Source organism: Chenopodium album, chromosome 18, assembly GCF_948465745.1.
Source record: "Chenopodium album chromosome 18, dcCheAlbu1.1, whole genome shotgun sequence".
In the NCBI taxonomy this organism is placed as follows: domain Eukaryota; kingdom Viridiplantae; phylum Streptophyta; class Magnoliopsida; order Caryophyllales; family Amaranthaceae; genus Chenopodium; species Chenopodium album.
The window spans coordinates 2,803,853-2,941,783 of record NC_137851.1 but is presented as its reverse complement, the minus strand read 5'-3'; the positions used below and the strand labels follow the sequence as shown (position 1 = coordinate 2,941,783).

The 137,931-nt window shown below is 34.8% G+C and overlaps 14 protein-coding genes and 2 pseudogenes across 14 annotated transcripts; 9 read left to right on the top strand and 7 right to left on the bottom strand.

The window, feature by feature from the left end:
• The first annotated feature begins 10,130 nt into the window (after nucleotides 1–10,130).
• LOC145590705 (uncharacterized) lies at nucleotides 10,131–15,279 on the top strand. Its single transcript, XM_081647109.1, has 3 exons — nucleotides 10,131–10,893; nucleotides 11,462–13,039; nucleotides 13,178–15,279. The coding sequence occupies exons 1-3, from the start codon at nucleotides 10,131–10,133 to the stop codon at nucleotides 15,277–15,279; spliced, it is 4,443 nt and encodes a 1,480-aa protein (XP_081503235.1).
• A 5,566-nt stretch (nucleotides 15,280–20,845) lies between these two features.
• Nucleotides 20,846–21,406, top strand: LOC145590703 (uncharacterized). The gene has a single exon (XM_081647107.1). It carries the CDS (start codon nucleotides 20,846–20,848, stop codon nucleotides 21,404–21,406), a length of 561 nt encoding a protein of 186 aa, XP_081503233.1.
• Nucleotides 21,407–22,190: 784 nt separating this feature from the next.
• On the bottom strand, nucleotides 22,191–26,326 carry LOC145591164 (systemin receptor SR160-like; annotated as a pseudogene).
• A 2,425-nt stretch (nucleotides 26,327–28,751) lies between these two features.
• LOC145591163 (26S proteasome non-ATPase regulatory subunit 7 homolog A) lies at nucleotides 28,752–35,595 on the bottom strand. Its single transcript, XM_081647564.1, has 10 exons — nucleotides 35,290–35,595; nucleotides 33,393–33,485; nucleotides 33,214–33,295; nucleotides 32,447–32,543; nucleotides 32,113–32,188; nucleotides 31,902–31,960; nucleotides 31,642–31,764; nucleotides 30,531–30,588; nucleotides 30,358–30,443; nucleotides 28,752–29,296 (listed from the first exon to the last, which is right to left on the bottom strand). Exons 1-10 carry the CDS (start codon nucleotides 35,474–35,476, stop codon nucleotides 29,225–29,227), a joined length of 933 nt encoding a protein of 310 aa, XP_081503690.1. The 5' UTR covers nucleotides 35,477–35,595; the 3' UTR covers nucleotides 28,752–29,224.
• Nucleotides 35,596–61,206: 25,611 nt separating this feature from the next.
• Nucleotides 61,207–62,344, bottom strand: LOC145593011 (WUSCHEL-related homeobox 5-like). The gene is made up of 2 exons (XM_081649525.1): nucleotides 61,974–62,344; nucleotides 61,207–61,505 (listed from the first exon to the last, which is right to left on the bottom strand). Exons 1-2 carry the CDS (start codon nucleotides 62,338–62,340, stop codon nucleotides 61,288–61,290), a joined length of 585 nt encoding a protein of 194 aa, XP_081505651.1. The 5' UTR covers nucleotides 62,341–62,344; the 3' UTR covers nucleotides 61,207–61,287.
• A 7,187-nt stretch (nucleotides 62,345–69,531) lies between these two features.
• Nucleotides 69,532–72,198, top strand: LOC145590702 (protein NRT1/ PTR FAMILY 5.6-like; annotated as a pseudogene).
• A 2,416-nt stretch (nucleotides 72,199–74,614) lies between these two features.
• Nucleotides 74,615–78,649, bottom strand: LOC145592697 (PHD finger protein ING1-like). Its single transcript, XM_081649210.1, has 7 exons — nucleotides 78,483–78,649; nucleotides 77,368–77,439; nucleotides 76,879–77,066; nucleotides 75,873–75,936; nucleotides 75,666–75,765; nucleotides 75,182–75,335; nucleotides 74,615–75,100 (listed from the first exon to the last, which is right to left on the bottom strand). Exons 1-7 carry the CDS (start codon nucleotides 78,511–78,513, stop codon nucleotides 74,990–74,992), a joined length of 720 nt encoding a protein of 239 aa, XP_081505336.1. The 5' UTR covers nucleotides 78,514–78,649; the 3' UTR covers nucleotides 74,615–74,989.
• Nucleotides 78,650–80,623: 1,974 nt separating this feature from the next.
• On the top strand, nucleotides 80,624–82,246 carry LOC145593046 (putative caffeine synthase 4). Its single transcript, XM_081649556.1, has 4 exons — nucleotides 80,624–80,716; nucleotides 80,843–81,253; nucleotides 81,365–81,637; nucleotides 81,823–82,246. The coding sequence occupies exons 1-4, from the start codon at nucleotides 80,642–80,644 to the stop codon at nucleotides 82,162–82,164; spliced, it is 1,101 nt and encodes a 366-aa protein (XP_081505682.1). The 5' UTR covers nucleotides 80,624–80,641; the 3' UTR covers nucleotides 82,165–82,246.
• Nucleotides 82,247–83,038: 792 nt separating this feature from the next.
• On the top strand, nucleotides 83,039–83,896 carry LOC145592696 (17.8 kDa class I heat shock protein-like). Its single transcript, XM_081649208.1, has one exon. It carries the CDS (start codon nucleotides 83,057–83,059, stop codon nucleotides 83,549–83,551), a length of 495 nt encoding a protein of 164 aa, XP_081505334.1. The 5' UTR covers nucleotides 83,039–83,056; the 3' UTR covers nucleotides 83,552–83,896.
• Nucleotides 83,897–88,476: 4,580 nt separating this feature from the next.
• Nucleotides 88,477–91,451, top strand: LOC145590701 (putative 7-methylxanthine methyltransferase PCS2). The gene is made up of 4 exons (XM_081647106.1): nucleotides 88,477–88,814; nucleotides 89,539–89,943; nucleotides 90,543–90,806; nucleotides 91,053–91,451. Exons 1-4 carry the CDS (start codon nucleotides 88,659–88,661, stop codon nucleotides 91,449–91,451), a joined length of 1,224 nt encoding a protein of 407 aa, XP_081503232.1. The 5' UTR covers nucleotides 88,477–88,658.
• Nucleotides 91,452–91,805: 354 nt separating this feature from the next.
• LOC145592695 (17.8 kDa class I heat shock protein-like) lies at nucleotides 91,806–92,279 on the bottom strand. The gene has a single exon (XM_081649207.1). It carries the CDS (start codon nucleotides 92,277–92,279, stop codon nucleotides 91,827–91,829), a length of 453 nt encoding a protein of 150 aa, XP_081505333.1. The 3' UTR covers nucleotides 91,806–91,826.
• Nucleotides 92,280–94,476: 2,197 nt separating this feature from the next.
• On the top strand, nucleotides 94,477–95,223 carry LOC145592694 (oleosin Cor a 12-like). Its single transcript, XM_081649206.1, has one exon. It carries the CDS (start codon nucleotides 94,492–94,494, stop codon nucleotides 95,047–95,049), a length of 558 nt encoding a protein of 185 aa, XP_081505332.1. The 5' UTR covers nucleotides 94,477–94,491; the 3' UTR covers nucleotides 95,050–95,223.
• A 2,337-nt stretch (nucleotides 95,224–97,560) lies between these two features.
• Nucleotides 97,561–100,650, bottom strand: LOC145591162 (putative aquaporin PIP1-4). The gene is made up of 4 exons (XM_081647563.1): nucleotides 100,224–100,650; nucleotides 99,311–99,606; nucleotides 99,062–99,205; nucleotides 97,561–98,020 (listed from the first exon to the last, which is right to left on the bottom strand). The coding sequence occupies exons 1-4, from the start codon at nucleotides 100,546–100,548 to the stop codon at nucleotides 97,928–97,930; spliced, it is 858 nt and encodes a 285-aa protein (XP_081503689.1). The 5' UTR covers nucleotides 100,549–100,650; the 3' UTR covers nucleotides 97,561–97,927.
• A 7,753-nt stretch (nucleotides 100,651–108,403) lies between these two features.
• On the top strand, nucleotides 108,404–110,103 carry LOC145590699 (putative nucleoredoxin 1). The gene is made up of 2 exons (XM_081647105.1): nucleotides 108,404–108,620; nucleotides 108,689–110,103. The coding sequence occupies exons 1-2, from the start codon at nucleotides 108,404–108,406 to the stop codon at nucleotides 110,101–110,103; spliced, it is 1,632 nt and encodes a 543-aa protein (XP_081503231.1).
• Nucleotides 110,104–121,601: 11,498 nt separating this feature from the next.
• On the top strand, nucleotides 121,602–130,535 carry LOC145592692 (glycosylinositol phosphorylceramide mannosyl transferase 1-like). Its single transcript, XM_081649205.1, has 5 exons — nucleotides 121,602–122,089; nucleotides 124,950–125,346; nucleotides 126,296–126,459; nucleotides 126,581–126,651; nucleotides 129,923–130,535. The coding sequence occupies exons 1-5, from the start codon at nucleotides 121,893–121,895 to the stop codon at nucleotides 130,081–130,083; spliced, it is 990 nt and encodes a 329-aa protein (XP_081505331.1). The 5' UTR covers nucleotides 121,602–121,892; the 3' UTR covers nucleotides 130,084–130,535.
• A 1,576-nt stretch (nucleotides 130,536–132,111) lies between these two features.
• LOC145592691 (uncharacterized) lies at nucleotides 132,112–134,504 on the bottom strand. The gene is made up of 2 exons (XM_081649204.1): nucleotides 133,207–134,504; nucleotides 132,112–132,671 (listed from the first exon to the last, which is right to left on the bottom strand). The coding sequence occupies exons 1-2, from the start codon at nucleotides 134,412–134,414 to the stop codon at nucleotides 132,428–132,430; spliced, it is 1,452 nt and encodes a 483-aa protein (XP_081505330.1). The 5' UTR covers nucleotides 134,415–134,504; the 3' UTR covers nucleotides 132,112–132,427.
• Nucleotides 134,505–137,931: the final 3,427 nt, after the last annotated feature.

Here is a 137,931-nt window from a genome sequence, read left to right as displayed (position 1 = left end):
ATACAAATTATTTCAAAAAATATATAATATGTACTAAAAAAAAGAAAATGCTATACTTGAAAATTTAGAAAATTATTTCAAACACTCTTGAAAATTGTTTAAATATAGAAAATCATGACAAAAACATACGAAGTACTAATTACACTGATCTACACGTGTTTTTGTCATAAATTCCGAATTTTATACAATTTTTAAGATTATTTTTTAATACTTATACATACTCCTAAAACTATAGTATTATCCTAAAAATAATTCACAGGATCTTAGAGATAAACATATTGAATGTTGAATAATACAAAGCAGGAACATTGAGCGAACATAATATTTTTATATTTGAGTAGGTATGGTACAATAACAAAATAAAATTCACCACAATCATTAATGTGGTAACGAAACACATGAATTAGCCTAATATAGGTTTTTTTTTTTTACCAACCTCTATAGGCACAACCGCATAGCTAATAAATATTCAAGGCTTGATCATCATATAGCCCATAAGCCTACATGACATGCTATTGTGATAATTTTATTTGTTAGTTCCTTATATATCTAAATATATAGCTACTTATATACATACTAAGTACTTCGTATATAGTTGGTTGACATTTGGCAAAGTCTTTGTCCATTCAACATTGTACAATTTTGTATTTTTGTAGCCCACTTTAATACATAGCTCACAATTTGACAAAAAAGACCCACACATACAAAGTAATCTTTAAATTTAATCAGTTATATGTGACATCGACTCTTAATATATGTTGAAATTCCATTAGAACCCACTTGTGAGTGTCCCACGTTAGAGAAAGAGGATAGATGGTTCCATTTTATAAGGTAGAGGAGTAAATCCTACTATTGCCAATTGGTTTTAGTATGGAAGCTCCTAAGCCTAGTTTGTGGACCAAACTATCCTTCTCCTTGTTGCCCATGAATTTTTAGTATAAACATACAAAAGTTTTAAATTACAAACTCTAATTAAAATAAACTTTATTTGATGAGCACCAACTCAATTTTAAATTGGTAGCCCAAGAATTTTTAGTATAAACATACAAAAGTTTTAAATTACAAACTCTAATTAAAATAAACTTTATTTGGTAAGCACGAACTCAATTTTAAATTGGTAAATTTAATCTAAGGGCTAGACAAGTTTGAATTGAATATCAAAGTTCAATTCAGTGACTTAAACTACTTTTAATTAAATTCACATTTGTAAGACAATAAAACAATATAAAAGTACAAATATATCAAACTCCATTTAACAATTAAAGAAGAATGTACAAATAAAATCAAACTACATACTCTGTATCAAAAATAACAAACAAATTTAATCTTATGCAATGAATGTTTAATTTTGACAGAACATACATACGTAGTCGTACTAGTAAAAATGGGGGTAGCGCCGACTATTTACGTTCTGTATGTTGGCTGTCATTCTTCAAATCCCCATTAATTTTATAATATGGTTTGATAATCACATTTTATCTTAATATTCCTAACTGTCTCGTACTATAACATAAACTAACAATCACAATGGTCAAGTTGAGATGGTTTATTAAACTACGTTACATTATTACTAAATATAACAGCTTAATTAATTAGCTAACCTTAAGACTTGATTTACAAATCCTTTTGTCATGAAAAGTCGGTTAAGAGAATCTTTTTAAATGTAACCATAAAAACCGCCAATTCTGATATGTCGGCGTGACCATAATTATAGTAAGGGATACAGTAGTAGCAAGCAATCTAATAAGAATCATGTTGGAAATAACCAAATATTATGACATTAGTTTAATATTTGACTTGTGGGTTTGATAGTACTATAAACTTTGGATTAATTTTATTTAATTAATAATTATAACATCTCAGGTTGGATGTTATGTGCCACTTGTATGCCAGTTCAATACAAGTAATGTCCTCCCTTTAATAACGGGATATTAAAGTAATTTAAAAGAACAGTTCACTAATTGTTGGCAGCATTACACTATCACATACACTAATTGAATATTTGTAATGCTACGCTGCACGAAATTTAAATCAGTTAGACAGCGGAAAAACTAGAAAAACACAAATTTAATTAGATAAGGAACAAAATATAGAAGAGGTATGTGTAAGTTCAGTTCAAGTAAGTTTAGATAGATTAATCTTCAAAAATAAAAAAGTTTAGATGGATTAATATTTTATTTTACGCCACCTTGCTCTTTCAATTCTAAAAGTTCTAGTTATCTAAAGAAGGTTTAATTACGTACCTAAGCTAAGGCAGACAAATTAATAATGACCTAGAATTAAATTTAGATCAGATAAGAATAAAAAAATCATATATTATTGATGAAGTTGTAAAAACATTTAAGAAACAATCAGAAATGGCTTTCTAATTCCTCCAAAAAAAAAAAACGCTTTCTAAAACGACAATTTTCAATGCCCAAACTATATATTGAATCGTAATTATTCTAAATTATTTTTACCTTTTTTTTTTTTTTTTTTTTTTTTTTGAAATGTGTCTATTATAGCGTATGTGGGTACGTACCCAAGTGCAGATATATGTAAGACAGGTGAATCAAGGGGCTGTGTAATTTTTAGCTCGTCTTATACATACAGTCCATGTTTTTAAATGAGCATAAACATACCGTTAAGTGTACCTTGTAACTCTAGGTGAACCTGAATGTATCTTATCTTAAAATTTTCATCACAATATTAGTAAATATCCTAAACATTGAACTAATAATGTGTATAAGAATTTTTGAACAATAATCTAATTATAAGGAGAGAGACAAAACACATTGTATATTCCAACATTAATAATACACGGTGTACCTTCTTGTCAAAAAAAAAAAAAAAAAAAAAAAACCCATTGTATATATTGGATAATAACATTTACAGAACTGAAATTATTTTTGCTGATTCTCAGTTGTAATTCTTTTTTAAAGTTAAGGATTTTACTGAATTGAAATTATTTTTACTAAACTGAACTTATTTTTGCTGAGCTGAAATTATTTTTACTAGATTAAAATTTATTAAACTTTTTTTTTTATTTTTATTTTTTTAAAGGTAAAATGAACACGGCATTATTGAAGAGAAACCCGATCTCTATTTTGAGCCCAAAAATTCAATCTATAATTCTATAAAAGAGGGTACCACAATTAAATTAAAAATTTAAAAGCTTGCTTAAAAAACTAATCAGTGTTGGTGGGAAAGCAAGTGCACACTCACTCCACCAAGAAAACAATACAATAAAAATAAAAAATAAAAAAAGGTTGAACCTAACGAGGTAGCTAGCTAGCCAGCAGTTCAGTGAATTAGAGAAGTGCATGCATCAAATTCGTGGAACCTGATATAATTAAGCTAAGCTAGCTAACCACAAACAATCTCTATTTCTTTGACGTTGAAAGCTCGCAATCCTGGTCTTTCTATTTTCAGTACAAATAACCTGCATGAATTATTATATTACCTGCACCTATTTTAGCCTGCATGCTTATATAACGGTCCAAGTCAAAAAGTTGTATAACCTATAGTTTTTATTCATAATTAACTTTTGGTTTATTGTACAATGTTCATGGTATTTGACTAATTGGTTTTCATGTTCTTTGAACTAAATTGGTGTAGCTAAATAGGTACCTACATATATACTTATTATTAGCCGCATGTATCATTGTATATATGTGTTATGTGTATTAATAGATTATAGAGAGCCCGTCATTCTTACACCGGCCTAATGCTTACAAATTACTTAGATAATCTTGTTGATTACTGATGCTGACAGCTTCACTTCAACAAATAACAATTTTTTTTTTTCTTGGAATCTTTGGTTAGCATGCTCTAGTGTTTGTTTTAACTTGGAAATTTTAGTTATTGGATTATTCTATTTCAGTTCGTTAGTCTTTAGCTAGTGATTGGTGTGTTGCCTAAGCTTTTTCGATATTTATCGTAATAAGACCTCTAAATTTTGAACTCTCTTTGTCCGAAATTAATACAAAGTGGAGTAGAATAATTTATAGAATCTTTTTTTTTTTTTTCAAAGAGTCATAATCTTTCTTTATGTACTTTTCATTATTACTTGTACGTGCTAGACTTCTAAATTAGAAATCGTGACCATTTGTTTTTTATACTTCGTACATCCTAAAGTAGTACATAATGTGACTAAACTTAAGTTTCTTAAAAGTTTCTCATTAAGGCCAGGCCAGAGAAACAAATTATGCGTTGTGAGTTTCAATTCAATCACATCAAAGAATTTTAGTTGGGTACTTTAGTTGTATAAAATCATACGTATTGTAGCAATATACCCTACGGTTGTACGTATACTTGGGTTAGATCCCCTCCCCCTTTTTAATTGGTTTCTCCCTAAATTTGGGAGATAATTATTGGGCTACTAAGAGCCTGTTCATATTTACTGAACTGAGCTGAACTGAACTGAATTGATTGGAGCTGAACTGAAGTGAACTGAATAGAGGTGAAATGAATATTTTATTTGAGAAGGAAATTAGGAATTGAACTGAACTGAACTAAATCGAACTGAAATTAAGTTGAAGTGAACAGGTCCTAAATAACATACACAAAGATAAAATGTCAGTATGACTGCTTATGCTGTAAAGCGATATTTATCTAAAATTATTTAGACACTCAATACTAAGTGATCCGATCCGCATGTAGTCGGAGTTAGGTTAGCTAAACTCCGGTGAATTGGGTGAGCATCCTAGAAAAAAAAAATACTAAGTGATCCATGATACAGAATATTTTCTACTTCATTCAATCCATGAATAGTAAAAACATGCATGATGACTATATTTTGTTATACCTAAGGTCAATTGAAAAATCAATATAATATATATACTCCTTTATATTTAAACCTTTTTTTTTCCCCCATAAGTTTATTATTTGTTGAGGTCATATTGTTTTACCAATAAAGCAATTGATGAAACGTCAATATCCTCATTTATATTTATTGACTCTTACAAGAAAAACTAGAGCAAACAAACACTATTTAATAAATACACTAGAATCCTTTTCCTTAAAGTTTGATTGAATTTTTTACTTAATCGACAAATTACATATATTTGTAGAACAAGAAATTTGTAGAATAAGATTCCACTAGGTGTACTTGCCTTGGATATTAGATGAATTAAGTGTTAATTAAAATTCAATAGTTTTATATATAAACACACTTGAACAACACACCCAAGTTAATTTGAACATACACGCCCAAGCTAAACAAACTTCTATTTGAGAAAAAAAAAAACACAATCTAACAGTTGTGCCAAGTCATTGGTGCATGTAATAAGTTACCGAATATTAAAGATATATAGAACTTGCTTTTTTCCATGTATCAACAATTTAGTGTTTTGTGTATCAATTAAACTAATATGTAGTTAAATTGACTGTCAATGGTTTTATACGCCTAATAAAACCTCTTTTTAACTTTTGAATTATTCTTTTGCAAGTGGTATAGCAGACAAAAAATAATTTTTTTTATTTTTTTATTTTTTTATTTTTATTATTAACAAAAGACACTATTAAATAACTAACAGTTGAATTCGCGAAAACCCACCATCAACAAGTACAAGTGGTTATGTCAAAAACAAAAAGTACAAGGGGAGTTGCACTTGATAATTATCAAGCTATGAGTCCTTTTTAGAGGATATGGGTGGGCCATGTTTGCTATAATCTTAACTCAATTTTTTTAGTAAGCAATGCTACCACTTGATAAGGCAAAATGATACATTGAATACATGCAATACTTGGTGTAAATGTGTAATTAGCTACATAATCCTGTTTATCACAACTAGAACTATATGATTATCATTTATCAAGACAAATGATAACCAAGAAATGAACGAGCATGATAGTTAAGTGCTACCTAACCCTACGTTAGATTAATTTGTCCTTTCTCTTAATTATTCTTTTAAAATTAGCCTACATACATTATAGTCGTCTAATAAAATTATACTAGTAATAACAATATTCGATGTGTATATATTTATAATATTACTCTAATATTCTCATAACTCCTGATATAAGGGAAAGGTCCAATAAAAATACACTTTTAATGCCCCTAAAATGCTAAGACAAAACTTGGTATAGGGCAGTTTTCGATGGCAGGTACCATGCAAACAATTTTGGGAAATAATAGTAGTTGGACAGTTATAAATGATTGTGATATGTAACTTTCCAAGATTTTAATACTGTACATATACTCGAATTTATTTTATATACATATAAAAAAAATTAATTACAAGGTAAAAAATTCTGCAAACTTAGCTAATGGTCCTTACAAAATAATTAGGCCGAAAATGTAAATATGACAACCATTGCGCCGAAATTTGTGTAATTGTGAAAAACATTGGCTTTTTTTTGTAGTAAGAGTGTGTAATGATCAAATATCAATATCAACAACGTGTTAAATAATATAGGAGAATTGGAAGATAGGTTTTGCTTTGCATTTTTGTAGCTATTTTCTTTAATTTGATCATATTAATTTGAGATGCTAATTTTGGAATTAGTATTATATATAGTATGCATGTTTGATTTGGCCGCTAGAAGTGGAAGACCAGTGTAATTGTATAGAAATTGTTAAATATGGGTCCAAGTAGCATCCGCCACTAAGAGAGAGAGTCCACTTCACAAAATTAAATGAAGGAGGTTCTATCCCAAAACCATATACCAATAGGAGTAGCCCTTTAGCCTTATAAATTGTTTAACTCTTTCTTCTTTTCTCAATGTAGAACACTTACGTAAATATGTTGTTTAGATCGAAAGTCTATAATTCCACCGAAAACATCAAAGTTGTAGGGGAAGTTAGAAGAAAAATATCTTTAATACAACAATGCACGCATCGCGTTCATATAGGGCTCTACATACATATGTAACAATTAAAATCTAAGCTAGCAAGTGATCGAGGTTAGAGTGACATTTGAACTCCACATGCATGCACCTTCAAATAATACTACTTCGTACTCCATTTAATTACTTTCATATTGATGTTAACCTGTGGAAATTTAGCAATATTCACAAATTTTCCTTTGGTCATTGTTTGTAATTTTTATGCAAGGAAAAAAATATCACAAAGCATTATTTAAGGCTTTGTTAGATTTATTTCAAACTTTCAATAAATCTTTTCCCTTAAAATAAAAAAAAATAAAAAATTTGTTTCGAATATATATACTCTGTATTAAAATTATAAACTTTATTTTTATAATTTTATAGATACAAAGTTAAATACGGAGTGTATAGCAATTAAGTTTTACATTGACAAGTGTGTGAACAATAAGCGTTAACATCAATATAAAACAAAGATGTAATGAGCTAGTATTGTCTTTTATGACGTACTCGATGATATACTTAGTACTTTAGTAGTATAAATTATTGTCTTTTGCTTCAGCAGAAATTAAAACTTATTTTCAATCTCTGTCAATAATATGATACTTTGTAGTTTGTACTCCATTTGTTTTTAAAAAAAGGCTCAAATTTGACTGGACACCTATGTAAATGTAGAAGTTTGACCAATAATATATTTACTTATCACATTAATTATGATGTAATATAAAGTAATACCAACTCTACTGCGAATTATCACACGATCACATAATAAAAAATATGATGTCAACTAAATAGATACAGAGGCAATATTAACCATTAATAGTGATCCAGAAACAGAGAGGAGGACAAAAGGAACAGAAATCACAGGACATTAGAACTGAATGCCAACATATGTAAGGCATATCAAATCATATCATTAAAGGTATGGCCTTTACTCTTTGGGACATCTATAACAATAAAATTAGAAGGTGCATGCATGTACTATGCATGCATCATTCTCATCATCCAATTAAAATGACATGAGTGGTCCGAATTACATTTAATATTATATATTATGATGCAAAAAACCCAATTTTTTTCAGCTGGGGTCACTTATGTTACTCCAACAACTGATTTATGCATTCACTTTCTACATTATTTGCTTCCCAATTTCATCATTTTTGCCAATTCAACTGTTGTGTGTGTCTTTGTACTTATCCCATTCAATTCATTCCATCTCAATTTTTTCAATCATTTTACATTTATTACCCTAGAAGACATGCACTGCATGCCGTATATACCCTTCCTAATATAGATGTGGGCCGTTTCAAACTTTCTAATTGATGCCAAAGATAAGAATCTATTGTCAAATCAAACTTGTTCTTATGCAACAAAGGTTATGAACGGGTTAAATGTTTCAATATTACTTCCTTCGTCTCCTAAAGCCTTAGACCAGGTTCATTCTATCTCAAAGCCAAATGAGTCATGAGACGTACTTTCTAAAGCTTATATATCATCTACTCCGCATCATCTTTTTAGCTACTCAGATCACAATCAACGTGCATTATTATTTGTGTTTTCATCAGACATATTAATACGGATATATATAATAATGTTAATGATGATTAAGTCAACATATAAAAATGAAATTTTAATTACTTGTTCTATATACTTCGTATATGGTTGTCGATGTAAAAAAGAAAGATAGAGAAAAATGCAGATACATTGATTCATCTTTTGATTCAATAATAATCCGAGCAAGTGGAAGCAGCTGTCAGCACGACTCATTGATTCATGACCCATAAAATGATGTCGGAGTTACTTAGTTTTGTAGTTGTAACGAACGCAGCCTATGGCAATTGACAAAGTACGTACTATTACTTGCCTTGCTAGTTGCAGTTAAATTTCCTGATATTTAATCATCTTTTGTTTTTCATGATTATTCTCATTTGTTCTTTAGTTTACGTACGCATGCATGCACTGAACTAAATAATAATGATGATTTTTGCTGTTATTCTCTTGAACGATTATGCACATTTTTCTTTCGATAGCTTATATGGAGTACTTTGTTTTTCTAGCATTAACTAGCTTGAATTGGATCAACATCAATAACTAAGAAAGATCCGTGGATAATACGTGTCGAGTTGAAAATTGGAGCCTTTTATATATCAATAGTTTAATTTTGACACTATTACTAGACATAATTTGAAATTTATGTCAACAAGTCACTAATGAAAAGTTAAAATTAAAAAAGTTTTGTGTACATTTCAAACTTACATTACACACTATAAAGGCTTATCATTCACTGTTTGAAATTCACATGATCTTGAGAGTAGGGTACACCAACATGGTTATGTTACAGTGCTCCGGTTGTTGCAAAACTAAAGCTAGCATAAGTTTTTTTTGGTTATTAAAGATAAAAGACCCTATTAAACCAGCGATCTTACATGTTAAGTCAGCCCATCTACATGAATTAATTAATGTTTGAGAGTAGAAGGGGGGAGGTAAACTAAGGGAATCCCCTTACTCAAGCAACGTAGACCCTGTTCTTTTGAACTTCTGGGCAGAGTAGATTTCAGCAGAGCAGAACCGAGCAGGCAGAGCAGAGTAGATTTCATTATTATTATTATTATTGTTGTTGTTGTTGTTGTTGTTGTTACTACTACTACTACTACTACTACTACTACTACTACTACTACTATTATTATTACTATTATTAATATTATCGCATTAAGAAAAAATTGCTAAATATAAGGACTGGGAATTACCTAGTGAAGTCCCTCGTGCTAGGGTGAGTCGTCCCGTACTAGGGTTTGTCGTTTTCCTGTGCGTATCTCGTTGATTTCAGTGCCAATTCCTCTGTTTTTTCGTGTTTTTCTGTTCAAATTCTTATTTTTCGAGTGCATACAATTCTGATTTTCGTATGGAGGAGGACCTGTTGAAGGATTGGGAGAAATTCTCTCTCACGGAGGATGAGAATGCTGTTGTTGGAGGTGCGCTTGATTTTGACGATGGAAGTGGAACAACTGAACCTTGCTCTGGTGGGGAAACTGCCGACTGAGAAGACTTTCAGTGTCGAAGCAATGAAGCGTACTTTGAATTTTGTTTGGCGCCTGCAAGATAGTATCGTTATCAATTCGGTGGACACAAATCTTTATGTGTTTCAGTTCTTTAAGGAGGGTGATAAGCAGCGTATTCTGGCTGGAAGTCCCTAGTTCTTTGATGGAAAACTTCTACTGTTGAAGGAGATTCAAGGGGGCGAGCAACCATCTGAGGTGTGTTTTAACGATTCCCCTATGTGGATTAGATTGTTAGATGTCCCTTTTAATAGAAGAAATAAATCTGTGATGTATGATATTGGTGAAGCTCTTGGTGGGTTTCTTGAATTTGATGACTCTAATCTGTTGGGTTGGGGTGAGTATATGCGAATTAAGGTTCGAATTAATGTCAATAAACCGCTGCGAAGGGGTCTATTTATTTCGGTGGGCAGTTCGAAACCGAAATGGATAGATATCAAGTATGAAAGGCTAGGTGACTTTTGTTTTTTCTGTGGAAAACTTGATCACATTGATAAGGATTGTGCTGCAAGGGAGGCTGGTAGGGAAGAGGGTTGTGAAATTGTGTACCAATATGGGGCGTGGATGCGTGCATCTCCAATGAAACCTCAACAAAAATCTTATGCGGTTCGGGAGAAGGAAAGAGCTTGGTGTGAGAAGCTTGAAGAGGCTAAGATTGGCTCGAATAATATCAGACCGAAAACTATCAAACTTGGCCCGATTGGTGCTGCAAGGAGGTTACACTTCATGAACGAGAAAAGTGATGAAGTGGTGACTCAACCGAAGGTGAAAGAAGCTGCGCTGGCTCTTGTATTTGATGAACAAAGTAGAAAGAATGTGCTACGAACTCAAAGTGTTACAAAGAATGTTACTAGTGGTAAGGGAGGGGAAGGTCATGGTGTCGAAAGAGTGAGTAATGTGGGTAATGTTGATGACAATGAGTACATAGGTGCTAGTGTTGGTGATTTAATAGGTGCCAAGGGTGCTTTGGGGGTGGAGGAAGGTGTGTCGAAGGTATCTACTGGGGATAGGGGCGAGAGTGGTGACACGGTTGGTACTTCGAAGGTGGAGGGGGGTATCATTAAAAAAACACAACTTGGGGGGTGAGTGATAAGAAGAAAAATCATAAAACATGGAGAAGGGTGGAAAGGATGGAAGAGGGGTATAGTGGGTTTGTTGGTGAAGTGGGTACTGGCAGTAAGTGTGGTGAGGGTGCAAAAAATAAAAAAAGAAGCCACATTAGTGAGGGGGAGGAAGTTCAAGTAGATAAAAGGGTGAGAATGGATATTGATACTAGTTCTGGGGACAGTTTCATCCAAGTAGAGGGAGGTGGTGTTGACCACTCCCTCGAAGGGCAATGAAAATATTAAGTTGGAATGCCCAAGGACTTGGCAACCCTTGGGCGGAAAGAGCTCTCCGTGACTTGTGTTGGAGAGAGAGGCCGGATGTGGTTTTTTTGATGGAAACTATGATCGATGATGGTAGATTGGAGAAAATTAAAAGAAGGTGTGGTTTTGATAGTGGAGTGTGTTTGAGTAGTAATGGTAGAGCGGGGGGAATTGGTTTTTGGTGGCGTGGTGTCTCTATTAATACTGTATCTTTCTCTACTCACCATTTTGCAGTCGATGTTTGTAAACCGGATGGCACTCCATGGTGGAGGGCGATTGGTGTATATGGATGGCCGGAGACGGAACATAAGAATAAGACGTGGGACTTAATGAGATCTCTTAAAAATAGTTGTTCTTTACCGGTTGTCATGTTTGGTGATTTTAATGAGATTGTGAGTATGAGAGAGAAGGAGGGAGGTGTGGCTCGACGTGAATCATTAATGGATGCTTTCCGGGGTGCCATTGATGATTGTGGATTGAGAGACTTGGGTTACAAAGGGACTATTTTTACATGGCGCAGGGGAAAGACGGTTGACACGTTTGTTAGAGAACGCCTTGACAGATTTTTGGGTGATGATGCATGGTGTGAATTATTCCCCAATTTTGGTGTGCGGCACTTGGTCAGCGAAGAGTCCGATCATACCCCTATACTACTTGATAATCTTAATTATTTTGAGAGGGGGAGGAAGGGTAAGTTGTTCCGTTTTGAGAGTATGTGGCTGTCGAATGATGATTGCGCCAAGGTGGTTTCGGATGCCTGGAAAAATAGTGAAGGTTTTGCTCCTCATTTGAGAATCGATCAGTGTGCAAATGACTTGAGAAAATGGGCTTCTAAAGCTTTTGGGGACACAAAAAAGAAAATAAAAAAGCTGGAAAGTGAGTTGCTTGCGGCTCAAGGGGGACATGTTGATGCAGCTATGCTTGATAATTGTGAGAAGCTATCGAGAAAAATTAGTGATCTCCGAAGGCTTGAAGAATCCTACTGGTATGCAAGAGCTCGAGCAAATGAAATGCGGGATGGGGACAAAAATACTTCATATTTCCACCGCAAGGCTAGCCAGAGACGCAAGAAGAATCGGATCGATGGGCTTACTGACTCTGAAGGAAATTGGGTCACTGACGAAGAGCGCATCAAGGGTATGGTGGGGGATTATTTCTCACAACTTTTTTCTTCTAGTGATCCGTCGGGTTTTGATGAAGCTCTTGAGGGGTTAGATCATGTTGTCACAGAGGATATGAATGCCGCACTTATGGTTGAGCCGAGTGGAGATGAGATTAAGGAGGCGTTATTTCAAATGCACCCGAACAAGGCTCCGGGAACCGATGGTATGCATGCTCTATTTTTTCAGAAATTTTGGCATATTATTGGTTCTGATATTATTACTCTGGTGAAAAATTGGTGGCGTGGTTCTGTTGATATTTCTGAAATTAATAGGACTTGTATTGTGCTGATTCCGAAATGCAATGAGCCGAAATTTTTAACAGAATATAGACCCATAAGTTGTTGCAATGTGATTTATAAAATAATATCAAAAACTCTGGCAAACAAGTTAAAACCTTTTCTGAATGATATTATTTCTATAAATCAAAGTGCTTTTGTCCCTGGGCGTCTGATTTCCGACAATGCTCTTATTGCTTTTGAGATCTTTCACTATATGAAGAGAAGAGGGGAAGGTAGACATGGCTCGGTGGCTCTGAAACTTGATATGAGTAAAGCATATGACAGGGTCGAATGGGTTTTTTTGGAGAAGGTTATGGGTAAATTGGGTTTCTGCTCAGGATGGATTGCGAAGGTCATGAATTGTATTGCGAGTGTGTCTTTCTCTTTCAAGGTGAATGGCGACATATCGGGGAATGTAGTACCATCTCGGGGCCTTCGTTAGGGTGATCCTATTTCTCCATACCTTTTCTTATTTTGTGCTGATGCTTTTTCTGGTTTAATTTCGAAAGCAAATAGGGACAAAAAGATCAGTGGTGTAAAAATTTGTCGTGCTGCTCCTAGTGTTTCTCACTTGTTTTTTGCTGATGATAGTATTTTATTTGCAAAAGCTACTCTGCAGGAATGCTCAAAGATTGCTGAAATAATCAGTGTTTATGAGAGAGCTTCCGGTCAGAAAGTTAATCTAGATAAGACGGAGGTAGCTTTTAGCAAATGTGTGCCAGGAGAAAGGAGGAATTTGATTATTGAGACTCTGGGTGTGAGGGAAGTTGAGAGACATGAGAAGTATTTGGGTTTGCCAACGATCATTGGTAAATCTAAAAAAGCGATTTTCACATGCTTGAAGGAGAGGATATGGAAGAAGGTGAATGGGTGGAAGGAGAGACTTATGTCAAGACCGGGAAAAGAAGTTCTAATCAAGGCCGTTGCTCAAGCCATCCCGACTTACATGATGAGTATTTTCAAGGTGCCGGAGGGTTTAATTGATGAAATTCATTCTTTGTTGTGTAAGTTTTGGTGGGGCTCTAGAGAGGACGTTAAGAAGTTGCATTGGCAAAATTGGGATAAGTTATGTTTGCCTAAATCGAGGGGTGGGATGAATTTTCAAGACCTCACTTGTTTCAATCATGCACTACTAGCGAAGCAACTATGGCGTCTACATTCGAATGACACAACATTGCTTCACAAAACTTTAAAGGCAAAATACTTCAAGCACTCCTCGGTTATTGAAGCTAATAGAGGGTTTGATCCTAGTTTTTCATGGAGAAGTATATGGGGTGCCAAAGGGTTGCTGCGTGATGGCCTTGTTTGGAGAGTTGGGAATGGCTCAAGCATAGATATTTGGGCTGATACATGGCTGCTTGTAGGGGGCAAACCGTGCAAAATTCCAATGATTACTGATGGTCCTAGTAGTATGTTGGTGAGTGAGTTAATGGATGATGATAGAAGAGGGTGGGATAGTGGAAAAATTTCGAATATTGTAGGTGCTGACTGGTGTGCGCCTATTCTTGCTACTCCCCTCCCTGCTAACCCGTGTGCTGACAAAAAATATTGGGGTTGGACAAAGACAGGAACTTATAATGTTAGATCAGGGTATTGGCTCGCAAAGATGGGTAACTTCGAGGATCACAATGCTGGGTTGAGTGAGGAGGTATGGAAGTCAGTTTGGAAGATAAAAGGCCCTCCAAAATTGCAACATTTCTTATGGAGTGCTGTAAAAGGTAACTTGGCTGTTAAAGAAAGGTTGCGATTTCGCCACATTGTGAATGAAAGTTCTTGTCCTGTCTGCGGGGCTCTGGAAGAAACTATTTATCACACCTTGTTCGAATGTGAAGCAGCAAGAGAAATCTGGGATCATAGTGAGATGAAGGATAATATGGTTGGTGCGCCTGTTGGTTCATTAGCTGCGATTTGGGAGTGGATTATACACAAATATAGTGCTGACATTGTTAGCTCTATGGCTACTCTTATGTGGGCAGCATGGAGATGTCGAAATCTGCTAATTCATGACAACGAGAGACCCCATTTTGTTATGTTAGCTGCTGGATTTTGTAAGCTAGTCCAAGACTATAATGTTTACTCCAACAAAGTGATACAACGAGTGGCTGCTGCCCCTGCTACTACAAGCTTCAGCTCGTGGCATTCTCCCCCACCAGGGTATGTGAAATTCAACTCCGATGCTCATGTTCCCATATCAGGTGTGGCTGGTCTTGGCGTTGTTGGTCGTGATGAGAAAGGTAGCCTATTCTGTGCAGCAACGAAGAGAGCCTATGGTACTCAACCAGAGTATGTTGAAGCTATGGCCGTGTTATATGCGTTGAGACTTGCTAGAAGGCTAGGATATAAGAAGGTGTGGGTGGAATGTGATTCCTTGAATGTTGTCAAGAAGGTGAATGATGGTGCCGAAGGTCTCTCTCCCCTATTTGTGATCTATGATGATATTAAGTCCGATAGAGCTTGGTTTGATAGTTGTATTTTTTCACATGTTAAGCGTTCTTGTAACACCCCCGCTCATCTAGTTGCTCGATGGGAGGTTGGTGATTTTCAGGAGGTTGTTAAACTTGATTCCTTTCCCCAAAGTATTCTAACTTTGGTGGACTTGGATAATGCTTAATAAAATTGCTCTATCGGTTTTCAAAAAAAAAAAAAAATAAATAAATATTATCGCATTATTATTATAATCATTAAATATTATTATTAAATGTTAATTATTATTATTATAATAATTATAATTATTAAATATTATTTACTTATTATTTTTATAGTTATTAAAAATTAAAAATTATTATTTTTATTATTATTATTAAAAATTAATAATTATTATTATCTTTAAATATTAGCTATTATCCTTAAATATTAATTTTTATTATAAAAAATCAATTATTATTAATATTATTAGTAATAAGTATTAATATTACTATTATTATCATTATTTTTTTTGAGAAAATATTATTATCATTATCATTATTATTATTATTATTAAATATTAATTATTTATTTTTATTATTAATTTATATTATTATTATTATTATAATTCAATTTTTAATTATTATTTTAATTATTAAATATTAATTATTTATATTATATTATTAAATATTAATTTTTAATAATAATATTATTAAATATTATTTATTTATTTATTATTATTATTAAATATTAATTTTTAATAATATTATAATTATTAAATATTAATTATTTATTATTGTTATTATTAAATATTAATATTATTATTAAATATTTATTATTTATTATTATTAAATATTAATTATTATTATTATAATAATTCAGTATTAATTATTTTTATTATTAAATATTAATTATTTTTATTATTAATAAATATTAATTATTATTATAATAATTCAATATTAAGTATTATTTTTAAGCAGAGCAGAGCAGATTTCAGCAAAGCAGCTCTAAAGAACGGGGCCGTAGTCGATAAAGCTTAAATTTGTGGCCTCAAAGTCACATGACGAGCTCCTCACCAACTCCACCAAACTTAATTATTAGGTTGAGCTAGCTTAAGATTGGCACACTATTATCTTGATTTGCTGCTCGCCTACTGTAGTTTGTATTGTTGTACGTATACCTTAAACCTTACAAATTACAATTACGGTAATAAAAGTACATGAAACCTCCGACAGCAAATAAAGGTCCGGTTGATTTCCTGTCATTTAAATTAAGGCTTAAGTTTGATGGATTGGCTTGACAAAATCTAATCTTTGTAGTTCTTCCCTTTTTCAAGTGCTCATCAGATAATATGGCCTGCTGGCATCAAAAGTGCGACACAACACACTTAAAGTAGGGTATACTTTTAATTTAAATTGTTATTATGTATGTCTATTTCATGGATTAAATAAGAGTCAAAAGAAACATAAACAAAAAGTTCCCATTTTTTTTTGCCTTTTAGACCATATAATATGTAGAAAAGGTGACACCATTTCGTATTAAAAAAAAAAACTTTAAAAGCACTAATGCTGTAGTAATGCACTAGATACTTTGGCACACTCTAGCATACAAAAGTTGCTTTGAATTTTCAATTTATAGGGTGGCGTCTTGAGTTTTGATTGATAATGATGAGATTATTGAACATTGATTAGATAACTTCAAAAAGTTAGTATATATACTTCCTTCGTTTTAAATTAAATTAATTGACACTATATATACATTTTTTTTAACACATTAATCGATGTATAAATTCAATTGTAAGTTTGGAAGTATGAACATCTCCATAAATAACTGCAAAATCTTAAACAATGTTGTAAAATACCATTGAAAATTGGCACCAATCATAAGGAGTGAAAGTTCAATAACAACTCCCTCGCACTTTCTTTTGTAATTATATGTAATTATAAATTCTGAACAGAGAGATTATTTAAATTGGTATTAGTCCTCCTTTACCTTAAATGAACAGAATCATTTCTTGACATTGACCCTAGCTTGCTAGCAGCTACATGTTGGATCAACAACCAAACGCAGTCTTATCACACTAACACATGATTTAGCTAATACAAGTTGAAAGAGGAAAAAAGGGGGAACTCAAGCCCACTAGATGATATAATTCACGTGATTTAAGTTATGATTCTAATAATTAATGTGGGGGTAATTATATTATTATAGTGGGTGTCTTATTCTATATGACTATGTAATTAATTCCAATAATCAAATGGATAATGCAACTATCTTTTCAAATTAAAGCTCCTTTTTCTTGTATTATATGATCCAAATCTATGGAATTTTCTCATAACTACATATCATCTATTCAAATTAATTATAAATTTTAATGAAGGTAATCTAGCCAAATTAAATCATTTGAAGTGCTTGCTTTCGAATTTTCCACGATAAATGGATGCTTCAAATTATAGGAGATGTACAATGCATATGATCACTAAATGTTCTCTACATAATTCATTTGATTTGAGGGATATGACTATGAACCACTATAACACTATATATTAAAAAACATTATAATATACAAGTAGGTTAATATAAATAATTTTATGGGTCATATTTTGTTACCCAATCAATTTCTTCGTACAAAATATACTTTTCTATATTAAAAAAAAAAACAATAGATATTTTATTTTAATGATTTGGGCCTTAAGGTTGGAAGGGAGGAAGGAAGAGGGGGCCTTGGACAATTATCACCTATCATGGTGGGCATTTAGTCATAATGTTTTGAGTTAGTGGGGACAATTTATTTTTTTTTATTTTTTTATTTTTTTTGGCTACTTGTCGCCTTAGGATTTAACTATAACTTTGTGGAAAATTAGAAAAAGTTGTACAATTCATTATATCTTTTATTTTGGACCAAAGTTTTCTTAGATTTCATATCATTAAGAATTGTCCAATAATAATATGAAATGAATTCATTGTTATTGTTATTATAATGATTTTCTCATGTGTTCCACGGTTAAGATTAGTGAAAAGGTAAGCTAATTTAAAATTATTATGATAAACTATTGAAGCTAGTTTTATTATTTATTTATTTATTTATTTATTTATTTTTACAATTTGAAGCTAGTTAGATTGGACATACTTTAGTTATATATGTATTATATTGTAGATATTGTTTTATTTATTTTTTATCTGAACTTTTCAAAATTAACACGAACTTAATACAAAGCCAATTATATCATGAAATAATAATCCATCATTAATAGAATTAAATCGAAAGTCGCAAAAGATAAACTTTTAATAATCAATTAATTTATAAAGTATCCTGTAAAATATAAAATAGCTAGCCAACTTTTATAAATGTTCATCTCTAATGTGTAACATTGAAGTTTAGTTTATGTTGCGTAATAAATCTAGTGTTTTCACACTATGACATAGTAACATCGTTTCACACAAATTTTTTAGATCTACGTATAAGAATTAAATCATAAGGACTTAAGAAGTAGAATGATATATTCCCACGTAGGTTTGATTTGAAGGATCGAAGGTCATGCCTTTGATGTATTTGGGGCAAGTTCAGCGTAAATGAAACCACTAGACAACCATTAGAGTGAAGGAGAATAGATCTCTTGCCTTAGTAAAAAGTTTGTTCCCTTTTAGCCTAGATCCACTAAAATATAAAAATAGAAGATTGGACATATTGTTCTAGTTAAGTAGAATATGAGAGTGAAGACCTCGAATAATATATGGGAACTCATAGCTTTTATGCCAAAAGAATAAATTGTATCACGACTCACAATGTTGTAAATGGTGCTAGATTTTTTTTTTTTTTTTTGGATAAGTTTAGGTCAAATTAAACATATTCATGTTATCGTGATTATATTTTTCATGTCTTTTGTGAAGAGATACACTTTATTTTGTTAGCTTTCCCTGGTGTCAATTTGGGATCTCATGGTACACTGAGATTGCGAATTATTAGTATAGCTCTATAATAAAGATCGGCAAATATGCATGTCATCCAAGTTAAACTACAACAATTATGCCTTAACTATAAGATTAGAGAAGAAGAAAAAAAAGTTGTACTTGAATTTTTTAAAATCCAATAACTAATTATTGATGACATTTGCACATTGCACCAACAAAACCATTATTATTGTTATTATAATTATTATTGATGACCTATTGAATATCGGAATTTTTAGTTGGTTGGGAGACATGATAATACTCCTTAATTGTTTGGGCCTTGGCCCATAAAACATAGAAAATTTTATAGTACTATGGATCCCTAGGTAGCAAACAGATTGACCCAAGTAGGAAAATATAATTGAACAAGGACAAAATATTCGTGCAGCCTAAATATGGGCCACTACATTGTAGTCCATTGTAATTATTACGTACTTTTTCAACCACCTCCAATGAAGTATTTAGTTATGGCCCACATGTTTTGTAACAAAACCCCAAAACAAATTAAGATTTGGAAGCTACAACGATGGATCACCTTCCTCTTAGTACAACATAAACAATCCCAACTAAGTTGCACATTTATATTTAATGATGAAGTTTGTGGAGTATAATGATTGTATGTGTATATTAAAAAATTGGCAATTGTATAAATTAGTACAATTGTTGGACTAGATTTCATTAAAAAAATCAGTTCTTGTACTTAAAATAAATTAGTATAATGATTGTATCTATTTTTGATGATTCAAGATAAACATTTGATGAAAAAGAAAAATCATTATGTTGTCTTTGTACAGTAGGTTTAGGTTGGCTATACCCATCAAGGAAGAGAAGAGTTATCCACTTTGAGTCTAGGAGGAAAATTTTGTCCCAAATTACTGACAATTAGAGAATTAGCCCACAAGAATTATACGAAATAAATGAATTGTTATGTATATTCTTTAGTGTAGGACAACTCACAATATGCATTTTTTAATATGAAATCTTAACAAATTCCATCACGTGTGAGTGCCCTTTAATAATAATAATTACTTCACAATAGAGAGTATTATTTTAGCTCATATAGCGGTATACTCGTATTGATAATGATGGTTGAAAATGAAATTTATAATTACAGTATTATAGATAATAATAATAATGCATTTTGTATTGCTTTGAACTTATCATTTATGTGAAAATATCAAAATTTATCAACTAAGCAGAGCCATAATGTCCTACAAGTTCCATACAACAATTAAATTTAATGATAAATATAATTTACTATACTTTTATATAAAAAAAAAATAAAAAAAAATTTAATCTATACAAATGCAATTTTGTCTGTCACACAATAGGCTTAGTTAGTCATATTACCTCAAATTAAATACATTAATAATAATTATTTTGCCTGAAATTCACTTATATGATGTTAATATAGACAAACCATTGAAGCCCCCAACTTGACCCATCGTGAGCCAAAGTTTAATTCATGGGCTCAATTTAATCCTTTGATAACCAAAAATGTGTTGTCTAATATGATTAGTTTAGTTACAAAATCCATGTAAAATTGCAATGCTCTAGTGTTCAACACACGTTTTTGCGGCGCTTACTCTGAGGAAAAGAACGTGCTTATTACCAAACTTCAAAACAAAATCATAGCAGTACAATCGGTCATAATTCCTCAAGCTTCAAATCTGCACTTGTTTCCCTCAATTTATCCATCAAATTCAGGTATATTTCATTCCTCAAACAAAATACCCAGAAAAAGAAATCATCTTTTTCAGTTTATATTTGATCATAAATTTAGTATGCTGATAGGCAAGATGTTTAATCAGTCAATTTTTAAAATGCTAATGCTTGTATTAGTATGCTGTATGATTGTGGTATTTCTGTCAATGTTTAAACTACCTGATGATTCAATTGGGAAAATGAATGATTCCTCAAAAATTAGGGGAATTTATTCAAAGAATGAGAAATTGGGTAAATTTGGGGAAATGATGGTTGGAATGTTACCTGATGATCTTGCATTTACAGTTTTTGTGCCCTCTGAAAAGGCCTTTGAGCGTGATTTGGGATTAAGGGCAAACCACAGTTATGATCCTAAAGAGTTGGACAATGTATATGCAACGGTTTCTCATGTGCTAGGTTTTTCGACGATTCCTCGAAAGATTTATACTGATTTACTCCCTGATGGAAAGGGTTTGTCATATGATTCAATCTCTGGATTTGCACTGTATATTTCAAAGGATTTTGATGGGGTTTTGGTTGTTAATAGGGTTAGGGCAAAACAAGTTAATTATAAGAGAGGTGAGGTGGTGGTGCATATAATGGATGGAGTTATAATGGATGCTGAGTTTGAGCAGTCAGTTAAGCCTGCTGATGAAGATGAAATGGCAATTAAAGATTGATTTTGGGAGTACTGATTAGTTTTACATTGGTTCTGATCTTTAGGGGTTCAAGCTTCAAGGATATCGAGATTATTGGTTGAAATTACATGGCTATAACTGAATTTTGAAGTTTATAGATATTCCATTTCCGGCTTTTGTGTACTAATACAGTTTGATGGAAGTTGAAATCAGTATGATTGTTGAAGCTGGGGAAATTGATCATATAAGTTCAGTCTTCGGCTTCTGGACAGTACACATATCAAAGTCAGAAGTGTTTTGCTTATTATGCTTGGATTGTTGCCTATATATGCTTTTAACTCTTATCAATCAAATTTTTGAGTATGGTAGAAGCTGCAGGAGTAGTTCTGGCTGGTAAGTGGTAACGAAGATGAAAATCACTCACACAAAGCAATGCATAGTATAGTGTACTGATTTGTTGTTGTTGACAGTTTACAAGGTAGTAAACCTGTATAATGTACAATGATGAAAAAATACAGAATTTTTTACTGAAAACAGGATTACCAAAGTTTTAATCTCCATTCTGTAGAACTTTCTGATTCAATTGGTTTGAGCATATCTCCAAATAGTTCATAAGTCGACTTCCTGATCCTGCAATCGTATGTGTTCCATCCTAAAGGTTTTCTGAAGTGACAATGTAAAAAAGAGGGTGCAACTTATTTCACAGTTGGAAGTTGCGTACATATCTTTGTCACTTTGTCAACCATCAGGTTGTCATTAGACAAACTAATCTTTTAGTTATTTTGAACATGGATCATTAATTTATTTTCACTTATAATTTTTGTAATGTGGATGTTAACAGCTTCATATATGTAAGCTCTTCATATCAAAGTATCTGATTAGAAGGTAATAACATAAGATTTTTGGCAGCTATTTCTTATGTTGGTGCAACCCTCTCACAATGTATTCGTGCAAGAGGTAAGGAGAAAAAAACTACTAGCATCTCTAGGAAATATGTACAAAATACTGAGTGACACCTCAAAAACCAAGGAAACAGAGGAGATTACCACCTACGTATAAAAATGAAAATTAAATGTCTACTGTTGTGAAACATACATTAATTGTTGCATGATTCAGTGAAATTTTTTGTTTGAGTTGCAGATGCTAATGCTTGGAATTTCCTTCAGGCTCTTCTTTTATGCTCATCTCTAGCTCATCAATTGTGGTGCTGAAACTTCCAGTTCCTCCCATTGCAGTAAGACTTACATCTTCTGTGGCAACGATGGCTGCTGAATTACCACTTTGCATTTCCTTTAGCACCGTCATGACTTCGAACATCGTAGGCCGTTTTGATGGACGATCATCCAAGCAAGCACAGGCAAGATTCAAATGCTGCAAGAGCTCTACTTCCAAGTTTGGATCTTCCTTCATCAGCTCAGGATCAAATACATCACTTATTTTCAATTTCGCATGCATCTTAACCCAGCTTACAAGATTATTATAGTCACCAAAATCAGCTGAATCTGTTGGTTGTTTCCCTGTCAGCAACTCCAGCAACACCACTCCATAGCTATACACATCTCCCTTGGTTGAACACCTAAAGCTTTGGTAGTACTCGGGAGGAACATATCCTGGGGTACCAGCCAATGTGCTCACACTCAAATGAGTATCCATTGCACTCATAAGTCTAGCCATCCCAAAGTCAGATACCCTTGCTTCTAAGTTTTCATCTACCAAAACATTACTAGATTTCATGTCGCGATGAATTATGTGTGGGATGCAATTATGATGAAGGAAAACTAAGCCTCGAGCTGCCCCAATTGCTATCTTTCTTCTCACACCCCAATTCAGCTTTATTACAGACTTCTTTGGATCATGTAAGACATCTGCGAGGGATCCATATTTCATGTATTCGTAGACTAACAATCGTTCTTCCCTCACTTTGCAGTATCCCAGGAGAGGCACAAGGTTCCGGTGTTTGATCTTCCCAATGGTCTCCATTTCAGCAGTGAACTCTCTGTCACCCTGCCCACACATATATATTAGCTTTTTGATAGCAACCACACTCCCATCCTTGAGCTGAGCTTTGTAGACATCCCCAAACCCACCTTTGCCAATCAAACTGTCATCATGGAACCCATTTGTGGCTTGTAAAAGATCGGCAAAAGTCAGCTTCTGAAGGGGCTTCTCAAATGTTGCAAGGTTGATGCTCAATGCCTCTCGATTACTGGTAAATCTCCAAGCAGAAGTTGTGTTACCGTCCATGTATGTATCCTGAAAAGCTTCCTCTTCTCCTCCTCTTCTTCAGCTCAATGCCCACTATGATCAACCAGAATATGCAGAATAGAGAGGAGAACACTCCCATTGCCACATTTGCTGCCATGGAAGTCTTCCTTCCATGCTTTCTATGATGAGATGAAGTTTCACTTGTGTTTCTGCTGCAAATCGGCAGGGGAAACCCACAGAGGCCAGTGTTATTGGAGAATCTAGAAGGCGGGAAAGTCTCAAACTGTCCTGTTACAGGAATCATACCTGAGAGTTCATTGTTTGACAAATCCACATCCGTCAAGGAAGAAAGACTGCCTAAAGACGGTGGGATTAACCCTGAGAGATGGTTATGTGAGAGATCCATAACACCGATGTTTTTCATCCCTGCAAGATCTTCAGGAATCTGACCAGAGAGGTTATTATGACCCAAATTCAATATCCACAGAAAGAACATTGTGCCGAGCTCTTTGGGGATACTGCCCTGGAGATTGTTATAGGACAGGTCAAGGAAAATCATGGACCCATTGTGATAAAAATTTGGCTGAGTATGACCTAAGTAGATTTGCTGGAATTTGCATATAGTAGGAATTCTATAAACAGCCTTGCGCCTTATACCGGAAAATTCGAGCAAATTTCCTGTCCCATGGCACCCATTTCCTCCATTGTTTCTCAAGTACCAATACTTTTTCCCAACATTAAGTCCAATAGCCCCTGACTGTTTGGGTAAGGCAGGAGGAATACTCCCATTCAACAAGTTGCTATTTAAATCCAACCATAACAAGCTCTTGCAATTTCCTAACTCAGGTGGGATTTCTCCATAAAATGAATTACTTGAGAGCTTGAGAATGGCAAGATTATTCAAGCTACCTATCCAAGATGGTATTGTTCCACTCAACCTGTTACTCGACAACGAAATACAGTTCAACTTTTTGCAGTCCATCAGGCCAGAGGGAATGGGACCAGTCAACTCATTGTAGTCCAAAATCAAATTTTCAAGTGCTCTATTGTCTGCAAGCTCGGAAGGGATAACCCCATCAAGCCTGTTCATCCACATTACCAAATCTTTAAGCTGGCTTAGAGTACCCAAGCTACTTGGGATCCTACCAGTAAGGAAATTGAAGCTAAGATCAAGCGAAACAAGCTGAGAGCAATTACCTATACGGGGCGGTATATGGCCAATAAATTCATTGTTTTGAAGGTAGAGTTCTTTCAAGTTGCTAGGCTTTCCCTTTGGGTTTTGACAAATACCAGATGGGATTACCCCTGAAATGCTATTAGAGCTCAAATCTAAAGACTCTAAGCTACTAAGCATAGAGATAGAATCAGGCAAAACACCCTCAAAGAGATTAAAAGCCAGCTTTATTTTCTTCAAACTTCCCATTTTTAGAAACATATCAACAGGCAAATCCCCAGTGAAATTGTTGCTCGAAACATCGAATTTTTCTAACAAAGAGCATGATTCAAATCCAGTAGGGATCATACCAGAAAAATTGTTGACTGACAGATCCAACTTAACCAAAGTTGAGCAAACATCATCAGCAAAATTCTGAGGAATCATACCTTGAAAATTGTTGGTGCTCAAGTAGAGAATCTCCAAACTTTTCAATGGCAGTGAGGGAAATTCACCATTAAACTGATTATGAGACATATTTAAGAAACTCAAGTTGTTACACTCTACAAGTGAGTTCTCAATCTTACCAAGAAATTTGTTTGAAGACAAATCAAGATGCTTCAGATTAAGACAGTCTTTCCCAAAGTTAGGAATTCGAGTCGAAAAATTATTGAAGGAAAGATCCAAATACTCCAAATTTGAGCACCCAAAAAGAGAAAATTTCCCCTCAAGTTTGTTACTCTTTAAATTTAAGTGACTCAAATTCTCACACCCTTGAGATAATACCCACGGAAGAACTTCCTCCCCAGATAGTTGATTCCCAGAAACATCTAATGTTTTGAAGGAAAGCCCAAAAACAACATCACTCAAATTTTTCGTAGAATCTAATTCATTGAAAGAGAAGTTTAATATTGTAAGTGAGGAACAAGTCGAAAACTGCGGCAAATTGAAAACTGACCCTGATATGAAGTTGTGGGAGAGGTCAATTTCTGAGAGAGAAGAAGAGCAGAGAAAGAAAGGTTGAAGAGACCCAGAAATGTTGGAAGATGAGAGGGAAAGAGAAGTAAGGAGCTCAATAGAGAAAAGATGAGTAGAAACAGAGGAAAAATCAGTGGAAACAGAGAGTGAGGTGAAATCTAAAGAAGTAACCCTGGAATTGTTGCAGAAAACACCAGTAAATTGACATGGATCAGTAGAATTTTTCCAATTTTGAAGGATTTCTGGGTTAAGGAGTGAAGATTTGAAGCTCAACAATTTCTGGGCATCTCTAAGTTTTCCATTGGAAGAAAGAGAAGTAGGTGAAACAGGGAAAAGTAATGGTGGAATGAGAGAAAAGAGAAATAAAATAGTGTAAATTTGATTCATCTTTTCTGGGTAGATATTCATAGAGCTTGTCTACTTAGTGGGTTTCAGTGGGTGAAGTTTAAAGTGCGCCATTATTGAGGAAGTTGAGAGCTTTGACCAATGAATAGAAAAAAGAAAAAAAAAAAACAGGATACAGAGGAGAGAGAAAACAGAGGTGTGAAAATGTGTCATTTTGGAGGGAATGTAATAGAGTGACTGCTGATTGGTTTTTCTAATTAAATTTTTGGGGTGTTTGTATAGTGAAATTCTCAAAAGACAATTTTATTGATGAAATTCAAACTTAAGTTTTTGACATTTAATATATCTTCAGTTTGGCCCTGTTTGGTGAAAAGCTTAAACCTGAAAGCTGAATCTGATTGTATTAATTGATTTTGACTTGTTGATTGTATTAAATGATTTGATTAACTTATTTTATTAGCTAATTGTATAAAAATGTTTGGTAAATAGCTGGTTGTCTAAAGCTGATTGAGTATGTGAAATGACCAATAAGCTAATTGTGGGGTAGTTAGTTCATAAAAGATTTTAAAATAAATGAGGGTATAAGTGTCATTTCATCATAATAATTGAATAAGCTGTTTGAAAAAAGCTCCTTAGGAGATTTTTGTAAAAGAGCTTATTTAGTGGAATAAGCTCTTTAAATAAGCTTTCCACCAAACACTTTATGTTAGCTTATTTAATAGTCAATAAGCTAATATTGGTCAAATAAGCTAATTTTGCTCAAATAGTCAATAAGATTTGAAGCTCAACACTTTCTTTAATAAAGCCCTATTGCAGAGTACAATCTTATTAATTCTGCTTAGACTAAATATTTTATTACGACTATTTTATTAAACTTTGTGGATATCTTACTACCGCAATTAATTAAAAACAAAAGGGGTGTTTATGTACTGTAATATATCATTGGTTTATATCTCTTTGGTTTGGCATTTGTTTTTTATTAGTCTTAACACTCTTTTTTATTAGTAAAGCCCTATTACAAAGTACGTCAGTACGATCTTATTAATTCCACTTACACTACACATCTGATTACGAGTATTTTATTAAACTTTGTGCACATATTACTATCGCAATTAATTAAAAAGGGGTGTTTGTGTAGTGTACGTTTAAGTTTTCCAAATGTGTGTGAATATTCAATGATCATGGAATCTGTATACAATACGCATGTGAGTATGGCCATATATGGCAAATTGGCAATAATATTGGTTCAAAGAGGATGATAGATAGATAGTTAGTGTTGGGACCCATGTATAATTTTGGCGTTGTAGGTTGACAAGTGAGGGTCCAGTGACTGGGAGGTGCACGTGGGCTCAGGGCTTTGTTCATCCTCCTACGGTCCAGCCTAATATTGAATGATAGAGAATTTGAGTTTGTAAGAATGCAAGAAGAGAGTGAAAGATTACCAGAAATGATAACTACGTGATATTACAAATGCCCTTTTTTGTGATTCATATTTAATCGCATTCATCTACTCTCATAATTGAGGACAATAATAAACAACAAGCCAAAATAAGTGTCTACAATCTACATAGCAGAATTATCTTGACATACGGTGAGTTACAAGTTACGACAGACCACAATGTAAGGAGATTATCCTACGTCTATGTCGTCTCCTCCAAACCTGTACCAACTATGCGCATTTGAGCATACACATTTAACACATCCACGACAATGACCAATGATACATAGCTTCATCATTAAGTGAGTAATCACCAAACTAAGGGTTGAATAAGTTCAAATAAGTCAAAAGAAAGTTACGACCACCTCTAGAATCGATCAAAACAGTAAAGCTAGTAATGAGACTGTTCACGGTATAAATCTAGTATTATACCGGGTTAGTCAGTCATATTAAGCTCTACATTTCACCCATTTCCACCATTGTTCCCAACATTTTTATTAACTTCAATGAAAATGAATATCAACTCTTCCGTTTCAATGAAAAACTAGGGCAAGTAAATCCAATAAAAGATGATTTTGGATGTTTAGCAATTTAGGACCGTAGCCCTGTAAGTGAGTGGCTGAAGTAAAAATGAATATCAACTATACGTTTCAACTGAACTGAACCGGTCGAACTAGTCTAGATCTGTTACAACTTGTACCTGAATATCCAAAATGTGGACAATTTTCTAGTCTAGGTTAGAACGTAGACATGACTAGTGATTTTGACAACTTCATCACACCTTATAAAGACGGTTTAGAACGCCAATAATTCATACGATACAGAATCAACCACATAAAAGGGTGTCTGACCACACAATAGACCATATATACTAACCTTTGATTACCCCAATTGCAGCTGTCCGTCTTGTCATCCTTAAATAACAACTGGTTGACAGCAAACATTAGAAACAAAAGCACTTGCCCTACAATGACAAATTCTACAGGCCTCCCAGAACAATCACTACATGGAATTATCTTACACGGCCGTAGGCAGATGCCCAACTGACGTGACAAACAACATAGGCCGCGAGCAGTCCAATTTAAGTACTATATCAGCACCTGATGGCAATAATGTTATGCTTGGCGCCAAAAAAAAAAAAAAAAAAAAAAAAAAAAAAAAAAAAAAAAAAAAAAAAAAAAAAAAAAAAAATCTAGATTCTTGTACTGTCAACCAGCTTATAGCCCAAATATAAGACTTTCAGCAATTTTTAGTCTCTACAACTCGAGTTATTAATAAATTTTTTGCATTATAGCTCAAATATATGAATACATACCTCATCTTTAATTAAGTCTTTTGCATGAAAATGTTAGTAGCCCCAGGCTGGAGACCTTAGTAAATAAATTACATAATCATGTTGACACAGCACTTGCGAAGCATAAAAACTGCAAGAGCGAGCACATGAATGTCATTGTAATCAAGCTACCAAACATGAAAGATGCAGCAGCATCTCGAGATGAGGTACAATGAAACAGATGAAAACAATGGCATCTTTCAAACATCTAACACATTAAAAAAATATCTGATTTGTCTCTTCAACTCATGCAATGGGTAATTGAACTGCCTTCCCAAATCCCAACTTTGCAAAGCAAAGACTAACTAGGCACATGTAAGCAAATTTCATCCCAAATTCTAGATATAGCAGTGAAAGCAAAATCTGTACTCTTCCTGAAGCTCATTAACTGTGCTACGATTCTTGAATTTAGCTCCCTACTGCAGCAGGTACAGCTAAGGGCTTCGAGTCTTCTGCCTTTTCATGCTCCTTGTTGAGCATCTGAAATAGCACAAATAACAAAACAACCAGCAAATTAGCTATAGTTTCTTTGGAAATAAAAAAAGGTTCAATAATTAATATTCTCAATAACACCATATATCTTTCAGAAAAATAGCTCTATAATGAGTGATCTTAATACATTTGGCTAGCATATGGCAGATGCAATGTTATGATGTTAGACCCAAGCTCAATGTGACCCTGTTACGCAGCCTAAGTTAGCATTAGCTGCTTCTGATGAAGTCACATCTAAAAGTATTAACCAGAGAACAGCTAAGAAAATCTGATACTTGAAAACCAAATTTTTACACAATGATGATATTTTTCAAAGTTTGAAAAGGAGGGGAAAACAGGGATACACAATTTTTGGAGGTTTTATACAAGATATTACAAATCATAAGCCAATGGTCATATGACAAACAAAGGGTCCCAACCATTGTCAACCCTCAACTCCTCACACTCCAACAAAGGGCTCTCCCTACAAACATCAATATATTTGAGCACACTAATCATGATAAAACCAAAAATAAGTAGCGAAGGTCCCAACCAAACACAAGCCAAGTGCCCAAAAACCCAAAGCCATGTTATTAAAGAAGGAACAAAAAAATCCCAAAAACTATCATTTTTCATAATGTTTAGTGACAGTTTTGTTACTTCAGGTTGCCATCAATAATTCCCATAACAACAAACAGTCAAAGTAGGTCATAGTGACTCAGAACAACTCCATTATAGACTACACTAATGGAAAGGAGTAACATAGGCATTAAAGATAATAGAGAATAAATAAAATGTTGTAGAATGGGTAAGATAGAGCCAGTAGGCAGAGAAAAAGCCATGCAGGATATTGAACTGCTAACTTAGTTTTCTGTCAAGCTCGTGGGAGTAATTCAGGCCACAGAAAAGGTTTTATAAACCTATCATCTATTAGTAAATAATCTGATGAATCTCACCACCTACTTTTATAGTACACCACAAAACTATTATGTATGTGACAAACACTAAAAACTTATTGGCCATATTACATAGTACATACTATCTATAGATATGAGAAAGAAAATTTTCACCTTGTTGTTAATCAAGTTGTGGAGGGCGATCACACTTCGGATAAGAGAAGACAGATATATAACCAGCATCATGTCATTTGTTTTCACTGCAAAAACAAGCAGGCACACGATCACAAAATAATACAAAACTTCATACAATATTCAAATAAGAAAAAAATACTTTGTTTTCATACCTGCAAAAGCCTTGACCAACTCAGGAACACTAAGATTAGGGAGAAGGTTGAACACATCCTACAAAAATAATGAAAAATAAATAAATAAATAAATAAAAAGCAAGAAAAGTTCATTATAGATGTAAAAATTAGCAATGAACAAAGGCTAAATCCCATTTGATTAGCCAAAAGGTTGTAAAGACCTAAATAAAGAAGGAAAAAAAAAGGGAGGGGGGGGGGGGGGGGGAGAAAGAAAGAAGAAGATTTGCTCACAAAATAAGCTTACACTTGCTCTACCTTTTTAATTTGTCTCATTTAAAATCTTGCACAATTTCCAATTCAATTTCCAATGCAATCTTGTAATAACAATATCTTTTGGTACACATTACAAAAAATTACATACTTCGTATTAGAAACCTAAACAAGACGATGGCAACAAGATCCAACGCGGCTATGTTTTGAAGTATATTTTTACCCTCAAATTGTTAGATTTTATTTAGAACAGAATTTCCTTAAGATTCCGAATGAAATAATTATAAAAGAAAAGGAGGGAATAACAATAGATAATGATGTACAAAACAAAGGGTAAAATTACAAAGAAAATAAACACTTTGCGCACACAAATATAAAATAAAAATTATTAATGGTTCTTCACAGTTGAAGGCGATTGTGAGTTTGTGATACAACAGAAGCAAACCTTAATTTGGTAGTATTATATCACTGTTCATTCATTCATCAAGTACAGTTATCCATGGGCATGGAATAGACAATGTCAGGATTTTCCCCATCTTTTAAAATTGAAAGGTTATCATACAAAAAACATAAGTGGCTCTCTATTTAGCAAATGGGGAATCACTAAATTATTGTAGAGCAAACCTTTATCAAATAAAAACAATTCGAGTGGGAAAAGTTTCCCGTAATCTCAATATTTATAGTTAGTAATAACACACCAAATTTTCATCTACATTTGTCTCCAACTTTCTAATCCTTAAATTAGATAAAAGCAGGAAAGCAGCTACATAGGCTCACATACTAGACATTATTAATGGCAGAAAGGACCTACATATATTGATAACAAATAATCACGCCACGAGGGTTTAAGAACACATGTAAAAAATTTGAATGAACAAACCTGCAAATGGTACAGTATTTCATGGTTGAGTGGGAGTTTTCCCTCTATAACTAGTTCAAGATAACTACGAATCTCTCGCAAACGAGCATCTAGCCCCTTGAGTGCTGCAAGTTTCCCAGTCACCTGCACAAAAAATAAAAGAGCTAGTATCCTCCAACAAATAACATAATGACAGATAAAAATCTAGCACTTCTCAATCTTTTAAGCATCCAAAATGAGGACAACTGTAAGCCAAAAATAGCAAATTGTTGTAGAGTTACCTCCGTTGCTAGAGTACTGATTGTTGTATCCTTCACGTCTCTAAGCAAGTGCTCCACTCCTGCAAGATTAGCATATATACATCAAGACAAGGTCTATGCCTCGCAGAAACACGGAGATTGGAACTCTAAAAAAATAGCAATCAAGTTTCATCTCCACCAACAGAAAGAGATCAATGGAAAGCAATCATACATGTTGAGTGGTTGAACTTACCAATTTCCTCAACTTCATGAGCAGCAATTTCGGAAGGAACGTGTACGAATACCTTCTGGCTCTTCTGTGTTGCATTCTGTAAATGAAAACATGCAACTTTAAAGTAGCAAATGGAGTGGACGTTTAATTATATTTCCAATATCAAACCTTACAAAAACGAGATCACAGTGAATGCAACATACTAACTCTGAAAAAGCATGCTATTCAATTTGATATACTTCTCTCCTATTCAAGATAAACAATCTAGTTGACAGAAGTCCACCAATTTTATCCTAAAAAAGCAATATTACTAATTTTTGCAGGCAGCAGAACATAAACAAACTTGGAATCTTACCTCTTTGACCTCTTCAACAGCATAATAAGCTTTGGTTGGTATTCCCAGCTCTTCTGGTTGTACATCAATGATCACCAAAACAGGATTTGGGACATAGCTACAAACCCCAAACATATGTACAGTCAGTTCAAAAAAAGAAGGGAACAGAAACATTGCTTAATAACCTTGTAAGAGACACATTCAGAGTTTTTAAGCCTGTGTACAGATCAAGTTCCAATCAGTTTAGTCAATCATCTTCTCAAGATGAAAATCAAATGATAACAGACAGCTCATTCAAGTTCTTAAAAGTAAATAGGGTAATGTATGACACATTCTGCTCAACCATACGATATCCTTTGCTCACCCAAATTTGCATGAACAGAGATACTGACATATTGGTCAAATTCACGTGTATGGGTTACCCCAAATCTCACAAAAATTACTCACAACACCATCTTAGTTACCCTTGAGCCCAAGTATGGTCTACTTCTAAGTCTTTTAGTATTAGCTCATATATCTTTCACAGACGTTTAGCTACCATGGATTTATCCTCAAGGATTATCCAGCAATATATCAGTCACAAGATCCTGGTCAAAAATAAGTAACTTGAACCACCTATGAATGAGTCGAATTTTCAATTGATTTTCTACATTACTAAGTTACAATGGAGAAAAAATATAGGATACAAGAGAAATTAGAGAGGACCAGAAAAGAGTGAATAGTATAACGCGGGAAATCACAACGCAACTTCATTTTGAGCTTGGGGGGGGGGGGGGGTGTTATCTTACTCGTTAAATAATCTGTGGATATCCAAATCATTCTCCCGAAGCTTAGGACCAGTGCTATACCAACCTACAACATGCTCCTTTGCTGAAGAATAAGAAGAATTAGTACAAGATGAAATCAAGTTCAAGCTGAAAAACTATAAAGGTAGGGATACCAGGTGTGTTAATCAGAACAGAATTACCATTAATTCTCCTAAACATGGAAAACATAGATTCATGGTAGTTGTGATCAAGAAACCAAATGCTGGGGTCCTTGTCATCTTCCTCAAAGGGAACTGCATTTTTTGAGTCAAATATCAGAGCAAGACCATATTAGAAAAAGAGAGGGATAGAAAATGAATTCCTCATCTATCTGGTTAAAACCACCATACAAAGTTACAAACCATGAAAGTATTAGTTTAACCGCTTGAATAGATAATAAACACCTTGCATCGTAAAACCAAAATATGAAATTCAGAATACAATCAATTTTAACCACTGTATACATGGATACAATACATCAGAATATCATATGAGCTGTTGGGCAGTGCATAAAGACCTAGTAAATTTCTCTTAGATAACAGCATGTAAAACACTTTCAAAAAGTCAGAAGAGTAGTTTGACCACAAAGGCAGGACAAACATAAATTCTCATCCAAATATCTGGATATCTGCGGTCTACGGAGTATCTATCTAGAGCTATCTATCTGGAGATCAAGATCCACCTAAAACTTTCTGGTGTCAGGGGCATTGTGGAGATTCCATCCCAGCCGTTGTAACTGTGGATGGGGCTTGGAAGAAGGATAAAAAGGCAAGATATAAACCAGGACGAAGGTGCAACTAGAGTTTTTGCAAACTCAAGCATTCAAGCAGAATTACAAGCTATATGGTGGGGAATCTACCATGCGAAACAAGGGCACACAAACATCGAAGTCTACACAGACAGCTTGGAAGCGATCCAGGGACTGCAATATCCCCAGAAGTGTGTTTGGGAAAACCATGCACTCATCAAGAATATCCTTCATCTCTCTCGTAATTTAAATTATTTGTGTTGTAGTACAGTCCCTAGGGAGGTGGTAGCTAGAGCTCACACCCTAGCCAATCAGGCAAGGAAACATGCAACAATACTGAAAGCAAATCCTGCATCAAGGGTCCGGCTCTAAAACAAGAACATCAATTACTTAACTTACCCATTGACAAGAATACAGGTTGTGCCCTACTGAGAAGAGACAGATTTTATTAAAAAAAACAACGGAGTTCATAAGTGCCATCCAATTAATGGAGTGAAGTTTCCACAGAAGACAGACGTCAAGGACTTCACAGCTATATAACCTAGCTACTTCTAATAGGCCAGCCACATGGTTTACACAATCATTGTCCTCTTCATACAAATCGCCAAGTAAAGAGAGCACAACCTACTAAACTGCTTCAATGGCGTGACCATCATTGGATAGTGTTCCCTTAATTTTCATGTTGTTGAAGTGTCATCAATCTAGAAACAATTTATAACAGCAGTTTCAAAGCAGTGGTTCATCCTATCAAAATATAGATGCAGGATCATTGTATCTTAACTATAGAAACGGATTCTCATCATATATACAACGAAATCAAATTGTGACCCTCACCTTCCACCAACTGCCCAAATTTAACACAATTCGATCAATTGGAAGCTCAACACCATCATTTAATCTCCTCAAGACCTCTGATCTCTTCCAAAAGTTCTAAATCTATACAAGTTCTCAAATGCATCGAGTAACAAGGCTTTAAAATCCATTCCAATAAGAAATAAAAAACCTTAATTTCACATACGATACATCGATGTTGAGTAACTAAAACCCTAACACTTCACCAAACAACAACAAAATTCAAACTCCCACAAAAACCGCAAACCCTAAACCCTAAAATCTAACATACCCCGATAATCAAACAAATTACAACCAAAAAAGCTCACAGAATTCAAAAATAACAACGAAATTTGAAACCCGAAACCCTAAATCTAACATAAACCAATAATCAAACGAGTTACTACCAAAATCAGCAAAGAAATTACCAATTGAAAGCGAAACTGCTTAAAATTGAATAGTTGAGATCCAGAAATTACCGGCGTAACTGTTGGTAACATCGACGGTACCCTTGAAAGTGCTGCCTAGCAAAACACCGACGACGCGCTTCTTAGTGTCGCGAGCAACACGATTGTAGTGATCGACGATGCTGAGAAGTACCAATGGATGAACAACCACCTTCTCGATGGCTTTAGAAGAGATCTGTTGCGTCTTGATTACATCCATTTTCGACTTCGAGCTCTTCTTCTTCTTCTGGTTTTCGACTTCCTTTGGTTTCTTTTTCAAGGGGATACCTTTCTTGTTCTCAATAACAAACGTATAGCATACTCCGTATAAGTACTCCAATATAAGTACTTCGTACTCAGTATTGTTTCATTTCATTTCATTTTACTTGTATTTTCTCGTGTGGGGTGTTGAGTTAAGCTAAAATACGGTCTTTGAACTTTGGTATTTGTAGTATTTTAGTCCCTCAACTTTTAAATAAGGTAAAATGGTCTCTTAACTATCAATGACTCACTTTTCTTGATTAAGCATAATTTAGGCACCTTGATACACATGTGGCAATAAATTTAATGATTTTAAATGCAAAGTTTAGGGACCTTTAGCTGATAAATTGGCATTAATTAAATTAGAAATGAAAGTTTACGGACAATTATAGGGTGAGGTGGCTAATGTAATTATTATAAGCCAAAGTTTAGGGACCTTAAAGGGACACATGATGCTCCTATACAAGAGTGATTATAAGTTTTAACCCCTAAGTGTAATTTAGTTCAATTAAACTAATTTCATTTCAACTAAACCAATTTAATTTTAGTAAAAATTATTTACTTTTTAAAAATATAAGTGAGATAATTTAAGCGTGTGAATGTATGGTCGTCGCCATTTACTTCGGTTAAACACATTTAGTTAATGATCTAAAGAAATTATTATTTTCTCCTAGAAATTAACACGAGAAAAAAGAAGAAAAAAAGGAAAACCCTTAAAATTGTCTCACATAAAACCCAAAAAAATTGAAAATCATTTAGAACATAAAATAAATAGAAAAAAAAACCTTGAAATTGACACACAAAAACCCAAAAAATTGAAAACCTTTTAGAACATAAACTCATGAAAAAATAAATTGTCAATTAATGAGAAAAGTGGGGTGGTATTATTTTTATTCTAGTTTCACAAATTTATTTAGTTTTATATAACAAAATTTGGGTTTGTCTTACTCACTCACTTCGTAAACACATTATATTTTTTGGTTTTATTTATTTTTATTTAAATTTATTTTGGTGTGTTAAATATATAAGGGGTTAGGAGTTAGGATTTGAGGATGTGTGATTAATGAGTTTAGGTGGCATATATTGTATAAAATTTGATTACTAAAAAATGGTGGGAAGTAAAGGAATGATAAAAAAATAAAATATAAAATATATCATGATTATCAAATTTTATTAGCAATTTTTATTCTCGCCAACTCACTTTATAAATATTTGGTTAAAAAAACTCACTTTATGAATTCCTAAGCTTTTGTTTATATTGTTTCAAAAAAAAAAAAAAAATAAATAAAATAAAAACTTTTGTTTGTATTTAATTTAATTAATTGACTATGACCTAACAAGTCCCTAAACTTTTGCTTGAAAAAAAATAAGTATAGTCCCTAAATTTTGCTGACTCATCGCTGAAAGTCCTTGAACTTTGGCATAGTTGGCATTAATATCCCTAAAGTTTACTGACTAGGAAGTTTCTCCACCAAAAATGGTGAGGCAAGGGTGGTTGAGAGACTTTTGTGCCTCATTTCAAAGATGAGGGACCAAATATGCTACTAATGGCAAAATTAAGGGACAATATTTTAGCTTAACTCGTGGAGAATTTGCTAATGTTTTCATTTTTCTTACCTTATTACTCCGTAATTAATAAAAATAAAAAAAAAATTACTTGTATTTTATTTTACATAATATACTTTGATTTCCACAAAGTTTCAACTGTGGGCCCTGTGGCTGGTCAATCACACCGTACAGTTAGAGTTACCCGATCGATCATGGGTTATTCGATTGGGGGTTACTCTATCGGTCAGTATTTTGTATGTACGTCAACCGCCCACACAGAAAAAGGGTTTTTTTTTTGAGTGAATGTATGTACTTCAAGTTTTTTTAAATTCTATCAAATATAAAATATATGCAATTGAATTAAATAAAACATCATCACAATAAAAAAATTAAAAAAAAAAAAATCATCGTTTTACGTAAGTGTCTTCTGGGCTTGCGAGAGGACTTTGACTACTTCCTTTCTGGTTTCAGGAGAAAGACGTAGGAGGTCGTACATCGAAATGATGGCAGGAATAGAATTGAGTCACCAGGTCATAGTCGAACGATTCGTTCAGACTAGGTGGATTGCTCCCTCTAGCGCCTTGTGAGCGCGTTTTGATCCGCGAAGGCAATCGCTCTTTCGCAAAAAATTTCGACATACTTTATATTATGAGAATCAATCCTACTACTTCTAGTCCTGGGGTTTTAGCTTAATTCTACTTATGTTCAATTGATTTTATTTTTAGTATAAAGGTCAATTGTATATTTGTATTGTAACTTATTGTATGAACAAGAAAATACAAGTTGATCAGCTTGATATACCAAATTGCTATAAAAGTCATTTAATTAATTAGTTTGTGGGCAACATAATAATTTTAGTGCTTTCTTCGTCTTCCTTATCCCAGATTTCCTCCATTTTTGGCTCCTCTATTCTCTAATGGTCTAACTTCCTCCATCATCAAAAGGATGCTCCCTAAGGGATTGATATAGCCCTACTTGACACTCTTTGCTATTAGATTTTGTTTTGTTTTGCTGCTTCACGACGTTGATAGCTTGAGGAAGGAAGAAGTGGAGGATGACGGGAACAAGAAGATTTCGCGAGAATACAGAGAGATGGTGGTAATTGTGATGGGTTTCGGATGGTTGAGGAGGTTGTGATGGTGGTAGCGTTGAGATGGCTGTGAAGATAATCTAGTGTATGAATATATCTAATAAATCACATAAATCGTAATTTCCTTGCGTATAACTTACAAATGAGAATCGAGAGTCAAGAAAAAGTTAGGTAATACACCATCTATTCCATATTGATATACTTTGTTGTTATTGAATAGAGGAACTATAGTCAAAAGTTTTTGGTAATGAGGCGTCATTCTGTATACCGTAATATTATCTATTTACCATTTTTCTTTTTAAGTAGAGATTTATTCATAAATAAAAGTAAGTCATATCTACAAACATATTTATATTTGTATCTATTTTGCCAAGTTAATTATGAATCTCTTGGAAGAGCTAATTTGCTTTGATTTGACTAGCCAATAGCCCAATACAGTAGAAATACTCTGATTGCAAGTGTTTGGGTCCAATTTAGTCCAATTGGGCCTAGTCATTAAATGATCCAATTAAAAGCCCAAGGTCAAGGTTCAACTCTCCAATCATGCTAAAGTCAAGATCAGTCCACAAGGCAAGTCAATTGGGCCAAGGCCCACATCTCCCATATATGCCAAGGTATAAAAGCCATCAATATTACATTTGTACATACATTCACAAAAAGCCTCAAGCAATTAATTCTCTTGCATAGCTTTCTCTCTACACATTGTACTGACTTTAGCATCGGAGGGGCCTTCCTCGGCAACACCCCCGAGGCTAGTTTACGTGTGTTTGTTGTGCAGGAAATCCTCGGCCCAACATCACTTGGACCGAGCCCAGTCTTCACCATTTCACTGGACCTTCGGCAAGGTCCCATTGTTTTCACCCGAAACAATTTGGCGCCGTCTGTGGGGAAGACTTTCAAAAAATCTTTAAGCCAATCTCAATCGTTCTACCTCAATCTTAGTTCCAATGGCTAAGAATCGCAAGAACAAAAACGACGGTGCTTCTCCTCTGAGAAAGCGTCGAAAGTCACTAGGAGGGGGTCCCTCGGAACGCCCCACTTCTAGCCTGTCTCCTCCTCAGGATAGGAGCCCCTCCGCGGGACCCGACTCTCATGAGGAGCCTAGGGAGAGATCCGAATCTCCTATCATCCAGTCCATTCATCCACCGAGCCCGCCTCGGTCAAACGAGGACAACCGGTCCAGTCAAAGGACCCAATCTCATGCCCGGAGCCAATCCCGGAGCATTCGCACCTACTCTCGCTCTCAGCCGAGGACACCCTTGACAGGGCCCAACTCGGAGGAGGTAGCGAGAGCCTTAGCGGTCCTCATGGAAGCCATGAAGGCCCAGAACATGCCACCTCCACGCGACCGAACCCCTCCGCAAACCAGAAACCAGCGGAGGTGCCTCGGCCAGGAGGGGGGGAAACTCTCCTCTTTCAAGGAGCTTGGTGAATGGGAGGAGGATACCTGGAGAACCGAGAGGGAGAGAAACAGGAACTCTCACTTCTTCAGGGAGTCTTCCATTCAGCTCACCACGAGCAGAACCCGTAAAAGCAGCAGTTCTGCCTCTCGGCCAGAAACTGCTCGCCGAAGCGTTCACGACCGTCTCGGCGATAGGGAACGGAGCGTGCACAGCCGCCTTTCCTACCCTGTAGCCGAGGCCCAGACCTCCCAGCCAGGGACGAAAACCACTTCTACCTCTCTGAGAGGGCGGAGCGCGGTCCCTTCGGCTGGGAATAAGGGCAAGGCCGTAATGCTGCCCTCCAGTTCTCCATTCGAGCAATGGATACTGGAATCTGATGTGCCGACGGTTAAAATCCCGTCGCACATTACTTATGATGGAACTTCGGATCCGAAGGACCATATTGCCTCATATGAGGCTCACATGTATCTCTGCCCCAGGTCCGAGGCGACTTGGTGCAAGTATTTTCCAACCACTCTCAAGGGGATCGCGCAAGCGTGGATCTCCAAGGGAGTTAAAGAAGGCTCAATTACTGGGTGGGACGACCTGTCCTCCAAGTTCAAGAGTAAGTTTTCCACGGCAAATCGCCGAGAGAAGACTACTGCAGAGCTTATGGGCCTGCTGCAAGGTGAGGCCGAAAGCCTCCGAGACTACCTGACTCGCTTCAGCAACGAGTCATCCAGCATTTCTCAGCTGGATCAAGGGCTGGCAGTTTTCGCCCTTCAGCACGGTCTCAGAACTGGGTCGTTCTCTGACTTCATGGTCATGAATTCACCCAGGACCTTGGAGGAAGCATTGAATGCTTCGGATAAATTCATCTGAGCTGAAGAGTGGAACAAAGCAAAAACCCAACCTCAATCTGGGGGAGGGAAACAAAAACAAGCACCCTCGTCTGAAGGCCAAGGCCAGAAGGCAAAGGGAAAGGCGAAAGCCTCGTAACAATCTTCGGCCAACGAGTCGAAGAAAGAAAAATCTGCTCCTTTCGCGGGCAGATATGAATCGTACACTCCGCTCTCTCTTCCGCGCGCTAAGATCTACAGTGTGACAAAGGAGGAGCAGAGTTACAGAAAGCCGAGACCGCTCCCCGAGTGGTATCAGCGAAAAAATAAGAATCAGTGGTGTGAGTTCCATGAATCACCGGGACACAACACTGAGGAGTGTATCCAGCTGAAGGACCAAATCGAGGACATGGTCCGGAAGGGATACTTGAAAAAATATATCGCGGATCACCGCGAGAAAAAAGAGGCTGAGAAGTCCGAAAAAGACTCTCGGCAAGAAATCGACTTCCCCCGAAAGAACAGCAAAACTGCGGAAGGAAAATTCCCTCCAATCCATGTTATCTCGGGAGGAACATGCTCTCGGAGGGAGCACAAGCGTCACCTCAGGGCTCTGACCCCACCAGGTGAATCATGCTGATATCCAGCCACCCCAGTCACCGGTGCCGAACATGACGTTCACAGCCGCTGACTGCCGGGGGGTGACATACCCTCACGAGGACCCGTTGGTGATCATTGCCACGGTGGCCAACCACGACGTCAGCAAAGTTCTAGTTGACGGTGGTAGCGGAACAAACATTTTGTTCCGAAAGGCCTATGATCAAATCAAGCTGAAGCCCAAGCACCTTACGCCGGTATCCTACCCAGTATCCGGATTCAATGGGGCTTCAACTTATCCTGATGGGAAGGTTCTACTTCCTGTCACCATCGGCTGCGATGAAGCAGCTAGGAATGTCATGACTGAATTTCTGGTCATCGATGCTCCTTCAGTGTACAACGTGATTTTGGGGAGACCCATAATTCACGAGATCCAAGGGGTCGTCTCAACTTATCATCAGCTGATGATTTACGTTTCAGACGCCGGTTTCCCCGAAAGGATCCAGGGCAGCCAAAAGGAAGCCCGAAGGTGCAACTACCTCAAGCCATCCACTGGTCGCCCAGACGACGACGATGAGGATGAGGAGGAGAAAGAAAAAGAAAGAGAGCCGAGCACAAAGAAGCCGAAAGGTCTAAGTGCTTCGGCCCAAGGTTCTGTACCCAAAGAAAAAGGGTTAGAAAAAGAAAAGGCTAGCTCTTCGTCTGAGCCGAAAGACTCAGGGAGCCAGCCGAAGAAGAAAGAGTCTGGGACGCCTGCTGATATAGACAGCAGGCCAGATTGTGAAGAGTCCAGCCCATCAACAATGGATTTGGACCAGCAGACTGAAACGGTCGAGTTGACCGAAGGAGATGCTGAGAAATGTGTAACAATCGGGATGGACCTCGATCCGAGCACCCGTTGTGAACTTATTCAACTCCTTCGGGACAACAGAGATGTGTTTGCTTTCTCGGCAGCCGATATGCCTGGGATAAGTCCAGACCTCATCTCCCATAAGCTTAACGTCGACCCAACGTGTCGGCCAGTCAAGCAAAAGAAGCGGAATTACTCCGCAAATAAGAACCGAGACATCGCAGCCGAGGTCAAAAAATTGCTGGACGCAGGCTTCATCGAGCCTTGTCAATATCCAGAATGGCTGGCAAATGTGGTGATGGTTCAGAAGGCCAATGGTACCTGGAGAATGTGCGTTGACTTCACGGACCTAAATAAGGCTTGTCCGAAGGATTTCTATCCCTTGCCGAGAATCGATCAGCTAGTCGACTCGACGAGTGGCCACGCCTTGCTTAGTTTCATGGACGCATTCTCGGGGTATCATCAGATCTTCACGCACCCCGACGACCGAGCAAAGACGGCATTCGTCACGAACGCCGGGGTGTACAATTACAAAATGATGCCCTTCGGATTGAAAAATGCGGGGGCGACTTATCAAAGGCTGGTGGATCAGGTTTTCGCCGATCAAAAAGGCCGAAACATGGAAGTTTATGTTGACGATTCAATCGTCAAAAGCAAAAAATCTGAAGACCATGTTAAGGACCTAGCCGAAACCTTCGCCACCCTAAGAAAGCATCAAATGAAGCTGAATCCGAAGAAGTGTGTCTTCGGCGTGAAGTCAGGGAAATTCCTTGGATTCATGGTCAGCAAGAGGGGGATTGACGCTAATCCCTCTAAAGTCAAAGCAGCTCTTGATCTTCCTGAGCCGAAAACAAAGAGGGACGTTCAGCGGCTCACCGGAAGAATGGCAGCCCTCTCGAGGTTCATCTCCAGAGCTTCGGACAAGGGACTACCTTTCTTCAAAGCCTTGAAACTCCCAAAAACAAAAGAGCTCGTTTGGGAAGAAGAGCAAAAAGAGGCCTTCAAGCAGCTTCGGGAGCATCTAGCTCAACTCCCAACTCTGGCTAGTCCAGTGGAGAGGGAAACTTTGTATCTGTACGTAGCTGTTAGCCCAGCTACCATCAGTGCAGTGCTGCTGAGGGAAGAAAATAAAATTCAGCAACCGTTCTACTTCGTCAGTCACACTCTGACGGATGCCGAGACTCGTTACCCTCTACTCGAAAAAGTTGCCTTTGCAGTAGTGGTAGCTGCTCGGAAGTTAAGGCCCTACTTTGATTGCCATCAGATAGTGGTCTTAACTGATCAGCCGCTGGAAAAAGTTCTCGGCAAAGTTGAAAAATCTGGTAGGCTGGCCAAGTGGGCTTTCGAGCTCACTGAATTCAGCATCAGCTACCAGTCGAGAACAGCCATCAAGGCTCAAGCTCTAGCGGACTTCTTGGCCGAATGCTCATACCAAGAGACGTTAGACGATGAAAAGAAAATCTGGACCGTGTTTACGGATGGATCCTCCACCGTAAATGGTTCGGGGGCAGGGGTAGTGATAACCTCTCCCGAAGGCAAATCCTTCGAGTATGCACTCAAATTTTCTTTCAAGACTTCGAATAACGAAGCTGAATATGAGGCAGCAATCGCGGGCCTAGAACTGTGCATCTCTCTGGAAGCCGAGCATGTTTGTCTGAAAACAGACTCTCAGCTAGTTGCATATCAGATCGGTGGCAGCTACGAGGCCAAAGAGCCCTCCATGATAAATTATCTTGCCAAGATCAAATCAGTTATTGCAAAGCTGAGAACCTTTGAAGTGCAGCTGATCCCAAGGGGTCAGAATGCTCAGGCGACGCACTCTCCAAACTTGCCAGTTCAACTCTCACTGAGCTGAACAGATCTGTATATGTGGAAGTGCGCCGAGAAAGAAGTGTCGACGAAGCACCTGAAGTGTGTTGCGCCGACCCAGAGCCCAGCTGGATGGACCCCATCCCAGCTTTCAAGCTTCGGGGAGAAATTCCCGAAGACAGAATTTTGGCCTCCAAGCTGAAGAGAACTAGCTCAAGGTTCATCGTCTTCAGAGGAGAGCTTCTGAAAAAGTCATTCTCAGCCCCATTGCTGAAATGCGTGGGACCAACAGATGCAGATTACATCCTTCGGGAAATCCACCTCGGCATCTGTGGAAACCACATTGGGGGAAGGACCCTAGCCCACAAGGCATTGAGGGCCGGATATTACTGGCCCACCATGATCTCGAACGCTAAGGAGCTGGCCCGAAAATGCGAAAAATGCCAAAAATTCGCACCAGTCATCCATCAGCCGGCTCGAGACCTTCAGCCGACCCTAAATCCGCTTCCATTTGCCCAATGGGGGCTGGATATTTTGGGACCCTTTCCAGATGCACCTTACCAAAAAAGATGGTTAATAGTCGGCATCGACTATTTCAGCAAATGGATTGAGGCTGAAGCAGCTTCGAACATCACGGAGCAAACTGTCAGGAAATTTATCTGGCAGAACATTATCACTCGCTTCGGTATTCCGAAGGTCTTTGTCTTCGATCATGGGAGGCAATTTGATAATTTACCGCTGAGGCGGCACACAGACCAGTTCGGCATCAAATTAGCATATTCAGCAGTTTGTCATCCACAAAATAATGGCCAAGCCGAAGCTGCAAATAAACAGATCCTCAATGCTTTGAAGAAAAGGGTTGAAGATCAAAAGTCTAAGTGGATAGAGGAGCTTCCAGGAACCCTCTGGTCACTTCGGACAACTGAAAAGGAGGCAACGGGCTATTCACCCTTTGAGCTGGTGTATGGTGCCGAAGCCGTTCTTCTAGTGGAAATCGGTTCTGAAAGTTTAAGAGTGCACCACTTCTCGGCTGAGAACGAGCAACTTATGAAGGAATCCCTTGATTTCCTTGACGAAGTGAGAGACTCAGCCCGAGACAGAATGGCTGCTTACAAGCAGAGAATCAGCAAATTTTACAACCGAAGGGTCCATGCAAGGCCTCTCAAAATTGGAGACCTTGTCCTTCGGAATGCTGCTGCAGTTCAGAAAGGCCGAATCCATGGGAAACTCTCAGCTGCATGGGAGGGACCTTATGAAATTTATGATGAGCTTCAGCCAGGGACATACAGACTTCGTCAGTTAGATGGAACTGAGCTGAAAAATCACTGGAATGCTGATGTACTTAAGAAATATCATGTATAAACCCTTCGGGGCATAGCAATCTTTGTAAGTACATTCTGAGTTATTAATGAAAGGCTTCAGAGCCACCATTTCTATTATTTTTGCAACTTTTTATTCTTTCAAGTTTTCTTCATTCTATCTACTCTTTAAGGGTTTTTATTCAGCCTCGTCTGAAACCTTCGCCTTCGGGTAACTGGGTTTCAGATTGCTGACAAACTCGTCTTTTTAAAGAATTCTGGTCTTTCAGCTGAAGTTAAACTTCAGTAAGACTTGTTCTCCAAAGACATGAGTCCATGGACAAGTCTGGGATATTGCCTTAGCTGAGCCTCGTATCCCAGAGAGCCATTATCTGAAACATTGCCTTCAGTTGGCCTTGTGTTTCAGATATCCATTTTTAAAGATAGACAGAAAACCAAGGATAACGGCAACCATTAGAAATTTTTTATTCAGCCTCGTCTGAAACCTTCGCCTTCGGGTAACTGGGTTCCAGATTGCTGACGAGCTTGTCTTTTTAAAGAACTCTGGTCTTTCAGCTGAAGTTAAACTTCAGTAAGACTTGTTCTCCAAAGACATGAATCTATGGACAAGTCTGGGATATTGCCTTAGCTGAGCCTTGTATCCCAGAAAGCCACTATCTGAAACATTGCCTTCAGTTGGCCTTGTGTTTCAGATATCCATTTTTTAAAGATAGACAGAAACCCAACTCAGTAATCCAAAGACCTGAGTCTTCAGATTACTAAGGGGGGCAAGAAGCACTATCAGTGCAAGTTTATCTTCAGCAGAATTCTTCGAGCTGAAAGCTTTGTACTTAGCAAATTTTTGCGAAATTTTTGTGAAATTTCTCAAGTTCAGAAACAGTAAAGCATTCAAAATAAGACAAAGAAATTGAAGAAAAATGCATCAGATAAAGCTCGAATGCTCAGAAAACGAGCTACAAAGTTCAGACTGTTCAAAGGACATAATGAAATATCGGCAGCCGCCCACAAGCGGAAAAATACAGCTGCCGAAGTACATGCAAAAACAGATAAAGCAGTTTGTACATCAAGGCAAGCTGAAGCAAAAAAACAAGGCAAAAAATTTCAGAAGCGGCAAGTCTAAAGTTGAGCGCATGATGAACCGCAAGATTCTAAAGACGACTGCTCGAGTTCCTATGCTTCAGCCCGAGGATCAGACTGATCAGCAGTGCTGGGTCCCATGGTGGCTTCAGCTCTAGCAGCAGATGAAGCAGGCTGTGCACCCTGCTGAGCCTCCCTTTCCCGCTGTTCGGCTTCAAGTTCCCTCTTCTCTTCTTCTTCTTCGGCTTCTTCAGCCGCAAGGATCTCAGCTTCAACAGGAGAGGGGAACTTCATATGGGGATCTTCTGGATCCTGGACCCATTCAGCACACTGGGACCAGTCCAGCTTCGGCTCAGCATAAAGACAGAGTCTTCGGCACACTCTGAACCCATTCTTGAAGCCCATATCATACTCCTCTTGAGTATAGATACGGACCTTGAGTAGGGCTTCAGCGTCTGCTAGCTTCTTCTGTACCCCCTCCAAGTCCTTCTGGGATTGGTTCAGCTCTTCAGCGAGCTTGGAGGAGGCATCCTTCTGCTCGTTCAGCTCTTGCTGAACCTTTGAAGCTTCAGCCTTCACTTGGGTCAGCTCATCATCTTTGACCCTTAACTGATCCTCAGCCTCTTGAAGCTTGGCTTTCTCAGCTTCAGCAGCAGTAGCAGCCTCTGAGAGTTGGACATTTTGAGCTTGGAGCTTTTCTTCAGCAGCCATCCTACTGGCTTCCAAAGCTTCTAATTTTTGTTACACCTCAGCCTGTGCAACAGCTCCTTCTCGAATTCGGCTCTCAATGGCAGCCTTGAACTTGGAGATGTCCACTCCCAGATGATCCCAAAGGAAGTTTTTCCCTTCTATCAATGGGGGAAAAACCTCCTTCTCCATTGCATTGCAGAAGGTTTGGAGGGCTTCGGCAGCCTTTTTCTCGTATTCTTCCTGTAGGAGTTTATAGGTACTACGTAGCGGAAACAATATATATATGAATCATATTCAATAGAGTACCTAATCCAAGGATCGCATGCATAACACACAAGACACATAATCATACCTTTAAAGCGTGAATTCCACGAAGCCATTCGACAGGCAAATCAGGGAGAGAATAGAGCCCCAAGTGTTGCTCCTCTACTTAGTCCACGAGATTCGAACGAGCCGTCCACCAATACTAGATTGGTTGAGTGATTGAGGAAAACCGCGATCACCACCTTTTTGGACAACCGACCACCGCACGAACCACCACCACCATGAGACACCACCGCGCCTAGGAGGAGGAGAGAGCCGTGAGAGAGGGAGTATGAGAGGGGGTTGGTTTCGTGTTTGCTAATTAGGGTTTGATCTAAATGATCAGTTAATTCCTTACTTGCAAACCTAGGCGCCTAGTCTATTTATAATCTCATTATAATTAGACTAGGGCACGAAGCCCAATAGCCTCTCAAAGCCCCATATGGCCGGCCACCTAGAGTGATGAGGCCCATGATGGGCCTCGTCCTCTAATGCTCGATCTAGCCCCTTTGTGTGACCTTATAGGATCCGTCCAATTGGGCTTTGGCCTATTTTACTAGTCCAAAGATCGTTAGTACCTCTAGCTATGGCAAAACGACGACCCAAATGTCCGGACTTAATTATCTCCATAATTTGATCCAATTATATATCTAGTAATTGCACACGACGAAGACATAACTCCTTCAATCTCCCACTTGTCTGAGACAAGGGTGCAATATTCAAATTCCTTAAGTCAATGTATATGTCGATTTGATAATATGATTGCATCACATGTCGAGATCATATTAATCTACAAATCGTTTCTTGAAATCTGAGTTAGAATTACAAAACCAAATGATTACTGAGTAATGCATTTGAACGCGGCCACGTATTTTCTGAATTCTCCCTCTTCAAGCGGCCATGACATATTTCTAATTTAATAGGTAGACTCAATCCAATCTTATGGCAACCAAAGCTCCCACTCAACTCATGAAGTAACCGGGAAACATCCTTTATAATCTCCAGTTACGGCCAGACGTTTGAATGTACCACAGTTAAAACAATCATTGAATGAGATCAATGTTCCACTCATGTCAAAGGAATCCACTAATATATACGGAAGCTCTATACTTGAACTTCAAAGTAGGTCAATAGTTCGATCATGCATCATTCATGCATATCCAAGTGATTGACCGAGCATCACTATGCCCCTATAGCCCATGAAACTGCGCTATCCAATCAATCTTACATGCTAGTCCATTCATTGAAATCATTTATGTCCATTTTAATGATTTCGAACTAGGAACTTAAATAATATATATATGAATTTTGTTCACCTGTGGAGTTTCATTCAAAAGGTCATCAACCTAGTGAGCCCATCAATTCATAATTATTTTGGACATTTTATTTAATTTCAAACCATAATTAAATAAGAGAAATAACAATTTCTATTTTAAACATAATTCTGCAAATTGATGTATTTTCTTATGTAATATGTTTCCACAAACATACACAACTTAAATTTACATAATTTGCTTCAATCCAAGACTTCAATATGACTTTCATACATTTGTCTATGGAAGGGGTTTGGTGATTTCTCACTCATAATAAAACTTTGCAGAACGTGACCTTCCGCTGGTTAATGATCTCATAACTGAGGCGATATCTCATATCCATTTGCTTGGATTTGTGATGTGACCCTGGCTCCTTTGTTCTTGGGCAAAGGTGACCCTTTAGTCATATGACATTTTTAATCCAAACTTCCTCTAAAACTATCCGACTATAGCTTAATATACATATTCTAACATTGAGCATGCAATAGTGCTCTGCTTTGAACTTTTCAAGCTCACTATACTTCTCCATACTGACAAAATACGCATCTAGATCAAAGTCTAGAATCATCTTGCCTGTTTGGAAAAACTTGCATCCGTAAAACCTTTTGACAAACTTGTTTACCTTTAACACCATAAACTAGAAAAATTCCTTTAGCGCTTCTCAAGTACTCAAGGATTTGTTCTTGGTAACTCTCCGTATGCTTATTCTGTATTTGCTTGAAACTTGCTACACATGCACAAGTCATATGTAACAACTTGCTTTGTACATATTATGGCACATGTAATGGACCCTTTTGCAAAAGCATTAGGTACACTACCTTTACAACCCAACTCTACTAGCTTTTAAAGGCATAGAGTTTTACTGAGTGTAAAACCATAAAGCATGGAAAAATTCTCTCTTAGAGTCTTGCATCTTGAACTTGTCAAGAATCTTATCAACATAAGTCTCTTGATTAGGTCTAGTCATCCTTCAAGATTCACTTTGTGGATTTTGATTCCCAATATGTACTCAACATCTCCTAAGTCTCCCATATAGAAACAACCTTTCTAACCATTGCTTGACTTATTCAAGCATTGATATATCATTTCATATGAAATGTATGTCAACTACATACTAGACTAAGAAGACCAATTGCTCCCACTAAACTTCTTGTCTCTACAAGATTCCTTTTCATTCTTCCAAGGTAATCAAACTGTTTGATTTCCTAATGAATATTTCAACTCCTTAATGCTTACTTCAATCCATAAATGAATTTCTGAAGTTTGCAAAACTTTCTAGGAATTTCTGGAATTCAAAATCTTAAGTTGTATCATATACATCCCATCCATCAAGAACATTTCATGAAGGTGATTTTGATTTCCATAACTAGAAATAATCTGAATAGGCTTACATGACTAATAGGTTTGACCCTATTTGTAAGACTATCATGGACTAGCACATCTTTACAGACATGGAGTCCATTCTGGATTTCTTGGCTTTAAGCCACTTCCTGAGTTGACACTTGTCCAAAGCTTGCTTGTAGGTATGGATTCCAACCATTCCAATAGGAAAATTTTAGAATCCACATTTTACTAGAATTCCAACAAACTGTTTGTTTCGATCCTAAGTAACCTACGATAGGTATGAGCGACAATAGAATTATTCTCTTCAACTCTTTGAAGCCTTTCATTCTAGTAGGACGATAGAAGTCTCACTAGTTGAATTAGCTTGCTTCGACACATGTTTTATCAAATTAGCTGATTTCATGCGCATTCGTCTCTAATGTAGTGTTATCTACATCCATTTGTTGCTCGTCTCGAATCTCATCGAGATCTAACTTTACTCCCACTTGCCTTTGTAGGAAGACAATTCTTTCTATAAAGACACTATCGCGAGCAACAAACATTTTGTTTCTACGCGATTGTAGGAATAACACCTATGATTCAGGGTTTATTATGTCATCTTTGTAAACATTTTACATAGATTTCATATTCCCTCAATCCTGTTTAGAAAAGATAACTTTGGAACATTTCCAATCCATAACTCTTATGACATCTTTCTACTGCTTTGGTTAAGTTTCTGTTTAGTATATTCGCAATTGTTGTTGTTCTAATGCATATCCTCAAAACGATATTTGTAAATCATTAAATCTTGGATCGAACCATGGCAAGCAAAGTTTGATTCCTACTTTATATATACATTTTAATTGTAATGTTCCTGGATTGTGGACTAATTCAACAATTCCTTTAGATGATCATTTATTTTGAGTTAATTATTTATTACAACAATCATATTGTGGTGCTAAATTGTTTATCTCAAACTTGATTTTACATTTCATTTTGGAATTTTGAACATTTCAATGATTCCAACTTTTATTTCATTAAGTAATTATCGTTATATTTACTTAAATCGTTAATAAGAGCAATGAAATAGTTAAATCCTTTTGCTAAATCTTGAATTTATGGTACACTTACATCATATGTTTGTGTTCCAAAAGGTCATTTTAGCTCTTTTACCCTCTCAACTAAAAGGTAACTTGGTCATTTTACCTTATCAAGCATGACTTCTAATTCTTAAGTGATTCATAATCATTTAAGCGTAAGAGTCCATCCATAACCTTGGATGTGCAAATGGTTTATGTGACCTAACCTTACTTTATTATAAGTAAGTTTACGTTGAATCATCTAATTTTACTTTTGTGATTTACTTATATCAATGTCATAAAACCAGAATTCACTCATATCTAGCAAAATGAAAACAATTTATTACCTTGGTCATGGATCAACGTTTGTCCAAGCCAAGTAAAACCAAATCAGTATTCAAAATAAGAAAACCGAAATATTGTCTCATCAAAAACTGGAAATAGTTCTAAATGTCATGATAAACTAATCAGAAAATAAAACTATGAAGCTATCTCTGGCCACTCAAATACTTCTAGTGCACCTTCAAGCTCCATCTCCATGCTAGCTTCACTTGTTTGCAGTTCCTGCGCAACATCATAATGTCAAGCTCTGCAACTTGGTATCTCATACCTTAGTGAAAGTTAAAATGTTTATAACATAATACCTGAGGTTGATGCTCCATTCTTCCTCTTGAGGAAATCAAGGTATTTCTGGCAATTGCGTTTCCAATGCCCCTTCTTCTTGCAGTAAAAGCATTCACTCTCACTTGCAGCCTTGGGTTTTGGATTCGCCTTAGGCTTGTCAGGAGTGTTGGCAACTTGCTTGCCCTTGCTCTTGGCGCTAGCCTTTTGCCCCTTCTTCTTGAATCCCTTTCCCTTTTGAATCATAAGAACTTCCTTCTTAGGTTCCTTAGGGATCTGTTTCTCAGCACTAACCAGCATTGCATGCAATTGATTCATAGTCTTTGCATTCGCAGTCATGTTAAAGTTCATGATAAACTGGTTGAAACTTTCTGGAAGTGAGTGGAAAATGATGTCTGTTGCCAAATCATCACTAATTGGGTACCCCAGTTTCTCCATACTTTGAATTAGGCCGATCATTTTGAAAACATGATCATGAACTGTGGCACCCTTCTCCATTCTACAATCCAGAATCTCACGATGAAGCTCATACCTTTCAACTCTAGCTTGTTTCTTAAACAAAGCTTTAAGCTCTTCCATGATTGAGTAGGCATCATGGTCCTCAAAACGCTTTTGAAGACTAGGTTCCATGGTAGCAATCATTAAGCAAGTGATAGGCATAGCTCTATCATGAGCTTCCTTGTGCTTCTTGATATCTGCCGCAGTTGGATTTTCTGGCAGAGGTCTTGGTAATGGGGTATCAATGACATCCTCCTTACCTTCAGATTTCAGAACAAGCCTTAGCATTCTTTCCCAGTTGGAAAAGTTTTCCCCTGTCAACCTATCCTTCTCAAGGAATGGTCGTAAATTGTAAACGTTGTTGTCATTGTTATTACGGCTACCCATCTATGTTTAAATAAGGCAAAGTTTAAAAATTATGTTTAATTAAAATTAAAGTACCATAAAAAACATTTTGGTAACTTTAAAACACTTTATTCAATAATTAAATGATCCCAATTGAATTTTAAGTGATTCCAAGATCCTTTATTCGTGCAATAATTAACCAGAGTGAGGCCCTGCAATCAACCATTACATTTTCAAGGTGAGTAAACTCTTTACTGATTACAACTCTTGTAACTCTTGGTTGAATAATTAACCATCGCATGTTTAATTATTACTCTTAGCTTCAAGGTTCTAAACGCTTTAGGTAACCTTGTTGAATATAACCAATTAAAAGTGTAGATATGCGGTCCTACCCCCACTTCCCCAAGATATATTATGATGCTCTGCTGAGGGCTGACCCATCATAAACGATCAAGGTTTTCGTCGGGTTTTTAATTGGAAAAGCTGCATCAATATTACTGGGATCTAGATTTATTATGTTGTGATTATTTAGTGAACTCTAGTGCATCATCAATCAACATAAATAAACCTAAACATGCATAATCTACTAATGCAATAAAATATGACATAGTATGGCCCCTTAGTCCTAAGAAAACTAGAAATGAAAAATGCTCCCACTTGAATCATCATGGATCTTCATCCACCTTGCTCCTTTGGGCCTTCACTTCATGGGCTTCTTTTGGGCTAACACCATTTAAATAACTGTTCTATTTACATTAAATAAAAGTTATAAAAATACTCAACGGTACGCAGACCGTATTTAGATTACAAAAATACATCACGATGCGCAGATCGTATTTGAGAATCTATGGGCCATACTAGTCTATATATAGCAATATAATATCATATATTAGAAAAGTGCCATATAATAATTCACTCAACATGCTTGTCTAAACTACAACATCGAATGTTCATAATAAAGTCAACGCATTTCCTAAAATATCTTATATTTTAATCATAATTAGATAATATTATATATTATTCATGACGGTTCATAAAATATCATATATTTAATTTAGTCATGAGATAGAATCAAATCATATTTTAATCTAGAAAGATAAATCATATTTAATCTTCCACGATTATCCTAACTAATTTAGGAGATTCTATCCTAATTACTAGCCAATCAAATAATTTTAAAATCAATTACATCCTAATCTAATTATGGGATAATCACATTATTTAAATCAATTATTATCCTTTTGGAATATGCTCAGAATATCCTAATCAATTTTATCCATAATTAACCACTTTAATTTAGGATAATTATCAAAATAACAAACTAAATATGGATAATATCAAATATAACAACTTTTGAATATTTGATTTTATCCTAAAACAAAAGATTTTATCCAAATAAAACCAACTTTATCTTTTAAACTAAAAGATCATATTTTGAAAATATTTGAACTTATCCAAAATAAAACCAATTTTATCCCAAAATAATTCGTAATTATCCTGAAATAAATTTTTAAAACAGAATTTTTTTTTTTTTGAAAAACCGCAACCACCAACGCCGGCCACCGTGGTTGGCTAGCCGAAGCTAGCCACGGTGGCTGGCTGCCGTGACAGCAGCCACTGCCGCAAGGGCAGCAGCGTGGCAGCTGCTACTGCTGGGGTGCAGGCCACCGTGCGTGGCCAGCCAAGGCTAGCCACGGTGGCTGGCTGCCTTGCAGCAGCCACTGCCGCGCAAGGCAGCAGCACCCCGAGCTGGCAGCCGCGGCAGCAGCCGTGCAACGGTTGCACGCTGCTGCCCACAGCCACTCTAGACCGTCGCCCTCCCTTCCCCTCCCTCTTGGACGCCACCTGGTCGGCAGCCGCCGTGGCTGCGCCACCCAGCCGCGGTTGCCGGCCAAAATAAATTAATTTTTTTTTTTGTTTTTAATTTAATTAAAACAACATTTATCATAATTAAATTAAATTAGTCCATAAGATTAAAATTAAATCACATTCAATTTTAAAATAGGGTTCATCATAAAATTAATCCCAATTTAATTCTAACTTTTAAAATTAAATCTATGATCATACATAAAACATTTTTATGCATGAATCAAACCAATTAAAATTATGAAACATAAAACAATTCGAATTAAATCAAAATCAAGCACAAAAATCATATTTTAGGGCTTGGAATTTTCGAAATTAGGGTTAGGGGGTTCGAAATTTTCGAACAATTTAGGGCATAATTCGGTCCTCTTCATGGCTATTTGAGCATAATTAAATCGCATTTAATCTATTCCAAAAGTTTAATCACATTAAATATAATAATCGAACCATAATTAAATTAATTTCTCCCTCTTAATTGATTATAAAATTAACGTGGACATCAAATAATCGTTTTATTATGATCTAGCGCGTTAATGCAAGAGGCTAACTGATACCACTATAGGAGTTTATAGGTACTACGCAGCGGAAACAATATATATATGAATCATATTCAATAGAGTACCTAATCCAAGGATCGCATGCATAACACACAAGACACATAATCATACCTTTGAAGCGTGAATTCCACGAAGCTATTCGACAGGCAAATCAGGGAGAGAATAGAGCCCCAAGTGTTGCTCCTCTACTTAGTCCACGAGATTCGAACGAGCCGTCCACCAATACTAGATTGGTCGAGTGATTGAGGAAAACCGCGATCACCACCTTTTTGGACAACCGACCACCACACGAACCACCACCACCACGAGACACCACCGCGCCTAGGAGGAGGAGAGAGCCGTGAGAGAGGGAGTATGAGAGGGGGTTGGTTTCGTGTTTGCTAATTAGGGTTTGATCTAAATGATCAGTTAATTCCTTACTTGCAAACCTAGGCACCTAGTCTATTTATAATCTCATTATAATTAGACTAGGGCACAAAGCCCAATAGCCTCTCAAAGCCCCATATGGCCGGCCACCTAGAGTGATGAGGCCCATGATGGGCCTCGTCCTCTAATGCTCGATCTAGCCCCTTTGTGTGACCTTATAGGATCCGCCCAATTGGGCTTTGGCCTATTTTACTAGTCCAAAGATCGTTAGTACCTCTAGCTATGGCAAAACGACGACCCAAATGTCCGGACTTAATTATCTCCATAATTTGATCCAATTATATATCTAGTAATTGCACACGACGAAGACATAACTCCTTCACTTCCCCCTCCTTCTGCTTCTCCTCAGCTGCTGCTTGCTTCAGCTGAGCAAGCTTCAGCTCCTCGACTGCCACCTTTCTTGCATGTTCGGCGGCGTCGACCCTGTCTTGCAGGGAGTCTATCAGATCTACAGTGAGAGTCTGATTGTGCACAAACTGGGAACAGAGGCACAACTCAGTAAAAAAAAAAAAAAAAAAAGAAGCAAACTGAACTGAAGAGCTGAATTGAAAAATAAAAACAAGGATAAGGATTTACCTGCATCATCAGCAGTTGATTCGACCTTGCAGGGTCTGGAACTGATCTGCTGGATTCGCCCATCCCAGCAGTGGCCTTCAGCGACCAGATCCTCGCCCTATCTACTTCGGTTAAGCCAGAGAAATTGCCGAAGTAGGCTGCAGCACCTTCTCGGTTCTGGCCCCAAATGAGGTCCCAGATATGATCTGGAATTGGAATTCGGGGGGCCGAGAAACCCATCTCTCCAGAATGCAGCGTCTGGAATGAAGGGAAGAAAGACTCAGGAGCTTCTTGAACCTTAGAGGGCTCAGCATCTTCTTCTTCAGGAGCCTTCTCTTCCTTCTCAGCAGAGTCAATGATTATGACCTCTGCTTCTTCTTCAGGGCTGAGGACGAAAGCCTCAACCTCCCGGGCAATATCAGCTGAGAAACCCTCAGCAACGGGCTTCTCAGCACTCTCAGCATTGTGCCCCCCGGCGCTTTCTTGAACCTCTTCTGCTGGAACCCCTCCCTTGGGATCGGGAGTTTTCTGATCCACCTCCATCTCAGGAGGTGGTGGAGGGGTCTTCGGCGGAGACTGGGGTGGTGGCTGAGGAGCCCTCGGCGATCCACCACCTTCCTCGGGTTCCCTTATGCTTATGACGACAGACATCGGCCTCGTCTGGAAGTCGTGAGGGCCGATGATGGCCATCCGTCTTCTCCTTTTCTGAAGGGGTTGTTCGTCCATTTCTGAGTCTTCGGATTCCTACTGGACTTGATCTTCGGGACGAACATGAGCTTTCCCTTCTCTTCGTCTTTTGGTCTCTTCAGACTGCAAAAGACAGGGGGGTAGGAAGAACGTGAGTAAAAAAAAAAAAAAAAAAAGAAGAAAGAAAAATTTTGAAGCTAAAAAGCTAAGTATAACTCACCGAGGTCTTCAGCAAAGCCTCGTCTTCTTCTTCAGCTGCCCTTGCTTCTTCAGCAGCCCTGGAGGACCCTTCTCCTCCTTCACAAGCTTCAATAGCCCGTGCAACCTCCTCGGCTGTACGGGCAGCTTCAAGTTCCTCAGCTAGCAGTTGAAGCCAAGGATCTCTCTTCCTCCACTAAGGCTTCTGCCTCTGATACAGGGCAACAGCCTCGATTTGGAGATGGGAGTGATCTAGATGGACCTCCCTGTGCTTCGAATCGGTGATAGAGGGGGCCCGATCGACGATAACTCTCTCTTGGGTGACGCCGAGACGATTGTAGTCGATGCCAACGTTAGTCTCGTTTCGCTCTGAGCATAAGAAAAGAGGAGCAAAGATCAGTTCAGCAAAATAAAAAATGCTGGATCGGCTCAGCAGGAAAGTGCAAAACAAAAATTCTTGCTAAGAATAAATAATAAAGGCCTCGGCCCCAGCCGAAGAAGCTTACCATCCCTGAACTTTCAGCTGAGGCCGACAGCTGCTAGCATGTGCTCTTGGAAAATATAGTGGTTATCCGGGAGCCAAGTCTCCGGGATATACTTCATTCGGCCTCCAGCGCCCCCAGGGTTCAGCTTTCGGCCGAAAATATTTTGCTGGTTAAGGTGCGGATCTGGGCCTCTATCTTCGGGAGGGCCCAGGCTTCCCATTTCAGGGTCAGGCTCAGATAGATACCTGGGAGCGCTGAAGACGTAAGGGTGGTTAGGATCTGTGGGCGCCCTAACCCAGATCCATTGACCCCTCCATTCCTTGTCTGAGGAGTCATTTGGCCACATTGTTAAATACTGGGGCCGAGACTCAATTCGGTACCACCCAGGACCGTGATCTTCGTGCCCACTTTGAGTGTTTGGCACTAGCCGATGAAGCTTTTTGAAGCAATGGAGGTTCGGCACATATCTGAAAAACTTGCAGACCCACAAATACGTCATCACCCTTCGGATGCTGACAGGAGTTAGCTGGCACAGGGAGACCCTGTAGTGGATCAGCAAGTCTCGGACAAATATGTCCAGAGGAAACCTCAGCCCATACTGAAGTTGTCTTGTGTACACCCCCACGTACCCCGGGGGTGGACGATGGATTCTATCAGATGCAGCGGGCATTCTACACCAATATCCATCGGCTTCCATTATGCCATAGTGCAGCTCTATTTGTTCAGCAAACCGATACACATCGGCATGCTTTACCCACCAAGGGTAGGGGCAGTTCTTTATCATGGCTGAGGCTACTTCAGCGTCCTCCCACTCCTGAAATCCAGGAAGAACATCCCAAAGATAGGCGGGAACTTCTTCGTCCCGCCCAGAAGCGCTCGGCTCCTCCGTTCCTTCAGGAGGCGCCGATGAAATAGGGGTCGCCCTAATTCCTTCAGCAGGGTCAGACCCCACTCTTTGTCCGTTCCAGGTCCCAGCCCTGTTCCTGGGATCGGGGAATTGCCTTGCCCTTCTTGGAGCACGGGCCCTACCTCTAACTCCTCTCACCATTGTTGAGTTTCGAAGAAAAAGTCGAAAAAGGGGAAAGAGTTCGAATTCGAAGAAAATCAAACAAAAATCAAAGGAAATTACCTTATTTTGAAGCGGAATTTGCCGATCTATGAGTTCGGAATGACGAATTTCAGTTTCTAAGCTTAATTCTCGGGGATTCAAGGAGGTTTTGATGCGGATTCAAGGGTTTTGCGCAAGTTGGAGTTCGTGTTTGTGAAGAAGTGAGGAGAGAGAGAGCGGTTCTCTTGCTTATATTTCCAGAAATGGGAATTCTGGGAGTCCGCACCTTTAATTTCTCTTAAATACCTCACTAAGTAACCGTTAAACACATTTCCTCTTGATTAACCGCCCATTATCCGTCCAACTTCCACAAATTATCCATCCAGCCGCCGTTATTTCATTAATTACGGTTTAAATTCAAATTTTTGAATTAATTAAATCATTTACTTCCCTCCTTTTTCTGGTTAATTAAACCCGACCCGTCATCCTTCCAAATCGGGTCTGGGGGGCAAGTTGTTTGGGTCCAATTTAGTCCAATTGGGCCTAGTCATTAAATGATCCAATTAAAAGCCCAAGGTCAAGGTTCAACTCTCCAATCATGCTAAAGTCAAGATCAGTCCACAAGGCAAGTCAATTGGGCCAAGGCCCACATCTCCCATATATGCCAAGGTATAAAAGCCATCAATATTACATTTGTACATACATTCACAAAAAGCCTCAAGCAATTAATTCTCTTGCATAGCTTTCTCTCTACACATTGTACTGACTTTAACATCGGAGGGGCCTTCCTCGGCAACACCCCCGAGGCTAGTTTACGTGTGTTTGCTGTGCAGGAAATCCTCGGCCCAACATCACTTGGACCGAGCCCAGTCTTCACCATTTCACTGGACTTTCGGCAAGGTCCCATTGTTTTCACCCGAAACAGCAAGTAATGCAGGGCGCAGGCATTGGTGTTGGTTTACCAAAAGTCCAATATGATAGACGGTGGAATACGAAGGGAACAAGTGGCGCTATTGATGTGGGCTTTAATGTTGCCGTTCTTGTAGCAGACTATTGGCAACGTGGACTTCTATGGGCATGGGCTTCGCTGAAGGGCCATATTACATTACCGTGTTTGTGCCCGCAGCAAGAGGTTGCCAAGTTTGGTGCTGGCCAAACTGTTGTTAACTTTGATATCGGATCAACTTGAGTGATTTTTTTTTTTTGACAAAAAGTGTTTTTTGTTTAGGTAGAAGGAAAAAAAAAATGTATGACCTAACTTATATACTCAATACTCCATACTAGTGTACTACATTACATTTATTATGTTTTTTTTTATAGGATGCCCATCCGGTTCACCGAAATTTAGCTCCGACTACATCTTGATCCGACTCGGGTAGCATACCTGACTTATGGTGGATGAGTCTCCCAACAAGAGTTTCTACATACAATGACACTCGAACCCAAGACCTCCCTTAAGTGCATCAAGTTGCTTACCACTTGAGCCTTGTTGGTTACGTTTATTATGTATAATATTTGCTAAAAATAGATGTATTATATTATTTGCAACAAATGCTTATGTTTTCGTTTTAAGTTGTCATTTCTCTATTTATTTCTCTCTTCATCACATGTATTTTTATCTTTATATCTTCATATAACACTCATAGACAAATTTTGTCTATGTGCTTGTATAACCTTCCAAAATTGCATATAATATTTGCTAAAAATGGATGTTCAATATTATTTGCAACAAATGCTTATTTTTTCTGTTTTAAGTTGTCATTTCTTTTTTATCTCTCTTCATCACATGTATTTCTATCTTTCTATCTCCATTTAACAAACAAATTTCGTCTATGTGCCCGTACAACCTTCCAAATTAAGTTGTATATAAATAAGAAGTGGAGGTACTATATAATGAGTATAGAAACTGATCAATGCCTTCATGCATATATATATATATATATATATATATATATATATATATATATATATATATATATATATATATAATTGAGATCATGTGAGAACCAAGGTGAATAATAGGAACTAGGAACCAATTTCAGCCTTTAATCACGCTACATCCGACGGCTCACATCTCACCTGCATTCATTAGTGGTATTTTCGTATTTTCGCGAATTTTAAAACTTTTTCCAGTTTTTTAACTTTTAAGGCAATTTCATTTACTTTATGACTGATTTCATTTACTTTTACTAATTTTTCATTTACTTTTTAGAAATAAAACTGGAAATCACTTTGTAAAGTTGAAATATTACGAAAATGCCATTAATGACACGGGGTCATTAATGGCATTTTCGTAATATATACTTCCTCTGTTTTTTTTTATACTTGCAATACACCTTTTTTTTCACGCTTATCGATGAGGTGATTAAACTAGGTAAACGAATGAATTAGGCTATGAAATTTAAACCGTAACAACTTATCTCTTTATTCTTATAGGTGTTAAAATTTTGTAATTTAATTTATCCGTTTACCTAGTCTAATATCTTTCTTAACATGCGTGCCAAAGGGGTGTGTTGCAACTAAATAAAAACGGAAGAAGTATATATGAAAGACAAGTTATACATACAAGTTGCAATGGAAGTCTAATTTCCCCACATAAATATTGTGTCAATGTTGTTATTTATCACTTTATCTCGAATTAGATCTGGATCATCGTTAATGTATGCTGGAAATTTGTATGGGTCATGTATAAAAATAGCTTAAACGAACAGGTTACGCTTTCAAGTTATAAATGAGTAGCATTATTAAACCTACTCTCGAATGTCCATGAGTCCATGACTTATTGGCACCTATTGACATATTATATTGCAATTCAAACAAACATCTCTTCTTGAAGGAACAAATTTGCATTCCCAACCTCTTGAATATAATCAAAAACAAAAATGATCCAAACAACAGAGTAAACACAGAGAACAATAATGAACAAATTAATAATTAAAATTACTCCGTTTGTTTATAAACAAGTCATAGGATCAAAGAAAGGATAGAATGTCTACGCTTTTTCGTTAATTTCCATAACTTCATCGATTTTCTACATTTAATTTCATCTCAGTGCCATGCATGCATGCACTAATTACAATATCAAATGTTAACTTACAATAAACAAGTTGAACGAAATTTGAAAGAAAAAGCATAACATAATACCATAATTCCTACCTTTTTTTTAAGCAAATATATTTGTTTCTATTTTAATGTTTTTATAGTTTATGTTAATCTAGCTAGTAATTAGTGTGCTTCTAGTAATAACATTAATTAACTACTGGTTTAATTAAAAGAAACTTAAGCGCAAATCCAAAGGGGGATGATCGAAATGATCTCTTCCAAATGTGTATGCAGCAAATGTTGCGTAATTCTCCTTGCAACAGTCATTTGAGAACATCCTTAGCTTATCGGACTCTTGTTCATGGTATGAGTTCAATGGGAAGAGTTGAAGTGTTTCGATTGCTCGTTCCGGTTCACATACAATTTGATTTATCTCACCAAAATCTGCAAAACCAAATTAACAACCACTATGTCGTTAACCTAATAATCATACTCATATTGGACTATGCATCACTTAAAAGTTAAAACAGTTTCAATGATTTAACATTCATAGCTAACTAAGGAAGTTGTGTATTATTCAAAGTTGAGCCAGTTAGAAAAAACCTAGTGTTAGAAGATCAAGCCAACCAAAAGTAGCTAGTGGTTGAAACTCCAAGTTGGTTTTATATTCTATAAATTGGTTTTCTCATTGTACCAAAAACAAATATTAACTACGTACATGTCATACAATAACAACTTGTTCACTATCGTTGTGACTTGTGAGTTCTAATTTAAAACTTAAAAACAAGTAATTTCAGTTGTTACTTGTTAGAAAAAATAACACAATCCAATTTTTCAGTTGTTAGTTTCCTTAAAAAAAAAATAATACGTATATACGAGTATGAATACTCCGTAACAAGCAAGAAAACTTACATTTAGCAGGAGCAATAGGTTTAAGATGGTCATCAAGCTGAAAGCAAGGAGCATCATGATCCTTAGAAACACGACGTCGTTTTTGTCTCTCCCTAGCCTTATGGTTTTGGAACCAATAAAAAACATTCTTACTCTCAATCTTACCATAAAAGCTTAACTGAGTAGATATCTTCTGGATCTGGTCAGTGCTCGGTGTTCGAAGCCCTGACCTGAATAAGTCCGTAAGAACCTTAACCTGTTCCGCGGTCGGGTTCCAGCGTCCGCACTTGGTGCCGCTGCTAGGCGGCCCCCCGCCGCCGCTTCCGTAAGAAGCAGCCCTAGTAGTCTTTGTTGTTTGGATGCAAAAGCCTGACATCCCTTCTTCCATGATGTAAGAGGATAGATGTATGTTTTTGTGGGCCTGAAAAATAGAAGAAGAAGAAGAAAGATAATTCTGATCTTGTTTCTCAGCTTTCTGCTGATTTCTCTCTCTCCTTCTCTTTTTGTTGGTTTTAGCTAAGTTAGGGCAGTTCTGAACTCCAAAGGGGTAATTAAGAATACTAATAAGGTATGTAGGTAGTGTGGCTTAGCGTGGGTGTTGCTTTTATAGTGCAATCCTCGATGCCTTTATGTCAATACAACTAGTATTTTTTTTTAAAAAAAACTTTTTATTTATTAATTAATTAATTAATTTATTCAAGGGGATCGGAAATGCAATCAGATTGTTGTCTCTCTAAATTAAGTTTATTACCTCTTAAATCATTTCATGGTTAAAATGACAAATATTCCTTCCGTTCTATTATAATTGACAATAAACTAATTTGACCTTAAATATATTAATATTTTTTTTGTTTTTAATACCATATTTAAAAAACTATGGTCAATCCTAGTATATGTTAAGTAAAATAAGGTCACACTTATACGGAGTAAATATTTCTGGAACAAAGAAAGTAATAAGTTTCGCATAAGCTAAGTTACATGCCGTGTTTTAGTATGTTAATTAAGAGAATAACTCACATATCAATTAACTATAATTATAATTATGACAAGTCGCGACTGGTTTATTTTAAACTCCACTCGAGCTTTGATGCCTTGGTTAGGAGACCTTTCTAAAATCCCAATAGATGAACACAATTACACAAAAAGAAATGAGTTGCGTAAGCTATATTGGTGCTAGTAATGAAATTTTGCAAATATTATTAGATGACTAAGTGAGCTCTGAATGATCTATTATCTAAGTAAGTAGTATGTACATGTTTAATTGTATTTTATTCAACAATATTTTATGAACATAAATAAACAAGTCTCTGTCAAAAAATAAAAAAATAAAAAATAAAAAATAAACAAGTCTAGCTCTTATCTATAAAATAATTTGATTGTGAACATATATCCGCCTTATGTTTAATTCGCCAACATGAATTTAATGGGTATTTTCAAAGGCACATCTCATCTGTAAATTGAATAAACAATATATACACATAAGCATATGAAATTATTGGTACGTTTATGTTTTAGGATTTATAGAACTAAAATATGTACGATCTAAACAACCTGATTCTAAATAATAATTTTTATAAAATTCTTGACTTGACTTGTTTGATTTGATCTATAATCAACTCTAAGATTGTACGAAGTATAATGTACACATTACAACGTATGACTACTAGTCCAAAACGGGTCTTAGTTGATAGTAATTGATAATTATTACTCCGTAATTGAGAGGGGTATAGTAGGACAGAATAATGACTAAAGAGTCTGCTTTGAATTTAGGGAAGAGCTAAGAAGACTGTGAGTAGTGCTTTGGGGATTTGATCTAATCTGACTTGTTTAATCATTTTTAAGCATCTTGGTTTTTTGTGTCTCTTTTACTTAAAATTTTATTTTAACAACGGAGAAAGTTGCAAGTGCGTTCGGCGACATGCAAAAAAGCTAGTTGACGGTGTTCAACGTTTTGGTCTGCGAGCAGACAAGGAGGTAACTTCCTCTAATCTTGCATTTTTTATTACTTTGTACTTGTAAATGTATACACATAATCATATAATATAATCATATATTATAAAGTTTATAGCTATCTTAGGGTACATCATACATGATATTAGTATATATCATCTTGTTTTCCTACACCCCATTGTCTTGGGTCTACCCAATTTAAAAGATCCTGTACTGGCTTAACGTGGTAATTTGTGATTTGTGAAGATTTTAATTATTAATTTTAAACTGGTTAATTAATTTAATTTATTAATAACTTAGGTGTGTATAGACAGTATAGTCCGAAGAAGTAATCATCACGTAAATGGGTAAATAATCTAAGCACTTGCAAATTCTACGTGGAAAGCCATATGTCTCATGCATTTTCTTAACGTTCATACCTTCATCTCACCTTGTAGTAAAGAGAAGTCATAGAAAAGTAATCATCAAACTTAAGATAAAAATACTATTAATCCCATTAATTTAGTGCTTAGATTATATATTATATTATCAAACTTAAGATAATATATATATAGGCTCTATTCTTTTGAGTTGTTGTGCTCTGCTTATCTGAGCCCTATTCTACTATGATGTGCTCTGCTGAATATAAATAAACTGCTATGCTCTGCTCGGAATCTTAAAAGAGCAGGGCCACAGTCTACATATATACGAATAATGCGTTTTTAATATAAATTTAATTAAATATTCATTTTTGAAGACCTTCCTCTCGACAAAAACACTTGATTAATCTCAATTAAGAACTGAGAGTAGCATATTGTTATAAGATGTTCTATTCGATATGCTACTAATCAAATTGTTTTGTCCTTGTAGACACGATAAATTTCCCATTTGACGAAGTTCTAAAGATAATGAGAAGAACTTTTCCACAAGAACAAATTAAAATAGAACTTTTTCTTAAATTCTCTCTAGGATCAAATTATGTACTCCGCCAATCATATATGAATGGTGAATACGCTTAATATAAATGATATAAATTAGGTTTGCTTGTTCGAACCCTCGACTCTTAAGCTTATTGAAAATCATTATTAAGTGAATTACAAACTTACAAATTAAAGTACTCCCTACTATTCGATCATAACTTAAAATCAATAGAATATAAAATGTCTTTATCACTAAATATAACATAACATAAGCTATTACTAAACTAAATGTGAAAAATTATACATAGTACTTCGTAGTAAATCTCTTTCTTAAACTAGAAAATCACTTTTAAAAGGTCCTTTAAATTAGAATTACATACATACATTATGTACCATCATATTCATCAAGTCTCCATAGTCAATAAACATTATTCTAAATATCAGTTATTTAGCTGTAAAATTTAAACCTTTAAGAAAGTTACTTCAATAATCCAAACCTTTTTTTAGTTACAAGCATACGTATTTTATTAATTTTAATTTTAATTTTAATAAAAGAATAATAAGCTTGTGTGGACATGCATGTAATCCAAGGTTAGTTGATAAATTAGTACGAGTATGTCTGCCAAAACGATGACTCGTGAGTATACCTAAGAAGATTATTGGCTTAATCAAAATAATTAAAGAAAAATGGTAATTAATTAAATGTTTTAATGTAAAACTAACTTAAGTGAAAGTCAAAAATTTCAGTGTCTGATCTGAATTGGACGGTTGTGATCTCACGATCCGATTACTGACATGGATCGGGTTGACTGTCAGTGAAACAAAGAAAATTAAGGGTAGTAAAAATAAAGGGTTGTTTGGTGTTTCTTAGTCAAAAATTGTGGGGATCATATCTTCTTTTAAGAGTGTGGGAACACAAACTAAGATTTTGAGGGGTACTAATGAGTAATGACCAACCAAACAAGGAATTAAGAAAATAAAATACTTATGGAAATTAATTTAAAAACTTGTTATTGGAGTTTCTTATGTCATGTGGCTCATGTCTTGAAGTATATCTCATATATATTCCCAATAAATATATATTAATCATAATATATTTGCATGCTTCAATTCATAATCTCTTTTTGGATTATATTGTTAATGTTTAGGAGTTTATAAAAAGCCAACACTTTTTTGAAACAATTGCAATTGGAGGCCACACTACTAGTTCATAGCTACTAGCTAGGGGATGATACAAAAAGCATGTTTGTGGTTGAATTGATTTGGACTTAAGGAGTTGTTTGTTTATGATACTAAATTATCTCGATTTGTGCAAGTTTTAGATTATGTTAACTTTTGATTTACAAGTAGTAATTAGGTTTTTTTTTGAACAGGTAGTAAGTAGTTTTTAGTACAGTACAGTACAAAATTACGAGTAACAATTTTTTCTGTCTGAATTTAATAATTATATAATGGCATGCATGAAGCCGGTTAATATGACAATATGATTAGAGAGTGGCGGTCCTGGTGGTCTGGTGGAATGATGATCATAGTTGGCCATTTGTCCAATGCACCACAAAAATGATGTTTGAATGGGGAAGGGACGAGGTGGTGGTGGTGATGGTTCGGGTGGAGTTGGAGAAAGAAGGTAGTTGTGGCCACTTGTGGTAGGGGAGAGGGTCAGAGAGTGGTGTACGTGACATCTTGATGGTGTAAGAAGGGGTTTCATGTTGTGTTGTCGTATCGGGTCAACTTTTGCTATGTATAAGCAACATTTCTAATTAAAGACTTATTATTCTATTAAAATCTTTTCCTTTTGACTTAAAGTATTTTTTGTAAATTTCCTTTTCTTTTACTTACAATAATTTCTTATTTGGAATATTCAACTCAAGTCATTGATTAAATTAATTATAATTTTCTTATGGAAAATACTCAATCTCTTTAATCAATTATCAAAACAAAAAAATTTTAAAATGAAATATTTTACATACATTAACAAAAAAATTCATCCTACTACTAGAAAATACGAGTAATATCTTAGTGATTTGAATAATCATAAATAATGAGAAGATAGTTTCACTAATATACATTTAATCTTATACTCCGTAGTAAGACCTAAGCTAATGGTTTTTATTAAAAAAAAAAAAAAATAAATAAATAAATATATACGTAGTATGTGTGGACTGATAGAGGGATTAATTTCGTGGGGGAAAGCATTGGATCGAGTAAAATGAAAGGTTCAAGATGATTACTAACTCCAGAGCACGGTCAATTAGTAGGCCGTGCAAAACAACACAATTCCCACAATCGTGTTTTATGCATTGTTTGCAACACAATAAGTAGATACCAAAATCATTTTGTCTATTCTCACTTGGCTTCACCAATATCACCCCCCTCTCTTCCAACTCCTAGGTGTTTTGCTGTCTTTATACCCTCGGCGGCTACTAACATTTTCCTTTTTCCTATGCTAATATCTATCCATTCAAGTACTTCGTATTTAATTTGTTTAGAGTCATACTCCGTTATTCATCCCTTAGCGTTCATCTCATTTTCAAACACAACTCCTTATCAGCTCTTATACCATACTTTGTTATTTAAACCATTTCTAAATTATAAGCAGATCTAGATGGAGTTTTTTTTTTTTTTTTTTTTTTTTTTTTTTTTTTTTTTTTTTGTCTTCTAAAAGATTGGATTATAAAACACAAGAATCACTCTATTCTTACTTGTAGATGATTATTTCTTGATATATACCATCTTTTTTTTTTTTTTTTTTAAATATTCCTTGCAATCACCGTTCATAATTTAAAATCTTAACAATCAAATAAATAAGAAATTAAAGCATTACACATAGATATACATATAAGTAACAACCTTCACTTTTTTCTTTTTTTTTTTTTTTTTTTTTTTTTTTTTTTTGGAGGGAAACCTTCACAAAATTTAGTAATTTCTTTTTATACCATCTGACTGCTTGAACGGTTGCTCCTACGTATAAATGACGAAGTTGGTAAAAGTGCCAATGTGTCGGAATCTATTGTCCTTGACCAATTTGTAAATGTGTAGAATAGAACCTGCAAAACATAACAAGGAAAACAATCCAAAACAAATGGAAAAACAAAATTACAAGGTAGCTAAGTCAAATAACTAATAGTGTACTAAACTACTAAATAGTAGGTAAAATAATACAGACATTTTTTTATTATCTTAAAGAGCCCCTAAAAGGCTAAAAATCACAAGTAATATATACGAGTGTATTTTTAAAGTTAATCTATTACCTCCGTTTTAATTTATTTATTTTTAATCATGAATGCTTTACTATTTTGAGATCTAGTTTTACTAGTAGCACACCTTTAAAATATTTAAAACGGCCCTTGTTTATGTCTATCTCTAATAAGAACTCTAAGAAATTGACACAATGTATATCTTTTTTTTCGTTAAAATTCACTCGGTATGCTTCTACAAAGCAATCCATATATTGGTAGAAAGTCTATTAAGTTAAGCAATACTCCGTAGTTACTTAGTTAGGGGCATGCGTGAAATCAAGGCCGGCCCTCAAATTCCGTCGGCTTATAAGTTGTCGCCACTAAGATTGTCGGATAATTAATGGGAACTAATTAAGATTAGCTAAGCTTAAAAAGTTGTACACAAAAACTGTTAATAATATAGGAGGAATAGAAGGGCTAAAAAGCCGAAAAGAAGAGTTTCTAAAAGTAAAATTATAAGATTTGTGGAACTTTCAAGTGAAATGGAAGAACCGCAATTGATGGGAAATTATTATGGGTCCAAGTCCAATTAAGGAAATCCAGCAATGCATCTTATATTAATATTTTGATTAAGTGGGAAATAATAATAACGTTATTTAGTGGGATTCTGAAGTTTTTGGGGGACCCTTTAAAACTAAAAGGGTATTTATGTATGAATGTACCCTTAATTTGGGAGGCAATACCACCTTAATGGCATGTTTAGTTGGTTAATTGGTGCCTAATTATTGATTTCTTGTCATTTGTATGGCCTTTTTGGTAATATTGAGTTATAAATTAATATTTAATTGTCGTTGTAGTTTTGTATTTCTAAAGTGATTTTATTTTATTTTATTACAGTGTTATTTTTTTTTTAAACCATTAAGCATTTTATAATTGGTAGGTACTACATAGAGCTTTTTTCTTTCAAGGTTGGAGTACAATAAAGTGTTGTACCTATAATTATTAATCGTATCTAGACATCAAAAAATGAAACTCTTCCTTTGATTATCATCTCTAGGCACCTTGATGCTTTTATCATGCATATGACATAATCACATAAAGGTATACTCCAAAATATAAAAGGTTTATTTTTGTCATAATTAAGTAAGAGTAGCATAATCTATTTTGACAATATGCATCTTAATCCCCCACCTAACCAATTTGTACAAAGATGTGGGCATAAAGTTTCATTGAAATATAAAGAGTGCCTAAAATAAAAAGAATGTGAAATTTTTTTCTTCATGTTTTAAAATTATATGTACATTTCTTCTAATTTGAATACAATTCAATAATATATATAGTATATGGTTCAGTTCTTTTATAGTATTAATTTCGAAGTAAGTACTTTCAATTCAAAAAGAAATACACAAACACACATCTTCAAAATATATGTATACAAGTATTCAGCTTAAGAAAATTACAGATGTACTTTAATTTCCTCTTCCTTATTGATTGCACCACATTCATACATGTTGCATCAGTCAAAGATTAATTTCCACTTCAAGTCTACAAATGGCGAGTATAGACTTTGAGAATACAATTTATTAACTCTATACAATAAATTCTTGCCAAAAGTCATACTAGTACTTTGGTTATAACGGCTTTACTAATATCCCTATCAAAAAAACTTGAGAGAAAGCATGCACAATACACAGGAGAAGGAGGTGTTTTCACTCATGAAAAATCAATAAATAATGAAGTAGAAGATGTCATGAAATCACAAGTTCTTGATTCTTCATTTGATTACAGAGGAAGGATTCCTCTTCGAGCTGGCTCATGGAAAGCCTCTCTCTTCATCATAAGTAATTAACACGAAAACTTGATTACAATCGCACAAATTTGACCATTAACATTTTCAGTATACCATAAGTAATGTAACACAGAACAAAAAGTCGTATTTTTTCTAAATATATATTGAGACAAATCTAATGAAATCTCACATGCTACAATGTATGTCTTTAAAGTTTAATAACTACGCTGCGCACTGATTACAACATGCAAATAAAATGGATGCAGCACTTGAGTTTAGTGAGAGGGTGAGTAACTTTGGAATATCAACTAGCTTGATAACATACATGACAAAAAAAACAGCAGCCAACAGTGTGTATACATGGAATGGAGTTACAACAGTCATGCCTTTGTTTGGTGCCTTTCTTGCGGATGCTTACACTGGCCCCTATTTCATGATCCTCTTCTCTGCTATCCTCTATGTCCTGGCAAGTCATCAAATCTTTCTCATCCCAAACTCCCTTTTAATTATTTTAACATAGAATTTTAAGATGCATGCATATAAAAATTGAGTGATTATTGTGGTAGTAACTAGTAACACCTATAACGTTTCACCGTACCCTGTGATATGGGTTCGATTCCTACTAAGGTCTTGATTCTCGAGGGGTTGTGGCAATCTTAGATTTTTTCCAATTTAACTATCTTATATTGATCTTCTCTAATGATCTTATTCTCCAAGGAATAAATTGAAATGATTTAATAAGTTGTCATAATGGAATTTTTAATTCTTATTTTCTTGCCTCATATGTTTAGGGTTTAGTTCTTTTTACCATGACTCAATATATTCCAAGCCATAAACCCTGCAGCACAACCTCAAATTCATGTGATCATGGTAGCCAGGTTCATAAGGTGGTCTTCTTCGTAGCGGCCTACCTCGTGGCTCTAGCGAACGGGTGGTTATAAACTGTGCCTGGAGAGCTTTGGGGCAGACCAATTCGATGACAATCAGTCAAAAGAAAGGAAGCAAAAGATGTCATTTTTCAATTGGTGGAACATTGCACTTTGCAGCGGCCTCTTCTTAGGGGTAACTTTGATAGTATATCTACAAGAGTATGTAAGTTGGGGCATTGGTTACCTCACACTAACCATAACTATGAGAGTCACTGTCATGGTGTTTGTTCTCGGTAGGCCATATTATCGTTACAGAAGCGCCCATGGAAGCCCCTTAACCCCATTGTTGCACGTCTTAGTTGCTGCTATTACAAAGAGAAATTTGAACCGTCCTTCAGATTCTTCATTGTTGTATGAGGTTCACAATTCAGAGAAGCCCCAAGGACGGATTTTAGGTCACACAAATAGGCTCAGGTAAATGCAAAATTCAATAGGTCGGTAACGGTCTTGAGCGAAAGCTATCCTAGCCTTTAAATTTAAAAAACAATGCAAAGTTCTGAGGAATTTGGATGCATTGTTATTTTTACTTCTCTCACAACTCATTTGTGTAATTTTTAAAAACATATATACCTACAGTAGAGAAGAGATTAATCACAATGTGATTGAATGTCTGTATGTAGATTTCTTGACAAGGCTGCTATAATCGAGGAAAATGAACATAATGGAGCGTCAACGACCAGGGGAAAACAAAGTCCCTGGAGGCTAGCAACCGTAACACAAGTGGAGGAACTGAAACTCATAATAACCATGGTTCCTATATGGCTAACTTCTTTGGTGTTTGGCATAGGGATTGCGCAACTCTCTACTTTCTTCATCAAGCAAGGGGGCGAAAAGAATAGGAAAGTTCTCAAACACTTTGAGATTCCAGCGGCTTCAGTGTATGCTCTAACAGCCGTAGGGATGTTTGCCTCGGTAGACTTCTATGACAAGGTCCTCCTCCCATACTTGAGGCGAACCACAGGCAATGAGAGAGGCATCGACATCCTTACAAGAATAGGTATTGGCATGGTTTTTTAAGCATAGCAATGATGATCTCAGCCTTGGTTGAGAGGAAATGGTTAAAGATGTTACTGCAAGGGAAAACAATGTGTAGTTTGGCTACCGCCTCAATTCTTACTTGCTGGTATAGGAGACGGATTTTTCCTAGTAGGAATGCAAGAATTCTTCTATGACCAAGTTCCTGACTCAATGAGGAGTTTAGGGATGGCGTTTTACCTCAGTATTCTCGGTGTTGGAAGATTCCTTAGTAGCTTTTTAGTGACTATCGTGGATTATGTGACAGGGATGAAAGGTGGGAAGAAATGGATAGGCAAGGATTTGAACCATAGTCGTCTTGATTATCTTTACTGGCTCTTGATGACCATAATTGTGTTGAACATGTGTATTTTCGTGCTACTGGCTAAGAATTATAGGTACAAAAATGTTCACAATATTGTGGCTGTAAGTGATTCTTGTGATGGTGTGAGCAGAGAGAAGAAAGTGGAGTTGGCTAGTGTCTAAAGAGATTGTAGATACTGTAATACATACAAGAATGTAAGGAAATCACTCAAAAAAAATGTGAGAGAAAATCAACTTGCACACACTAAATTGAGCTATCATATCAAATACAAAGTATCATACTCTGCATAAATGAAGAGTTAAGTATATTTTACAATTTCAATTAACATTCATAAATTGTACAACAAATTAATGTAAATATTACAGAGTAAAACACAACATATAGAAATTGAGCTATCATATCAAATACAAAGTACCTCTACTACTATTCTACCAATTTATTATTATTTTTTTTTCTCTATCAATGTTTTAACCATTAACAACTAACCATGAAATGTCAAATGAAACAAAATGAAATTGGTAAAAGTGCCTATATGTCACTTTCTTCATTGTCCATTACCGATTACCGTTTTTAAATGTTTAGAACCTGCAAAACATAACAAGGAAAAAAATCCAAAACAGATTGAAACCCAAAATTCCAAGGTATTCATGTACCCTAAATTTTTTTATTTTATTGTAATTGTAATTTACTAATTTTTTGTACTATATATTTTTTTTATTCTTTTTTCAAATTATTAATTAATTGTACTAGGTAATTAAGTAAAGTACTATAATCAAATGAAGGGTATTATATATGTTAAGTACGGAGTATTATAATGTTGATTGTTAGGGGTACGCATGAAATCAAGGCCGGCCCTCAAATTCCGTCGGCTTATATGTTGTCGCCACTAACATTATTGTTAGTTAATTAATTAAGTTTAGCTTAGCTAATTAGGTTTAAAAGTTGCAAATGTCATGTAATGGGATCCTAAATTTTGGGGGACCCTCTAAAAGGTTGTGTATATACCTAGGGATGTCAGTGGGGCGGGTCAAGTAGGAGACCCGCCCCATCCCCGCCCCAATGGGGCGGGGATGGGTCTTGGTTTGGCGGGTGGTGGGGCGGGGATGGGGATGAAAACGATACCCGCCATGGGTGATGGGGCGGGGGTGGATTTTAAGTTGTACCCACCCCATCCCCGCCCGCCCCACCCGCCCCACTTCGTACCCGCCCCATCCCCACCTCATACCCACATCTATATACTTTTATATTATTTTATAAAATAATTACGTGAAATAAATATTAATTATAATATTTTGTACTACACTTATATTATAAACAAAAATGTGTGTAATATTAAGAATTTTTTTTTTAATATTATAATCCGTATTAATTATGTAGGATTGTGTATTTAAGACACGGAAATTTGGTGGGTCTTAGGTGGGGATTAGGCGGGTATTTGGTGGGGATTAGGCGGGGATGGATATCCAAGTGGGGGGTGGGGCGGGGATGGTTTTGGAGTTGTACCCGCCGAGGTGGGGATGGGGATGAATATTAGACCCGCCGCGGGGATGGGGATGGGGATGGGGATAAAAATGTTAGGTGGGGATGGGGATGGGAAGGCCAACATCCGCCCCGCCCCGCCCCATTGACATCCCTATATATACCCCCGATTTGGGAGGCCATACCCCCTTAATGGCCTTTATAATCTGGTCAATTAGTGCCTAATTATTGATTTTATGTCAATTTGTCATATAATTTGTGTGACCTTTTGGGTGAAATTGAGTTATAGCTCACTAAAGAATCATGTTTAATAAAGTTCTGTCAGTAATCTTAAACTTATTATAATTGCTACAGATTTATAAAGTGATGTACTACTTTGTAGTATTAATGTATTATTGTTTCATTATCATAAGATGATAAGAATTTCAATATAAAAAATATTTTGTTGGAATGTCAAGTCAAGCAACAAAAGTTGAATCAAATGTATGGGATGTCAAGCAACATGTATTTTAAACAAAAGGGGAAATAGTCACATGTTAAGGATTTAACTCCTAACCCAAATTATATACAAACATTGATTAATTTTTTGTGATCCTATATACCAAGAACTGACTATATAATACCCGTGTTGGACTAGCTATCTTATAGTCGAGCTTGGGTGAGCGAGGTGCAGGGCTAGATAAGGGAGAGGGAGCCTCATGCTTCTTTCCATGAAGCTCAAAGGGACTGTCCATTCCTCCCAAGCTGGGCTCCTACATATTCTAAGTCTGATAGACCAACCAAATGATACGGAGTAGGTTCTAAAACGGGTTTTACAAACGTCAAAAAATATGTGGGAAGTTAATTATATGTTCAACTCTACATGTTAGCAAGTTGGAAGAATCCCCATCCCTAGTAAGGAAAGTCAAACTGTGAAGAATAAAACTCAAGAACAAAGTCCTACATACGACTTATGATTACATAGATTGGTTACTCTGATCATGCTCAGTTCTGAAATAATTATGCATTTGAACTAGTGTCCAAATTAACCTCAGTAGTTGAATGTGTAGCTGGCGAACATACAAAAACAGAAAGGGTTCAGAAATTTTATCGACTGGCTTAAGAAAAATGTCAAAATGTATACAATCAGGTCGTAACTGACAAGGCAAAGACAGTTGGAAAAACAGACTTAAATCTACACAAAGGTAACTAGATTACAGAGGGGGCCAGGAAACAAATTATTACACAATCCAAGCCACATAGAGTCATGAAAAAGGGAGTGACAAGCATGTAACACTAACATCATACAAAATTGCCAATAGCAGCTACAAAGAGAATCTCCAGTATATTTTATACCTGATCTAAAGCTACAAGTTAATCAACAAGCAGGCTGTACAAAACCCATGCATAGAATCTACTCGTACCTTTCTTGCCATTCAGGATGATCTCAATATCACCATTTTGGACACAATCATTCCGGTTGTAGTCTGGAAATTATTTGCCTTTACGACGCTTCTGTGTTCCAGCACAGTCGGAGCAATACCATTTCCCCTTTGGCTTCTCTTTTAAACCAACACATCCAAAATGGAACCATTCGATCCTGCACTGCAAGAACAACATAATGGCCATGGTTAGAATATAGCTATGAATAAAATGGGGTGATGATAATTTAAATAAACAACTTACATCAGGATTATCACATGCAACCATCTCGCCATAGCTGACTTGATTACATAGACAATAAGTGGGTTCATTAGGATCAACTGGTATATCCAAGTCCATGCTTGGTGGATTTGCAGGACCTGTGGCAGCGGCTGCTGCAGCAGCAGCAAGACGTGTTCTGCAACAACAAAAAGTCATATTCAATGGTAAAACTTCCCACAAACATAAAAATAAAAACAAATATTAAAAAGAAATCCTCACAAAAACAAGCAACAAAACACAAGTGGCTTAGGAGATTAGCAGAAATATTATATTTCTTTTTTTACAGGAAAAAAAAAGGAAAAAAAAAACTGTTTCTGAATAATGGTTCATATAGGGAGCAAGAAAAAAGGATTTGGAAGACCAACTAAGTGCAAGTGCTGATGATCCAGAAAAACTGGTGATCAATTAACTAAAAAGGTAACTAAAGCAAGATAAATTGAGCATTTACTAAGTGCAAGTAGTATACTTTTTACGTCCCCCTCTTCCACCTTCACTGCTTCTTCCAGTTTTTGTGCTACCATCACCACTTGCATCGGATGAAGCAGGAGCAGATGCAAGCTCTTTCTCTGAGAAAAGCAAGGTCATTTTTGTAAAAACAAGTGGAATAGTTCAGCAGATGCTGCAGTTACCAGATCTACTAAGGGAGAAAAAGAAAAGGTAAAAGTCAGAATACCTCGTCGATTCTCCTCCTCAGATGTCTTCAGATATTGGTCAAGCTGTTGAATGTGTGCATCCACCTTTGTTAACAAATTCAACATCACAAAATAAAGGGAAAAAATCAGCGGGAACAACCAAAAACTTCCAAAAATTATAATGATGGAAAGTTTATAGCATTGATCCTAACATGACTACAGATAACAAAGTGTCTTTTCTATCGTGATTCATGATCTTTGCGTCAGCTGAAGGCTGGAGCACATGGTGACAGCAATTGGCCCTTTCTCAGACAAATGCATTGTCAACTATTTCTAAAAAGGAGAGAAAATGTGAAGCTTATATGGTACAAGATGTTAGCAGCTTGCCAGCTTTTAATAACTCTTTGAAGATGTAAGATCATGTAAAAGGAGACTGCATGAAAAGAGTATGCCAAAAGAACTAAGGTAATCAGGAAAGACTTGTTCGAGTTGTTCCTTCTAAAGCTTATTCAAGATACAGGTTTTGATAGTAAACTGTACCCCTCAGTAGTTGACTCCCCAAGCAGTGAGGTCCCTCATATTTTTTTCCTTAATTTGGATTTTTTTATTATTTTATTTGGTGTCATGTGCTTCATCCTCTTCACCCTCCAGCAAATCCAGTTCGCGCATAGTGCCTCTACCTTCAAGAATTTCAAATGCTTGAAACAGTTCTCATTGCACGAAAGGTCCCAAGATGGATAAATGTCGCTGTAGTTACCAAATTTTCATTTTCAAAGTATCAAAATATATTCACTAGTTTCAAATTTTTTATTTTCAAGAAAAGTATCATTATGACACTGAAAGTGCCTGCCGAATCCAGCTGTGATGTGTAGTGTTCCTAAATGAGATCACTAGTGCTAGAAGCTAGCAAATCCCATTTTTTTTTTTTTTTTGGGACAGCATGACAATTGAGTTCCCCTAGAATGAAATTTAAGAAATGAGTCAAACATGATATTGATAAACTGCGCAGCTTCAATCATTTGAAGGAAAGAGGGAAATAAGCCATACCAAATCATATGCCTGGACAGCCAAAGCAACCTTTTCATCAGCAATCCTGACACTGTGCTTCTGCTCATCAAGTGCTTCATCTGAGAATCTGATGCCGGATGACTCTGGTGTAATAGAACCAGATAGCAATCTCTGCTTAATATCTTCTATTTCTTGCTCACAGCGCTGTTCATTCTGCCGCAGAATGCCTGTCAAGACAATACCAACGACCATGATGCCCCCACCCAAAAAAATAGAAAGTGGTTCAGGTTGGGAACATTTTCTTATCTTCTCTAAGATAAAACAAGAGCAGAGACAGACAACTTGAGCAATCGCTATAGTAGGGAAAAGGAAGTGATAATTTCAAAGTCTAGAAGCTTGTTTTCTTTAAAGACATGCATAAAAATATGAGCAGAGACAACTAACTGCAGCAAGTAATGAAGAAAGGAAAAGGAAGTAATAAAATCAAAGCCTGAAAGTAAGACTATCAAAACACAGTGACTAACAAACCTTGTAAACTTTTGTCAAGATCGCGTAGCAATGCATATTTCCTCTGCAGGATATTTGGAAGCAACTCAAGATCTGCATAAAGTCATCATACGAAACCATTAGAGTGTGGATTAATAATAGAAACTCTATCAAAAATCAATTTCCCTGCTACGACAAGAGCAAAGGAACTTCTACATCCTCTATCATATAAAAAGTTTGTCATTTTCATGACAAAGTAAACACCTGAAAGTCTCAATCTAAACACAAAAACAAGAATTGTTGAACACAATTTCAGTATAAAAAGTTTGTCAAATTCATAAGATACACAAAAAATGTCTTGCACATGAAAAACTGAGAAATCATATGTTCACCAAATGATCGAGATAAAGATAAACTACTTAGACATTCAGCTTATGAAAATCTATAATATCCTACCTCCATGCTCAACAACTAATATGAATAGCCTACACTGTCAACAAGCAACATCACTAAACAAATACGAATGCTGGACACAAATGCACGAACATAATACGCCAAATCATTGAATTGTTTGCAATACTTGTAGCGTAATCAAATAAATCATACATAATGCTGCTCCAACGTCTTTATACAATGATTATGGCTTTGATTTCAATTCTTATATCGCAAATTCCTTTCGACAAATACTGCTTGGTACTCACTGATCACCACCCTTTACCCCCATCCCCCCAAATTTCCCAGAATTTATCTAATTCCGTTATGTCCTAATTTTGGGCTACCAGTGAAACTATCATGACAACAATTTCTGACAGTGTTCAGTTCAATGTTCCGCAATTACTTGTGAAAATTTACAGGTTAAGCATTAAAAAAATCAAACGGAACTTTAAAAAACCATCATACAATTGAAAATGTCGGCTTTTAGGGTTTTTGTTATTAAAATGCAAAAATCACCTTTCAATTCTATCAATTTCGAGCAAGGGTGAAGAGAATTAGACATAATTATGAACAATTTACAACAAATCAACCAGAAATCAAAGATATGTTACGAATTAAGGGATTTTCAGGCATTAAATAGACAAATCATAAAAAATTAGGGTTTGATACAGGAGATAAAAAACGTTTCAATTGAATCATTGTGCAAAGATCTAAAAACTTACTGGCTTGAAATTCGTCGAGAAAAGACGTCATCGGAAAAATTAGGTTATATTCCCGCCAGGAATAATTGCTCAGGTACGAGGTTATAGGATCGTATTCTGCAAACTATCGATGGCGGGTTAATTTCAAGGTTGCTTTTTTTTTTTTTTTTTTTTTTTTTTAATAATTTTAATTTTTTTAAACCTCTTAACAGGTTCGGTTTAACGGGTGCGGTAAACAGAAGCTGCAAGTTTTGCAACCTCACATATGAATTGGATACTTGGATATGACTATATGAGACTTATGAGTTATGTGAACTTGTGAGTTTTTTGATTAGTTATTCAAAGATGTTGTGTTCATTCAAAAAAAAAAAAAAAAAGGATGTTGATTAAAAAAAAAGATGTTGTGTTGAATAGTCATATACACATTTTATTTTTTTGTAATATATATCTTGATTGATTTCTTATGTGTAGCAATTTGTTTGGATTAGGAAACAAATCACTTTTTTCAATATGTTTATGAAAATCTGATTTGATTTTATAATGTGATCAAACTTGATTCTTTGTAGAAATCCCGTGAGATCTTTAGATAAGATGGTACTTGCAACTTTGCAAGTGTTGCAACTTCCCTCTTAGTTTATAAGAGCTGAACATAATATTTTTCTTAGTGGAAAAAAATGCTTTCACAAAAAATCCAACATATTGAGTGTTGAGGGAAAAAAAATAAAAAGAATAAGAAAAGAAGTAGAAAGAAAAACAAAGTTAGAGGCTTCCAATTTGGTCTTCATGTGTTGCATATGAGTAACTATAGCCCACTACCAGGTATGGTCCATATAAAATACGTTTTAGTGTTTTTGTTTATACATTTATTATTGATAAATATACTGTTATTGCTGATTTTATATTATTATAGAGAAAAGAGCGTATTTTCTTATTGCACTGTTATTATTAATTTTATACTGTTATTATTAATTTTTATACTGTTTTCGTCTCTTGATATGAACCATACCGGATAGCGGTCCATCACTACCCATAAGAAATTACTACCCGGTATGGTCCATACTAAGGGCCGCTACCTAAGTATCCGGTATGGTCTATACCAAGATATATACCGGGTATGGACATAGTGTGATTAACTTCTTATTACTTACGTCAAAGCTACTTTGAGGTAAGGTGTTCATATAAGAATTTTAACTTAAAAAAAAAAAGAAAAAAAAAAGACTACAATTTTTATTTTTTTTACTTCACTAGTACTTCGAAAAAGATTGACAATTATGTTGGTCAGACATCACAATACTAAATACTCTACACTCCAGAGTACTCCATATGTCAATAAGTAAGGACCAAGGAGAACTACATGCAAATATTATACATGATCAACCCGCTAACTTAATGTCTGGTTGATCATTGCGGAATTCAAGGCTCCGCTGTCCAGATAAGACCTTCTCCTTACCTTTATACGATTTACATAATTTGGGTTTAAATAAATCTTAACTTTATTTATATTACGGAGTAGTTTTTCCCCTTAAAATTACAATATATATATATATATATATATATATATATATATATATATATATATATATGAAGAACTGTGAATATTAAATACGAGTTTGTCGTCACCAAGAGAGAGTCCCACTTCACAAGTCTAAGGAAGTCTCCCTCACATGTAACGTTTTATGGGGCCATAGTCCATTTTTTTCACTCCTCACATAATTAAGTTGGCTCAGTGTACTCATTACTTAAGCCATTAAATGTCCCAAACTGTGGAACTTGGATTTGATAATTGATACTATGTTAACTGCGGGCCTTAGTTACAACCATTACCGAAAGAGAGAGTTCACTGGCTTTACAAGGCCAAGGAGGTTTCATTGCAAAACCATATAACAATTAGCCTAAAAAAATGTAAAATGTAGAGCTGTTTAACCCCATTTTTTTCTTCAATGTGAGACTTTATATGTAATTGTCCGGGAAATTTACGCTTCAAAAAGTAATGTAAGTAATTACTTTAGTGGTTGGTGAGTATGTAGTGACTACTGAGTAATGACATTGAATAATGAGCTTTGTCAATATCTCCTCTTGCATGTATGACTCATTATAACAGCACAAAAATTTCGATATAAACTATGGTATTTTGGCTTAACAAGAAAAAATAAAATAAAATTGTAGGGTTACCAAAAAAAATGGGGTTACAAGAATTTCTTCACATGAATGAAGGAGATGGAGAGCTTAGCTATTCTCAGAATTCTTTTGTCCAGGTAATATTAAAATCATATGGTATAATTTTAGTTCTAAGTTTCATTTATTGAAATTATGAACATGAATATTAACCCTCTAATTTGTTATTTTAATTATAATTTAATTACATTGATTTGATATAACAGAAGTCAGCAAGTTTATTGGGCCAACCTATGCTAGAGAGAGCAATTCAATCTGTAATTACAGAAGTAAAAAGCCCAAGTAAGGTTATTAAAGTAGCTGATTTGGGCTGTGGAGTTGGCCCAGTACCATTATCTGTTGTAAAATTGGTGATAGAAAATGTGCAAAAGAAATGCGAGGAATTGAAGTGGAAAGACAATGATGTACCTGAAATTATTGTGTTTTTGAATGATCTTCCTTCAAATGATTTTAGCTTTCTGATTAAAGAATTGTTGAATATGGAGTTACTAAAGAAAAAAGAGGGTGTGCCCTTGTGCTATTTAATGACTACTCCTGGATCCTACTACGGTAGACTTTTTCCTAAGAATGTCTTGCATTTCGTTCATGCAAATTACACCCTTCACTGGTTGTCCCAGGTATTTTATCTTATTCGGACTTATTAATTTTCGTGACTACTCTTTGATTATTGAGTTATTTACCCTTGACCTATGTATGTACTGTATTACTAATATGATTGATGAGTGAAGGCACCATCTGAGCTCTATAGTGAAGAAGGCATACCAATAAATAAGGGGAACGTCTACATAACCGAGTCAAGTCCTAAGATTGTTGCAAAAGCTTACATGTCTCAATTTCAACAAGACTTTACTAAGTTCCTCATTTGTCGATCTGAGGAAGTTTATTCTAATGGTCGTATGCTTTTGACACTCCGAGGTAGGCCAACTTCCTCCGATGCAGTGACATGGCAGCCGTGGGAACTCGAAATAATGGCTCAAGCCATCACTAAGCTTGTTTCACAGGTAATTGTTGCCTAATTATGTGTTATACGGAGTTTAATTTAAATGTAGTTATTTGAAAATGGGATTTTATATTTTTACTAGCTTAGTTGGTAAAGTATATCAGTATCCTAAATCTTGTTATCAAATTCTATTTACTAGTTACGCGTCAATTCTTTGTTATAAAGTATTGATGTATATTTTATCAGGGTTTGATCAAGGAAGAAAAGCTAGACACATTCGATTTCCCATATTTTGGGCCTAACGAAGATGACATTGAAAGTATAGTGCATAATGAAGGGTCATTTGTTATTGAGAATGTGAATACAATGGCGCAGCATGTTGCACATGAAATAGAAGACAATTCGGAAAGAGCAAAAGCCATAAGCAAATTCGTGAGATCCTTCACTGAATCCTTGATTTCGCGTCATTTTGGAGAAGATGTGTTGGAGCTATTGTATGAGAAATTTACCCAATTTACTTGTGAGCATCTAGCTAATGGGAAGACTATGGAGCACCACAGCGTTATCATATTGCTTAAGAAAATTTAGAACATTAAACTTGTTTCGTGTGTAACAAGCAATAAAAAGACAAGCCATGCAAAATTATGTACAACTTTGTGGATGAACTCTAGATTATCATATGGAACTTTATATTCAATAATTAAGGGATTGTTATTGTAAGTCAATTAATGTATGTAATAACTAAAATTTTTATTAAGTACTCTGTATGTGTAATAATTTATGTTTTGAAAGCTTATGGTTCAATAACAAAACCAAAAAAATAAATAAATAAAAAAAAAAAAAGTTATGTTTTTCCAAGAACTTATTTTCAGTACACTTTTTAGAGAATGTTGAAAACAGCTTATGTCTCGATTATAAATTATCTCTTAGGTATTGATGTATATTTCAAAGTTTTAGATTATTTCAAACCATATTTTTGTACTTTTTATATTTTCCATTAAGTTACTTTATAGACTAAAACATTTGTCCTGCTATATGATTATTAATATTCTACTACATATTTTTATTGTCTAAAAAATGAATATTGAAAAACATATTGAAAAAAGTCCCCAAATATTAGAAATCTAAAATTGGGCCTAAGCAAAGCCCAATATGTTTCTGGAATATGAATTGGGCTTCCATATTCAAAGGCCGTTAAAATGCAAAGTTTCTGGAATATGTTAGAACATCCTACACTGATCTCTATTACTCTGTATTCTTCTTCACCTCTGTTTTTTCCCGCCATCATTAAAAAACTGTAATTACTAGAAACGAATAACTAAGAATGTTCTAGATACTTCCCATTATCGCCCTCACCTTCTATAAATTTCCATTCTCATGTTCCCCTCATCATCAGAACAAGTTAATAATTCTCCTTCCAAATTGAAACAATCAATCCCACATAAAATCAAACACATACACAACCAAAATCCATCAAAAAATGTCGCTGATTCCAAGCTTTTTCGGAAACAACCGACGAAGCAATGTCTTTGACCCATTTTCTCTTGATTTATTCGACCCTTTCCATGATTTTCCCTTCAACAACAATTCCTCTCGATCACTCACCTCCACCGGTGGCGACACCGACACCGCTGCGTTTGTGAACACCCGAATTGACTGGAAAGAGACTCCGGAGGCCCATGTATTCAAGGCGGATTTACCCGGGTTGAAGAAAGAGGAGGTGAAGGTTGAGGTGGAAGACGGGAAAGTGCTCCAGATCAGCGGAGAGAGAAACAAGGAGCAAGAGGAGAAGAATGACAAGTGGCATCGTGTCGAGCGGAGTTCTGGAAAGTTCTTAAGGAGGTTCAGGCTGCCGGAGAATGCGAAGATGGAGGAGATCAAAGCGAATATGGAGAATGGTGTTCTTACTGTTATTGTTCCTAAAATGGAGGTTAAGAAACCTCAAGTTAAGTCTATTGACATCTCTGCTGCTTAAATGGGGCTTAATTAAGATTATTATGATATAAACATATAAAATGAGTGATTAATAATGTAATTTTTTTTTTTTTTTATTTGTATGTTACTCTGTAATTATTATGTGTTTTACACTTTAACTATCCTGTTCATTTGCATATTTGTAGTGTATATCTGTGCAAGAAATTACAAGTAATTGAACATTGAAGTAATCAATATTAATGAAAAATTCTTGTTAAATCTTTTTGTATAGTTGTGTAAAATGTGTGTGCAATTGTGAATAACCGAAATTCTGTGCTTAGGTTAACTGCTTAAAAGGCTTAGAATGTACACGAGTGTTGAGGCCTTTCTAGTGAGGTATGAGTAAATACATAATTAGGGGAATAGTGGTCTTTATACGTTATGTATATTCTAAATTTAGGGTAGTACTATTTTGTGATCAGTAATAGCACTGGATAATCATATAAATACCATTGAACATTTAGTGGTACTATTTATATAAATAGTGGTATTATATTCATTTAGTGGTACTAATTACGTGTAGAAATAGTATCACTACATAGTCAATAATCAATCATATCATCAATAACTTAATACTAAAACAGACACCGACAATGACACATGTCACTTTCTAGTGTCGTTTTTTCCCTCCAAAAACTATTTTTCAAAAATAAATACTTCCTCCGTTCTTTTTTACTTGACCCGCTTTGACTTTTACACTATTTACCACCTCTTCTTTGACCGTCTTTTGTAAATGATATGTAAGGAAAAATATATTCATATGATATCTTTTTGAATTCGTTTCAATAAGTACTATCATAATATACAACTTTTATAATTTTTACTTATGAAGAATTAAAGTTATTCATCGTTAAAGTTCTGCGTTGACAAGCGTGATAAAAGAAACAGGTCAAGTAAAAAAGAACAGAGGAAATATATTTTAACTTTATTTTTCTTTTTATATTTTTTTGATTGACAACTTATTTTAAACAATAAATTTATACTCCGTATATATTTAATTTATATATTACAAATAGAAATTCAAAAATCTTATTAGTAATATTAATACTATATGCGATTTTTTTTTTCTGGTATATAACAATCACATGAATTTGATTTATAGTACAAAATTATAAAAAAAAAAAAAAATTATATTATATTGCATCAAATTGACTGTAACATATAAATCTATAACACTATAATTATATACTCCTTCCGTTTCAATATGATAGTCCCATATGGAATCAATCACATAAAATAAGAAAAGAATAATATTTGGAATCTAACATTAAAGTACAAAAACTGTTCATAATTAGTTTTGCCTTATTTATATTTTTTTAATTTTTTTTTGGAAAGTATTAGCCATAATTGCATAATTCATGGGTGAGATTTCCTTACTTAGAGCCATGTCATCAATCAACAATCAATAAATTTAACTAATTAGAATTTAATATGTATAAAATAGGAAATCAAAACTAAGTTAAAAATGGAATATATTCAATATGGGTATATCTTTTTGAAACGCCTAAAATAGTATATGGTACTAACATTATGAAACGGAGGGAGTATTATTATAATATAATAAAGATGATCTGAAATCAAGAATGACATGTATCATCTCTTCTTAAAAAAATTTGCGCAAAAATTGTTTTTTTTTTTTTTCTTTGCCAAAGCTTCTTAGAGAATTTTTAATACTAATATACTATCATAATATTTCCCTTACTATGTGATAATTATATTCTATTTACAAACATTCAACAAAATATTATTCGTTTATTTAAAACTATGTAATAATATTTTCCTACATATAACTTTGTAACATAATTCATAATTATTTTATTAGTCGTGCATGTAATACTCCCACTATTTTCTTTAGTATGATATACTTTTATTTTTATTTTTGTAACTTCAAATTTTTTTATCTTATTTTGCAATTTGATAATTCTTATAATTAAATATAGAGTTAAACTAATAATTAATAATGAAAATTACTGTGCATGGCACGAAACCTAATCTGATACGAAGTATTATATAAACTTTCAGTGGTGTATTTAAAAGTGGTCACACTTACCCATTTCTCTCATTTTTTTTTCTCACCCCTATGTGCTTTTCAATGTTTTAGTACTTCCTGCATTAGGGTTATTGGGCCGATCCATATTACTGTACTTTGGTTACCACATCGATCCATGAGGCTGTAAGTATATCCATTATAATTCATAATATTATTAAAACGCACTAATTGGATGTTGGTGTAGTGGTGATTGGAACTACAATGGGTAGAGAGAACTCATGTTCGATACTTCGATCCCCCACAATAACAATTGGGAGGGGAGTGGAACCCAAACACCCAGAACTGATCCTCGAATCCGGATTAGCCCAAAGGATGAATCGAGTAAAACACCAAAAAAAAAAAAAATTATTAAAACGCAAAGGGACAATATGGTGATGACATATATCACTAATGCGATTTATGACATGTCGCCGCATAGATAATGATATGACAATGCATATAAGTATTTGGACCATATATAAAATCCTTTTTTTTTTTTTTTTTTTTTTTTACCATTATTGTCCAATAAAGTGGGCAATTATTTCACATTGATTCCCATAAATAAAATTTTCTTTTAACTTTATTGTATTTGTTGCATTTATTCCACAATAATGTCATTTTATTACTTAATATTTATTTTTTAAAAAATTTACAAACTTGAGATAATTTTTTTCATTTTATTCTTAAAATAAAATCCGAGGCAGTGCCCGAACCTCAAACTAGTTGTTACTAGTCTTTTACTCGAGCAACGCTCATATATTTACTGAAAAAATATTTTTATAAATTACTCTAATTTTGTATTTGTTTATAAGTTGGTTTTTTATACCCGAGCAACGCTCATTTTGTATTTTTTTTTTATTATATAAGAGATATTATAGGAAATTTTCTTTATTTTTTATAAATAAAAGAAGATTAAGATAACCATTTTTTTTAAAACAAAAATAACCAAATTATCACATATATTGTAGCATACTTTTTTTAAAATGAAAAAAAAAATGTAAAAAAATAACAAAAGTTTGGGCGGAAATTTTTTTAGTGACACATGTATTAGAGGGATAAGGTTGGGGATGACTTATATAAGTACTAGTTAATGCCCAAGCTATGGTAAAATTCAAAATTTTCTATTTTATCTTTTATCGTGATAAAATTATTATTTATTTTCTTATGAAAAAAATGACAAAAAAAAAAAATGTTTTTTGAGGAAATTTTTTTAATATGGTGTTGAGTCTATTGACACATGTAATCTAAGAATTATTTTAGGAATTACTTTTGTATATTAGTATAGATTGGTAAGTCATACGACTATAGGAGTATGAGTATTGAACTATTGACAAAATGACATGTACTCTCCCTATTATACTTTCTCTATTTTTTAATTACTCGTACAATATTAGAGTTTTATGCTTGTTTTATACAAGTACTATTAATACTTCGTATCATTTATTATAATTTAGTAAATTCTTGTCATTTAGATAGTACAATAAAATTGAAATTATAAAATTTTGATAATGCTTTTTTTTCTTCTTTTTTTGCTAAACATCACCTCCATTGTTGCCCCGTCGACAGAGTCACCATGTGAGGGAATTGGGTTCACCACTCTTGCCCCTTAATACAAAGTACCTTCAGCTTAGAACCGATAATGGTGATGGTGGTTCTAGCTAATAGAACCGCTAATCGGTTCTATATAAAGAACCCGCTAATAGTATTAGCTAATACATTAAGGGTTCTATTTGAAGAATATATAACACCATTAGCGGTGATCTATTTAAGCTAAAATCGTAATCAATATTAGCGGTTTGATATTAGCTAGGATCCAGAACCTAATAACCGAGCCTACGTGGATAGTACGGTGGGACATATTTTTTGAACCAACGTATATACGGAATCAGTTTACAATATAGCATTATTTGTGGAAATCGCTCGATTTTCTATCAGCATTGTTTAGATTAATTTGATTACCATAAAGGGTTTGCTCTGATTTACTGAACTGAACTGAGCTGAATTGAACTGAACTGAGCTGAAATAAATTGTTTATGAGAGAAAAAAATTAGAAACTAAACTCAAATGAAGTGATTGGAGTTGAAGTGAACTAAAGACAACATTTTCTAAGTCAAATCGAGTCAAGTAATTTCTTCATTTGTTGTCATCATATTCTTACGTCACATATCCGTCGCGCTTATTTTTTTACAGACTCCCAATAACAGTGTGAAAAACACAGCAATTGGAATCGTCCAATTAACTCGGCCCTACTAGCACTGAATGCCTTATTCGTCATACTGTCGGCATCTTGATACAGGCAGGGGACTGGAAGATAAATTGAAATGATACCGTTCACAAATTCAAGCTAAAATGATGAATGTAAGAGTAAAACTAGCCACATATATTGCCATTAGCACAATTTGCACATGGAAAACTCCTTTGGTGCTAAAACTAGATTGCTATACTAAAAATTTAAAGTATATTACTTCCAAAATTGAGCAGGTTCAACTTAGGATGTATTTTATTCCTTTAATAATTATTTTATCAAAAAAAATTTAATCTAATTTAGTTTATAAGAAATTATAAATTTACCTATAACTTATAAAAACCTTATTATAACAAGATCTCAATGAGAAGGAAGTTTGACTCTATTGGAGAATAGGCCTTCCAAGTATCACCGCATGTAAATGTCCCACATTGGTTGAAGAAGAGAGAGTTAAACATTTTATAAGGCTAAGGGGCTGATCCTCCTACCTATTGCCATACGGTTTTGGGATGGAACCTCCTTTGGACTTGTGAAATAGATTCTCTCTTGGTTTGTGGTTGCGGCCCAGACCCGTTTATCATAGTATCAGAGCCAAGTTAAGTTGTGTTGTGATATGGTCCAACATTATGGACAACTCACATGTGAGGGAGAGTGTTGAGTCCATGAGAAAAGCCACATGTGAGTGGTGTGTTGTCCCACATTGAAGAGTGTAGAAAGTATGTGAAAATGTACCCCACATTGAAGAATATAAGACCTTCAAACAAGGTTATTCAATGTTAAAACCAATACTGTCAATTACTTAAATAACCCTACTTGCCCACTTTAAAATACAGTATGCCCTCCGTTAGAAAATACATACATAACCCTTGGTTAGAAACTTGTATTCCTCTCTTGAAAACAAAAGTGTGTTTTGCAATGGAAATAAAAGAAATTCTTTGCATGAAGGAAGGTGACAGTGAATTCAGCTATGCTCGCAACTCTACAGTCCAAGTATCAGCTTTTTTTTTTCTTCTAATTTATTTTTTTTATTTTTTTTTAATGCAAAGTAATGTAAAGTAATTTCAAGTTATTGTCTTGTGTGAAATTTCAAGTAGTTTCATTGGTCAAAGGTTGCTCTTTCAAGTTTATGGTGTTGAAAAGAACCTTGGGAAATAAAAACAAGCAAGTTGTTTTTTGTTTTTTTTTTTTGAAACACAAGCAAGTTGTTTTTGATGCACACAAATTATTTTTTAATTGTGTCATCTAATTCAATAAATATATAGATGAAAAAAAGATTTCACTATAATAATATCTTAGTTGCACGTATATCATTATTAATGTACAATGCATAATATAACATTAGATGTAATTCTTGTAGTATAAAATTATGAATCAAGAATATTATCACGTTGAGAGGTATATACTACGGAGTATTTTGTAAATTATTTTAGAAGGTTGAGTAGTTATAATTATCGTCTATACATATATAGTTCCTAAAATAGTGCTCTCAACTTTCTATTCTTGGCTTAACTTCAGTAGTACAGTAGTAGAATCTTTTTTTTCTTCTATTATTTTGTGTGCTCATGTTGTGAGGTTAGAGAACATTCGTGCTTGTTTGGTAGCCAGTAATAGGAAGATAACATTAGAAGTATGGTGATAATTAATTACACCAATATTCTTCTAGTGTAGCTTAATTAATCTACAAATGGTTTGTCTATATGTATTCATTTTACAGGGACAAGTATTGGCTCACGTAAAGCCAATGATTGAACATGCCATTAGATCTTTGATATCAAATGATACTTCTTGCAAGGTCATAAATGTGGCTGATTTTGGATGTGGAGTGGGTCCTACACCAATAGCCCTAATATCAGTGGTGATGGAAAGTGTAAGCAAGATAAGTAGAGAGTTTAAGTTGGAAGGTGATAGAATACCAGAGATACAAATGTACATGAATGACCTTCCATCAAATGATTTCAATTTGCTCTTCAAAAGCTTGAGAGAATTGCAATTAACAAATTATGATGGTATGCCCTTGTGCTTTGTCATGGGTGCTCCGGGCTCCTTCTTCAATCGGATCTTCCCTCGAAATGGCTTGCATTTAGTTCACTCCAATTATGCCGTCCACTGGATCTCTCAGGTTCGTTTTCATATATAACACTTTAAGTTCAAATTCTCATCACTATCCAAACATTTTAGACTATGAGTATTCTTCAAAATTAGCCATATAGATATTATAGGTTATTAAGCTTGGAGATCTATCACTCGCCGTTGTTTTGTCAAACATGACTATGAAGTATTAATTTGTAAATGCATATAAAGTTACACTGTATTAGGCAGTATTAATTAAAGAATAAAATTAAGGCAAATTGAGTTAATTAAACTTTAAATGTAAGTATGATTAGTCAACCCGCTAACTATTAAGTGACTTTTAAAGGATTAGCTAAGATTGGCACAAGAAATTGTGAATTCAACTTCATAACATATTAGAGCAAAAACTCGTATATTCAATTTCAACATTAAATAAAATTGAGTCTACTTAGGGCCTGTTCTCATTAAGAGTGAGGACATTTCAAAGAGCAAGTTTTAACTAAAAATATAAGTCAATGAACCTAGATGGTCTCTTTGTAATAGTGGCAAATGATTCAATCTGTTTACACTTTATTAAAATGATGATCTGTATCTATAAATTTAATTGGGTCAAGTTATCTTTGGTGCATTGTGTTGATTCATGTGAAGGTACCATCAAGTATTTACGATGAGGGAGGGAGCTCGATGAACAAAGGCAATATCATCGTGTCCGAGGCTAGTCCCCCAAGTGTAGTAAAAGCTTTTCGTGCACAATTTCAACAAGATCTTAGCTTGTTTCTCAAGCATCGTTCCAATGAAGTTGTAACCAATGGGCACATGATACTAGCAGTTCTTGGAACCTCATCTATGGAACCTCGTCTACATTGGTCGACCAAAGCCCTCTCTCAAGCCATAACTAATCTAATTTCCAAGGTAACATAACTCTATGTCATAGTAAAAACTTCAATTTGCAGTGACTATATTTTAGTACTTTTGTCAAAATTAATGATTTCACTGCCACTTATGTGATACATTTGCACATGTGTATTGCAATTGTTTTTTTTTTTTTTTTTTTTATCAAGTACAAACGTAACCAGAAATCACCAAAAATCACTACATACATTAAACTAGAAATTGACATTACATACTCGTGCTAATTTATTGCATTGTGTCTGCTAGGGATTAATCACGAAAGAGAAATCACACTCGTTTGCAATGCCATTACATTTTCCCTCAAAAGAAGAAGTCCAGAAAATTGTAATTGAAGAAAGATCATTTACAATTGAAAAAGTAGAGACAATTGTTGAGGACGCTGCAAGCGAAGTTAAGGATGTAGAATTAAGAGCTGAAGCCATAGCCAAAGCTATAAGGGCTGCCTATGAAGTCTTGGTTTCACATCACTTTGGAGAACAAATATGGTTTGATCTATACCCTGAGCTTAAACAAGCTAGTTTGCTCCACTTGAAAAATGAACCAGTTGAAATGTTCAACTTCATTTTCATGCTAAAAAAATTGTTTGATTGCAAATTGATTAGATTTTCAGTATTATTTCTAATAACTTTTTATTTCAAGGTATAATTATAAATAAATGTAATTCATAACTATCTATTTTAAGTGTTTCAAAAAAAAAAAAAATAACTATCTATTTTGTAACATAGACCTATAATTTTAATTTCGAGATGACCTAATATTCTTTGGTCAGTCTATGATAGTAAACTCAAGATTGTTGATTGGTGGAACTATGTAAACACCAAACAATAAAAGGTTTGACAAGATAACCAGTTTTTAAAATCAAACAAATTTTATTTCTTCATCATATTGATTAGCTCCTTACAAACAAGCAATAATGAACACATTAGCTTGAAAAGACTATATAAAAACACACAATTTGGAACAAGATTACACAACTAAACACTCATCATCGTATCACAATAATCTTGATTAAGCCCCAATTTAAGCAGCGGAGATGTCAATAGACTTAACTTCAGGTTTCTTAACCTCCATCTTAGGAACAGTAACAGTAAGAACACCGTTCTCCATATTCGCTTTGATCTCCTCCATCTTCGCATTCTCCGGTAGCCTGAACCTCCTTAAGAACTTTCCAGAACTCCGCTCAACACGGTGCCACTTGTCGTTCTTCTCCTCTTGCTCCTTGTTTCTCTCTCCGCTGATCTGAAGCACTTTCCCGTCCTCCACCTCAACCTTCACCTCTTCCTTCTTAACACCGGGAAGATCGGCTTTGAACACATGCGCCTCAGGTGTCTCCTTCCAGTCAATTCGAGCGTTGGCGAAAGCAGCGGTTTCACGGTCGGTGGTAAGAGACTGGAAGGGTTCCCAGACATTGAGGGAAAAGGGATCAGCGATGCTGCTGCGTCGGTTTCCAAAGAAGCTTGGAATTAGCGACATTTTAGGATTATTTGATTTATGTAATTAGTAGAAATTGATTTGAGTATTTGATTAGAGTGTGTGAATTTGAGAATTCTTGAATGCTGCAAATATCTGTGTTTTGTTGATGAGAGATGGAGAAGAGAAAAGCGATATTTATAGATGATGGTATGAAGTATCTGGAAATTACTTTGAATTAATGGGATCATTCTATCAGCTTCTAGTATGGAGGAAAAGTGGAAAACAGAGGTAGAGAAGAACTGAGAAATTTGTAGGATATTCTTGTACTTTCCAGACTTTTAGTTATATTTGCCGCGCTTAATATTTGGGCCTCATCTATTCAATAGTGTGTCGGCCCATTGATGGAGAGCAAGATGTGAAATAAGCCCAGTTCTCATGTAACGGGAACTTTTTGTTAACACGGTCTATGAGTCTGTCTAACATGATCAGTCAAGTGATAATCTTTGGTCAATTAATACTACAACAGAACAATTGTGACCATTATAACTGAGTGAATCTTAGCCTTCTAATTTATAAAATTCATCCTATTCATCTATTTAGTTGACTTAAAACATAAAATAGTCAGTTTTTCAGGCACAAAATTCATTCCATATAGATCATTTAATCAAAATTTAAATACATCATATCCAAAACTAAATAACATTAAATAGTGTAGATTTCAAATAAATAAAAACTACTGAAACAGATTTCAACTTTTGTAATAATGGAAAATCTAGTTGATGGTTAAACCTTTGATTTTTATCTTATTGGAGGATTTTTTTTTTTTTTTTTTTCCCTTTGATGTCAAATAATTGGTTTCTTGAAATTAGAGACAAATCTCACCTTTTTTTTTATTTTTTATTTTTAATCTTCATCTTCTTCGCCCTTTTTTTCTGGTGTTGTTTTACATGGAGGATGATTCAATTCTTTCTTTAATTAAATTAAAGGAAAAATTATGGACCTTGTAATACTATAGAGACTATAGTACTACGGAGTAGATTTATTATTGATAAACTAAAATCAAATGTTGGTTTTTAATGGATATTGAAGAATCCTTTGAACTTAGAAATCGCAGGTATAGGTATTAATGGCAAATTTCAGTTATTTGTTTTAGAAACCGATCGAAAACGGTTTATTTTAAATCAAAATCTAAATTTTTTTATTTTTTTATTAAATATTTAAGTCAAGTAGATGGATGAACATGATTGGTCATTAAAAATAAAGGGTCAAGATTAAAACTAAATACAATAGCTACAATTTTATTGTAACCATTAAATAGTCATCCTACTACATTATTACTCTTCATTATGCCCTTTTTTTTTTTTTTTGGTGAACTACTCCATAATGCTTAATACAAGTATAAATTTAGGGAGGTTTTATTTTTGCAATTTTCATGAATCTAATCTAAAATGAACTTATATATACGTAAGTATATTGATATAAATTGCTTCAAAAAAAAAAAAAAAAAGCATATTGATGTGCACTAGAAGTTATCTTAGTTATCATTTAATTAATCTTGGAAATTTTATCTGAACTTATTTTTGTTGATTATGATGATGTAAGATTATAAGAGGGCTAAAGATAGGTTTTATTCATGAATTTCTGAGCAATATGGAAAATAAAATAACTTTTATTGAAACTTATTTAAATAAAATAAGCATAATATAGTCATAATACCTAATCAGACACACCATTAGCTGATAATGTGACGTATTTATTCATACAACAAGTGACATTGCTAATTTGTTTAAAAAAAAAAAAAAAAAGTGACATTGCTAATAATGCATAAATAAGGCAACAAGGTTGAACATAAGAATTATAATCACTTAATTAGTTTGTGTTATAGTACACAATCACACATTACATAGTCTTGGCATGAACTAAAAAGATTTGAACACTTCATTTGACAAACTTTTACCGCAAGAGGTCGGTGGACAATAGCTTAGCGTCGTATCCATCGTTGGTTCCCATAATAATTAAAAAAAACAAATTAAAAAACCCAAAATAATGTGGCAAGAGATTGTTAAAGACAGCAGAATCAAAATGAAACCTGTTGTTCATGCAAAACTTACACAAAACACGTGGCAAACTCTTTCCTTCCATATAACACAACCTTTCTTCCTTTCCATCATACTTACTTACTTCCTCTATTTCCCACTCTCAAACCCGAAATAAACTTCACCTACCTTAGCTTCGTTTAATTTATCAAGTAACAAAAAAAGTAATTTCTAAAATGGCAACAATGGATCGCGATCGCGACACCAGAGACCCAAGGCAAATCCATGTCCACACCCAACACGCAAGCGTTCACGGCGGCAATGTAAGAGGTAGTGGTGGTGGTTATGGATTTAGCTCTGGAGGCGGTCCAACCGCGTCGCAAGTGATTGCTTTGGTAACACTAGTCCCTGTCACTGGCACCCTCCTCTTCTTGGCGGGTCTCACTTTACTCGGGACCGTCATCGGGTTATGCCTAGCAACCCCAGTATTCCTCCTCTTTAGCCCTGTCCTAGTCCCTGCTGCCCTCCTCATGGGGCTTGCTGTCACCGGGTTCCTCTCGTCTGGCGCGTTTGGTCTCACGGGGCTGTCTTCGCTGTCACGCGTCGTGGGGTATATTCGACAGGCGGGGCGAAGAATGCCTGATGATTTGGATTATGCTAAGCGTCGTGTGGCGGATATGGCGGCGTTTGCGGGACAGAAGACCAAGGATGTGGGGCAGACTATTGAGAGTAAGGCTCGTGAAAGTGGGACTCATACCACTAGTGGTGGTACTACTGCTACTACTAGGACTTGAAAATGAGGAGCATATGCATGCAACGAGTTTTTAGGTTGATGATGACTGATGAGTTAGTTTCCTTGCTTGGGTTTTGCAGGGTGTAAATTAAATTTTCCAGTTTGTAATGTTGTTGTTCATGTTGTTATAACTTTTTAATGGGTTATTGAATAATTTTATGCATGATTTCAATGTTATGTTTATGCTCAAGTACCTGCCTTTTTGTTCATTTTATTTAATCCGTTCTGTTTTAGTATTGTTGCATTTGTTTGGGGACATTTTGTCGTTCAATAGAAAGTGTTCCTAAAACATAGTTAAGAGTCTCACCATCTTAGTGACTTATTAATTGTAATTTTTTATTCAATAAAATTATAATTAATTTAGATAAGTTAATGTGTTGTCTTATTATACTATTTGTTTTCATTATGTAATGATTGAGTTTGACAATTAAAAAATATTTATAGTAATAATTAAACTCGAAACCAAGTCGTCTTATTATCTAAATAATCGAATTTAATTAGCAAATTAAATAAATAGTAACATGGGGCATTGTCCGCACCACACACTAGCCACTACCTACATTACGTACTAGCAGATAAAAGTAAGAAATACTAGTACATAGGTCATAGGTGGTGTGCCCTAGCTTAGCTGTTAGCCTGTTACCATATAAAGCGCTAGTGCTAATATATGCTCCGATAAATTAATTAGCGAAGGAAAGAACATGCTGCATGAATAAAAAGAAATCAAAATTAACAAACCTCCCAAGTTAGGTTTCCAAGTCATAATAATAAATAATTAATAACTCCTACGTATAAATTCTTAAAATTTTATCTAAAAAAATTCTTTAAAATTTTTCATTAAAGCCTTGTTCACTACATCTTTAAGTAAAAATAATTTCAATTCAATAAAAATGAGGTGAAGTGAACGAGGTCTAAGTAGTCCTACACATATTTAAGGAAACCTTTCAAGGAGGGTTTGATGAGAATTGAACATTTGAACTCCCCTCGTGTCTTAACTTTAAAGGAGGTTTCAACTGACACAATCATTTCTCATTTTATTTCCATCAAATAACTATTTGTTCCTTTTACCTGTATAAAATATAGGGTTTTAACCATTAATATCTTCAACAATATAAGTAAAATTTATATAAAATTTATAGTTTATGATAGAGTATATAAATTGAGCATGGATTTCAATCATTAAACCATATAGTATATGATGGTTTTATTGTACATCTATAAGTAGAAATTTTGGTTTAATGTTGAAACCAAGTGAGAGTTAAGTATATCAAATGAGCACCATTGACATTAATATGGTTTCAATTCGAATAGGACCATCTCAAAATATTTGGGCTTGATCCAGTGCTAATATTAAATAATTGGCCCAAAAATATATTAGTATTCATGTCAATTGGCTATCAATATTGGCAGACCTATCAGACTATCAACATTGTAAAAACCTTGTTAGAGGAAAGAGTTGAGTATTAAGTATTGATTTTATACGGTCATAACAGTTAATAGCATTATTAGAAAGTTCGGGCCCCTATTTTTAGAGGCCTTGTATATTTGTATTGAGGGTCTTTAATTTATTAACATGGTGGCATGGATACCTTCCACAAAAAATTAAGGTTTTGGGAGAGTAAAAACGTAAAATGCATAATCATATGATACTTATCTACGTGGTACACCAATGAAATGTTGGTCTAGTGAGAAAAGTTGAGAGGTTACGTACAATAGGTTAAATGTTCAAATCTCTGAGTCATTTATAGTTTGTAGAAAATCAAATGTTTACAAACATATTTTTATTTCTTTGGTAAGTGGCCAACTTAAAAACCCCTGGCCCAGCCCCAGGATAGATACCTTATTAAAGTGTAATGACCCATGGGTTTGTACAATAATGGTTGTCAAATCTGTAGCAAATAGAACTTGAGGAGTTGAGGGTGGTTACTGATTAGGGTGACTTATCACTTTTGAACTAGAGGGGTAGCTCATTACAGTAAATGCTTCACGTCAATTTTGTGAAGACAACCTCACTAGAAACTTCCAAAGTTTTGATAACATTAAAATTGAGGCATATCATTATCAAGTTAGGATAAAATTTTGTTGTTTTTTTATGAGTTGCGTACTACGGTAGCATTTTTCCCTCATTCATTTAATGGATGTGTAAATCATCCAAGTTATACGTCAAAGCTCCATCCTTCCTACAATAATTAAAGATTCAATATGACTTCACCTATTGAATTGTTAAAAGGTCCTTCCTTCCTAACATAATTAAGGGTATGATATGACTTCACCAATTGAACTGTTAAACCCGTCCTCTTCGCCTTTTTCAAAATACCCCGATGCTGACCCTACCGGCAACCTTTTACTCTGTACCTACTAACATGGCCTTTAGCAGTAGTCCGTAGTCGCGCCTCATGTGTATGAAAGCGAATGATCGAAGAAGAGCATTTAAAGTAGAACGCAATAATGCAGTATAATTTCCTTCAGAAAATGGACATCGAAATTATTACTAGTATTGAAAGATCCAAAATGCAAGAAAAAGGGCTAGTACATAATAATATTACCCAAATTGGGAACATATTACATGATTTTGATAGTAAGAATTTACATTTTCACAACCCAGTCCAATGCAAGCCACAACCCTCTTAGGATTCTTCGACGAAAATTTGAAAAAAAGAGTACACTTTAATAACTTACATAATACAACAGAGATGGACAAACAAAGAAATAAGATTAATAATGAAGAAGAAGATTAAAAAAAAAGGAAGAAAAGCATGGGATTCTAGATTCTTCTTATCATCATCAAGAGCCTTGAAAAACAAATACGGGTCGGGCCGATGAGATGATCCATTCAAACAACAATATCACCCATGATGATTATGATCAACTCAAATCCATTACTTGGATTTGAAGGGAATTGCCCTAATCACAACTGTGTGGTAAAGTGCTGCCAATGCTGCTCCAATGAATGGTCCCACCCAGAAGATCCACTGTACAAAAGACGTTAACACAATTATTAGAGAAAAATATAGTCATATGAAATTATGTACTAGAAAGCGTGAATATAAAAATGTTGCAAGTATTAAGAAACAAATAGTCAGTCCGTATGATGTATGAAGCTAATGACCAAGGAATCGATAAAACTAATCAAAGGGTCTTTGTCTTAATCTTTAATTAGCATAGTAGTAGGTAAACATTAACTTCAAAGACAGCATCATCTCCACCAAATCTTTAATATTCCATTCAGTATATGTTTGACAACTAACCCACATGGGTATCATAGTATAGTAGGACAATGATATGAACAAAAAGAAGATTAGGTTAATATTTGCCAAATGCTTAACTGTTATTGGACCCCATCTTTTTTCTTTATATAATAAGCTTTTCATGAGCATTACTACCTTATCTCTTTGTTATACAAAATTTGATAGATTCCTTATCCCTATTCATTCTATTGTGGTTCAATTTATGACTTTTTTGTGTTGCCCATTATTATAATGGGCCTTATTATATGGCCTTCTCAAAACAATCAATTTCCCACCACTCCTTTTTATAAAGGTATCAAGACTTCAAGAAAAGTTGATTAGTGTAAATAGGTTTCCAACGTATATATTAAGTAAACTTTTGAAAAAATAATTACCGTTTAAGGTAAGTTAGGTGACTCACACTTTGTACAGTTACTAATCTATACGACTATACATACTTGTCTGTGGTATGCACCAAGGCAAAAAGTTGTGCGAGGGTTGAAACATTGTCTAAAATAACTAAAAATCTTACACATACGTGAAAATGTGGTGTGCAAGATGGACTAAGGGGTGTATGATATGCGTTTGATAAATTATTGTGAGACGAGTGTGACTGTGTAGTATGTACCATATTAGAATGGACTTGTAACATTTTCCAGGAATTATACTTGTAATTTGTAAATGACATCTTAGAATATAGGTTAGTTTGAGACGGTTTCACCCTAACACTTGCTCGTACATGAATGATACAAATTTGATCAAATGGAAAGTTTTAAGCAAACTTACGTGGTCGTTCCAGTTGTTAAGGTGCTTGTTGTAGATGATGGCAGTTCCAAGACTCCTAGCAGGGTTGATACCAGTTCCAGTAATGGGGATGGTGGCCAAGTGAACCAAGAACACAGCGAACCCGATTGGGAGGGGAGCCAAGATCTGTAAAACATTGTTTCATACCATTAACTCAAGCTCATATAACATAAATTCAATCAACATCATAAGACTGCAACGTGACTAATAAAAACAGCATATAGCACTTACAGGAACATGAGAGTCCCTGGCGCTTCTCTTGGCGTCAGTGGCGGAGAAGACGGTGTAGACAAGGACGAAGGTGCCAACAATCTCAGCACCAAGACCATCACCCTTGGTGTAACCGTGGTGAACATAGTTGGAACCACCGCCTCCGGCTTGGTAAGGAGTGGGTTGGAATCCCTTGACAACACCAGCACCGCAAATGGCACCCAAACATTGCATCACCATGTAAAAGACTGCTCTTGTCAAAGACAATTTCCTTGCCAAGAACAATCCCAATGTCACAGCAGGGTTAATGTGACCTCCTGTAATACACCGTCATTCAATTTTTCACTAGTTAGCTACTGTACTTGATAGATCCATACACATTTTCATAAACAACATTAATCTTTGTTTGGTTTATATAACTTTACATTTATTTGATTAGTGATTATGCATCAAACTAGTTGAAAATTTTCTTAAATTTTCTTAAACTAGATCCTACTGATAATAAGCTGAATTCTTTTTATTATTCTGTTTCCAAAAATAGTATACCATGGATGTTAACTACCCAAATCGGTGTAAATACTGAAATCAAATCCCGACTACCATCACTAGATTCATTACCGTATGTGACTGGACCCAAAAAAATAACTGTAACATTAAGATAGTCCGTACATACCTTCGATTTTAATTCTAAACTAGAAGACATAGTACAGTTTAGCATGCTCAAAACCAAATGCTAAACAAAACCCAAAAAAACATTGCATTAACCCAAAATAACCCACTAAACTAACATCTAAAACTTCCCACAACATATAATACACCAACTCCAGAACTTTTTTTTTACAAATTCTACCAATATAGTAGTATAATATGCATCTAATTTAAAATTAAAAGTATTAATTACAAAGCTAAAAACAAAAGGGATGGAAAAGATTACCAGAAATTCCAGCAGTACAGTAAACAAGGGCAAAGATCATTCCACCAAAAGCCCAAGCAATACCCTGAATACCAACAGTCTGACACTTATTGTCAGCACGACTGTAACCCATAACAGTCAAAATACTGATGTAAAGAAACAAGAAAGTTGCAATAAACTCTGCAATTCCAGCCCTGTAAAACGACCATGATGTCAACTCTCCGGGCTCAAACAGCGGCGCTGGTGGTGGCTCTTTGTAGTCTCTGTCTTGCGCCACCGTACCCAACCCCTGCTTCTCGCCGTACTTGTTTGCTCCTAGTCTAACATCCTCTTCTTTGCCCTCCATTCTTTTTGTGTTTTCTTAGACCAAAAGTTGGTGAGTTTTCTTTTCTTTTCTTTAGTAGTGTTGTTTGTTTGGGTTGATGGATGAATGAATGAGTGAGTGAAGAATGGGATAAGGATGGGTGGGTTTTATAAAGGGGGAAACTTTAGGTTATACAATTGTTGGGGTGTGATTAAATTTTGTTATCTTTGGACCGTCCATTAATAATAGTGCTTAATTATTATAAATAATATAGTTATTGTTAATTAGTATGTTTATGTATGATGATGATAATGATGAGAAAATAGTTTTTGTTTAGTATAAGTTGGCTTATTATGTGTTGAGGGGGGTGAAATTGACAATGAAAGGTTGTGCCTTAGCCTATCTTAGCTGGGCAATTGAGGACCATACAAAAAATAAACGTTGGGGGTTTTAAAAATAAGATTATAATTGAAATTAAAAAGTTGAGTTTTTGTTATCAAGTGAGAAATTTGAGAATGTGTGGTCATTTGTAGAGGTGGCCACCGCCCATCTTAGATCATAGAGGTAGGATTTTTTATAATTTTTATTTTTTTTGTGTCAAGAGTAGAAATACGTCTTTTGTATGTTTAAGTGAGTATATTTATAATAGAATTATCAAGTTAAGCTTGGTTTAATGGTAAGCATTATTAGGGGTGTTTATTCGATTTTCGGTTTAGATTTAGGCCAGATTCAATCCGATTCGAAATATAATCAACTTTTCAATTTGATCCGATCCGAATTACTCTTTCAATCCAATCCTAATTAAAATTCGGTTATTTGGATCCGATCCAAAAATCCGAATTAAAATACGTTGATTTTTAGCGTATAATAAACTAGTACAATAATATAAAAGAATGCAATTATAACAAAACATTTTGTCCAATACTTAAGAGTAATACAAATCTTTAAAATAGTCATAATTAACATAAATTGTTTAACATCAAGTCAAATTAAATTGTTCAAAATAAGTAGTACAACTAAAATTATACATGTTTAATTCTAAATTTCGATTTTAATTGGATCCGATTAGGGTCAATTCGATCCAATCCAAAAATCCAAATTTTCAAAAAATCTCAATCCGATCAGATCTGATTTAAAGTTCAGATCCTATCCAAATTGATAATTCGGTTTGGATTGGATTGGATTTCAGTTTTTATCTAAATTATGGACACCCCTAAGCATTATGCCTTCTAACCTTGAGTTTGAGGGTTTAATGTCCACTACACATTTTGAGAATGAGAATTCCTTACTCTTCTCCCCTCTTCTCACTCTCAAAATGTTTGACTCGTTGTATGGAGTATAAGTTCGAAGTTTGCATGTTAAATCTGTTATACACATGGTTAGATAAGTTCTACAATTTAAACTTGAGATTGAAATTTTTAATGTTATGCCTAAGATGTGTATACTCCGTATAGGCGTATACAAAGTATACGATGCTCCTCTGAAATTGAACCAAATAGGATAGAGTATCAAGTAATAAGACTTACCAAGCTAAGCTTGGTCTAGTGATAAGCATTGTACCTTTCAACCTTAAGGTTGGGGGTTCAATCCCCACTAAAGGCACTTTGAGGGTGGAGATTCCTTACTTTTCCGGTTTTCCCTCCTCACTCTCAAAGTGTTTGAACCGTAAATATCGAACTAAAAAAAATCGTGAGGGTTAAGGTTAGGTTAGGGTCCTTCTCCTCAAGTAATAAGACTTGGTATATATAGTTGATTAGTGGTGAAAAGATCACCTTGTAAAATTGTAACCTTAATATCGCAATGATACTTGAGGGTAGTTGACCCTTTCCCCTAATTTCCAAGTGTCTGACTCGCAAATAAAGTTTTGTATTCTGTATGGCTTAGTAAGACTTGGCCACAAATTGGAAATCACCAAGTACACTATATTTAACTTGGTATTGTAGTAATCACTCATAATTTCACCAAATAAAAATAAGAAATCCGGTCTACAACACTAATTTCAGATATCATAACTTCATTGTCATAGTACAGTAGAATCTTTGGATTCAAAGCACACAACCTTTATTTGACAGGAAAAGGCATATTTCTTCACTACTTCAATCATAATTCTACTGCGTATGGCCCATAAAGGCGATATGGCCGGTAGATGCATGTCAATTAATGTAGTTATGTGGACTATTGGTCACATATTCATCATTTTCCAAAATTATACGCTATTTCGCAATTAAGATTAAAGAATAAATTCTAAGCTTGATCTCTTTTATTTCCTTTAATTAATGATACCACGAGTATTAAAATTACACTATGATTCATAGAAAAACTACAAGTATATTTGTAACGTAAAATAAGGGTTGAGTTTAAAGATTTGTAAGCGAACATAAATAACAAAAATTAATACTCCGTAATATCTAATGTCATACACTGTATAATTTTATTATTTTTTCTTACTCCGTATATAACATCAACATTCAAAATGTATTTAATGCGTATAGGTAAGTATACAATTTTTTCAAAGGCTGGAGTAGTACGTATAAACTCAATTAATGCATTTGAATTCAATTAATCTTAAGTTTAAAGAATTCCATAAATGGCTAAATGTCATGTACCTTAAAAAGGTTAGAGAGCGAATGCAGCAAATTAAATAAATAGGATTATAGAAGCCAAGAAAGCAAGGAATTGTATATGACGTTGGATTTGTAACACTTTTCTGGGTAGAAACGTGGCCAACCAGAACTTCATTAGAGATTGGGCAATTAGGTATAATTCGTGATTTGCTGCTCATTTATATTACAGAAGTTATATTATCGATCGGACAAAACCAGCTAATTTTAAATAGCTTCCACTGTTTAATTAGCTGCTAATCTCTCTTGTTAATTTTAATCGAGCTCAATAATTCAACATATAATCAAGTTTATTTACAGTATCCTTTTGGCTTATTTGTGTGGGATTTTGCTCAATATAATTATTCATTCATCATTATCAACTTTTAAACTATAAATGTTTATTTAATCAATAATTAAATATATATTCGATTATACGTATAATCAAAGATTATGACGAGTATTACTAGTACTATGTATTTTTATTTTCAAAACATGCATATCCTTTTTTTTTTTCTTTGGAATAACATGTTGAAGGAAACTAAAGTGATATAAGCAACATCGAGAATTACATTGATAATCAGTTATAATTAAACACACGACGATGTACAGTGTTATTGAATAATTAAAGTTAGAAATTTAATAATTTGTAACAATGGTGCGAAAGCGAAATTTATGATTATATATCTTTGTTCCTAGTATATTTGTCACTCGAGCAAAATAATTTGAGAAGAAAGCTTTGTATTCTACCAGCAATTTGTGCAGATAAATGGACAAAAATTAAATGTGGTGCCAAATAAAATTCTTTGAAGAATCTTTTCATTATTTTCATATAAATAAAAAAATTATGTCTCTTTCATGCATGCATAAAACGGTCCATGAATTGGGCCAATTGGCTCATTACTAACTTTGAGAGATTGTAATTTAAGGTTGTGAATTGTTGTATTTCCAATTTTGTATGTATAGCAACTTTCCTTTTTGTTGTATTACATAAGTATAATAATTGTGTGAAAAGCCAATTAATTAGATTATCCCTAGTTTGTTGCCCCGGAAGAATAATGAAGCTTTATCAAAAATAAAATACTCGATATCATATATGAAGTACTTCGTATAATTATTTTGTTATATGAAAATAATTGAACTCGTCAAAAAAAAAAAAAAAAAAAGAAAAAAAAAAGAGAGAAATTATGGTTTATTGGATTCATATTTTACTGGTGATTGAATAGATAGGTAAAGTCTAGCTACCAATGTGGGGATAACGTTGAAACCTCAAAAAAAAAAAAAAAAAAAAAAAAAAAAAAAAAAAAAGGTATGTTGTTTAAAGAATTCTGACAATAAGATGTTGCTGTCTAATTTCCCAAATCAACACTATATGCATATGGAGTATTATACAAAAAACTCAATTAATTATTATGCAAAATAAGATTTTCCCAAATCAACACTATATGCATATGGAGTATTATACAAAAAACTCAATTAATTATTATGCAAAATAAGATCTTAAATCACAATATCACAGTATAATATTTTTGTGATCGATATCATCAAGCTATAATATGTGAAGTACTCCGTATTAGTTAATCATAGAGATTAATTATGTCAAGCTTGATAAAGTTGGCCATAAAAATATTAATTAGTAATAGGTGATAAAATAGCCGTATTCGTATTTGCTTCCTTTGTATTTGAAAATTTAAGTTAATTGTAGTATTGTACTAGTAAAATTCAATAGTCATAAGTAAAAAAAAAAAATTTACATTATCATTCTTTTTAATTAATCATCTATTCACCAAAATAATAAATACAGAGAAATGATAAATTGATTATTAACACGCCCCATTTTCTAGCACCATATCATAAGTTGGGAAAAAAAACATTTAGGACAGCCCAGAAGGTTCGAAGACAAAGTCTGAGAACAATTATATAATCAGAATTATAATACTTAGATTATAATCAATAAAAGTAATGATGATGCTAATCTAGATAAGGGAGCGTAATTAAAATAGTGTACTTAAGTGCATAATTCTACGATTGATGTAAGAGTATGTTTTATTAATTCTATACTAGTTCGTATTATTTAAACCATAATACTAATTCATTCTCCGTAAACGCTAATTTAGGACAATTAGCAATCATTATCGGTTGGTTAATGAAGAAGATAGGATTAATTATATAAAATTAAAATTTAATTTTGTGATTAAGTAGCTTAATGGTGCTAAGTGGTGGGCGACGACAACAACAGCACCAACTCAAGACTATAGATTATGTTATATAGTTGTCAATACTTTTCATGTTAACTAATGTTGGCTGGAGTTGGCCCATGTCCACGAATAATTCATATCATGACCATAAACCGTCACTTAATTTAAGGCCACTTCTTTTAAGCAACCATTTTTCCAAGGTTTTCTATAAGTTTGAGGAATATTTGAAATTTTATTTCTTCTTCAAACCTAGTTACCCAACTCTGTTTCATGCTTGCTTGTAGTGTAGGTAGTCAAGTATCCTTAGCCTCTTAAGCTATGTTTAGATTGTTCTGATGAGTCGGATCGATTAAAGAAATTTCTAGTTGTTACTCGTTTATCGGATTTTGTAGTTTTAATTGATCTGATGAATTGTGTGAAAAATGTCTTATAATCGAGAAATTGAAGTATGACAACACTATGTAAATTAAGGCATATTTGACTTTGTTGTAAATAAAATTATTCAATTATTATTATCAATTTGTTAAGATACATAGTATTATTATCTAAATTATAAATAATCCACGATCATTGTTTGGCTAACATGTATGAAAAGAACATGAATCACGACATGTATGACAAGAGTGAGAGATAAATCAAGTGGTTAGAGCTTCTCTCATCGATTATCACCCCCAATCCTTACGACTCAGATAAACACCCAAAAAAAAATGACACGATAATGAGACTAGAATAAATTAGAAAGAAAATTCCATTCTTAAGTTTGGTTATAAGGAGTAGAAACAATTTATAAAAGTCTTCATTTTTTTTTGAAAGAATTTATAAAAGTCTTCATTAGTACCACATGTGATATAACTATAATTTTTTTTGTAAAAAGAAATGATTAAAATAAATTAGGAAAAGGGAATTTATATATGAACTTCTATCACAACTATACTCCGTAGTAAATAAGTAGGAGTATATATATTTTCCGTTATCTTATACTCATATATCAATAGTTGAAAAATAGAAATTGTAATCTAATACTCGGAGATTGCGTGAAAATGAGAGGAAAAGAATAAAAGTCCGAGATGATGATCAAATTCTGGATGTCTAAAACCTAATAAATGGGCAATGGCATTCGTCGGCATTAGGTTTCATTTTTCATGATTTTAGCAACGCAATTGTTATGCCCCTTACACTATTATACCCATACATATTGCGCCGAAACAATATCTTTCGAATGTTCAAAATTGGAAAAACCCGACCAATGACCTTGTTGGTCATGCCAAATTATTATTTGGCCGGTGCAGTGCTTAAGCTTTGATGTATGGCCCCACTTTTATCATTTCACTACCTCATTTGGGTTGGATATCACATCACCCACGAGAATTAAACATCTTATGAGTGATCATTTTTTTTTCAATTGATAAGGGGTAATTTAATTAGTGATGGTAGTAATATTTAAATTGTACTCGTATGGTCGGTTTTATTTGTAAGAAAAAGACGGGTGATGAGAATCGATCCTAAGATTATTTAGAATCGGAAGGAGAGCTCTAACCACTTGAGCTATCCTCACTCTCAGTCATATAAGAAAGTTCAATGTCCATGTTCAATTATTATTACCTTATGTTTATATTTGACTTTATATTGCAAGTTTTCAACCATTTATAACCACGCAACCAGCATTTTTATTCCTCTTTCATAAACTTGTACTCCGTAACTTGAAATTTTCTACCATGCAGAACATCACTATGATCGGAACATCTAATATTGTGTGTCATTCATGCCACACAATTGCCTTGAAACTCATTCAATTTATCTTCCTTTAGTTGCCAAAATTGTCTTAAATTTAGAGAATTAAAGAGCACAATATCAATGTATTTCTAGTATTATACGAGTTTTAACTATTGTATACTCAATACTCCATTTTAAAATGCTTAATTCAATTTCCTTTTTCGGCCGTTTTTAAATACTTGCTCCATTTCCTTATTTGGAAATTTTTTTATAATATTTAATTAATTTCTCTCACCAAGTGGACCCAACAATATTAATTTCATATTATCTCTCCTTCAATTAACTCCACTACTTTTGGTTTTTTACAATTTTTATTCTTTCACCAACCCCACTACCTTCATATTTTATTACTTTTCTCAATTTCTCCTAAAACTCCGCACATGGAGAAATGGAGCAAGTATTTAAAAACGGAGGGAGTATTTCATAAATTTGTATTCCCATCCCTCCTTTGCTATAGCCATTGTGTTCGTACTAGTACCACTTTAAAAAAGAAAATTATAAAATAAAAAAATACTCTCTCCGTTTCGCATTAGTTGCAACGGTAGGCTTGGCTCATAATTTAAGAAAATTATGGACTAGGTTTCTATGCTTATATAAAGTATTATTAGTAACGGCTAGAAATAATAATAAAAAATAAAAAAAGTAGTGTGGGTGGGGTTGATAAGAAAGAGAAATAATAAAATATTTGTAAAAATAGAGTTAGTGGGAGAGAGAAATTATAAAAATAGTGAGTTATTTTTAAATATATTAGTGTTGTAACTAATATGAAACGAGCGAAAATAAAAAGTGTTGCAACTAATGCGAAACGAGGAAGTGTATAAAAAAAATCTTTATTTTGGGCGTCTAAAGTTAGCCAATACAATACTCGTATCAATTTGTTCATCTTAATTTTTTTGCATTTTAATTTAGTATTCACAAAATGACAAAATTGTTTTGGTTGTCTTATACAAATTTTCCTTTTTAGGAGTTTAGTTGTTGAGGTCTAATTATAGGAACTTCCGTAACTCAGTGTTGTAATGTGCACCTCTGTTAGCCATTTGATCCAATGCGATAAGCCCAAAAAATTAGGCCCAAAGCCAACTAATAATCCTACACTACCTAAATTTTGGAAATCATGCAACTTCGTAAGAAATTTAATTTGTTTTTATCTCATCTCATTTCTCCATTTGACAGTATGATACTCCTGGCCTTATTGATTAAGAGGATTTGTGATTTTATATCAAAACTAATTTAGGTGTCGTAATCTTAAAATAGGAATGAACGAAAAGAAAGGGAAACAATCCTGACACCCAACAAGAAAAATTTAAGAGTTTAGAGGTTACACCAATGATAAACTCTATGGAGGGTAAGCTAATTCCTCCTTTTCAATACCAAAAAGACCTCCAACGAGCTAAATCATGTCGAACCTCGGAGCCAATTCACGAGGAACCGGTTTACCCTGATAGCTTAACGCCTCACAATTCTTCTATCAAAGAAGGTGATCATGTTGACGTTATATCCTTATTGTCTACGGACTATAAGGATTTTCTAATTCCCAAAAATGGTGACAAAGTCAAAGTTATCGCCTAAGGAGAAAATATGTCATGATCTTTTGCTTCTTTCTTCCTATAGAACCTCAAAGCCCAGTAGACAACCATTGTTGGGCTATAAAAGTTGCATTCTCCGAGTGGTTCGACTCAGGAAGAGATGACATTCAGATGGTTTTGGTAGCTAAGATGAAACGTGAGTGGATTGACAATGAAACTGTATTTATGAATTTCTTCTCTTCGTTCCCTAATTGCCTTGCAATCCCTTTTCGTGACTCGAAGTCTCGTGATTATGTTAGTAAGTCTATTGGCTTAACAGGGCTTAATGTACATTATGACCCTAGTGTCATTGTTGTAGACCATAATCAAAGGGTTTTGCAAGAAAGTTCTTATTTTCTTGAGTTGTATGGTGCTGATTCGTTTCCCTTTACGAATAAGAGGTTCGAAACCCTTTATGAAGAAGCACATAGACCTTTGTTGCCCCTTGAAGAAATCTTGAGGTGCAAACCCTCTGACATTTTAGTCAGCAACAATGGTAAAAACAGGACAATTTGTGTATTAGACCTTAAGAAAAAATTGGTGGGGTTGTATTTGTGTCGAGATGGGGATTTCATGGGGGAACTCCATGAGGTGTATGAGCTATGTCGTTGTAAGCAAGGTTACGAGTTAGAGATAGTATTGATATACCAACCCGATGAGGAACCACAGAAGTTTATAGAGTATGTAAATGCTGATTTAATACAGAGGGGGATAACATCTTGGTGGGTGTTACCTTTCAAGTATAGTGTAAGCCATTGGTTGAGCCGACTTAGCGAAACTCACTCTATGGATACTTTGATTATTTTAGACCCAACTAGTGGTAAATATGTGAATCCTTATGGTGAAACTGTCATAAGAAATTTCGGTATTGATGGATATCCTTTCACAATCGCGAATATGATTGAGAAAGAGACTGCAAGGCTTAGGGAGTTAACCTTGGAGTCATTGTTAGTATTGTCTAAGGAGCAAAATTATGTTTGCACTAATGATGGTACGCATGTGAGTGTGGCAGAGCTTCGCAGTAGGAATGTCCTGCTTTACCTTGAATGGACAGATAATTGTATGGATGATCACATGGATATATCATATAATTGGATTAAGGGTTTGTACCATGAAATTAAGGAGAAGAAAGATGCTAATTTTGAAGTAGTGTTTGTTCACATGGATTTTTATGCAAATATTTCTCCTCTTGAATGTTTCACTGCAATGCCATGGCTCGAATGTCCCCATGACCCTGCTCTCGCAGATGTCATATGGGAGCACATATGCTTGAAGGGTAGTAACAAGTTTAACGACCTCATTGCGTTTGGAAAAGATGGTCAGATTCTCACAATACATGCTTATCAACTTCTAATGGATCGCGGTATTGATGCTTATCCCTTCCCTTATAACCTACACCGAGATGTTGAAAATGAATTCAAATGGTTCTTGTATAGTTATAGCGCGCGTGTTCTTCCTTAGTGAAGCAACATTTAAGGCTACTGCTTGTAAATGAATCGGAGTACTTCGGCCATTAAAGCCAAATTGTAGCATATGTCTGCTTTTAACCCTTGTTTTATCTTTAATATTTCAATTCATGATGTAAGTACAACTAGATTTTTTAAAATATGATCTGGTATATTGTTCGCCAAGAAAGCTACTTATAAAGAAACACTACTACAAAGTACAAACGTCACAGACTACATTTTGTTGAATATTAAAATTGTCCCCAATATATAAAAGAAAATAGGGGATCGGATTTTCTTATTTGGGTTCTATATGTAAAAATTTTTAGTGATATTACAAAACTTCAAAGCATTGGCTACTTCTTTGTATACCGTGTATGCTTAGTTGCTTACACAAAGAGATTTACTTTTAATATTACAATTGAAATTTTACTTAAGTCCTTAACTATATTGATTTTGGGCTAACCTGAAAGTTGAGAATTTTTTTATGCAGAAAGGAACCAGCTTATGGCCCTGTTTGATAATTAGTTGGTAGCTGATTAATATAATTGATTTTATTAGTTGATTTGACTAGTTTGTTACATTGACTGGTTTGACTAACTGGTTGTAGATAGCTGATTGTGTGAAATTAGTTGGCAAATAGTTGTTAATTGTTAGCTGTTTCATTGCATTTAATACTTCGTAGCCAAAAAGCTAATTGTTCAATAAGTTCATTTCAAAAAGCTCTTACAATGAGCTTTTTGATCTTATAATGAGCTTTTTGAAAAAGAGCTTTTTGAGCCCAAAAATCTCTTTTAATATATAAGCTTACCAAAAACTCAAATTAGCTTCTTAAATAGTTAAACCTCTAATATGGCACAATAAGCTAAAAGCTCTCAATAAGCTCTTTACCAAACAAGGTCTATATCACATCAATGTTAGCTCATGATTTTGATTTTTTTTTTTTTTTTTTTTATATGTTAAACGAAAACTACAACAAAATTAAGCAAAGGGAACAGTGAAAAACCATTGTCTAATATAAAAAAAGTGTTGCCTTGTAGCTAAGGCAATACATATGGGGAGTAGTTTATGCCCCCGTTGTCTATTCATAAGGCAACACATTATTCAACAAAGGCAACAATTTTTAAAGTTAAGGTAAAATGATAGCTAAGGCAACAATTGTACAAAGGCAACAAGTAAAAATTGTTGCAAGCCTAGGAAACAATTCAAAACTATATCCTTGTGTGATAATATACAACAACCTTTCACTTGTTATATTTTTCAGAAATAATAGGATAAATTATATATATATATATATATATATATATATATATATATATATATATATATATATATATATATATATATATATATATATATATATATATAGGATAAACATACACAAAAAGTAACATAAAACAAATAAAAACAATTTTGATGAATTTTATTAAACAAAGCCAAAAATCAAGGTCATTACAAACAATCCCATGTAGATCATGGAGCTGAGTACTCCATCCTCTAACCAAACATGAAACTATTAAAATTTCAACTCTAACTTTGCTAAGCCTATGAGCAACTTGATTCCCTAATCTTTTGACGAACAAGACTGTAGAGCTTTGACATCCTTTAGCGAGCTTGAGTATATCCTCTGCTGCTGCTGATGTTGGTGCTGCTTCTTGTGGCAGTGGCTGCTGCTCTCTGATCATTAGTGATTATATCATTATATGATGCTGCTGCTGCACAAAATTAACACCGGAGGTTATCGTGAAAATATCTTCCGGTACTTTTTCCCCTAATGGATTTTTTTTATTAAAGTTGGAAAGAGTAACATGCATATTGAGGATTGAATTTTGAGTCAAATCAAGAATAAGAATTTAAGATACATCACAAGATTACAATAGATATCACAGTGATAAGAAGACAAGCTAAAAGATAACAAACTTAGAAAGCCAACAATATGTGGTCATGCTTCTTTATAAACAAGAATGAAGTATGAATCACCGTCTTCATTACTCTAGTTATAACATCTATAAGTGGTTAATGTGGTATAACTTTCAGGTCCCTGGGCTTAAATAGTGGTATCTCAATTCGTATAATTTATCTAAAAATGTCTGATAAACTCTAGTTCCTATCTACTCAATCAACTAGGAAAATTGTAACTATTAATCCTCGGGTAAAATATATTGAAAAGGAAGTGTACTGTGGGCATGCAACATTGCCTACTAGTACATGCTTGCTTTCACCTATTTTCTTACTACTTGATTGCATTGGGAATTTGGGATACAGAAGTACGCCCTGAAATCAAATAATCATAATAGTTGATTCATCCATCAATTTATTTTTATTCATCAATATTTTCTTGGTTTATGAACATCAAAAATTGAGTTTTGATAATCTAAAATTGATTAAATTGACAAAGTGTTGAAACCCATTGTAGTCCACTTGTGAGTGTCCTTGGAAATTCAGAGCTAACTGGATAAGGCTCAGGAGAAACGACCTATTGATGTAAATGTGACTGCTTTGGTATGTTAAACTACTATTCTTATCAGTCCTAATAATGCTTTTTACTACTTTCTTAGCATTTAAGAACATAATTAAGCAAATTAATTCACAATGCATAAGCATTCGTCCCAAAAAAAAATGAGTTTGGGAGTTATTAGATATATCAGTTTGTGAGTATTATAAGAAGCAAATTAGTTCACTACTTCAGAGCATTTGTAAAAAATAAAATAATTTGCTTATTAAATTCCAATCTTATAGGGACTAATCCTAAGCAAATTAAATTTTAACTTAGGAATATTAGTCTAAATAAATTGCAAAGTATGAGCATATAGTTAGGAAAATTAAATCAAATTACAATTATGACTCCAAATTTGAGCATAATTCACAGCAATAATATTACATCATTCAAGCTATCTCTTATCTTTCAGTTTAAGGATGATAAAGTATCATGAAATCTAAAACAAATTAATATTTGCCAATAATCAAAATTAATCCAGCATCAAAATTTACCCAAAATTTAGAATTAAAAGGGTAATCGGTGACTTGCAATTGGAATCCGAGAACAACTAACGACGACTTCGCTGCATCAAAACCAACTGGGCCTGGGCGATCTTGAAAGCAAATTAAAAAGTGTGAGTAGAGAGCAAACCAACAAATTAATTGTTAATCCCTAATCTGTGCAGAGAATAGAAAGCAAGCAGATAAAGAAATGAAAAACAAAGAATAACTAACTCTTAGCTAGGGAGGAGAATATTGGAGGAAAAAAATCCTCATTTTCATGGGTTTTGTTTTTCACTTCGTATTATTTTTATTTTTGTTTAGTAATTGTTTTTTTACTTCGTATTACTATTATTATTATTATTGTTGTTGTTGTTAATTTATTTTAGAAAATAAAGGTTGAATATCTACTAATATAGTCCTCTCTTCTATAAATTATAAAAGGTTGAAAACTTGAAATATATTGGTTGAAAATAAGGCTTGATTGTTATAATTGAGTTATAGAGTTCTACTAATTTTCTTACAAATATAGGGTACTCATTGGGACTAGATTAAGGATATTACCGTTCAAAAAAAAAAAAAAGGATTAAGGATACCAATTTGGGTGTCTAGATCAAATTTGGCAAGGTATTTAAGTTGATTAGTTGTCTCAATTATTGTGTTACGAGTCGAATCTAAATTAAGTTTATTTCGGGTCAGATCGATTAGGATCGTCCGTGTCAGATTTTGTCATCTCTAGACCAGATTTGCCCCTTTGTGTTCACCAAATCACTCCATAGGCATTATTAAGACATACTGACCATTTTGTCCAAAAAAATATATACGTAGTATAATCATATTTGATCGTCTCTTCTCCCCTGATTTTTAATTAGTATGATTAAAAAGTTCAAACACTAACAATTATAGATAACTTTAGTTAAGCATAAATATTATAGGATTTGACTCTTGTACAAAATAAACTTCCCTTTGTTTCGAATTAATAGCAATACTAGACATTGCATAATTTCTTTTTAATTTAATAAAAAACAAATGGAGTCATAAATTTGAAAAAGGACTAGTAAGGTCTAACCACTAGTAGAATAAACAAAATGGCAAGCGGTTCAAACCCCCTAATGGCAAGCGGTTTTGAACCGCTTCCTGTTAGGGGGCTTGCCATTGTCCATTTAAATGGCAAGCGGTTCAGAACCGCTTGCCATTTGAAGAGAATGGGCAGCGGTTTTGGCGCCAAACCGCTGCCCATTAAGGCTATAAAAAATAAAAAAAAAATTAATTTTTTTTTTGTTTTTTTCTCTGAAATTGAAACACAAACAAAATATATATAAGATTTATACGGAGTAATATTTTTATTAATTAATTGATGTAAGTATTACATTTTCATCAAAAAAAAATACAAAAATTTATACAAGTAAATAAATTAATACAAATTATCTAAAAAAAATAAAAATACGAACAGCACTTGTTCCACCACCGTCCACGCGCACCACCACCACCACCGTCCACGCGCACCACCACCATCACCAGGCCGCGCACCATACCCTTGCACCAGACCACGCACCAGCAGCACCACCACCACTATCCACCAAATCCCAGCCACTTCACCCACCACGACCCCACACCAAAACCCCCACCAAAACCAAATCGGCCTAAAACAAACCAATTTAACCACACATCACCATAAAATTAAAAAAAAAAACTTTAAAAAACAAATAAAAAAAAAACAGAACATACCATGAATTCCACCAAAACCTTAAAATTGGCTTGAAATTAGGGTTTTATGGGTCAAATTCGACCATGAAAACTCTAGATCTAGAGTTTTTATGGTCGAATTTGACCTTAAAAAACTCGAAAAAACCTACACGCACCACCACCGGACTTCAAGGGTACTCGTCGCCGTCATGCTTCAAGGGTACGCACCACCACCGCACCTTGAGTTCGTGAAGGTGGACGAAAGAGAAGGAGATGAGAGATGAAAGAGAAGGAGATGGGAGAAGAAAGAGAAGGAGATGGAGAAAGGAAAGAGGACGACGGTAAAAATGAGGGGAAAAGGGAGGAGAGAGAGAATGGAGGGAGGGAGGGGAGGAGAGAGAGCGTGAGAAGAGGATTTGAGGGGAGGAGAGAGAGAATCGTGGGAGGGGAGGAGAGAGAGCGTGAGTATTGAGGGGTAAGGGGAGTAGAGAGAATAGATGGGCCTTTTAACTTTTAGGGTTTTTTAACAAATGGCAAGCGGTTCACGGTTCAAACCGCTTGCCATTTACAATTTGGCAAGCGGTTCACCCAAAACCGCTTGCCATTTACAATTTGGCAAGCGGTTCACCCCAAACCGCTTGCCATTTACAATTTGGCAAGCGGTTCACCCCAAACCGCTTGCCATTTACAATTTGGCAAGCGGAATTTCAAAACCGCTTGCCATTTGGGGCTTCCCATTTACTATTTTCTACTAGTGAACAAAATTAGATTGGTTATAAGTTTAAATATTGATAGATATATGAGGAGTTTTCCCAAAATCTAACAAATATAAATTTAAATAATTTGAAAATAATGCATGCCAGTAGTATAGATAAAGATGAAAGCTCACAAATAATGTTAATCTATTTTGACCAACTCTCCAATCTTTTCACCATTCTAAATATATTTTTTCATCCCGTTAAAAAAAAAAAAAAAAAAAAAAAAAAAAAAAAAAAAAAATCAATTCATGGACCTTGAGATTAGATAAGATTATATGTAAAATAATTTGGAGGTCAAGATTTATTTAATTATATGATTAGTTGATTTTTGTAAGGGATATTATTCATCCGATTTTTCACGCATAAAGAAATCAAACTCGTAATTTTTATTACTCAAACTCAACTCGATATCGATTTGACCTGATTTGAACTCAACTTGATACTAGTTGTTACACAGACAACAATTTAATTGTTCTATTTTTTGGCAACCTAAGAAATAAATGTTGCCTTATGTAAAAAAAAAAAAAAAAGGCTACATTTTATGATGTTGTTGTCTTACATGCTCTAAAGCAACACTTTTTGAACCGTTACATTGTAATGTAGTATAAATTGATTAAGGTTAAGGTAACAAACATGTATTGTTGCCTTTTCCTACAAAAGACAACACTTGTCATTTTGTTGCAATGTTGTGTGTTGCCTATTCTCATTTTTTTGTAGTGCGGGGAACAGGTAACATCAACACTCGTAACAGGCTTTTTCTCTCTCTAAAAGTGCAAGCTTATCCTTCCACCGCCAACCCTTCATCTTATCCCACCGTCAACCCCTAACCCCACTGTTCTCTACTCGCCGGCAATAGGCTTGCCTGCCCATTTCTTCTGCCGTCGCCGGCGAGCTAGCTTCCCCTTCAACCTGGTTTGTCGTTCTCGTTATTGGGTTTGGGCAAAGCAAGTATCTACTGCAACCAGGTGCTCTATAGGTTCGCTGTTCTCGGGGGAGTCCTTCGATGGTTGGTCTTCGTTTGGTGAGTTGGGCGGTGGTCAAGTTTTGCTTCTTTAGTGTATTTTTTCTTCTTTGTCAGTTTATAAGGTATACCGTGTATACCTGTCTCTTGTGGTGTTGTTTGGTTGTTTATGGTTGGTCTCTTTGACCTTAATAAGGAGTCTTGTTGTGGTTGGGCTTTGTGAATTTTTGTGTGTTAGTTTTACTTAAGTATGGAGTGTGTTTACCATGTTTACGCCTAGTATTAAGATGGATTTCAGCTTTGTTAAATCAAAGTTATTGTTGTTCCATTTAAATGATGATGATGACCATGATTCGATTGCTAATGTTCTTATGGGAATTGGAAGTCCTGATGGAGTTCTTCCATTTTGTCAATCCTTAAAAGAAACGGGTAATAGTTATTTTCGTCGGCATGAGTTTGGAGATGCCTATTTGCAATATCACATGGCTATTAAAGTCCTCTGTTTTACTATGCCCCTTTTTAGTGACGGGAGTTCCTTGTACTTGGACTTTGCCGTTTCCTTAAATTTGAATTTGGCTGCATGTGCTCTTCGTTATATTCAATTCTCTCGAGTCTCATAACTTTGTTCTCTAGTGCTCGAGTTTGATGATAATAATATTAAAGCTTTATTTCGCCGAGCTGCCGCTGTGTTAAAGTTGGGATGCTTATCTCAGGCATATGATGACCTGTCACTTGCTTCTCGGTTAGACCCTACTAATCGGGAAATTTCACAAGAACTGGATCGTGTTAAGAATTTGGTTTTATCCAAAATTTTAGGGGATTGTTTTCGTGGTAATGATACCTGTAGTGTGAGTTCACTCCCGAGCTTGGAGCCTAAGTGTGGTGTCAAGGCTTCTCCTTCTATGTGCAAATCCAGTTTGCTACACTCGGGGGTTAACTTGAAAAGGAGTTTGGATGTTGTTGATGTTGCTTCCTCTAAGAAGAATAAGGATAATTCTTCTTGTGTTTCTTTTGATGGCTCTCTTTCGGTTTCCATGGAGATGGACCCTCTACAAGGCATGGAGAAACCGAATCCAAATGTGGGAAATTTAGGTGTATCCCCATATTGTCTATCTACTAGGTCCATTCTGTTGGCATCACAGAATAACAATTTAGACGACCCGGTTATGGATGAGAAGCGTCATCATAGGTTTGTTATTCACGGAACTGTAAGTCTTCCATGATGGTTCCGACAGAAGCTTTGGGGAAAATTGCTTCGAGCAGAGAATTCCATTTTTATAACCCTGCCTAATTTTCTTTTGTCATTATCCGAGTTGTTCAGATATCAAAACCTATCTTGGCGGAGTCCCTCCAAGGTTACGAAACTTGGGAAGCAGAGACCCCTTTCAGTGCAAGGAATCTCCTTCCTTGAGTCATCAGGATGTTCCCCTGCATACCATGATGATAGATGATCCGACTCCTATCCAGCTAGATGCTCCCCTGCTAGTTGCTCCTCTCCGTACGTCGGCCCAAATTAGTCATCCAATTGTCTTGCCGCATTTGGATTTTAATTCCTCTTGGGGTGCTCATTTGTCAGCGCAGTCCTGGTCATAGAATCATTCAGCCACTTTATGTCGTCGTTCATCGCTAGGCTTTCGGAGATCAGGTAGCAGAATGCATATTCCTAACCGTTTCTTATTTTGCAGGATTAAGGTGGGTTGCAAACGTAGGCGAGTTTTGTCAGCTACAGACGACTCCTACAACCTCATGTGGAAGAAGATCTTTTTTGATGTAGCGTTCTGTTTATTTTGTTCTCATGTCACTTAGTTTATTGTTTTGTTGGTTTTCAGGTTGTACTAATGTTTTTCGTTAATAGAATCTTTTGTCAAAAAAAAAAAAAAAAAAAAGAATAGATAACATCAAGGCTCATCTAGCGCCAGCAGTAAAATGAGATACTCATATGGTTTGAAGTTAGTTTATATAAACTTGTACCCCCAAAATTTAAAAGGAAAAAAAAATGGTCCAATAGGAGATTTTTTATTTTTTGTTTTTAGCCCGATAAATGATGAATTGAGCCATTGAGATTCTTCATTATTTCCAATTTAGAATTTCAAATTTTTGATGTACTACTAGATGAGTAGATTCCACGGTCTTGCAATTGGGCACAAAGATAAATTAATGTAGCGTATTATTCTTGACTTTGTGGGTTTGACTTTCGAAAGGAATACTTACATTAGGTTGTGAATTGTATCCAAGTCTGTAAAAAATGTGTTAGGTTTATAATACTAGAACCTGGCTACTTGTATTTTTTTTTTAAGTACAATATACCGTACGTACCTCGTGAAATTACCATTAAATATAAAAAAAAAAAAAAAAAAAATTACAACAACCATCATATTCAAATGTTTAATATGCCAAATTTAATAACTATTCTTTAAATACGAAGTTTGAAGCTAAAGGATGATAAAACAAAGACTATATGACCAAGTTGAAAGTTTGATAGAGACTATTATTGCCTTGAGAAAATGAAAGTTTGATAGGTAATGTTTAGAGTAGTTCAAAAGAAAATGTTCCAGTATGTAAGCATTTATTGGCTTTTAAATAATTTGTTATGAATATATGATATACTTATAGCAATTTATTAGAAAGAAGAAAAAAATATATTAATAACAAAAATAATACCCATGTATAATATGGTGATCATGAAAAAGGTCTAAATTAGTCCAAAATCGGATTGAATTAGTCCGGTATTAGTCCAAAATCGGATTGAATTATTACGGTCTGTTCAAATTTACTAAAATGAGCTGAACTGAACTGAACTGATTGGAGTTGAACTAAACTGAAATGAATATTTTATGAGAGAAGGAAATTAGGAGCTGAACTGAACTGAATTGAACTGAACTGAACTGAATTGAACTAAACTGAACTGAAATTAAGCTAAAGTGATCAGACCCTTAGTCCAGTATTGACATAAAGTTTTCAATCTTCTAATCTAACTGATATTAATTTGATTTGACATTGGATTAGTGTACAACCCTCATTACTAATGCATTATCTTAATTTATCTAAACTTGCTTTACATGAGCAACTAAATTCTACTTATAATATCATGTATTCAATTCACTTGGATTTCACTTATGTCACACCTTTCTCCTTTCTAAATGTTGTTAACACTTTTTCCATTGGGCAATCTCTTTTCTTTTTTTTTTTTTTCTTTTTTTTTTTAACAAAGGATACAAACAAGAAATTACATATTAATACTAAAGCAAATAGAGGTAACCGCCGCTTCTCCAGCAATTAGATGAGCTATGTGGACGCGCTGGCGATTCGCCTTATGAATCTTGCAAACTCGAAACCTAGAGGCAAGTTGTAAAATCCTCCGAATGAGCCATATAGTAGCTACAAATTGAAACTATATTTTTAATTTTGGGTACCAAACTTAAATTTTTCCTAATTGCTCTTCGTCAATATTAGTAAAACGGGCATATCAAATTTACTTAAATCTTAAAACAGTTCCTAATTTAAGGTGAAACCCCCATCCCTCCTTTTTGAAAAAAAGACATCTTAAGCCGCTATATATGAACCAATGTGACTACTATTTATTAACATTATAACTAGTGTTTGGCCCGAGCGTTGCTCCGGGTGTTACTTTGAGTATTTTTATCATTATTATTATTAAAGAGCTTGAAAGAATTTTTTATTGTCGAAAATTATAATATTACAATAACAATAATAAATAGTTTTGAATAATTTTGCTTTTATTTCTAATATGTATTTATATATTTATGTGCATAAATAAAACAACATTAGCTTATAACTTGGATGGTAATAAGTTGGTTTTCCTTCAATAAGGTCTTGTGTTCAAACCTTATTTGATGCATTTTTGGTTAACCATGACATGAAACCAAAATGTGTTAGAAGTACACGTGGCATATTGAATGATGACGTGACATTATGTTAGTGCAAGAATGAGATACACGTGGCACATTGACATTTTTAGGAACGCTTTATAATATATAAGTATAGATTAATTAATTAATAAGAGTAGTAAGGATAAGATTAACCATCTTATCAAAATTATAAGAATTGTCAAATCCTCAATCACTTACATTAATTTGAAAAATTTAAATTGATAGTGATTATTTATAAGGATTTTTTGTAAATTACCACCCTAAAATGTAACATGAGTTGAAATAACTATCCATTTTTGTTGAAATTAAAAATAACCACCCATATTTTACAAAACTGTAGGTTTTACCACCCCGACCTATACTCCGGGCAGTTTTCCGAGCATGTTCCCCACAATTTCATTATGAAGAACCCTAATTTCCAATTCAAGTCAAATTGAATGAATCAAACAACGATTACATCATTAAATTCCTAATAAAACACATTCCAATCAACAAGTATCGTATAACTTGAATTTTACTTCATTACAACATTGCAAAATAACTATAAAAAAAAAATAAAATTAAGTACGTTCTTCAATTACCTTGTTGTACAAATTGGTGTAAGAAAATTTAAGTACGTTATTCAAAGGATTTGTTTGTCAATTTGCAAAACTTGGAGTAAAAATTGGTAGAATTTGTAGAAAAAATGAAGAATTTTAAGTTTGGGAGTAATTTGTGAAACAATGGAGGAAATAAATCGAGAAACAACTTTTATAAAAATAAAAAAACAGTCGTTATGTGGGGCCCATGCTCGGAAAAGTGGAAAATTGGTCGGAGTATAGGTCGGGTGGTAAACTTACATGTTTTGTAAAATATGGGTGGTTATTTTTAATTTCAAAAAAAAATGGGTGATTATTTCAATACATGGTACATTTTGGGGTGATAATTTACAAAAAATCCTATTTATAATCGATTCCAGCTTATATGGAACGGGTATAAACTATTAAACTATACCAAAAATTGGTTGTACAAGTTCATTTTTCACACTTAAATGCTGGTGCAAGTGTGCAACTCATACAAATTATTTTATGCCACCAACCGTTGAATCAATAAATTCATATCCTATCAAAATCTTCCACGTGTACAATTTCAACGTTTATCTATCCCATGACCTCATTAAAAAAAAATAAAAAAAAAAATAAATAAATTATTAAATTTTATTTTAAAAAATAAAAAATCCTTCATTATCATATGCCGCACTTTCAAAAATTTCCGTCCAAATCAAATGCAAACACCAAACACTTCCCTCTCTCGCTTATTCAATTTATCATTTTCTGGCCCGGAATTGTCAACTATAACGACGTCGTTTTGCTTATCCAACTACCACTAAAACAAACCTAACCCTAATTCTCTCTCCTTTATCTTCTCCGGCGCCGGCGAAATTCCCCGATGAGATACTCCGGCGAGTTCACGAACGAGTTGACTCACCATTGACAACCACCATGCTCTGTGAGATTCCGAGTTTCTGCGACGGAGTGTTGTTGTGGTTGCGATGAGAGGTTCGCCTTTGAGTCGGCGAGCTGCTCAGCGATTCCGGCAACTCGCTTTCCTATCTGTTGGATCCGTTAAGACCAAATTATTGCTTGGATTTTGCATCTTCTTCACTTTGATCTTGCTCTTCTTTCGAGCTTCCACTTTCATTCAATGGACTCAGCATCACAGTTTTGTCGATCAATCTGATTTGCACAGGTTCGTTGATTTTGCATTTTTATTTACTTTAATTGCGTTTGTTTATTACTCAGTATGATTTTGTTGTATAGTTTTGCTGTATACTTACTGATTCTTAGTGTTGTGGAGTATGTTATTGGATTGGTGTTGATTTTTGCTTAAATTAGAATTTGGTTGAAGATGATAATGATTCTGAATTTAGGATTTTTATAGTTTGAGTTTATTAGTTACTGTGCTAATTCAAAGTTAGCTACTTGCCATTAGTGCAAATTGTAGAGGAATTTGGTAAAAGAGTGTTTCATTTGGTGTAGAAAGCCTTTTGATGAGAAATTGGTCAAGCCTCTAGAATAAATCATATCAAATTGAATACGAAGTATAAAATAGGTTAAATAGCTGAGAAGTCATGTAATTTGATGCTTTAAAGACCCAATCCAATTCTTTATCATTTTACTAGAGCATACCTGTGCTTTTATATTGATCTTCGGTTAAAAAATAAAATAAAATAAAATAGGGAAGTTAAGAGGATTTGACATTTGAGGATTAAGGGCTTGGATGCTTGTCATTAAGACCCCGTTTGGTTTGATGTAAAATGTTTTCATGGAAAATGATTTTTCCATTTTTTTTTTTTTCAGTTTTCTTTGTTTGGTTTGTTAAGGGGTAGAAAATTTCATCCTTAATGATGGAAACATTTTCCTTCACAAAACAAGGGAAGCCACATTTTCCCCTCTCCTCCTTACCTCCTTTTTTACTTCCCTCTCATTCATCCTTACATTTCCACTCCTATTTTTTATTTTTCTTGAACTTTTCTTGTATGCAACCAAACAAAGGAAAACAAATTTGCAATTGTGTTTTTCCTTGAAAATATGTTTTCCATAAAAACTAATTTTCTATTGAAAATGTTTTACATTAAACCAAACGGGGCCTAAGAGTAAACTGACTCTACAATTATTATATAGATATTTGAAGCATACTGTCATGAAACCATAACTGCAAAAATGGCTTCAATCTCATCATCTAGTTCTCAGCTTGACTTGATGGGACTAGAAATTCTAGCTTGAGCAATCTCTTGAGGTTTACACTTCCTCTTGCTTTGTCCATTAAGGCATGAACATTAGCTGCAGGCCTGCAGCAGTGCTGTTACTTATAGTAGGAACCGAACATAACATATACCCTCTATGCTCTTCCTTGGAAGAAAAGCTGTAGTTTATACATGGCCTTGGTAATTAGCTGGACATACTAGGTTTAGCTGAAACACAGTTTTTGATTATTTTTAAAAATGATAATCTTTTTTATTCAATTATGGACCATTAAATATATCAATACTTGTCATGAACTGTTACATGAACCGATGAATTCTTGCATTATTTATGTATAGAGCTTTAAACTTGTGAATACTAATCCCTGGTGAAAGTGGGAACACTCTTTCTATGAAAATTCTGCCTCCAATCCACATGAACCTAAGTGGTTGGGAATCTTGGGATTCTGGCATTCTGCACTTTTTCATGAGCTTAATATAAAGGCCCAAAATTGATGCTCTCAATACTGGCTTTGTTTGTTTTGTTGATAGAACAAATTATTACGTGCATGTATTTACGTGGATTTAAGGGTAGGGGCATAATATAATCCTAGCTAAGTAAATCTCCAAATGGGCATTTTCTGTAGAAAATAAGAGGATCAAAGTTATTAAACCCTATAATCACAATTTCAGTGTTTGCCTTTTTATTGATCCAGAATTTATTGTGGAAGTTGACTTCTACAGAGTTCTGTCCCTCTGGGGTGTATTAAGAGTTCTGCAAAAGTCAAGATATGATTAAAATGTGAGGATGTTTGTGCATGTAATGGCTTCACAAAGGTGGTTTGTTCTACAAAATGCTGAAATTCTCTTGAAATGATCCTTACCTACTTTAAGATTTATGAATCACACATCAATCTGATTGATGGCTGAACCTACATTTTTACTAGTTTCTTTACCTAGATTGAAACAAAATCTAGATGGGTTGTTGTGCCAGGTTTATGCTAAGAAAGTCTTACGATTGCAAGGGTAAGTAGTTTTCCCTTTTGGAGATATGTGAAGCACGGATCCTCATGGCAAGATAAGAGCACTTTGGATCCACCCTCTTTGGGATATATGAAAGCAATTTATGATTATGCTTGATAATAAATTTAAATTTATGATTATTATTTACTTTTATAACAATTATTTAATGTATGGTTAATTTTGGCATTTATTTGACCATCATGGCAGCTGTTGATCATCATAATTTATAAATATTATGAACATGGTAGCTATGCTATGGTCATATTGGAGCTGATACTGAAATTGTGAGCTGATGGATTGGGGGTGTCATTTGGAAATTGGAGAGTGATAAATAGTGCAAGTTATTCTTCTATAATTTGGCTTAATCTTCAATTAATTGAGACATTTGGAACTTGGAAGTACTGGTTTTGTTGGTTTAGAGTATGTTGTGGGTCTAACTTTATACTCTTTCCCATTTTTTTAGTGCCCCAGTCACATACTCAACTCCATACTCTCTCCATTTTGCAGTCACATACTCAACTTTGACCATTGTTGGTCTCAATGTAGTTTTCAAACATTAACTTTTTATAATTTATACCTAATGATAATTGAGGATATATTTTGTCAAGCATTCGTGCCTAGTCAAACTTGGGGACTTATAAAGAAAAGGTAGTGAATTGCCAACTTCATTGCATTCTGTGACAACTCACATAAGAAATGAAGCCACTAGATTGCTATTTATAGAATGATAATATTTCTATAGTAGCATTTAGTACCAAATTATTGTTGAGTAAATCTTTTGATACATTTAGTTTGGTGCTGCTTGGTAGCCCCCCTGTATCTGACTGGTGTCTGTTATTGCAGGAAGGGTTATACACTTTTAATTAATACCTGGAAGAGAAATGATCTATTAAAGAAATCCATCTCCCATTATGCAGCGTGTCTACGATTGGACTCCATACACATTGTATGGAGTGAGCCCGATCCTCCATCAGAGTCTCTCAATCGTTACTTAAAGCGTATCGTGCAGAAATACTCAAAAAATGGTCGAAAAGTTGAACTGAAATTCGACGTCAATAAAGAAGACAGCTTGAACAATAGATTTAAAGAAATCAAGAATCTGAAGACAGATGTGGTCTTCTCAATTGACGATGATGTCATATTCCCTTGCTCTTCTGTTGAACTTGCCTATAGTGTATGGCAGAGTGCTCCTGATACAATGGTTGGATTTGTGCCACGTATGCATTGGCTGGATCACTCCGTATGCATCTCTCTTATCCTTTTTCTTCTTTTCCCCCATAATATAGAACTTAGCTGTCTTATGTCTGTGCAATGCCTGATGTGCTTTGTTACCTTCTGTGTCTGAAGGTCTGAAGTAAAAGTTTTGAGCTTACCTTATCCGACTTTTCTGGATGAAAAGGTTTATTTTTGTGTATGTGATTTTGAGTGTTTTCTTCTAATTTCAAACTAATTTGTCTGAAGTGTATGTGCTGCTCGGATTTTCTAGTATGTGATTTTAGCCTTCTTGGCCATTCCACTTCCCATTCCTAAATAATTGGGGAAAGAAACAAGATATCCAGATGAATCATTGTGCACCTTCTAGCCATAGGAATTCTTTATTCAGCATACTTTTGTTGAATAATCGACAAAGTAATGGGCACCTGTAAACATAACCATGTTTGCACCAGAATCTATGTAAATTGAAACTTAATAATATTTTCAAGAGTTTCTAGCTTTGTCTGTTCCTACCTTTGTTTTTTGTTCCATTACTCCACCATGAAAATAAGAATATTTATGAAAGAGTCTTGTTCCATTTGCTAAGTTATATACTTATGTGTAAGGGCACCAATACATGCGTAATTGTATAGTCTTTATCCTGGGGCTGTACAACTTGGTTAAAATATTATGAGATCCCATCTTGATTATGTTAATTTAATCTGCTGGCTTTAGTCTCTTCTAGTTCTCAACCACATAGTTGACTTTTTCAACTCCCCTTTTTCACAAGTTGTCTATGTAGCAATCAATTTTTCCACAAACATGACGAATGACCAAGTTACTAAGGCTCTTAATAATTCTATTATCTGTTAAGTCGAGCTCCTTTTCTTGTTTTTTTACGTATAGCTCTGTTACTTGAGTTAGTTGTGTATGATTATATGGCTATCTTCAAAACTCTATTACTTTGCATCTGCTTACTTGAAAATTCACTGCAGAGAGACAATAGGGATTACTTTGAGTATGGAGGTTGGTGGTCTGTTTGGTGGACGGGCACTTATAGTATGGTTCTATCCAAGGCAGCTTTTTTCCACAAAAAGTATCTGGCAATGTACACAAATGAGTTTCCAGCATCTCTAAGAGAATATGTAGCTCATAACAGGTATACATTGGAGCTTTATGACAGTAGTTGGCCTGGGCCAAGATTTATTATGCCTGTGGTACTGCCTGGTTTATTTGTCACTTGTTGACCATGTCATGACTTGCTGTGAATAATTATGCAGGAATTGTGAAGATATTGCAATGTCATTTCTTGTTGCAAATGCAACTGGTGCTCCTCCTATTTGGGTGAAAGGTGATTAATTTATCTTATACTTCCTTGGTACTTTATGTGTTGCTATAATTGCCTTTAGGTTGTGTTTAGATTCAAGCATTTCATTTCAAATTTGGGATTTCAAATCTGGAATTTCAAATACAGACTTTCAAATTCGATTTCTCTGTTTGGAAAAACTTGGGATTTCAAATTAATCATTTCAAAATTCACTATGTTTTTGGAAAACAGTGGGAAAAAAGTTCAATTTGGTCCTAATAAAGAAACAAGAGAGAGAAAATTGATATAATTAATCAAATCTAAGAATTGCAACTTCAGTTACTCTAATGCATTTCAGAAGATGAATATCAAAGCTCCGTATTTAATGGCGGCAATTTATTACCCTAATTTCTTCTATTCCCTTTTTCCTTTTATTTTTCGAATTTGTTCATAAATAAATATTGTTACTGACGATCGGTCGATCGTCTTTATATATTTATCGATTCAGTTGGGTTAGAATTCAGAGTACCCTTTCAAATCTTCAATATTGCATCAATGGTGAGAAAGCTCAAAAGCTAAGCCACTATAATCGAAAATTCAGAGTACGCTTCATTGCTTCAATGGCAAAGAAAACAGATTTAGATTGCCGTTGCAACGATGATGATGAACTGAAGGTTTTTTTTTTTTTTTTTTTGGAGGTCTGATGAGTTGATGAACCTTAATTACCCAGGAGAGAGAAAATCAAGTAGAGAAAAAACCTAGAAACGTGAAATCATGGAATTTGAAATGACCTGTTTTACCTTGTTTTATAGGTAGGTGGGATTTGGCTCAAATCCAATTCCAAATTCATTGGATTCCCAAACAAGTGATTTGGGCCAAATCCATCATTTAAAATGAAATTGCTATATCCAAACAGGCCATTATGGAATTCCACATTAATTGCAATAATTTTCTTTTGGGGAACATTTCACACCCAAAGAAAGATTTTCCATAGTCTATTTGCTTTTCACTCTTCTCTTTTCATATAATCATATGGGCAAAGTTGGACCACCACTACCCACTTTTATCTTAATTAACCTTCTATGTTGAGACCATCTTACAGATGACTGCTACCTGATTTTGGAAACTTAATTCCCCTTCTTGATTTTTTAAATTTATATTCTTCTTTCTTTTCTTTTTTACTTTTATATATATGCTACCATCTTTACTCTCTCGCTGTATTATATTACTGCATCAATTACCTAGTTTACGAAGTAATATATGTCAACTGTCTGTGTGCATAAAAAGAGGTTGCAGTTACAAGGCTATTATGTAATAGCAATTTGTGTTGTCGTTGTGCAACATCCCATTTTATAAGGCTCAGTTTTTTGCTGGCTGCTATCATATATTCATATTAATTACACTTATAGATGTTCTTGCATTCCAACCTATTTGTTAAGTTTTAGAAGTTTTGTTTTTAATTATTTTAATCCTACTCCAACTATTAGATTCACTTATTCTAGGAAAATGCAAGAGTAGTTAAGTCATATGTCAGTAGTTTGTTACAACTTACAAGTCTTAAAGAGGAAGGTTAGTGTGGGTAATTACTGGTGAGTTAGTTGCAGAAAAATCGGAGAGGAACAAAACTTTTCTTAATTAAGGGGAGGGGGGTTTGAGAGTGAATTAGGGGAAGTTACATTAGGATTGCACAAACCTCTTGATTGTTGGCTAAGTTGTAGTTGGTGAAGCTTCACTCTAGAATTATCGAAACAATTTTATCTTGCTTGATCTTGCAATTCAATTATTCTTGATTGCTTAAATAGAGACAGAAAGTTAAGAAAACATTTCGATTCTTAGCATTTTACTAGAATCTGTTATGTTGTACAGGGCTTGTTTAAGATATTTAAGGTGAAATTTATGCATCCGTGTGTGGGAAATGGGATGATATTATTATTGATTCTAATTGGATTGGGCTGTCTTGTTGTAGTCACCAGTAGTGCAGTTCAGAAATTTAATTTGGCCGATTCACGCTCTGACAGTCACTGTTCTTGATGTAACACTTTTTAAAGGCCTATAAAATACCGTTTTCACATATCATGTATGCGTGCAAGTGTGTGTCTGTAAAACTGTTAAGTGTTAATTACCTCAGAGTATAGATTGATTGGCAGAGTTAAAAATTCATAATGATGAAAGGTAGCATCAAGAATGGGGTTATTTTAATTTGGTGATTGTTTGGGTCAGAAAGTCAGTGTGAACAAAGGATGATGACCTTGTAATTTGTTCCGTATGTATCCTATACACTATACAGGTCAAGGCTAACTCAAGGTTATACTTAACCTTTAAATTTTGCAAAATTGCAACACTTTATTTTGGGAAAGTTCTAGAGCCCAAATGTATTTATCCTTAACCTAACAATCAACTTAATAAAATATAGTTATCAATTAACTCCACCTCCTTCAATCTTTGCTAGATCACAAGTCCCATCCCCTTCACTCCCAATCAGACCATCATCAACCCCACCACCCTCCCCGACTATAAACCATCTGGCCACACCCACCCCTTTGTCAACTATGAGACCACCCCTTTGTCAACTATGAGAACACCACACCTGTACGAAACATATTCGTGATCCTTCCTGCTCCATTGTCCGTCCTGACAGGAAATGAGGAAGTGAAAAAACATAACTACCCACCCTTATTTGCTCTGGTAACATATCTTAGATCTACACCTTACTCTCTTTATTTTCTTCAACTCTAAAATCTACTTTAATAACTTTTGTAAATGGGAAAAGGGAAATCTTTGCTGGTAAGGGGAAGGGAATAATAGGCGCAGAAAAAAAAGGAAAGTGCATGAGAAACTGAAGAGAAGGGGAGGATTCTCCAGATTAGTATAATGAGAGATGAGGGATTGGTATATTCTCTTGAGTTGTTGGAAAAGCTGATGGTGGGCTGGTACTAGCTTGAAGGGGTTAGCTTGGTGGTTGCCAGATTGGTAGTCAGGCTCTTACTTCTTTAGGGAGGGATAGTTAGTGGTGAGTGGATAATTAATGATGGATAGGACCTTCTAACTTCTCTTACCTTAATAAATGTGCCAATAGCTGGTTTAAAACTTCTGAACTTGCATATCGGTAGCATGGATGACAACACTCATATTGCTCCAGTAACGCTTGTTAAATGAGAGTGTCTTCTAGTTACCTTTGTACTGTAGCTGTTTTAACTAATTATTCAGTAGTGGCTTCTTCCTGGTCCACTGAAAATGTTCTGCTTCTGGTTATATTAGTTTCATGTGCTTTTGAATCCAGTTTACTTATGTTGCTTTGTTGCTTATGCTATTCCAGGCAAGATTTTTGAGATTGGCTCTACTGGAATTAGTAGCTTGGGAGGTCACACCGAAAAAAGAACTGAATGCATTAACAGGTTTGTTGCTGAGTTTGGGAAAATGCCTTTGGTTTCAACTTCAATGAAAGTTGTTGATAGCCGAAATACCTGGTTTTGGTGATGTGTAGCTTCATTTTATACCTATTCATTTTGTTCTGCACAGTTCTGTCAATTACTATTTTTCTTAGGTTTGCTCTTCTTACAATGTATGATATCTTGGATACTTGATCCCACAAAAAAAAAAAAAAAAAAAAAAAAAAGGTTTGGGATTCGTAAAATTAAGTACAGATCAATTAACCTTATTTCCTACCTGTATAATTCCACCCCCGAGCATTTTAAGATGACTGCCCTAGTGGCGGGTATTTGGGTAAGGTTGTAGATGCCAATATTGGCAACTTAGAGGGCAATATCCTCTTCTGAATATAACCCAAGAACTTGTATGAAATGAAACTCTCAATCAATAGAAGATTGGGACTTTTCTGTCTGGAAAATCTCTCGCGTCAACTAATATGCTGATGCGCTATGTGTGGGGACATTTTGCAGTATTAATATCTTCATCAAGGATTGTTGAAATGTAATTTTTCTTTAGAGTAGGTCTGTGTGATACTCAAAGTTGAGCTTTCTTTTTCATACTTTACTAGATTTGTCCTTGAATCTGCTGTCTTAGCCATTTCCTTATCCTGTAAACAGGGTTGTTATGTATGCTAAAAGAAGGGGTCCTTGTAAATTGAACAGTTTTATTACGCAACACAGGCTAGCAATTTAGTTTAGATAAGATGGCTGGCGAATTATCTAAAGGGTCGGATATTAAAAGTGGCCCCTGTAATCAGTAAGGACAAACAAAAGTGCACTGTCGTCGTATTAGCAATAAATGTTGCTTTATGAAACCCTTTTATGCATATGCCTTAAAATCTAGGAGATAATTATATAGATATTCTTAGTATTGTGCATGACCGACGAAAAATCTGGGGTAGGTAGATCATGTAACCTTGCCAAATCTTAGCTGAAGAGCTTATTGCCACTTGCCCGGTTAAGATAGAACTGTCTTGAAAGTCCATTTGTTACAGACTCTTATTGAGTCTACTTGCTATTATTTCATTTATGAACGTTACTGGAGGAAGAGGTGGTCCTAATTCCTATAACCTGACCCAATTATTGAACGGATTATGTGAGATTGATGGAACATGCTAGGATAGGCAGCTAGTACTCTCTTCTTGCCCCCATTGCCTTCCGTAAGGAATATTAGACTTGGAGATCTGATATGGTAGTGCACGGAGATCTTTTATTTGCGCATGAAAATGAGTGGGTAATGGGTTGATTGTTGCATTAGGCATGATGGGTGGAGTTGTTAGTATTTGGATTTGACTGCATCTTGATGATTTTAACTAGTCATTATATATAGATAAAACTTGCAATAATGCTTCATGAGAATAGACTGAAGCTGTGAAGCATCTTGATTGTACACTCAAATGAATCCCGTGTTGCATGTTATGGTCATCTGACCTGTTTAAGAGTTAGACTCAAACTGGTCAGTATCTTCATTTCCAACTGAAGTTTGTTAGGATATGATTTAGACTTGAAGATGCTATCTTCGGCTCAGTCAACAAGATCTTTTTCGAGATCATTGTTGGACTACATAACACAGATAACATCCAATATTTCTGCACTTAACCTGTTTTTTTGGTTCAGTTCAGAATTTAAACATTTTTGTATGTTTAAATTGGTGTCCAATTGCAATTTTAGACCTTTTAGTCGCAATCTTAAATGACTTTACCGGTCAAACTACGGCTTGCATCTAAAGTAAACGAATGAAAGTCTTGATAAAAAACATTCAAAGGGATCCCTGATATCGTGGTCTGTAGCACAGGCTGGATCAGATTTTCTTCCCAACCCCAAAGAAAACGAACTCCAGATTTTGCTTATCAAAGTGGGAACTAATTCATTGTAACACAATATATTACACTAGAAAAAAAGTGTTGGGTTGGTTTTTAGGTAGATCGACTGATCAACATATCACTGTACCTGGGACAATGGTAAGCAACCTCCTCGAAGAATGAAAAATTAGTTCCTAGTTTTCAGCAACTCAGTTTTTTATATTTGTTTGTAAACCATCCCGTGTAATTCTAAATCGATCTAACAACAAACTGAATAGCAGAAGTGTAAGAAGCTTTAGATTCAAGCTTCAATAGTGTATGATCATTACTGAAGCTTAACACTGTACAATTACAATATTACTTGCACAACAGAGGTACCAAAAGCCAAGATCAATAAGTCATAATGCCCAGGAGTTCTACAAAAAGATATCCAGTGGCTCTAGACTGGAATCCTCACAAACAGGCAATGGTACTACTGTACTACAAATATGCCATTATTATGTTACCCTGATAATTAATCTATCTTATTATGGTAAATTTAAACCGAGAACAATTGTTACTATTATTATTCACATTGCAGAGCCTTTCCCGTTAGCTTTTGGCACAGGGTGGATCTAGAGGGTAACATGTATCTTCACCCCCGGTGCTCCATAAGAAATTTGCATACTTTGATGCATGAAAGGAGTTGTCGGGTTCAGCCGCCATAGCCTGTTGGAATCTCTCTTCAGCTTCCCATAGATCATGTTTGACCACCCACAAGAAATTTGCATACTGTGTTATTACCTCTGCATCGGTTGGATCCAATTGTATTGCACGCTTATAGCACTCTTCAGCCCTGAAGTATCAAGACACAAAGTATATAAATACAAGAACAAAGATTTTATAACTTCATTAATGTCCTATTGCTCAAACAACATGCCGATGCCACCAATTCGTCGCTTCAATTAAACAATCACATGCTTCATTACCGTGTTAATTGTATTGTAGTATTAACAGGTAAAACAAGAAATAATACAGCTTGATATTTTCAAGCTGCCATGAACTCTGCTATGAGACAAAATGAATTACAAAATAAAGAGTACCGGTCAAGGACCACTTGGCACTTGTATGCTTATATAGTTAGATATCTATCAACTTATCGTCTAGGATCTACCGTTTCTATCCTACACCCGAGTGTGTACCTAGAACCTACGTATAATAAATCAAGAGCAAACTATCTAACTTTAACCAAAGACAAACTATTTCCATTTTCGTAATTGCAAAAACAGGTGGCTTAAGAAACTAATCCATTTCAAGTATTTCCCGTAGTATGATTAAATAATAAAATGTCTCAAACTAAATCAAACAATAATTAAGATGAAAAATTATACCTGTCATAATCCCGGGAAACAAGGCAGAGAAACTGAGCATAATTAGAGAGCAAAAGGGTATTGTTAGGATCCTGAAACAACCCAATTTGGTAATGAAGATCAGTCCTATAATACTCCTCATAATCATCTGCTTCGATCTCAACTCCTATCGGTGAAATGAATTGGAACTTGTTATCATCATAAACATCATCTTCTTTAACACCATCTTCTTTAAGATAATCTTGATCGATTACAAATCCCAACACTTCATTCTTCACATAACCTCCGATCTCATTAGCTTCTTCCACTATATTATTCCACAAACTATTTTCTTTCTCCTCCAATTTTTCCAATTCCACTACCCCTGATTTTGCAAATTCCAATTGCCCAAGTGCCCAATTTCCATCATTCTGCTTAAAAATCTTCTGGGTATTTTCAAAAGGGAGCAATGTTTCAATAGAAAATGAGGCGAAATTCGAGGTAAGAAGCATAATCTGCAACATTAAATCAGGGGTTTTAGCAAAAACTTCCCTGAATAACCAAATAAGTGAAGATGTCATCTCCCTTTGAATCTTGCTAACAACCCCATCATCTAATTCTTCATCTAAAACCAATCCCCTGCTTTTCAAAGCCTGGTTTTGAACCTCTTTGATTATATACAAAGTCGAACAACACAAATTATTAATGGGGTTATCCTTCATATGTTCTTCGAGATCCCCAATTTCTCTCTCCTCCTCTAATCGCAGCAATTTCTGCTTCATTTTCAGCACTTTCAGAGAAAGAGGGAGCTCAATGCTGCTCGCTCTTCGAGCAATGCAATCCCGAATCACAGCCTCTCTCGCGGGCCAAACTGGCGGGTCGGGTCGAATACCCAAAGAAGAAGGTTCTAGAACATCCACCTGAGAATCCGAGTGTCGAAACGACGACGTCGTAGTGGTTGATGAAGAGAGTTGAAAGGTGGGGAAATTCAGCTTTTTGTTGGGGGTGTTGTTTTCGTGGTGATAATGATGAGGAAAATCATGACCGTCGAAGCTAGCGCTGACGGATCTACGAAGAAGACTAAGGTCCGTAGATTTGGAGCGCGGAAGGGTGGCGCTGGTTAGCACGGTGGCGGAAGGAGAACGATGGAGGCGGAGTTTGGTGGTGGGAAACAAGGAAGATTGCGATGCATTGTGAGGAGGAGATGGAGGAGAAAGAGGAGGGGTTGATTGAGCAATGTTCACCCTCATTTTTGTTTAGAAGAGAAAATATGAATATGAAAATGAGAATGAAAAAGATTATTGGATTTGAGATTTGAGAAGAGAGATTCAAAGGATTGTTATTTTTATTGAGAAAGTGTGAGAAAAACAAGGGGATTATATGTAGGTGTTTAAAGATGGAAAAAAATAGAAAGGATGAATTGACCAAAGAGGAGATATTCAAAGGTTGTGAGTTGTGTCATCTCTCTTTGATAAGGTGTGTATATTACAATATTGGTTGGAATTGGGGAACTATTGTAATTCCTTTTTTTTAGGGGTCCTAATGTGGCAATACAATACAAATACAACTTGTAGTTGTAGTTTAGTAAGTCGGTATTTTACTTTGGGGTCGTTTCAAGCTTGGTAGGGTTTGCAACTTTGCATTGGCATTGAGCAAACCTTGTCGAGAAGATTCTTATAAACTGATAATTCGGCTGTGTCATCTATGTATATATTTTAATTTAGTAGTATCATTAGATTAAGCTCTTTTTATAACTACAAGTTCAGAGGCGCACGCAAATGCGTGCACTACTATCCCCTTCAAATTTACTTACACGGTTCTTTATATTTTGTTCATAAAGTTATTTTATATACTTTACTTATGTACATAAATGACATAATCTACTACTCTGTATTATTTTAATTAGTTGATGTAAAAATCCATTTAAGGGATGGGCTATATATAAGAGAAAAGCTTTACACGGACTTAAATAAATTTCATTGTATTTATATACTTCGTATCATACATAATTACTAAAATAAGGTTCATTGCATGAATTTATATGAATTATACGGAGTATCATTTAACTTGTACATACTTGTAAAATATGTGCACAATATTAATATTCTTACTACTAATAATTAAATTATAGTACGTTGTGTTATACTTATAACAATTGAATAACCATATCCAAAATTACAAACACCAAGTTTCAAAGTTATACTCTGTATCATCAAATAAAAATTCTCAAATTAAACTACTTGTAGTATACTTCGTATAGTCTAACATAACAACAGTTGAAGAAATTATTTGATTTTAGAAATTAAAATAACTACCATGAGAGGAGTTATCTTTCTTAATTTATGGAAAAGTTAAAAAAGAAAGTTATTTTTCAAAGTAAGATTTTAATTTTTTATTAGTTATAATAAATTATTTAGAGAGGGTAAAATGGTCCATTAAAAAATTCCCAACAAAAAACCCCTCTTCTTTTTATATATTACAGATATGGTTTATTTGTCTTATTTAAAAAAAAAAAAAAAAAATAGTTTTTGTTGTGGTTATATGTTTGTCAATGCACATCTTTAACATTTAATGTGTTATATAGTCGATTTTTAACAAGAGTTAGTGAGAAATATGTAAATAATGTCAAAAGTCAATACATTACAATTAAAATAAGTTTAAGAAGTATGAATTGCTCTCTTTCTCTCAAAACATAATATCCTTTTATATGGCTCTAATGGGTTGTAAATTTAAAGATATTTTCACAATATAATTAGTTTGAGAATTTTTGTCCAGTAGTCCGTATTATTACTGTATTAGTTAACATAACAGTATAACTCCATAGAAAATGACAAACAAAAAAAACTCTTTTTTATCTATTTAAGTATTTATGTACCTAACTTCCTTGTATAGCTTGAGTTGGTTAATGTAAGAATATTTTGGTACACATATGAATATATTTTTGGAAAGTCAATAAGATATTTTGGTCACTTAATGATGAACACTCATCTCACTCGCAGATACACACTTGTAAAAATTTTAAAATGCTGGACATGTGAAGGTAATTACTCCATTATTTAAGCTACTGGTCAATGTTCTATATTTGTACCAAATCTATACTTAGTATTTAAAAAAGCAAACCAAAAAAGACATATGTCTTCTTTCTATTACACTTCCCTATCATCTTCTTCAACTCAATATGCCACATGTCGTTTTATATTTTTTATTTTTAATTATACAATTCTTCTTAACTCTTTCATTAAACACTTTATCTTCATCTCCCCTCTTTAATTCAACCTTTTTATTTTCTCTCTTTGATTTTAGTCCCTCCATCTTCTTTCTACTAAGTCTCATTTTAAATTAAAGTCCCAAAATTTTTATTTCTTTAATTATGTTTTCAGTTACATATTACACTCATAATTATTTAATGGTATTTCCTCACTCATCTCTCAATGCAATTTTCTATGAACAAGCCGTGTATTGCACGGGCCAGAAGGCTAGTTAATGTCTCAATCTTCAACCTCATTAGAGTAAATTATGGATTTTCTCAAGTTACTCTTACTTTTTTAGCATGCATATTAAACGTTGAATCATAATTTAATCCCAACAATTGTATGAATTATATTATCTCTATGACAATTATAGAATTTTAAATAAACTCCTTAAAATAACAAGTAATATTGTAAAGTTTGTTTTGAGTAAATGGAATAGCATACTTCTCGTGAGACCAACCTAATCAAATACTTTATAATAGATTTTTGTAATCCCTCATTTTTTTCTTTTTTAATGTATCGATTTGGCTTTAACACTATTTACGTATCATATTTGACTTATTTTTTTGCTATTATAAAATAAATAAATGTTATTATATAATATATCATTAAATTCGTCACAATGTCTTAAGGCGTGTTCTAATTTACTGAAAACAACTGAACTGAACTGAACTGATTGGGGATGAACTAAGGTGAATAGAGCTGAAATAAATTGTTTATGAAATAAGGAAATTAGGAATTGAACTAGATTGATTGGAGCTTAAATGAACTAAACTGAACTGAAATTAAGCTGAACAGACCCTTACTTTCATAATGTATAATTTTGTTACGAGTACAATTTTTATAAATAGAAAATTAAATATATTAATAATTAAAATTACGTCTCAGTAAATGTACCGATTAAATTGATTACATTAAAAGAAAAAAAAGTGAGAGTATAATTTGATGTCAACCAAACAAAGAATTTAATAGTACTCGTACCACTATGAAAGAGACGAGCAAGATTTAGGGAGTATGGGCAAGGAATGTGGGTAATTCTGACATATCTTAAAATGGAAGAGACTCTCCATGAATAAGGATCTAGAGAATTCATTATTTCATTAATTTAGTCGCATAACGATATAATAGGACTAATTTTGGAAATTTCAATACATAATTTAGAACGTAATTTGTTGACTCAGCAATAAAAAGGAGAGGTGGTGGCTAGGGGTGTCCGTTCGGTTTTCGGTTTGGATTTAGTCCAAATCCGATCCAATCCGAATATAATTCGGTTTTCAATTTTTCAATCCGATCCGATCCGAATTTCTCTCTTGATCCAATCCAATCCAATCCGAATTAAAATTCGGTTATTTGGATCCGATCCGAAAATCCGAATTATAATGCTTTATTTTTTACCTCCTAATACAATTATAAAAATAAAGCTTTAATACAAATAAAAGTCTTTAAAATAATGAGTAAAATAAATAGTTCAACGTCAAGTCATTAATTAATTAATACAAAGTCTCCCTAATTTATT

Bases quoted from the DNA above. Each gene is read 5' to 3' on its own strand.
- LOC145590705 (XM_081647109.1), top strand. From the start codon at position 10,131: ATGTATGATATTGGTGAAGCTCTTGGTGGGTTTCTTGAATTTGATGAC. The intron at 10,894-11,461 runs GTACTTCGAAGG...ACCATTTTGCAG, and splicing joins CGAGAGTGGTGACACGGTTG to TCGATGTTTGTAAACCGGAT. The intron at 13,040-13,177 runs GTGTGTCTTTCT...TAATTTCGAAAG, and splicing joins GGTCATGAATTGTATTGCGA to CAAATAGGGACAAAAAGATC.
- LOC145590703 (XM_081647107.1), top strand. From the start codon at position 20,846: ATGCTAATGCTTGTATTAGTATGCTGTATGATTGTGGTATTTCTGTCA.
- LOC145591163 (XM_081647564.1), bottom strand. From the start codon at position 35,476: ATGGATGTAATCAAGACGCAACAGATCTCTTCTAAAGCCATCGAGAAG. The intron at 32,544-33,213 runs GTAAGATAACAC...TGGGGTTTGTAG, and splicing joins ATCCACAGATTATTTAACGA to CTATGTCCCAAATCCTGTTT. The intron at 31,765-31,901 runs GTAACTCTACAA...TTTTTTGTGCAG, and splicing joins TCAGTACTCTAGCAACGGAG to GTGACTGGGAAACTTGCAGC.
- LOC145593011 (XM_081649525.1), bottom strand. From the start codon at position 62,340: ATGGAAGAAGGGATGTCAGGCTTTTGCATCCAAACAACAAAGACTACT. The intron at 61,506-61,973 runs GTAAGTTTTCTT...TTGGTTTTGCAG, and splicing joins ACCTATTGCTCCTGCTAAAT to ATTTTGGTGAGATAAATCAA.
- LOC145592697 (XM_081649210.1), bottom strand. From the start codon at position 78,513: ATGACGTCTTTTCTCGACGAATTTCAAGCCA. The intron at 77,440-78,482 runs GTAAGTTTTTAG...GACTTTATGCAG, and splicing joins TCTCGACGAATTTCAAGCCA to ATCTTGAGTTGCTTCCAAAT. The intron at 75,766-75,872 runs GTATTCTGACTT...TGCTTTTCTCAG, and splicing joins TGAGGAGGAGAATCGACGAG to AGAAAGAGCTTGCATCTGCT.
- LOC145593046 (XM_081649556.1), top strand. From the start codon at position 80,642: ATGGGGTTACAAGAATTTCTTCACATGAATGAAGGAGATGGAGAGCTT. The intron at 80,717-80,842 runs GTAATATTAAAA...TTGATATAACAG, and splicing joins CTCAGAATTCTTTTGTCCAG to AAGTCAGCAAGTTTATTGGG. The intron at 81,638-81,822 runs GTAATTGTTGCC...ATATTTTATCAG, and splicing joins TCACTAAGCTTGTTTCACAG to GGTTTGATCAAGGAAGAAAA.
- LOC145592696 (XM_081649208.1), top strand. From the start codon at position 83,057: ATGTCGCTGATTCCAAGCTTTTTCGGAAACAACCGACGAAGCAATGTC.
- LOC145590701 (XM_081647106.1), top strand. From the start codon at position 88,659: ATGCCCTCCGTTAGAAAATACATACATAACCCTTGGTTAGAAACTTGT. The intron at 88,815-89,538 runs GTATCAGCTTTT...TTCATTTTACAG, and splicing joins CTCGCAACTCTACAGTCCAA to GGACAAGTATTGGCTCACGT. The intron at 90,807-91,052 runs GTAACATAACTC...TGTGTCTGCTAG, and splicing joins TAACTAATCTAATTTCCAAG to GGATTAATCACGAAAGAGAA.
- LOC145592695 (XM_081649207.1), bottom strand. From the start codon at position 92,279: ATGTCGCTAATTCCAAGCTTCTTTGGAAACCGACGCAGCAGCATCGCT.
- LOC145592694 (XM_081649206.1), top strand. From the start codon at position 94,492: ATGGCAACAATGGATCGCGATCGCGACACCAGAGACCCAAGGCAAATC.
- LOC145591162 (XM_081647563.1), bottom strand. From the start codon at position 100,548: ATGGAGGGCAAAGAAGAGGATGTTAGACTAGGAGCAAACAAGTACGGC. The intron at 99,607-100,223 runs GTAATCTTTTCC...GGTGTATTACAG, and splicing joins CTGTACTGCTGGAATTTCTG to GAGGTCACATTAACCCTGCT. The intron at 99,206-99,310 runs GTAAGTGCTATA...AATGTTTTACAG, and splicing joins CCAGGGACTCTCATGTTCCT to ATCTTGGCTCCCCTCCCAAT.
- LOC145590699 (XM_081647105.1), top strand. From the start codon at position 108,404: ATGATAAACTCTATGGAGGGTAAGCTAATTCCTCCTTTTCAATACCAA. The intron at 108,621-108,688 runs GTGACAAAGTCA...TTCTTCCTATAG, and splicing joins TTTTCTAATTCCCAAAAATG to AACCTCAAAGCCCAGTAGAC.
- LOC145592692 (XM_081649205.1), top strand. From the start codon at position 121,893: ATGAGAGGTTCGCCTTTGAGTCGGCGAGCTGCTCAGCGATTCCGGCAA. The intron at 122,090-124,949 runs GTTCGTTGATTT...CTGTTATTGCAG, and splicing joins GATCAATCTGATTTGCACAG to GAAGGGTTATACACTTTTAA. The intron at 125,347-126,295 runs GTATGCATCTCT...AATTCACTGCAG, and splicing joins TGCATTGGCTGGATCACTCC to AGAGACAATAGGGATTACTT.
- LOC145592691 (XM_081649204.1), bottom strand. From the start codon at position 134,414: ATGAGGGTGAACATTGCTCAATCAACCCCTCCTCTTTCTCCTCCATCT. The intron at 132,672-133,206 runs GTATAATTTTTC...TTGATACTTCAG, and splicing joins GTTTCCCGGGATTATGACAG to GGCTGAAGAGTGCTATAAGC.